Below are 115,330 nucleotides of genomic sequence, written 5' to 3' on the forward strand. Positions count from 1 at the left end.
TTCTCATTCAATTCTCTCCAGACATATATCATATCTAGCTTGTCTAAGATTCTATTTTGTCCCCTTGAGTTCTTTCCTATTTATTTTTTGGTTAGATTTATATAGTTCAGAAAGGGGAAGACTGAAATCCTTCACAATCTGTTTCCAGCTATTATTAATTTCTTTTCTTCATAAGAATATGGATGCTATAGCATTTGATGTATATATTGATGTATATATATATATATATATTTAGTATTGATATTATTTCACTTTCTATGGAATCTTTTGGTATAATGTAGTATCCCTGCTTATTTCTTTTAATTAAATCTGTTTTAGCTTAATGTTGAGATCATGATTGCTACCCCTATTTTTTTTCTCAACTGAAGCATAATAAATTCTACAATGGCCCTTAATTTTATCCTATGTATGTCTTTCATTTTTACATGTGTTTCTTGTAAACAACATGTTGTCAGGTTCTGCTTTTTTATCCATTCAGTTCTTGTTCCCATTTTATGAATGAGTTCATCCCATTCACATTCAAAATTACAATTACTAGCTGTGTATTTCTCTCCATTCTATTTTTCCTCACTATTTATCCTTCTCTTTCTTTCTTTATTTTATCCTTCCTCAGAATTCTAACTTACTTTTGATCACTGCCTCCCTAATATGAACAACCTTCTAAAATTTCCTCCTTATCCTTTATCCTCCTATTTCTCTGTAGTTTAAGAATTTTATATCCTATTATCTATATGCACACACACACACACACACACACACACAAAAACCACAAACATATATATCTGTGAGTTAAAGGGGGAATAATACATATATAGGGAAATAATACATATACATATTTGTATGTATATATATTATTCCTCCTCTAACTCAATTCTGATGACATTAAGTTTCCAGCACTACCTGTCCTAGATCACAATCTCCCCTTTAATGGAACAATTCTTCCATTCCATTTCTTTTATATAAGATAATTTTTTCCATATTTATTTCTACTTACCCAGTTTTGTTTTTTAGGATCATTCCATCATAATCAATTCAATCCCAAGTGTTCTGACTATATATAATCTTTTGAACTACCCCAGTAATGAAAAGTTACAAATATTTTCCCAAATATGAAGCAATTTAACCTTATTAAATACTCATAATTTGTCTTTCATGTTTGCCTTCTTTTGCTTCACCTGATTTTTGTTTAGTGAAATTTTCTGTTCAGTTATGCTTCCCCCCCCACAATAACACCTGAAAGTCCTTTGGTTCATTAAATATCTGTTTTATCCTTTCAGGATTACACTCAACTTTGTTGGGTAGGGTTTGTTTGCAAACCTTGTTTCTTTGCTTTTTAGAATGTCATATTCCACATCCTTTAATTCCACATTCCACATCTTTTAATTTAGAAGCTGCTAAATCTTGTGTTATCCTAACTGTAGCTCAACAGTATTTAAATTATTTTTTCTAGTCACTTGACCTGAGAGCTTTGAAACTTAATTATAATGTTCCTATGACTTTTGAATTTTTGAAAAAATTATCAGTGGATTTTTTTGGTTTCTATTTTATCCTCTAATTCTAAAATTTAAGGGATTTTTAATCATTTATTTAAGTGTAGTGTTTAGACTCTTTTTTTATCATAATTTTCAGTTAGTTCAAGAATTCTTATATTATCTCTTCTTGAACCATTTTCTAGGTCAGTTGTTTTTCTAATGAGATGTTTACATTTCCTATTTTTTTCATTCTTTTGATTTTGCTTTATTATTTCTTGATGTCTTCTGAAGTCATTAATTTCCCCTTGCCCCAATTCTCATTTTTTAAAAAAATTCATTTTCTTCAACAAGTTTTGGATATCTTTTTCTTTTTTAGAAAGATTTTATTTATTTTGAGTTTTACAATTTTTCCCCCATTCTTGCTTCCTTCCCCCCAACCCCCACAGAAGGTATTCTGTTAGTCTTTACATTGTTTCCATGGTATACATTGATCTCATTTGAATGTGATGATAGAGAAATCATATCCTTAAGGAAGAAAAATAAAGTATAAGAGATAGCAAAATTACAAAATAAGACAACATTTTTCTTTTCTAAATTGAAGGTAATAGTTTTTGGTCTTTGTTCAAACTCCACAATTCTTTCTCTGGATACAGATGGTATTCTCCATTGCAGATAGCCTAGAATTGTCCCTGGTTGCTGCAGTGATGCAATGAGCAAGGCCATCAGGGTTGTGGATCTCTTTTTCTAATGGGTTGATTTTCTTTTCATAATTTTCTTGTATTTCTCATTTCTTTTTTCCAGTTTTCTTCAATCTCTTTTATTTTATTTTCAAAGTCATTTTAAAGCCTTTCCAAGAACTTTTGGGGGGGCTTGTGACCACTTTGCATTTTTTTAAGCTTTACAGTAGGTAACTGTTTAGATTTCATTGTCTTCTGAATTTGAACCTTGATCTTCTCTATCATATAGTATCCACTTTTGACATCCCAGCCTTACTCTCCCATTATCAAACACTTGCTGGATTATATCTTTCACTCTCTCCTTAACCATCAGTCTTCAGCCTGCCACTATGATGCTGTCTTTATGTCTCCATTTCCCATTCTTCTACTTCCAGCAAACTCTTCCTTCCAGTCTAGAGGACCTTATACTCTCTTCTGGACAACAATTTTATGTAGCAAGATTCCAGAAGCTTTTACTCTCTTCATACACATTGGTCATTTTCCCTAAGACCTTACTATACTCTGATTCTATGATTTGATATTGCTATTATCCTTAATGAGACACAAAGGAGGTTTTGCAATTCTAAGGCCTAAATAGGAACTAAATAAAATAGCACTTATTTTAAAAGTACAATGAAATTGATGTACAATAATGATTATATGTAAAAATTATAAAATAGTTATAAGATGTAATTATTATTACAATTAAATGTAACTTAATTATCATATAAAAATAACTTTTAACAAAAGAATGACATTCACAAAACTAAATCCATGAATTGTGGAACAAACCTTTGGATTTTTTTCTTTATGAGGCAAACAAGGTGCCACCCCAAAGAATATATATGGTAATGGGCTGGCTTGGTTACTGAGGAAGGAGGAGGAGGAGGAGGAGGAGGAGGAGAAGGAGGAGGAGGAGGAGGAGGAAATGTTTATGGAGTCAGAGGAAATCAGTGAAAAAAAACAGTGAAAATTCTAAGTGGGGTATATTTTTCCCCTTTTCTTGCACCAGGAAGATGATATATAAAAACACAAGAGGGTACTATAGGTTCATCCTGGCCTCATCTGGGAAACTAATGGACTGTGGATTAGATTCATGAAGATCAGCAGGAAGTCAGAAAAGGAAAAAAAAAAGTCTTGTTATCTCATTGATCTTCCCTTTGAACAATAGGGAACACTAGCTAAGAAAGGACTTGGGCAGGTGACTTCTCTCAGGGAAGGCATTGTACTCAAGTCAATGACTAAGAATAACGTATTGGTGGGTGCTCATTCAAGAATTGCTACTCTTTTTTCTTCCTTTAAAAAAAATCACCCACATTTTATATTTTCTGCATTTTGAGCCATGTGCTTACAAGTGAGATCTCAGTTTGCTAGGGAAGCTCTGATACTGTTTTGGGTTTCCTGATTCAGGGCTGTGAGCCAAGAAAAAGAATAAATCTTTTCATATGTACCTGTTTTGTATCAAGAGAAAAATAGCTAATATTTCTATGATGCTTTAAGGTTTGAAAAGTTTTTTTTAATACACATATCTCATTTGATTCTATCAACAGCCTTGTGGAAGAGATGTTACTGTAATTTACATTTTATAGCTATAGGAAGGGATATTGAGCTTATGTTATTTGCCCAGGTTAACAGAGATAAAGTTTCAGGAGATGCTTTGAATTTACATCCTCTTGACTAATAGGTTTAGTGTTCTTTCTACTATGTCAGCCTAGCTGAGAGTCTCTGACATGGTGTTACAAATTTTTAACATTTAAACTTGAACTTCCTCTCATAGTAGCAGTCACTTCTGGGGAGCTATAGTATGTAGCAGTAAGATCTGAGCTCAATTTCTTAGCTATACTGATATATATATATATATATATGTATGTATATATATATATATGTATATACATACACACATATATACACACACACACACACATACACTATGCAACTTGGCCAATAAGAGAACTAACTCTTAGACATTCTATACTTTCCAAGCCCAGCTGGTACACCTTTAAGACATAATTACTGGTAGTAGGAGCTGCTTCAGATGTCATAGTAACTTGTCTTAGTAACTGCTTCCCCAAACCTTTCTGTGTTTGATCACAAAGTTGCTACTAAGTTCATCCTTTTTTCTGAACCTGACTTGGAATCAGGTCAGCAAATTTGTAAATGAAGACATTACCTTAAAATGTGGCTACTAGTAACATGTTTGCTGAAGTAACATTGTATGCAAATCAAAAGTTTTTCCCTGTGAGAAAGAGAAGGAAGTCTAGACTTTTCCATTTTTCTCATTAAAAAAGAAAACAACCGGGGCGGCTAGGTGGCATAGTGGATAAAGCACCGGCCCTGGAGTCAGGAGTACCTGGGTTCAAATCCAGTCTCAGACACTTAATAATTACCTAGCTGTGTGGCCTTGGGCAAGCCACTTAACCCCGTTTGCCTTACAAAAAAACCTAAAAAAAAAAAAACCCACCACAACAAAAAAAAACAGAACACAGAACAAATGCCAGGATAAATTAAAAGGAAAAACTTTTTAAGGCTGGAGGGACCAGGGATGGGCTGGTAAATGTTCAACAACTCAGCCAAAACAAACAAACATATGCACATATATTTTTTTTAGATTTTTCAAGGCAATGGGGTTAAGTGACTTGCCCACCTAGCTGCCCCTTGGATATATACTTTTAAAGTTTAATCTGAATTTTTCTCTATCACTTTCTTAAGTCTAGACAATGAACAAAATAAGAAATTAAGCCCTGATTTGTATCATTTGCTGATTTTCTAATACACTGAAAACTGGATTCCAGAACACACCTAGAAGGGTCCCAAATCTTTTTTTTAATATTTGCCAAAGATATGGAGGAAAAAACCCCAAAATATCTTAGAGAAGAGTGGATTTTGAATAATACAGATTTTTCTAATTGCTCTGCCTCCTCATCTCAGTCTATTAGGATGCTAGTCTCTTCAAGACTCAGCTCAAACAACTTTGGGTGGGAAGACTTTACCAGTTCTCTGATTGCTAGTACCTGTCTCATTAAATGTTTCTTTTATGTATAAATTGTGTAAGTACTGTTTTTGGTCCAGATTGACTTCCATGTTTAAAATGGAAGCTCTTTGAGGGAGGGACTATTGAAGTTTTCTTCTTTTGCAAAGTACCTAATACATTTGTTGTTGTTCAGTCCTGTTTGATTCTTCCTGGCCCTTCAGACCATATCACATAAATACTGTCCATGGAGTTTTCTTGGCAAAGACCCTGAAGTGTTTTGCTATTTTTCTTCTCCAGCTCATTTTACAGATGAGGAAAGTGAGACAAACCAAGTTAGGTGATTTGCCAAGGGCAACATAGCTAAGAAGTATCAGAATCTGGATTTGAATTCAGGTATTCCTGCAGGTCCACTGCTCTATCCACTGAGCCACCAAACTGCCCAACAACCAGACATAGCTGTTTGATACAAAGGGAGCTGTTAATACATACTTGTTGAGTGATTGGTAGTTGGTCAGGGACAGAGGAAAACACTACAGCCTTCTGGTTGTGTAATTTAAAGCAGTTTTAGACAGGGAGAAAGGATGGTATGTGTCTGAAAAATAGAGAATTCACAGCTGGCAACTGAAAGATGATTTATAGCAAGTGAGCCTGAAACCAGAAGGACTTCACAAATCCCAGGAAGGTTTTGACAGCAAGCTTGGAATCAGTATGAGTTACTAAGAAACATTTCAAACTGTCTATATGTGAGTTTCCTAAAGGGAAAGAAAGGAGATAGATGATTATGTATAATAAATGTGTGTATATTATGTGTAAATACTATATACCTACATGCATATGTACATACATGTATTATAGGTGTTCATGTGAGTAACAGGGTTGGGTTTTCAGAGAAATTTTCCTCCCCATAAAAGAAGTGAGAAAGATATGCTCATCTCTATCTCTACTGAAATTTCCCTATCACTGAACTCTGATTCTCCCCTCCATCCTCTCATCCACAAATGCCTTGTATTTAATTCCCATGAATAGGAATTGTTTCATTTTTTGCATTCAAATCTTCAGAGCCTAGCAGAGGGCCTGGTGAGTGATAGGTTCTTACTACATGTTTATTGAGTGTCTAATGTGATATGTTTTCATATGTATGCATATTTGTATTTGAGAAGGGGAGGGGAAGGAAAAGAATTTGAACTAAAATAAAATTGAATTAAAAAATTATATGTTTGTTGATTGATTAATGGGCACATCAGCAGTTTTTGTCTAACAGCTTGGATCATGCATCCTTAGTAGATTACTATCACCTGTTGGCAGTGGATCTCAATTATGAGGGAAATGACCAAGGGGTGGACGGGAGGGAACCATAAGCTCTTTGATGCTGAAACTACAAAATCAAAGTTAACAGCTTCTAGCCAGTATTAAATTAATATTTCTGTAATGATGTCAGCAGCTTTGGCAGAGCATCTGCAGAGAACGGAGAGGCCCCAGGATCCCAATTGTGCAGCAATAGGAGAGATACTAGATGACAACCCAATTATTAGGGATAGTGACAACCTTGTTCCAAGGATGACACAGAGGAATTATTTGCTGGAATACATTCAGGCATAGACTCAGAGTAGTCATATGTTCAATTTGCCCAGGTAGAAGTAGCTGCTGAATGAAGTAAATTTGGAAAAGGCCTGCTATATTTTCTTGCCAACCTCAATAACTCAGGCCATAGGTCTTACAGCAAACCCAGCTATAGGTGGCAGAAGTAGCAATGCCTTCATGTAGACCCAGCAGGATAAGGAATGTGGAACTGGGAAATCAGGATAAAAAAGGGGGAATTAATTGTATAGCCCATTTCTGAGGCTAAATTATTTCCAAATCAAATAGGAACCAGAGAATGAAGGCAAGCTTATTTTGCATGGCAGCAGCACCCTTACTGATAATGGTGATTTTGATATTGACCATCTGGGTTATGGAGAAATTAGACTGAATGCCATTCTGGAGGATTATCTATGAAGCAGAGTAATAATACAATTATCTAGATACAATACAATAATTTGAAATTATTTGAACAACTGGACTAAAAGAGTGGTGATTAAGGATGTATATCATCTTGGAGGGTAGTCAATAATGTGACCTTGTTCCTATATTTTTTTCAGTGCAACCTATTTGCCAAGTAAACCTATGACCTTGAGAAGATAGTCTAGGGAGAATTTCAGGGAGAGGGATCTTCCACATATAATCTCATTTCCCTTGGCCCAAAGAAGCTTGAAAGACATCAGTTCCTGGCTCATGTTTTTCATAAAATCTCTCTGCTTTTGGTCTCACCTTGATTTAGTATTTGGTTCATTTTGCTTATCACCCAAAGAGCCTTCAGTTGCCTTTGAAGCACTCAAGGCTAACAAACATTGACTACCAGACAATTTTTATTTGACTTGAAAAACAAGACAGAACAACTCCTCAATTCCTAGGAAAACTTTCTATCCTTTTCTAGAGGGCATTTAACAACACTCTACCTCTGGTAGTTCCTATCTTCCTCTAGGACCTTAGCATCCCATGACTCAGGATAGGTCTGTCCATAGGATTACAGGGTCAGAGATTTGGAGTTGGAAGAAACTTAGAGTCATCTAGTTCAAATCTCTCCTTTTAGTCAGGAGGGAACAGAGGTCAAGATAGGTTAATGATTTGACTGACTTCACATATAATATGTGTCAGAGATTTGAACCTAGGTCCCCTGATTCTAAATCCATCATACCATGTTGCATTCTTCTTCCCCTTCAAAAATATGCAGATTGTACAGCCTACAGGCCTTTATCTGGTCTAAATAAACCTAGCCAACTCTATCTTCTTTCTTGCCTTCTGTTATTCAGATTCCAAATCTCTTCCTTCTCTCTTGAAGGTTTTGAACTATTTGCCTTTGTTCTCCTTGTGGTAACATCTCTCTTGTCTCTGACCATTTGATTTCTCTGTTTTTATTTTTGCTTCTGTCTCTGGTGCCTTCCTGTGCTCCTCTTGACCTGTTGCATCTTTTAAAAAATAATTCAACCCCTACTTTCTTTGGAAGATCTCTGATTTTCCTTGAAATTTCACATAACATTTTGTTTTAAATGCATTTCTAGAGAAACTGGGATGTTATTATTTGGGGGAGGGGAAATTTTGTAAGGGAGAAAAGGGGGGGCAAAAGAAAGAAAAAATCACCAGCATTTGGCATCTTCCCCAACTAGTTCATCTCTTGTCATTTATATAAAACAAAGGAACATGATGGAGGATTAAAATTGGTTTCCTCATCAGTTTCACTCAGCATTTTTTTTTCAATTTGAGTAAATAGAGCCCTGACAATATTTGCCTAGCCAAATGGTAAAAAAAATGACATAAAACTACAAATGATCTCTGACCAAAGAACAGATGACAGAATGAGCAGGAAAAAAAATAATTCAAAGAAGAGTTCAAAGAGCAAATGCTATCTTAACCTGGGCACGTGTTATCATCTGTGAACAACCTGGAAAAAAGAAAGAGCTTCACTGACCTTAAATGAGAGGAAGACCATCACAAAAGCACAATGTTTGTGTTTTGGGCATGGAGTAGGGCTGAAAAATTGGTGTCCCTCCTCTACAGGGGGAGGCATACTAATCACAAAATTCCTGAATTAGGTAACCCTGAAGATAACTGAATAGACAAAAAACAATTGAAACACAGAATGGGTGTCCATTATAGAGCAACAGAAAATATCTAAAGAGAGCAGATGTAGCACAGAGAAATTTTTTGGTGATATCACTATAAGACATCAGCAGCTTTGCAGAGTGAAAGACTTGCTTTTCCTCTCTGTGCTCACAGCCATGTGTTCTCCACATGTGTTACCCTCCACATAAGTGTCTTGGATATATATGTTCTCCTTATCAAAAATACACCTATGCAAAACCTATTTTTCCAGCTAAAACGTGCATTTGAGAAAGAGTAAGTTTTAGATTTATTGGAAATTTTTCTGGTATTATATTATTGCCATGCCATTTCAGTAAACCTTTTCTGTGAACTAAATTTGTCCTTTAGCTGACCAATAAGACTGACTAGTAAACTGACTACTAAGAGTAAACACATAGGTGGGGGTTTGAAAGGATTTGGATTTGCAATGTCCCTCCTGATATCATTGGTCCTCTTTGAGAAAGAAGAATGAACAACAATCTGGATTCACAATGTCTAAACTCTGAGGGATCTGGGTGTTAATATAATTAGGAGATATGGACTGAATCTGTGATTTCACAGTGGTAAAGGAACTCATTGGTGAGGAAATTCCCTCTACCAAAGTAAGTTGGCACTTGATCTTCAATTCAGAATTTTAAAGAATTGCCTAGGACACTAAGGGTTTATGTGGTTTGTCAACAGTCATTTGGGCAGAGTCTTACTCTGAGGTCAGCTCTCTCTCCACCATACCATGCTACATGTAATATAGTTATTGTCATGTTTGTGTGCATTTACAAACACACATATATTTACATATTCTAGCTATGTCCCAGGCACTGTGCTAAACACTTTTACAAATATTATCTCATATCTCACTTGATTCTCTCAACAACTTGGGGAGATAGATGTTATTACCCTTATTTTACAAATAGTGAAACTGAGACAGAGATTTTTTTAAGTGTCTTGCTCTGAGTCACGTAGCTAATAAGTGTCTGAGACAGATTTTAAAAAGAACATTGACAAGATGGAACTCAAGTAGAGGTGGACAACCAGGATGCCAAGTGAACTTTAAATTCATGTCAAAACAGTATACACTGAAGGAATTTGGGATGTTCAACTTCAAGAATAAAAGAAGCTAGGTGGAGGGGAGGACAGAATGAAGAAAGATGGCACAATGGAAAGAATTCTTTCTTAACTCTAAAGAGTTTCAGACACAGTGCTTGACACCAGTGGTGGGGTCAAACTTAAATAGAAATGAGAACCATTAATCCATATGTAAAGATTCTTGAGGGTCACATTAATTTAATTTTTAAAATGTAAAGTCATTTTGCATCATTGTATTTTTATATATTTTGTTAAGTATTTCCCAATTTAATTTAGTTTGGACTGCACTTAGGAATATTGTAGGCTCAGAATTTGGTACCTCTGGTCTGTACCATAAAAGGATCTTAAAGGATCTTTCTGTGGTATTTCACTGGAACTAGGGCTGAAGTCATGAACCCATAACTTCATCAGAAAAGGTTCACCCTCAATGATTGTTACTATTTGTTTGTGTATGAATGAAATCACATATAATCAAGGTAAATTATAGTTCATGATGAATATTTATGCAAGATTTAAACACATCTTAGTGCCATCTTAAGCTTCAATTAATTTAAATAAAATGACATAACTTGTTTAAATAAAATGGCAGGAAGACTTAGGAAAACACTGCATATCAAGACCATGTTTTCATGAGTATTCTCCCAGAAATAGCTCACAATCCCTTGGTATCCCTTTTTTGTCAATCTTCTATTGATGAGACAAAATGGAAATGTCCATTGGTACTTCTGATCTCTTTCCTTTTTGATTTCACATATATGTTTATGAGAGTTATCTGCTAAATATCATTCTTATGAATCTTTAGACCCCATGATCTCCCACTGGTTGGGTCCTTCCCAATTACTGCCAGTGGTGCTTCTCCTTTGAGATTTTTGCTGATTGTCTGTCTTAACCTTGCCTAAATTGACACCTGGATCAGAGCTTCTGCTTTGGCCTCACATCCATCACTGGAAGAAGAGCCTGCTAGCCAGAGTTGTGCTTTAGTCAACTTCTTAAATTTTCAGTGAAAGCATTTATACCTAGGAAATCTACAAATACTACAAATCAAGGTTTGAAATAGTTTTGTTGATTTTTCTAAATTCAAAGTGAAAAACAATATGTTAATAATTCAAATTAAACTTAAAAATGCATTGTGGGTACATTCTCTACCCCCAACATGAACTACATGTAAAATATTTACCAGCACATCACTGCTCTAAGCAGTTACACCCACCCCCCATCCTCACCTGCCTTGTATCTTTGAGCTAGATTTTTACTTCTCTCTTCAGACTAAACTACCTGCCATCTTATAATTACTTACACCCTGATCATTAGATTTGTTATTTCCCCACAGGGAAGGGAGATATTTATTGGATAATTAAGCTTATAATAATGGCACTTGCAATTCATTTTTGGACTAATTTTCATGGGTAACATGGATATGGGTAATTATTTTAAACCAACTACAGGCTTATTCAACTATGTGTAGAGAACCTGACTTTTCCAAGAAATGGCCTAAACATAAACACTTTAGGCTCATTTATGTCCAGTGGGGTTTCTAAACTTGGGTGTGAAGTGGCTCTTCAGGGTTTCCCAACACTTGTAATAGTTCCCATCCAAACAGTTGCATGTCTTGAGACCCCACTTGGTGACAGCCATACTGAGCGAAGACTCAAACATAAATGCCTGGTGGAAAAGGAGAAAAAAATGAGGTAGAGACAAGGGTAATTTTCAACAAAGAAATTCTAAAGGAAAGAATAAATAAAATAGCTAGCATTTAAGTATCATTTTAAGGTATGCAAAGTGTCTTATCATTATTATCTCATTTTTATTCTGAAAATAATCCTGGGACATTGATGCTGTTACTAATTCCATTTTACAGATAAGAAAACCAAGGTAAAAAATAAGTGATTCGATTATAATTGTAAAGCTGTTAAGTGTCAGTATTTGAAGTGAAGTCTTCCAGACTCTTGGTTCAGTGCTCTTGTCCAGTGGTATGAAACTCAAATAAAAACTGGGATAACTAAATCATGTATAACGATTCCTGAGGATTTCATATTAACTTAGAAAACCACATTTTAACATTATCTACAATATATTGTATTTTTATTTATTTTGTTAAAAATTTTCCATTTATGTTTTTATTTGGTTCATACTATCACTGCAGCCTGTGATGGTGTATTTGACACCTCTGCTCTTGTTCCTGTACTACCTAGTTACTAAAATCCAGTTTGGTACTTAAAACAAGGATTCTTAGCCATGAACTTGGATGGGTTAAAAAAAATCACACATTCATTTTCAATAACCCCTTACTGAAATTTAGCATCTTTTATGATTTTTGGATGAAAACAACAAATCATTATTCTGAGAAGGGGTCTTCAATTAGTTGAAGAGATTCATAAGATAAAATTTAAGAATCTCTGTATAGAAGAATTTTACTAGCTGCTTCATTGTACTATTGATGTAGGTGTGATTGGGTGGGGGGTAACTGTATATGAAAACTCCAATCTTAACCAAACCCTGAATTCTAAAGTCAGGGGAAATAGGGTAGGCTATGCTTTGTTCTTCAGTCATTTCAATCATATCTTACTCTAACATGACCCTATTTGATATTTTTTTTAGAAACTGATTTACAATTTCCTTCTTCAATTCATTTTACAGATGAGGAAACTGAGACAAACAGGGCAAAGTGACTTGCCCAGGGCCACATAGCTAATAAGTGTCTGAGGTCAGATTTGAATTCAGGAAGATGAGTCATGTTGATTCCAGATCTGGCACTTTATACACTGCAGCTGCCCCCAGGCATAGGAGAGTCTTAGACAAAATATTGACCACTAATCTCCATCCTAATATTCAGTACCTTCCTACTGAATCCTGCTTACCCAGAGTACTCCATAGTGATTATTTTCCCTTTACTGGTCTTCAGGAAAATGAGGCAACATCATAGAGTGGACAATGGACATAGAGTCACAACAATATCCTGAATCAGACATTTATTAGTCTCAGTTTCCTCATCTGTAAAATGTGTGTGTGTGGGGGGGAGGGAGGACTTAATGACCTCTAAAGTCTTTTCCCAATTGACACCTATGAAGCAAAGTAGACACCTAGATAACTAGGTGACTTCTGATATTCTTTCTAGTTTTTACATTCTATAACTTTCATCTATTCTCCCTGGCCCTGAGGTCTGAGTTTGGGTTTAGCTCAAAATCTTAATTCTAATGAGAGGTTTCATGGTTCAGTTCAGTTGCAAAGTGAATATGTTGTCAAGCAAGTCAATGTTTCTGAGAATTAGATAGCATTTAATTTACTGTTCAGTTGTTTTGATTTATTTTATTTTTTGCAAGGCAGTGGAGTTAAGTAGCTTGTCCAAGGCCACACAGCTAGGTGGTTATTAAGTGTCTGAGGCTGGATTTCAACTCAGATACTCCTGACTCCAGGGCCAGTGCTCTATCCACTGGGCCACCTAGCCACCCCTTAGTTCTTTTTTTCCTTAAAGCTAATTTTCATATGATTTAGAATAAACTTAGAACTTGATAGTCAATAGACCCTACCTAAAATATATGTAAAATATATAATAAAATCAAGGATGGCAACCTACTCCTGAAATTATATTCCAATTGAATATTCAGAGCACTGCAGATAGGAAATACAGAACAAATTTTAAGAACCAATCAGTTTTTTTCTATGCCAGATGAGAAAGAAAAGTAATGTAGATGAAAATGTGGTTCATTAGTTCAAGATTCAATGAGAGGGGAGGCTAGGTGGCACAGTGGATAGAGCACTGGCCCTGGAGTCAGGAGGACCTGGGTTCAAATGTGGCCTCAGACACTTAATAACTACCAATCTGTGGCCTTGGGCAAGCCACTTAACCCCATTTCCCTTGCAAAAAAAAAAAAAAACTAAAAAAAGATTCAATGAGAAAGGAGCTTCTAGACTCTCTCCTGTTAAAAAATATAGTCATCAGGTACTGTTTTGTCTCTCTACAGCCCTGATCCTAGGAAAGTTCTTTGCCTCAAAAAAAGATAAGGAGAGAAAAGAGACTTGGACAGCCCAAGTGTTCAGCATTGAAGAGGGAGGAAATTCAAAAAAGTCTTAATTTAGCATTAGTTCTTTTTCTCTGTGCCCTCAACAAATAAAAATGGAATAGCTTGTTGGAGCTTGCACATTAGAACGGGAAAAGTTTCCTATTCTTTCAAACCTCAGCCCTTTTAAAATGTTTGGATCCTCACTCCTGCCCTACTAGAGATAAGACACTGTATTTTTGAGGCCTGAGGGATTTTAGCAATAAGCTGACTGGTTTGTTAAAATATGACTTCTTTACAATAGAAGTCAGACCACCAGATTAATACAACTATCACCATGTGTAGTACAATAACTAGCAATTGTATAGCATTTTAAGGTTCACTGTGAATGAAGTTTTTGTTACTAGACAACCTTGCCTCACTGTTGCAGTTCTGTTCCACTACTGTTGAAACACTACACTGTTCGATTCTTACTCTAGACACAAACATGTAAATCAAGATTTAACCCCATTGTCCTGGATCTCCAACTAGAAGAGGATGCCAAAAGAGTAAGGAAAAAACTTTTGGTTTTTACCTGTGTGAGCTCTTTGGTATTTTTGGAGTTAAATGTGATTGTAAAATCTCTGTGAATCTTTGATCATTAGTTATCAAAGTTGACAATACATAAATATATATATATATATATATATATATATATATATATATTTGGTCTACATACATACACATCCATATACATTCACATATACATATAATTTGACCTTTATCTTGAGAGACAGTGATTATTATTATGAGCATTTTAAAGATGAGAATTATTTGCCCAAGGTCAAAGATTATATTCTAGAGACAAGATCTGCACTGAGGTCTTTCCAAGGTCAGCTCCCTCTCCACTATACCATCTAGAAAGGGTTTCCCAGGATGATGATCTCAAAATGTTACCTATATCACTGAGCCAATTACTATCACCTTATCCACATCCCTACAGACAGAGATATTATTTACCTAATCTCAGTTTGTTGGGATTCTCATACCTCTCTCTGGAACTAAGACTTTATAACAGCGTCAATTTCCTTCATTTCTTCCCCTCCTCATACCCACCCTCACCATCTTTGAGGGATTTGTTGTCTGGTTCCTTATTCGATTTTTCATTTTTACTTTCTCTCTTCCACTCACTCCTTCCCCCCATCTACCTAAAATTTAAAAAAGAGAAAAAACTTTTGTAATAAATAAATATATATATGTATATATATGTATATATATGTATATATATATATATATATAAAAATTTTCACATTGTTCATGTTCTAAAATTTGTCTTTCTTCTCTCCTCGTAAAGAGGCAAGATCAAGGAAGGAAAAATGAGATCTGACATAACCCTTTCCTCTTTTGTTTCTATTCTATAGCAAAACAGAAAAGACAGAAGTGTCTTCAACTTCTCACTTTGCACATATATCATATAATATAAAAATATATGTGTATATTATAGGTACACACATATTCATTAAATACTTTATTTACATATGTGCATTTCTAGCATACATAAATCTTATAGTAATCAATATAAAAAAAGTATCAAATGTTTGCTATAAGTGACAAAAGACAATCCTTGACCTCAAGGAATTTACAGTCTAATGATGGAGACAACATGCAAATAAATATATACAAAGCAGGTAGGAAATAATTAATAGAAATAAGGCACTGGAATTAAAAAGGGGTTGGAGAACATTTCTAGTAAAAAATGAGATTTTAACTCAAACTTAAAGGAAGCCAAGGGAGTTTAGTAAGTAGAGATGAGGAAGAAGAACATTCCAGGAATGTAAGATGGCCAGAGAAAATGCCAGAAACCAAAAGACCCAGTGTGGGTATAAACAAACAAACACACATATACATATATTCACACATTTATATATGCATAAACATATATGTGAATTCATGCATATACATATTGATTTTTTAAGTAGGTAAAAAGAGACCATTTTTTGGTCACATTTCTTTTAGCTTTAATCACTGAATGGGGGTTGCCTCAGACAAGCTGAAACCTGGGAAAGATCTCACAAAAAAATATAAATTTTTTGAAATAGAGTTCTGGAAATCAAACTGATAAAGTCTTTGATATTTAAATTGATCTACTGGACTATGTCTTAAACTCTAATCACTCTGGATCTTACTGATTGCACAATAATTAGTCCTGGACCAGGTCTCTTTTGGTCATTGTTTGGGTTTTGATGGCTTAGGGTTGAGTGGAAATAGCAATTTTTTTTCATCCTGGCCAGAAATCCTGAGAGTCTTCCCCTCCCCAATTTTTTTGTAAGTAGGCAAAAGGGGCCATTTTTACCTTATTTCTTATCTAGCCTTAGTCACTGAATGGGTGTTGCCTCAGGCAAACTGAGATGGGGGGGGGAAGCTTAAAAAGGCCAAGGTCTCCCCCTTCATCCTGGTTCATGTCCAGTTATCCTGTTCTACATCTTGCCACTGGATCCAGGTGATTGGGGAGGAGAGAGTGAGGCTGGTGACTTTGCATAGCTGTCTCTCTTAAATCCAATCACTTGCAAGTCAAGATATTACCTTCCTGATGTCATTGGTCCTCTTTGAGAATGAAGGACAAAAAAACAACAAACTGTGTGTGTGTGTGTGTGTGTGTGTGTGTGTGTGATTAAAGTAAATTTCTTATTTTTCTCATCAAAAATTAGTATCTTAGTCTGTAATTGAGGCTTGTAAGTCTGAATGTTAGCCTATGCCCTTTTTAAGGTCTGTGTCTCTCCAGCTATAAATCTGAAGACTGGCTCTGTCTGTGCAAAACAGCTTGGTTCCCCTCTAATTGCATCTACAAGTTGACTTTTCCAGATGTATAAACAATCAGAATAAAGACCATCCTGAGAAGGTTAACTGTATAAGAGACTTAAATAAATTCTTATACTTATGCCAGTTTGGAAAGGGAGAAATCCCAATGTTTTTAATATGACTATAATGTCTCTCGTAACAATATAAACTATCAAGTCAGAATAGGCAACCATAGTTTTGTTGCTATTTGGATTTTTGTCAGTTCTGACATAGAACAGACCTCATGAATGAATAAGAGGATCATAAAGTAATCATTTTACTAATGTGTAACCTGATTGGTTGGCCACAAAAATTTTGACTCTGTGTGATTTCTATAAATACTTTTTCCTCATTAAACTCTAGGTAGACATATTTAGTAATATTGAAGCAAAAGAACACTGAGCACAGAGAAATATTATAATTTTTTCTTTTTTATATTGGAGACAAAATGTTAAACTCTTTTCCCTTTTGTATTGGCCTTGTAAGCTCCATTTAACAGGGCACTGGAGGGGAGAAGATAAACTGTAACTCTAAGAACAGATACCTCCTGGTTTGTATCCCTCTGTCTTTTGTTGATTCCCGCCTATTCTGGTGTGTGGCACTGCTTGGAGTGAGCTATATGCCTGACTTCAGTCACATATACCTGACTAACCATCCTTAAGTATTGGTCTTCCTCCTCCCAATCGCAGAGAGCACACTTAAAGGGTCTTCCCCTTCTTGGCATTCTCTCCCCATGCTGATTTGCCAGGCTGCTTTTTGCAGTTTCTGATGCTACCCTGTTAACAACTGTGTTGCCTCCTCTGCGTTGTCACATCTCTTAAAGATTTCTTAACTCTCCTTAAGAAGTTTAGCCAAGACGGCGGAGAGAAGACAGGTGCTGTGTTAAGTACTCCTCTTTCCCCTCAGAAACAATATGAAAGAAACCTCTTGACAGAAATTTGATCGACAAAACACAGAAAGAGAAGCTAGGAGAAGAATGCCTACCAAGAAGATCTGTATCGGGGACCATGCATGGATGGACTGGGAGATGAGAGTGGAGCATAAGTGCAGGGACAGCAGCTGGGGAAAGACAGAGGGCCAGCCTCAGCCATGGAGACTTTGTTGAGTAGCAGGTATGAGATCCAACTTTAGCTGCAGTGTCTTGGGTGGGGGGGGAGTTACCCAAGGGTGAGTTCCAGCACAGTTTCAGAGCATCCCTGGAGAACAAACAGCTGGGCAGGGGACCTGAGCTCCATACTTTCTGCAGAGCCCTTTGTCCAGAACAAACAATAAACAACCCCACCCCCTCCCCCTCAGGGCAACAGAGTTCACTCAAGGGAAAAAGATTAACTCCCTCCCCAGGGCCCAGCCTATGTTCAAGGTCAACATACCCTGCTGCCAAGGGCCCCAAACACTCCAGAGAAAGCAACCAGCACTTCCTACTGGCCAACCCTTGGAATTACTAAGCCAAGTGAACAAAGCCTTTAGGATCTTCAAAAGCAAACCTCTGAGAGCCAGCCCCCCCCTCCCCCAACACAAGATCCTAGGAAAATGAAGAAAGGCCAGAGAAAGGGGGGCCCATAGAGAAATACTTAGAAGGAAAAGATTCTTACCCAGAGAAATATAGACTGCTGAGGAGAATATGAATTGTTTACCAGCCCAGAAAGACTTCCTTGAAAAAATCAGGGAGGAGTTTAAAAATCAATTGCAAAAATTAGGAAAAGAAAATCAATAGAAAATTAACAACTTAAAAGAGAAAATTAACATCTTACAAGAAAACAAATCCTTGGAAAATGCAATCGGGAAAATACAAAATGAAAATAATTCTCTCAGATCTTGAATTGGGTAAATGCAAAAAGAAAATGACTGCCTCAAAACTATACTTGGGCAAATGGAAGACTCCTTCAAAAATACAATTGACCAACTGGAAAAGAAGTTGCAAAAGATAAATGAAGAAAAATATTCTTCTCTAAAAAAAGAATGAAATTGGCATAAACTGATGACCTCATGAGACAACAAGATTGTGTTAAACAAAACCAAAAGATAAAAAAATAGAAGTAAATGGAAAATGCCTCATCAGCAAAACCACTGACTTCAAGAACAGATCAAGAAGGGAGAACCTAAAAATTATAGGCCTTCCTGAAAACACAGAAAAGAAAAAAAGCCTGGACTTAATATTACAGGATTTAGTGATGGGAAAATTGCCCTAATATCGTGGAACCAAAGGGAAAAATAGTTATTGAAAGACTACATCGATCCCATCTGGAAAGAGATCCTAAAATGAAAAACACCAAGGAATGTTGTGGTCAAATTCCAGAACTATCAGATAAAAGAACAAATCCTTCAAGCAGCCAGAAAGAAAAAATTTAAATACTAAGGAGACACAGTAAGCATTACACAGGACCTGGCTACAGCAATATAAAGAGATCAAAGGTGCTGGAATGAGATATTTTGAAAAGCAAGGGAGCTTGGGATGCAGCCAAGAATCCACTATCTGGCAAAGCTGACCTTTCTCTTCCAGGGGAAAAGATGGACATTTAATGAAATGGGAGATTTCCAATATTTCATGATGAAAAGTACAGAGTTAAATAGAAAATTTGAACATAAAACAGGAGACTCAAGAGACACATGAACAGATTTAAAAAAAGGTAAAGAAAAAACTGCCATCCAATAAGATGAAGCTGGTTGTATACCCACTTCGGAGAAAGAGTCTCATAACTCTTGAGCATTGTAACTCCATTAGAGAGAATATACATATCCAGAAGTGATGGACACTCATGCCTTTTCTGTGACTCAGATAGAATGATTTAAAACCAATACCTCCTTAAAAAGGGGGACAGTAAGGAAAAGGGAGAATGGAGGAGATTGAATGGGGGTAAATCTCATTATAGCAAGAGGTACAAAAGACCTATTTTAATTGAGGGGAAGAAGGGAGGAGATGAGAACCACCTGGATCTTCATGTCATCAGACTTGGCTTAAAGTTAACTTAGACACATTCAGTTAAGTTAAGAAACTTATCTTACCTGTCAAACATTAAAAGGGGAAAAGGGGAAGGGGAGGGGGAGGGGGAGAAAAAGGAGAACTAGCAGAAGCAAGGGAAGAACGGGAAAAGGGTAAAGGGCAAGAAAGGGGAGGGGGTTGATATAAGAGGGCAAACACATGGAAGGTGGCAGTATTCAGAAACAAAACACTGGGGAATATGGATAAAGGGGAAAAAGGGGAAAAATACAAACAGAAGGAAGATAGCATGGAGGACAATAAAGAGTTAGTAATTATAAATTTGAATGTGAAAGGGATGAACTGTCCTTTAAAACATAAGCAAATAGCAGAGTGGATTAAAAAACCCAAATCCTACAATTATGGTGCTTACAAGAAACTAATCAGAAGTAAAATATATATATATATATATATATATATATATATATATATATATATATATATGAAAGAGAGAGAGAGAGAGAGAGAGAGAGAGAGAGAGAGAGAGTAAAGGTAAAAGGTTGGAGCAAAATATATTTTGCTTCAGCTGAAGTAAAAAAAACAGGGGTAGCAATTTTTATCTCATAAAAAGCAGCTGCAAAAATAGATAGCATTAAAAGAAAAAGGAAGGAAACTATATCCTCCCAAAAGGTAACATAGACAATAAAGTAATTTCAATACTAAATATGTATACACCCAATAGTATAGCATCTAGATTCTTAGAAAAGTAGAAAGAGCTAAATTCTCCTAGTGGGAGAACTAAACCTCCTGCTTTCAGATTTAGATAAATCTAATCATAAAATAAACAAGAAGGAAGTTAAGGAGATAAATAGATTGCTAGAAAACCTAGATATGATAGACCTATGGAAGAAACTAACTATAGTATAGTACATGGCACTTACACAAAAATTGACCATGTACTAGGGCATAAAAATCTAATGATCAATTGTTGAAGGGCAGAAATAGTGAATACATCTTTCTCAGATCACAATGCAATATAAATCATATGCAATACTGGGTCAGGGAGATATAGACCTAGAACTAATTGGAAACTAAAAAAAATTCATTTTAAAGAATGAGTGGATCAAGCAACAAATTATAGGAAGAATTAATTATTTCATCCCAGATAATGACAATAATGTCAAAAACCTGGGAGATAATAATAATACCAAAATCTATGGGATACACTCAAGGTGACTGTCAGGGGATATATTATATCTTTAAATGCTTACATGAATAAATTAGAGAAAGAAGAAATAAATGAACTAAATATGCAACCAAAAAAATTAGAGAAAGAACAAATTAAAGACCCCCAATTAAAGACCAAATTAGAAATTCTAAAAATTAAAGGAGAAATTAATAAAATTGAAAGCAAGAAAATTATTGAACTAATAAATAAAACCAAGAGCTGGCTTTATGAAAAAAAAATAAAATTGATAAACCTCTAGTCAATTTGATTTAAAAAAAGACAGAAGGAAAACCAATTGATAGTATCATAAATGAAAAAGGTGAACTCACCACCAAGGAGGAGGAAATTAAAATAATAATTTGGAATTCTTTTGCCCAGATCTATGTCAATAAATTTGACAATCTAAGTGAAATAGGTGAATATTTACAAAAATATAAGCTGCCCAAATTAAATGAAGAGGAAATTAAAATCCTAAATAATCCTGTCTCAGAAAAAGAAATTCAACAAACCATTATTGAACTCCCTAAGGAAAAAATCTCCAGGGCCAGATGGATTCACAAATGAATTCTATCAAACATTTAAGGAACAACTGGCTCCAATTCAATATAATCTCTGGAAAAATAGGTGAAGCCATAACTCTGTCTAACTCTTTCTATGAAACCAATATGGTGCTGATACCTAAACTAGGAAGAGTTAAAACAGAGAAAGAAAATTATAGAACTATCTCCCTGATGAATATAGATGCAAAAATCTTAAATAAAATTTTAGCAAAACAATTACAGGTTATCACTAGGATAATACATTATGGTCAAATAGGATTTATCCCAGGAATGCAGGGTTGTTTCAATATTATGAAAACTGTTAGTATAACTGTTAGTATATTTAATTATATCAATAACATACCTATCAGATATCGTATGATCATATCAATGGATGCTGAAAAAACGTTTGACAAAATACAGCACCCATTCCTACTAAAAACATTAGAGAGTGTAGGGATAAATGTATTGTTCCTCAGAATAATAAGCAATATCTATCTGAAATGATCAACAAGAAATTATATGCAATGGGGATAGGCTTGAGGCACTCCCAAAAAAGATCAGGGGTGAAACAATGATGCCCATTATCACCATTGCTATTCAATATTGCATTAGAAATGTTAGCTTCAGCTATAAGAGAAGAAAAAAGAAATTGAAGGAATTAGAATTGGGAAGGAAGAGACAAGACTCTCACTCTTTGCAGATGACATGATGGCATACCTAGAGAATCCAAAAAAAATCATCTAAAAAACTGCTAGAAATAATTAGCAACTTTAGCAAAGTTGCAGGATATAAAATAAACCCTCATAAATCCTCAACATTTCTATATATGACTAGCAAGATACAGCAGAAAGAGCTAGAAAGAGAAATTCCATTCAAAGTAACCTCAGACAATATAAAATATCTGGGAGTCTACCTGCCAAGGCAGACTCAAAAACTTTGAAAACAATTACAAAACACTTCTCACACAAATAAAACCAGATTTAAATAACTGGGCAAACATAAACTGCTCATGGATAGGTTGAGATAATATAATAAAAATGACAATTCTACCAAAACTAAACTACTTGTTTAGCACACTTATAATCAAAATTCCAAAAATCTACCTTAACGATTTAGAATCAATTGTAAGTAAATTCATATGGAGAAATAAAAAGTCAATAATTTCAAGGGGTTCAATAAAAAAAGTGCAAAAGAAGGTAGCTTAGCCTTACCAGATCTAAAATTATATTATAAAGCATCAGTCATCAAAACTGTCTGGTATTGCCTAAGAAACAGAGTGGTGAATCAGTGGAATACACTGTTCAATAGCAAGAAATGATTATAGTAACCTGCTGTTTGATAAACCCAAAGAATCCAGCTAATGGTATAAAAATTCTCTCTTTGATAAAATCTGTTGTGAGAATTGGAAGTTAGTATTGAAGAAACTTACATTAGAGCAACACCTCACATCCTGTACCAATATAAGATCAAAATGGATACAGGATTTAGACATAAAAAACAATATTAAAAGCAAACTAGATCAAGGAGTAGTATATCTGTCAGATCTATGGAAAGGGAAGCAGTTTATGACCAAGGAAGAGATAGAGAGCATCAATAAAAACAAACTAGATAATTTTGATTACATTAAATTAAAAAGCTTTTGCACAGACAAAACCACTATAACCAAGATCTAAGGAAATATAGAAAATTGGGAAACAATTTTTACAGCTAGTATTTCTGACAAAGGACTCGTTTCTAAAATATACAGAGAACTGAGTCAAATTTTCAAAAAACCCAAGCCATTCCCCAATTGACAAATGGTCAAAGGATATGCAAAGGCAATTTACAGCTGAGGAAATCAAAGCAATGCATAGTTATCTGAAAAATTTCTCCAAATTATTACTTATTAGAGAAATGAAATTAAAGCATCTCTGAGATACTACCTCACACCTCTCAGACTGGTCAATATGACCAGAAAGGACAATGATCAATGTTCTGAGACACTAATGTTGGTGGAGCTGTGAACTCATCCAACCTTTCTGGAGAGCAATCTGGAATTATGCCCAAAGGCTAACAAAAATTTTCATACCCTTTGATCCAGCAATACCACTACAGGATCTATACCCTGAAAAGATTATAAAAAAGGGTAAAAACATCACTTGTACAAAAATATTCCTAGCAGCCTTGTTTGTGGTGGCAAAGAATTGGAAATTAAGTGAATGTACTTCAATTGGGGAATGGCTTAACAAACTGTGGTATATGTATGTCATGGAACACTATTGTTCTATTAGAAACCAAAAGGGATGGGAATTCAGGAAAGCCTGGAAGGATTTGCATGAACTGATGCTGAGCAAAATGAGTAGAATCAGAAAAAAAAAATACTGTATACCCTAACAGCAACAAGGGAGTGAAGATCAATCTTGATGGACTTGCTCATTCCATCAGTGCAATGACCAGGGACAATTCTGGGCTATTTGCCATAGAGAATATCATCTGTATTAAGAGAAAGAATTGTGGAGTTTGAACAAAGACCAAAGACTATTACCTTCAAATTTGAAAAATAAATGTTATCTTATGTAATTTTGCTGTCTCTTATACTTTATTTTCCTTCCTTAAGGATATGATTTTTCTCTCATCACATTCAACTGAGAGCAATGTATACCATGGAAATAATTTAAAGACTGACAGAATGCCTTCTGTGAGGGGTGGGGAGGGAAGCAAGAATGGGGGAAAAATTGTAAAACTCAAAATAAATAAAAATCTTTCTTAAAAAAAATGAAGTTTAGATGACTAGCTTTCTCTATCACTTATTTACTTGCTGTAACTTTTAATATTTTTTTTCTTTTTTACCCTTACTCATTGGGGACAGAAATGTGTGATTTCTTCACCCATAATGAACTCTTTTCCCCACCTCCAGTCAACTTACATACCTGGTCATATCTTGGTGATCATGAAGGGATTGAATGGGGTTTTATCTAGTAACCTAGTATCAATATCTTCCACATGTATGTTTTTCAGTTAATCTTAGAGAATGAAACTTCATGTATAACCTAATTATTTTATTTCATTTTTGGCACAAAATAATGAAGGTTGACAGCACATATATGTTTACATATATATGTGCATACATAAAATTACAGGTCTATGGCTGTATAACACAGGTACACAAAAGCACATGCATATATACACATTGGAATATAAAGTGTTAAGCTCCTTGTGATTAGATATTGTTTCAGTCATGCATTTGCATTCTCACTCCCTAGTTCACTACCTGGCACACAATAGGCAGTTAATAAGTACTTACTGATGATTGATTGATGCTTTCAGGGCTTGGGAAGGTGAACCATGAAGCTGTGGCTCATTGAATATCATTACTGGGATTTAACATGCTTACCATAGTTCCATCTGCAATTCTCTCTGGCTCCAGCTTGGCCTTGCTTGCCTTCTCAAAGCAATCTTCATCTGGACCATGAGGTGTCATGGCACTGTGTAGGCTGCCTCCTCCAGCCTGGAATCCTTCTTTCTTTGCTTCATAGTGCCCTTTGATCAATCCCATGAATTCACTCATGCAGTTCCCTAAGGAATTTGAAATTTGTTGGGTTATTTTTTAATAAAGTAAACAGTTGCAATACTTATAACTATGGTCCCAAATAACTTCAGAGAAGGGCAGGTAGAATTTCAAGAATGAATATAATACCAAGGAAGAAAAATGATAAGACTTTAATTCTTAAGTTGGAAGAATTATTTCCAAATGCCACCCTCTGATGCTTATTACTTATGTGACTTTGGGCAAGTCACTTAACTTCCCTTAGCCTCAGTTTACTGATCTGTAAAAGGGAAGGTTGGGCAAGATGACTTCTAGATCTTTGAAATTATGATCATAAATTACAGGGCTTCAATCCCATAATCTACTAGTGAGTTTGATCAGGATTTGGGTGTAAGATCTTAAAGAAATAAAGTTAAGCCTTAAAGGAAAGCAGGCTGTGGCAAGAAAAATATTGCTCATTGTGCTTTTTGTTCCCCTTTGCTTACTACCCATCCCCCATCCCCTTTTCTCCAACAATAGATTTTTCTCCTACCAATCTTTTATCCTTAAGTCTCTGCAGTTCTATATCTTCACTCACTCATTACCTTTGTGAACTCATCTGCCTTTATATGGTTTCAACTATCACTTCAATGGGAATGACTCACAAATCTCCACCTCCACTCCTCCTCCTCTCTAGTCATATTATTTCCAGCTTCTTACAAGACATAGCCACCTGTCTATCTTGTCCCAATGCTAACTTATTCCTTTCTGATTTTGATCCATCATCTTTGGTGACCCACCTTCTCCAAAAGGAGGAAAAAAAAGAAAAAAACAAAAAAAGAAAATCAAATTAAAAAATCCCTAACAATTTGTGGTCCCCTTTTCTTCCTCCCCACCCTACCTCTCTGCAGACAGGAGGCTACAGAAAAGTGGTGATAGTCAAAGACAATACCCCAGACCTTAGAGAGAAGGGAGCATATAACCATTCAAAAGTCCAGGGAGCAGGGATAGTTGGGGTCACCATGACCTGATGATCTTCGGAGACAAGATCTGGTTTTTCTCTTGAAACCAATCTCTATCAACCTCCTTGTCACTTCTATTTTGCTGTCTCAGACTGTCTTGGGCTATATTTTGAAAACTCTTCTTTTATTTGACCTGATCTGATCATAGATCTCATTTTTGTCCTACCATCATTTACTGTTATTTTACTTAAACCTTGTTACTTGAATCTTAGATGCTTCAAATCACTTTGGCCAGTTTTTTTATCAGCTATTTTGAAAGGGACTTCCAAGCCTACTAACTATATAAGCCATCCTCAAACTTTCTGGTTTAGGGATGCTTTACATCCTTAAAAATTATTAAGAAAATCCCCCCACCCCACCCAAAGAGCTTTTTAAAAAGTACATTATATCTATTGGTATTTACTATATTAGAAATCAACCACATTGTTATTATTATGAAAATAGTTTTGACTTCAAGAAAAGGGTCTTGAAAGGGTTTATGGAACTCTGGGGGAGGGGAGGTCCTGGACCACACTTTGAGAACCTTTGCTTTATATCTGTTTTCTTTCCCATGTGTCTGCAGTTGTAGATGGGAACTGCAATCAGCAACATCTTTAAAAGTCCCCTACCCTGCTTTCCTCAGACCCATTTCCAGAACTATTAACTGGGAAAGAAGAAAGACAAATTTGATTTTTCTTTTTATAATCTGTAGGTAGACAGTTGAGGGTTTCTTTTATCAATGAGGATTAAAAACTGGAGAAGACAATTTCAAGAGCTTTTTGTTAGCAGGCTACTGCTAACTAGTTCCATATATGTGGCTCTGTATGTGTATTGGATGAGCTTTTAATTAAAAGAAAAGCTTCAGGTTGAGTTTGGAAATTGAGTTCTATTAAAATCTTTGTTAGCAGGTCTGACTTCTGGCTTACCTTATGTGACCCTGGACAACTTCCCGAACCATTCTGGACCCATGTTTCCATTTGTAGTAAATGAGGCCATTCAACTAAATGGTTTTAGAGTCTTCCAGCTATAAATCTATTTTTCTATGAGTAAATTAGTATGGTTAAAATTTAGTGAAGCAGATGCCTAATTGTATTTAGGTATCCTTGGCTTTGAATTCTCTGATTTCATGATTTAATGGATCTATGATTTCATCAGTTTGTATACTTCCTCCTACAAGAGTATGTAATAAGCTCTCTATGCATTTTATAAGTACCTCATTAAGAACCACTAGATGTGTTGGAGACCTTCCTTTGATTATTCTAATATCCTAATGGTACCAATGGAGCCTTTCTGTTGCCTCAATTCTAGGCTGAACATCTCCTGTATATGTGTAAAGAGAGGTATATACAAATGTACATATATAATTCATATATTATATATATTTACATTTGTGTGTATGAGAGAGAGAGAGAGAGAGAGAAGAGAGAGAGAGAGAGAGAGAGAGAGAGAGAGAGAGAGAGAGAGAGAGAGAGAACTAGCTCAATAGCATATCATGATCCAGTGGAATATAAGACTCTTGAGATCAGGGAGGATTTCATTTTTGAATGTTATATACTTTGCATGCACATAGTAGGTAATTTTGAAGCTAGGCAAGAGAGACTTTTCATCCACCTGTCTTTTCTATGTGGATTGGTCAACAAAATGATAGATTTCACTGAGGAGTTTTGATAATATCCCAGAGCTTACTGAAGTTAGTCCCTTGAATGACACATCTAAACAAGAATATTTGAAAAATCTCATCCATAGCATAGAAGTCCTTTTCTGTTTGAACTCTCTCTTGAGTTCAATTCTTCATGACTCTGGCAGACACCTCAGGTGAGCATATGTTTCCAGAGCTTACACTTTGCTTGATGCTCACAGTCAGTGAGTTGAACAAAGTTCTCTCTGTAGGTACATCTGTCATAGAATCCTGTATTATTTTAACATATGCGTGGGAGATATCTTATTTAAGGAGAACCTTTAAAGTAGTTGGATTGTATATCATCTTTTAAAACATCGTGATTAGCCATTGTTCTGCTTCACTATGGAGCAGAGACCTCTTTTTATAGAAGAAGCATTTGCAAATAGGAAAATGAACTTTGACCTTGGCTTAGTCCATCCTGCCTGTGGCAGGTGTTTAATTGTTTGGACAATGAGGTCATCCACTTAGTGGAAGTTTATTTAAACTTAAATTCTCAAAATTATGGGGAAATATATAAAACCTGAAGTTTAGCTTTGTAAACCAAACCAATGAAATGATAGCCAAAGACAAATCCCCATTCTCACTGTATGAGTCCTAGCAAAGTGCCAAATCATTTGTGTTTGTGTGTGTGTGTGTGTGTGTGTGTGTGTGTGTGTGTATTTGGCTCCACAGCAATTCTGCTTGAGGCCCTGAGGAGATGACTGTGGCAGAACCCAATAGGAGACTGGGAGTGTGACAGCCACAGTGGGAAGGTGAGACTCTCATCACAACTTCACTCTATTTTTCCCCCATAAAGAGGGAATACAGGAAATGGAATCTTTTCATATAAAAGTCATGTTTAAAAGATAGCTTAGAGGTAGTGTACTAAATGCTTAGAGAGCCAGCTGCAGAACCAGAAAACTTCAGGTCTCCTTCCTCTAACACATTAGATGGCTTATCTTCTTGAGGTTCTGGGAGTTCTCTAAGCCTCTAGACTATAGCCTGCATTGGTAGAAGTTTCCAATGACAAGATTCTTCTCTCCTTGGAAAAAACATCAATTTTCCTAAAGGGAAGATAATTCAGAGATCACCTACTCTCAATTCCACTTCAAAGTGTATCTCCTCTCAATGATATTCCCCATAGGGGATTATCCAACCTCCACTTGCAGTGACATTACTTTCTCCTTATATGACCCATTGCACCTCTGGCCAGTTCAAGACTTTGGAAATTTTTCCATACTGAACTGAAATTTGCCATCTTTTATCTTCCATGCATTGGCTCTACTTTTGCTTTCTAAAACCAAAAAGAACTACTTAATTCTTCTAAATGACAACCCTTCAAACCCTAGAAGACAGTGATTTTTATTCTCTTTCCCAGTTTTATTTTCTCTTAGTTGAAATTCAAAGCCTTTAATAAATGGTCACTTGTGATAGGGCTAAGGGCCCTTTCCTTCTTTGGTGTCATGAAGCTATACTTCAGTTTGTTATTGTCCTTTCTGTAATATGTCACTCAGGACCAGAAACAAGATTCTAGACATGGCCTGCCTGGAGCAGAGTGCCACTGGAAACTTGTCCTAGGCGTTCCACTTCTATTAATATATCCTAAGATTGAATTGGTTTTTTTGGCTGCCACATCACACTGTTGACTCATAAACAGGTTTGCTCCTGGCTGCACTGTGCCCAGGCTCACTCTTAGCTGTTCCCAGTGAAGCCTGAAGGTCACCTTCATGGCTTAGTGGGAGAGAACAAGGCAGAATTCAGCTCTGATCTGAATGTAAATGGACCTGTCGGTGGGTTCAGTGCTGGCTTTTTCACATCACTTTTCACAGATAACAGGAGACCAGTCCTTGTCTGTCTGATTAATGCTGAATTTGGTTAGCTAAGGTGGTTTTGGGCTACCTAGAGGCAATATTTTTATGGGAATAATTCCCTGCTTTACTCTTAAAATTATATCAAAGTTACATGACTTTTTGCTTATTGCTAGAGCAATATTTTTTGACATCCTTAGTAAAATTCATTTGAATTAGTGGCTCTACAGTTGTAGATTTGGCTCGATATAATCACATATTTACAAAATATAATTAAACTTCATTAAAAATTATGGGAGAAATATCTATGGTATCAGCAAGTATAAGAAGCAGCATGATGATGGATGACTTTGAATCCTATCTTACTTAATAGTTGTATAATCAAGTCATTTGATTGCTCTCAGCTCAGATTCTTCTTGTATATAATGGGCCTAATAACTAATTACTCTATGTCACAGAGTTGCTGTGAATAGCAAACTCAGTAATGTTAAGTGGTGGATAAAGTGCCAAGCCTGTAGTCAGAAAGATCTGAGTTCAAATTTGAACTCAGACACTAATTGTGTGACCCTGGGCAAGTCATTTAGCCTTATCAGCTTCAGTTTCCTCCTCTAAAAAATGGAGATAATATGGTTCTCCAGGGTTGTTATGAAAATTAGATGAGATACTATTTAAGAAGTACTTTGAGAACTTTAAAGTGCTATATATATAAATGTGAATTATGATTATTTTGATACAGAAGGACTGTTCTCAAAGGCAAACATTATTTGTTTCTTATTACCTTTCAATAATGTACCAAATTTTATTAAACTCAGAACTATAAACTTTCAGCAGAAAGTTTCTACAAGTCACGTAGATATGAAAACCTGAATTATTATCCTGAAAGAGACCTCACTTCATGGGTCAATATTCATTAAACTTTATTCAGATGAAGAAGATCCATTGATAGCCTCCAAAACTTACATCTGCTTATTCCTTAAGGCTAGCAAGCACAGGATCAGTTCTCTTCCCACCTTGCTCTGACTGTCCCAACCAGTAAATATTTATGAAGATTCTTCTGTGTATTGAATATTCTGTTAAGGGCTGGGGAACGTACAAAAGTTTATATAGGATGTGGTTTTTGCCCTGAGAGAGCTTATCATCTTGGAGGGAGTTAAGGTGTCAGCACAGACGACTATACATGAAATGATAAATAAAGACCTGCAAAACAAAATGCTTTATGAGGTCAAAGAGGAATGATTACTATTGGCTTGAGGAAGAAGAATTAGGAAAAACTTCCTGGAGATAATGGCATTGAGTTGGGTTTTAAAAGTGTGGGTAGAAGTTCAAGGGAAAATAAGAGGCCAGTTGACATGCAACAGGTCCAATAAAAAGTCATTTACTAAGTGCCTATCATTTGCTTTCCTTGCATTTGGTGTGTTGGGCACTCTAAAGAACATGACAAGAATCATCAAAAAGCACAGCAAGAATCAATTTAAAAAAATAAACAATTAACAAATGGGCCATTATTCTTCTTCTTTCCCCATTTTCAAGCTTCCTACCACCTCTCAGGAGACAGGAAGACAGAAAGAATCAAGCACCATCATTGTCATCACCAACACCACCACTTTTATCTTCATTGCTAGCATTTATATATGCACTTTAAGGTTTGCAAAGGGATTTACAAATATTATCCCATTTGATGCTCACAACAACCCTAGGAGGTAGAAGTTATTATTATCTCCATTTTACAGATCAGGAATATGAGGCAGACAGAAGTTAAGTGACTTTCCCAAGGTCCTACAGATAATAATTGTCTGAGGTTAGTAAATGTTTCATCTTCCCCACTCCCAACTCTACTCTATCCACCCTACCACCTGGTTGCCCTTGGAGGGATAAGGGAATTTGATCATCCAGGACTCTAGAGAGCAAGGATCAAAACCCTGTGATCTGGTCCAGATAGTCTCTTAAGACAAGACCTACCATCCCACTTTTTCAGAAAATAGCTAAACTTTAATTCTAACTGTGCTAGCACTATAGTTTTGCTCCAAGAGCCCAACCCCTTCACTTGGGTCATCCTTGGTCTTCTAGTATTCTAATGCACTCTATTAAGTAAAAGGCTTACTGTGATAATAAGGAGGGCGGAAGGTGTGATCAGCAACTCCCCAGCGAGGTGGGAAGATTACAAAATCAGCAATGGCTACTCCAGGACGAACTGACTTAGCAGTCAACACAGTGAAAATGGACGGATCCTATGAAAATCAAAATAAGAATTACCAACTTTGATGAGACAGAAACAAAACATTTGCTCTTCTCTTTCTGGAGGTATATTTGAATGCAGTTTGTGATTTTTGTCTAGATGGTCCAGTTTTCTGATGAAGCCAGGCATTATGCCTCCACTGAGGTTCCCCTAAGATGTCTAGACCTATTGGCTTAAGTATGACAATGATTAGGACTCTCTGGATTTTTCCTTCTGCTATGTTCTGTAGAGGGACATGGGGTGAAGTGGTGTCAAGTAAGGCAGAGCTGAGCCTCACCTGCTGCTCCCTCATCCCATGTTCCTGTTCTGTAGCAAGGTGCATTAACACCATAAGAGTGAAGCACAAGCCGATTTTCATCTCACTGAGGTTGTTTCTGATAGAACACATGGTATATAATATCCCACTGAGTTGAAAACCCATTGTTCTTATGACCCTGCTAAATAAGGACAAGATAACTTTTTGTTAGATAGCAGGAAACAGCTAATAGTACAAAGGGGCAGTTCAGAGACTTTGGGTGAGAATTAAAATTAAAATCATGTTGAAATTCTGCATAGATGAAGCAATTTCTCTCCAAGGATCCCTGAATATATCCTTGTTCTCTTCAGAGGCAGGTCTGAAGAGTGTTGCATTATTTATTTTCCTCCCATTTCTTTCTCTGATCCACATGTTCTGAATCTGAAGTCTGTGAACTTTTAAAAAGTTTTTTTTAATAATTCTATTTCAAAATAATTGGTTTCTTTTGTGATCCTATGTATTTTAATGTATACATTTAAAAACATTATTCTAAGGAGTCTCTAGCCTTCACCAGAATACTAAAAGGATCCAGAAAAAAATGGTTTGGGAACCTTGCTCTATACTTAAAATTTTTTTATACCCCAGATAACAAGCTATAGATTCATGTTAGTGATAGAAATGGAGTTTATGCCTTTCCACATGTACATATACTGAAAAATAATCATAACAAGGGAACAAAAGGCAAGAGGGAAAGAAAAGAAAAGAAAGAAAGAGAGTAAGGTCCAAATAATGGTAAAGGAGTTTAACATCTTTGCCCCACAAAAGATCTAAGTAAGTGCAGAAAGTGAGATGATTTCAAAATTAATCAAAACTTCAACTCTTAGTTTTATGAAAGGGTAGGTAAGAGGCAAAATGGATAGAATTCTGGTCCTGGAGTCAAATTCAACATTGGACATTTAATAGTTTGATTGACCCTGGGTAAGTAACTTCATCCTGTTTGCCTTAGTTTCTTCATCTGTAAAATGAGCTGGAGAAGGAAATGGAAAACCACTCCAGTACCTCTGCCAAGAAAACCCCAAATGGGGTCAGTCATGACTGAAAATGACTGTGAAAGTTATAATTTCATAGGCTCCTGGCACCTAGAGATCATTTACTTCAAATCCCTTATTTTACAAAGGGAGAAGCTGAAATCTAAAAGTTACAAAGAGATTGACTCATGGACATAGAGAGAATTAGTGACAGAGCCTCAATTTAAACATAGGGCTTTCCATTTGAAATTTAGTACTCTTTTTCAATAGATACAGGAAACTAAAGGAAAACCTATTGAGGACTCAAAGAAAAGTCTATTGACTTTTTAGGATCCTTTGTTTAAAGATTACTATTAATTGTTCTTTTCTCCTTTAACATCTTTTTAAGGGTTACTCTTTCTTAGACTGAAATTTGGGTATCACAGAGTTAGACTGAATACTAATTCTTTAATCTATCCTACTGACTTCTCTGCTTTATCTCATTTTATTGGAAATTAAGTTTATCTAATATGAACTAGGCAACAAATCTCATTACCTCAGTGTCTGGGAATTCTCCTAACTTTTGATATTCATTATATTTTCTTATTATTATGCTTACTTGAGTCTAACCCCCATATTAGATTGTAAGCTCAATGAGGGCAGAGACTAATTCTCATTTCTTTTTTATCCTTCCAGTGCCTAACATAGTGATAGATACATTGTAGAAGTTAATAAATGTTTATAGATGGAAAGAAGGAAGGAAGAAAGAAAGAAAGAAAGAAAGGAAGGAAGGAAGGAAGGAAGGAAGGAAGGAAGGAAGGAAGGAAGGAAGGAAGGAAGGAAGGAAGGAAGGAAAGAAGGAAGGAAGGAAGAAGAGAAAAAAAAAAGAAAGATCATGGAGATGTAGCCTTGTGTTCTCTACCCTGGACATTTATGTGTTTACTGTTTAAGCAATATGATAGATATTGTTAATACAAAGGCAAAAAACCCAACTCTGCCTTAAAAAAGTTTATATATGGACTCTAGATCATTAGAGCTGGAAGGAAACTGAGATTGAGTTCAGCTCACTCATTTTATAAATCATAGAAGTGGTTCAAAGGAGTGCAACATTTTGTTCTTTCATTTCGGTAAGGTTTTTACCTTATTTTTGTGAAATAAATCCCAAAATTCATGCTCTAGAATTTTCTTTGGAACTTACCATTAATCCAAGTGTTAAATTCCTTGGGCATTTTATATTACACCCACAACCACTTAGGCCCATTCATATTGCAAGAGGATGTCCAAAGCAAAATATTTTCCTCCCACACCCCCAACCCCAATCCCACTCCCAGAGATATCTTCCATTTCAGTACCTACCGCGTGGTCAAAGGCAACACTGTTGATGACCATAAAATTCTCCAGATTGTATTTATAGGGAGTATAGTTTCCATGCCATGCAACAACATTAAATGGAGAAACATCCTGTTCAGTAAATAAACAAATATTTAATGCACAACTGTCAGTTGCAGTTATAGAAAAGCATAGCACCATATCCTATTCTGTAACCTGCCTGCCTTTTTGTTTAGCTTTCTCCCTTGTCCCTTTCTTTCTTTTCCCTTCCCTTTCCTTCTTTTTCTTATTTGTATTTTATTTCAGGAACTGATTTACCATTATTAATCATTATTATTATCATCATCATCATCATCATTAATAGCACATTTATATGACACTTTATCATATATAAAATATCATATGTATACTATATAGTTTGATCCTCATAATCTTATAAGGTTAGTACTATTATTATCTCCATCTTAGAAAAGAGGAAACTGAGACTCAGAAAAATTAATTAATTTACCACAGGGTCACACAACAAATAAGTGACTAAAGCAAAATTTGTACACAAGTATTTCTGATACTAAGTCAACACAAACGATAATGAACAAGACATAACTTGCTACTAACAATGGCTTGAATATGAAAAGTAGCATAAAAACATCAAAGATATTTTTAACCAAATAAGTAGATATAATTGAGTACAAAAAATTTGAGGATTTTTTTTTGCAAGGCAGTGTGGTTAAGTGACTTGCCCAAGGCCACAAAGCTAGCTGACTATTAAGTGTCTGAGGCCAAATTTGAACTCAGGTACTCCTGACTCCAGGGCCAGTGCTCTCTATCCACTGTGCTTTTTGCAATCTATCCAAGGGGGAACCCAAGGGGACTCTATGGGAAAAAACAAAATATGGATGCTCTTTTTTATTATTTGATATGAGAAATGACTCAATGAGGAAGGGACAGGAGAGGATATATTGGGAGATGAAGGTGTTTACTGTATAAATCATGTGATCAATATTGCTAATACAAAGACATTTTTTTAAAGAAAAGGCTTGGACAAGAGTTGCATATGATGAGATGACATACATGAGTTAAAATCTGTACTGGTGAAGGGTATTTCTATACCTATGAGACCATGGATCTGTTGAAATATAATACCAAAACCCAAAAATCAAACCTTGGTTCAGGGAAAATTTTATTATCCTCTCCTCTTCTTCTACCCACTCATTTCCTTATCTATCTATTCTAATTCAACTTTCTTTTCTCCAAAATATTCTATACTAGTACGTGATGCAGAAGCATTAGAATGTACTTCAACTTTTAGGTAGCATTTGACTCTGCTTTGTAAGCAGCAGGATCTAGCTTGCTGCTTCGGGTTGACTCCCAGGGTTCTATGTTTCCGACTTTCTCTTTTTCTTCCAGAGCTCCCTAACATACATCCATTGACAAAGGACTGGAAGAGACTTCAGAGTTCATCTAATACAGCCCTTTATTTTTTAGATAAGACCCAAAAAGGATAAGTGACTTGTAACTTGGGTAAGGATTCTAGTTCAGATCTTGTAATGTCCAAGTTTGAACTCTTTGTTGTCCTTAGCTGTCTCATATATTCTTCTGGATTTAGCAAAAGGTATTGATTGTCCCTAGGTTTCCTGACTGGGGAGAGAATCTCCTCTGGTGATGAAACATCATGGATGATGGCCATTTCTGGGACCAAGGCTCCTCAGGGCTATGAGATTCAACTGGATGATTGGAATTTAACAAGCTTCAGTGGTAGAATAAGTATTCAGTTTATTTTTTTTTAATCTACCATCCTATTTACTTACCAGAAGTTTTTTCATATTCATCTTTGAGTGTGTTCACCTTCCTGTGTGTTCATTCTAAAATAACCTGGGGCATCTCCTTCTAGTAATGTGAATGTCTGGACCATGAAGTTTCAGGACACGCCCAGACTGCTTGGGTCAATGATGTTAGTTGTGGAGTTAGCTAGTCATACCTTCTGGATTCAGATTAAGATTCTCTGTCCAAGGTCTTACCAGAGGTTTTATCCATCATGAAATCAGCAAATACTTAATGAATGCTTGCTATATTATCAGGGCTGTGTCAAATATTAAGGCACTCAAAATGCCTACTTTGTGCTGGACAAGAAGTTTATAAATTCTTCCCATGATGCAAGCTTTGTTTGAACTGACTTTTATTTTTTTTGTTTTTTGTTTCCAAGGCAATGGGGTTAAGTGACTTTCCCAAGGTCACACAGCTAATTATTAAGTGTCTGAGGCTGGAATGGATCACAGGTTCTCCTGACTCCAGGGTGGGTGCTCTATCTACTGTGCCACCTAGCTGCTCCTAAATTTTTATTTAGGAATTACTTTGGATATTTCAACTCATTCTTTTGAATATCAGAATGATGGCATATCTTTGTCTTTCCAGGATGGATTTGATTTTTGGCAACAAACAACAGTCCATTCAAAGTGAAATCTTATGAATGAAATGGCATCATTTTGGGTGCCATTTTTGAAGAAAAAATGAAGTTTGACTAAAATACATCATTATTTACACATTGTTTGCTCTTTGGCAACAGAGGACAAATGATGAAACACATGCCTTTTGGTAAAAAAGTGACATCTAAAGGTGCCAGATCATATGCTGTCAGAAGGAGAAGCTACCATTGATTTGTTTTTCTTTATTAATGAATGTTATATGGTGGTAGAGGAAAGATTATTAGGGAATTCCCAAGTCTTTAAAAAACTCCAAAACATCAATAAAACATTTTGAAATTGTTAACTCCCCCCATAATGAGATGTGACATAAAAATGATGAGCCATTTTTCTTCTGAGTCACAGATGGATTCTGAAGGAAAGTTCCAAAGAGGTATTTCAGAAATGTCCTATGTAATGGCAACCTCATTGGAATATGTATATCAACTTCCGAGATGATATATTTGAAGAGGATAATTCTTATTATTCTCTAACAGGATAACTGGTGCAGTGGATAGAGTACAAGGCTTTGAGTCAGAAAGACTCATCTTCCTGAGTTCAAATCTGGTCTCAGGCACCTACTAGCTATCTAACCTTGAGTAAGTCACTTAACCCCATTTACCCCAGTTTCCTATTTGTAAAATGAGCTGGAGAAGGAAATTGAAACCCACTCTAGTATCTCTGCCAAATAGGGGTCACAAAGAGTCAGACATAAGGGAGCAACCAATTCTTATTTGGATATAAATGTATGCACTCTGAGATGCTGGTTAAAAAGTCATGAATTTATGATACGTTTAGCACATTCTCACCCTCAATGCAAAGCAGAGCAGAAAGAAGGAGAAGGGAGAGAGCAATGAAGATAGAACAATTAGTGAAGGAAGTAATACTGGGAAGAACAGTCTGCAGTGAAAATGGAAAGCATTTTAGACAAAGGAGAAAAATCAGCAAAAAACAAAGAAAGGTACTAATAATGAGCATAGTTTATTCGACATATGGTTCATGGAGAGGTTACCAATCATGGTGGAGAGGCAGTTTGAGCTGTGGAAGTTACAAGTTGTACTTAATAGACCTAACAAATAGCCCTAAGTATTAGCTTCTTTCCTCTTTAATGCTGAATACATGTCCTATTTATTCTATCTATTCTTTCTAAAGGCAGTTTTTCTGTCTTTAGGCATAAGATATAACCAGGGATAGTCCAAGCCCCTGAGTTGTTTTTAAAATGGGTTTTATATTGTGTGCCTCGAGTTCATTGTTCTAGAAGGAGGAAGAGCAAAAAAGCCAGGTGAATCTTCTAGCATGCTGGCAAGATACTGAGGATCTGTGTTCCTCTGGGTTGTTGGTTTCTCTGAGATAGAGGTTTTCATCAAGCTATGCTGATCATAATGTGAAGTCTTTGGTACAGAACATAGAAAAGAACTGTACAATTATGATCCTTGTGTCATAAGGAAATGGGTTTGCAAAAGAAGCTTGGAGAAGAAATTTCATTCATATATATATGTGTGTGTGTGTGTGTGTGTGTGTGTGTATATGATCATAGACTCTTAAGTGTTTGAAGGGGGAGCCAAGTGGCACAGTGACTATGGTACTAGGTCTAGAGTCAGGGAGATGAGTTCAAATCTGGCCTCTGATGTCTCCTAATCTCATCTGTAAATGGGGACAATATTAGCAACTACCTTCTAGAATTATTATGAAGATCAAATGGGATAATTGTAAAATATATAACATATTTCCTGGCACAAAGTAAGAACCATATAAATGTTAGCTATTTTTGTTGTTTGCCCATCATTCTCAAAGAAGACCATGACACCATGACATCAGGGAGGTGATGCCATGACAAGCAAATGAATTGGATTTGGGTGAGGGTTCCTATGCTAAGTCACCAGACTTACTTTCTCCTCCTGAGTCATCTGGGTCCAGTGGCCAGATATAAATCAGGAGATGGCCCTGAATGCAAGGCCCAAGGTCACATTGCTAGTAAATGTCTAAGGCTGGATTTAAATTTGTGTTAGCCAGACTTCAGGGCCGTCCTCTACCCCTATGCCAAATTACTTGTCCATTACTATTACTAGCCCATTACTAGCTGCTATTACTATTATTGAAAAGAAGTCGATGATCCATGTAGGTCATTTCTGACCTAGAATGCTCTCTCATATGATAACAAGTATAGTTATCCCTTTTACGTCATGAGGGTTAGGAGCATGGCATCCCTGCTTTATGGAAAATCCACATAAAACTTTTTGACCTTCCCTTCATACCTGAGAAGAAGTTTGATTTTTTCTTTTTTATTTATGAGGTAGTTACAGTATTTTTCTTTAAAAAATGAGTTAAATATTTGGTCATAGACTATGGATACATAAATATTAAGTTGTGTCATCTGTTGACCTTTACCTGTTGTCTAAGTTTCTATAAAACTCCCCAAAAATTCCCACTTAATTTATTTTGATGACTTTCAATATATCAAAACTGCTATGGGGACATTTGTAGTCACATTTCTACTACTTGATGACCTCCATAGGTGAAAAACCTTCTACTCTATCTTACTTTGCCACATTTCTAATTATCAGTAAAATTTTCCCTTACCCAAATCTTACATCTACCTCAATTCAATCTACCTTAATTCTACCATGGTCCCCAGTTCTGTTTCCAGTGCATCAAATTTAAATATAAACAGGAAACCTAAAATCTATTTTTTAAGCCTAAGCAAAGCTTCTTCAAAGGTATTCCCTAAGCTATCTTCTGCAAATAGAAAAAAATTTGCTTGAATGTCAGAAATGTTTACCTAGTGACAATAGTTTGGGGCTTTGGGGCCATTGTCTGAAGGAGTCTCTTGAGAAGGGAGGTAGCTAGAATTGCCTCAATTTGGGGGAAAGATAGAGCAAAAAGGACACCAAATCTGGAAACAGAAGCCTTGGGTACCAAGGGCTCTTAACAGCTGTGTGGCCCTGGGCAAGTTTTCAGACTATTTCTTCCTGCTGCAGAGTGCAGAATTAATACCAAAGAGATAGACAGATATTATAGAGGTCAATTTCACCTTAGTTTAAGGAAAATTTCCCTAACTATTGGAGCTGTCCAAGGAAAGGAGTGCATTGAGGAATGGAGTTTATTAGAGATCTTTTAGTAGAAGATTGGGGGACCCCTTATGGAGACAGTAGAAACAGGAATCATGATTTAGGAAGGGGTTAGATTAGATGATCCCTGACATCCCATTAAGTTTATCTGTGATTTTTAAGGCAATTCAATTAGACAATAAGGGTAATTGGTAATTTTTTGAGAATGTCACTTTGGCAGTTATTAGAATTAGGAAACATGTGCATGGGATTAAGGAGAGAGTGTGTAATGAGAAAATTAAGATCTTTATTCCAGAAATTTAGAGGTAAAAAGAAAATGCAGAATTAGGATAATAGCAAGAAGCAAAGCATTGTGTTAAGTAGTGATGTTTTTTTAATTGGAGTGGTGGTGGGGGGCAATCTCTACCTGCATGAGGAAGACATCATCGTAGAAAGGGAAACATAAAGGATGCTAGGTTGGGGATAGAGGGCAAGTAGGAATGCAGTCACTCTGTGGGGTCGGGATATTACCTAGAGGCCTGGTGGACTGGTAGCTTTGGAGAAGAGCAAATGCTCCTTTCTCTGAAAAGAGTTAGGGTGTAGATACAGAACCAGAGATAGATCTAAACTTTCTTTGCATTTTATAGACTTAGGGAAATACTAGGAGTCACTGAGAAAAAAAAGTGACTTGCCCAGGGTCACATAGTCAATATATGTAGACATAGCACTCAATCCCAGTTTTTTATGCAGTTTATTAACTATTACACCACATTGTCTCTGGAAGTATACCATATATAAAGAAGTTCTTGTTTATTAATCATTGTTATTAAGTACCTACTAAGTATCAGATACTATTCTGGGTGTAGGGCATACAATTACAAAACTAAGGCAGTCCCTCTGCCCTCAGAGAGCTTATATTCTATATTATCTTGGATGTTAATTTTAAGTCCCTGGCTTATGCCTATCACTTCATTTATTTCTCACTTATCTGTCACTCTAGGAGAAAAGGTAATGATAACATTATCTTAGTTAGGAAGATAAATGTACTATTAAAAAGAACTGTTTCCAATCCCAAATTTAAATATAAATCCTTTTAAAAGTTTGCAACATTTTATATGTGATCTAACAGTAGAGTTTGTCCATAATAGAATGTTTCACTACAGCATTTATTTAGATATATTTCAAGTATCATGTTAAGGGGAAACATTCAAATAAATAAGATATTCTTAATAGGGGAAGGTCAGGGATACAGGATAGCTATAGGGAAGCAGTTCACAATAAGGAGTGTTTTGGACAGGGAAGTCACAGGGATGATGATAAAGGACTGTTCTGCTTTTCAGCTTGGAGATACTCATTTTATCTTTCAATTTACAGATGAGATAACTGAGACATCAGAGATATAATGATTTGACTAAGTTCACAAAAAGAGGCATTAGCAACACCTGGACTAGAAGTCATATCTTCTGACATCCCAGTCCAGTGCTCTATTCACTATTTGCTACTGGGATGATTAATTTTTTTTATTATAGAATCTGGTACCTCAGCTATATGTTATATTCCCTCCTATGCTCAGAGATATTAAGAGAGCTAGAGTCTTTTTAACTTCCTGGGGAAATAATATTACCTGTTTGGAAGCAAAAAGCTTGCCCTGGTACTTATTAATCACAGTGTAACCACCTGGCACCTGACGATCTTCATACCAGGCAACAGGTACCAAGAAATCTCGAGGGTTAGCCAGTCCATTGGCACCTGAAATGAGAATATACAAATGTTCTTAGTTACTTCATAAATGCTATTTAGGGTGAGTAGAAAGTATATTTTTTAAAGTTTTTTATATTTTTTAATATTTTCTCATCATATATATTATTTTTAAATCAGGGTTTTTTTGTATTTTCTTCTTCTTACATCACCTTAGCATCCAACATATTCTTTCCCTCTCTCCTATTCAAGAGTTATTCCATATAACAACTAGTATATTTTTAGAAAGAAAAAAGGTCAACACTCCTGATCAATATATTGAGAAAGTCTAAAAAACATGTGTAATATGTAACATCTCTGTCCCCCCTCCAAGAAGGGGTTGAGAGTATTTGAGTTCCACTTGATCTTTATAATTTTATTACATTTGATTTTGATTTTTTGGTGTGCTATTGTTCTTTCTATCTATATGGTTAGTTACAGTATATATATATATATATATATATATATATATATATATATATATATATTATATTCTTGGCTCTGCTAGCTTCATCCTACATAAGTTCATATGGATATTTCCATACTTCTCTGTATTTATTATACACATAATGTCCTATAGCACAAAGTATTCCATTACATCCATTTACCACAATTTACTTAGCCATTCCCCAACTGATGAGCATCTTCTTTGTTTCCAATTTTTAGATAGCACACAAAGTGCTACTATAAATATTTCAGAGTATATGAGGGTTCTTTTCCTTCTCAATTTTACTTTTTTTTTGAAGTATAAGCCTTATAATGGAATCTCTGATGCATAGGATATAAACATTTTTAATGTCTTGTTACACAAAATTCCAAATAGATTGTACAACTTCACAATGCCAGAAACAATATAGGCGTTCCTATCTTCCCACAACTCCTCCAACACTGATTGTTGCTATTTTTGACTGTTTTTGACCATTTCTAGGTTATATGAAAAAACTTTAGGGTTGTTTTTATTTCCATTTATTTATTGTTTGTGATTTTGAGCATTTTTTTACATGGTTGTAGATACTTTGCAGTTCTTTTCTTGAGGACCATTTGTTCACATCCTTTGATCATTTATCTACTGGAAAATGGTTTTAAGTCACACACACATTCACATATACATATATATCTATATGTATCTATCTATCTATATATATATATATATATATATATATATATATTACATGTATAAAACCTGTTTATGTATCTTGACTCTTATCAGAGAAATTTGATACAAAGATTTTTTCCCATTGAACCATTTCCCTTCTCATCCTTAAAAATATTAAAAATGTTGTTCAGAAGCTTGTAGTTTTGAATAATCCAAGTTTTTCCTGTATTTTTGATAAGTGCCTCTACCTCTTGTTTGATTAAGATTACATCTCTTATTCATAGCAGTGACAGGTATATGAGCTGTTTTTTTCTTCTGATTTTTTGAATAATGTGATCTTTAATGTTAAAGTCATGTATCCACTTAGAGTATAATGTGGAATATGGTGCAGGGGGTTGGTCTAAGCATAATTTCTGTTAGACTGCTTTCCATGTGATGCAGAGACATATGTATATTCTTTTGTTGTTCCATTTTGGATATGTCATAACTCCTTTAATTCTACTTTCTCCATAAATGTGTTTAGTTCTATATTTTCCCCTTTTGTTTGTTTTTCTCTTAGACTTATGAAAAACCAATAGCAGGATATTGAAGTTTCCCCCATACTATTGAATTACTTTCTATGTCATCTTGAAGATCAGATGATGTTTATGAATTTGGATGCTAAGGAATTTAAAGCAGAAATGTTATTACTGATCTCAATTTGTTGTTTATGGTTCCATCAGAAAATTATACTTTTATTGTTTATCTTTTAATTTTTGAATGTTTTTGCTTTGTCTAATATTATGATAGCAGCTCTTGCTTTTTTCTATTCACTTGATGCAGAGTAAATTGTTTCATTTCATTTTGTGAATGTCTGTTTTTTAAATGTATTTCTTGTAAACAACAGATTGTAGGGCTTGTTTTCTTATCCTAACTGTCCCTCATTTTTTTATTTCAATGGATAATTTAATTCATTCACATTTATAAGAGTTAGGTTTATATTTCTTCTGTCTCTAAAATTTTTTTTCAAGTTAAGATTTTTTTCCCCTCCTACTATAAACAAAATATGTTTTTACAATTACTTTAATTTTTTTAAGGTGGTTCTGTTTGTACTGGATCTTTCACTTCCTCTACCCACTCTTCTCATTTGTTACTCCTTTCCTTTTAGAATTTTTTTTTTAGGTTTTTGCAAGGCAAATGGGGTTAAGTGGCTTGCCCAAGGCCACACAGCTAGGTAATTATTAGGTGTCTGAGATAGGATTTGAACCCAGGTACTCCTGACTCCAGGACCAGTGCTTTATCCACTGTGCCACCTAGCCGCCACTAGAATTTTTTAAAATTAGTTTTTCTCTGCTTCTTTTATCTGGTTATATATTTCTTCCCCTACTTTTTCCCTCTCAGTTAATCAAATAAAAGGTAACAGAAAGAAGCCTTCAGCTAAACCTGTTCTTCAGGGGTTTTTGTTTTGTTTTGTTTTGTACCCCTTTCCAAAAAGGATTTCACTCACTCTCTTCATTATCCACTTTTTCTCTCTGTTTACTCTAGAGCCTTAGTCTCTGATTCATGACCCCTATAATCATCTGATCATTCTCTTTTCTCTTTATTATTCATACAATCAAAACTTCCAAGGTATCCATTTTAGCTCTGCCCTCTAGGCACATTTTACTATTATTTTGTAGAGCTTACTCTATGGATTCCCTTTTTCTCTCTCCTGTCTCACTCTCAGAACAATGTCAATTATTGCAGGCATCACACTGCCTTATGGAAGGACCCCTCCTTTTCAAAGCCCCCATAAAAATTATTTATACATTCTTTAGCTGATTTTTTTCATATTTAACTAGGAAATCTCCTTGGCATCCATGCTCTCCCTTTCCTACAGTTTCATTTCCAAGGGTTCCAACTCTCCTACTTTCCTGACAAGTAGACTTTCAAGCAACAGATCCCCCAGGCCTCAGCCAGTGTAAGGACTTCATCTCCCTACAATAGCAGAACTTCCTCCTATATCTAAAGTAAAATAGCCTTCCTTTCCCAGCTTTTTCAATCTTTTGTCCCTCTACCTTTCCCATTACCTTTCTGAGACCACAGAGGTCACTGTTCCCCCTTGACAGGCCTTGATAAGGCTCTATTGTATCACTCATTCCTCACTCTTTTCATGTCCCCCCTCCTCCTTTCATGTTACCCTCCCATTTTATGGTGTAATTTCACAAAAGAAACATTAACTTGTAGAGTCAATAATTCCTCCACTTGTCTCTTCACTGTTACCTCTACCAGATTTCTGCCTTCACCTCTATCTCCTTGTATAAACTTAAAAAGAAGTTTTTTCTTCTTGGTCTTTCTGTGCTTCTGTTGTGCCTACATCTATTCACTCCTCTTGAAATTCTGTGGCCAAGCGTGTTTGAGAAGTAAATAATCTCTTCAGTTCTAAAAATGTTTAGTTCACTTCTAAAAATATTCAAACTTCTCTCCATTATTGAATGTCCTTCTTTTGACCTGTATAGTTAAGCTTAGATTTGCACATTTAATCTCAGGGATAGGCTTCCCTGGGCTGCATCTTGACTTCCAAAGCTCTTCAAAACACATTATTCCATTCCTTCATTCTCTTTCTAGTAGGTGAGAAATAGACTTTAGTCATTTGAATGCCCTTTCCTTTGTATTTGATGGATTTTTGGGGGGGGTGACTTGTAGAACTCACTGACTCTCAAATGAATTATTAAATTTAACTACCATATTCCTTGAATTTTGCCACCTTCATTTTTATTTTTTCTGGATGTGATCTGTGAATTCTTTTTAAGTGGAATTTCATTTTCCATGTTCAGATTGTTGTTTTTATCCTTCATAATCAAAGAAGATCATGATATCAATTGAATGATGGCATGAAATGCACATCATGTTGATTAAAGTGAGGGGAATGTGGTGCAAAGATATCATTCTCACTGCCTCTTATGGAACCATCTACACTCTGTGGCTTAATAGTATAGAAAAGAAAATTCCTGGTGATGGTCTGATTACAGTGGGAGGCTTTGGCCATTTAGATGTGATTCTTCCCATATAATCAAGACATCATAGAATTCAGTAAAAATGGGCAATGGCAATACCTGTTAATCACCTTCAGTATGGAGATTTTTGTGGTGATAATCTTTCAATAGTAGTGTTAAGCCAGACCCATCACTTTATGATCCAATAATCAGTATAATAATTTTATAGTGATGGTCTAATTTATCTCACAATGGTCTAAAATTTTCAGGACAATAATATTTGGTGTTGTAAGCAGCAAGCAGTTTTCCTCTATTGCTTTGTCCTTCATTATGGTGTTGAGATTTTTTTTTGTCCTATTAGGTTCTTCTGGGAAGCTTATGATCCATGGGCTTATCTATATGCATCCTGCCCTTAAGAGTTGCATGTTTTACAATTACAACAAGTTATCACTAGGATAATACATTTTGACCAAGTAGGATTTATCCCAGGAATGCAGGGTTGGTTCAATATTTGGAAAACTGTTAGTATACTCAATTATATCAGCAACAAACCTATCAGAAATCATATGATCATATCAATAGATGCTGAAAAAGCTTTTGACAAAATACAGTACCCATTCCTACTAAAAACACTAGAGAGTGTAGGGATAAATGGACTCTTCCTTAGAATAATAAGCAGCATCTATTTGAAACCATCAACAAGCATTATATTCAATGGGGAGAGGCTAGAGGCATTCCCAATAAGATCATGGGTGAAACAAGGTTGCCCATTATCAGCACTGCTATTCAATGTTGTATTAGAAATGTTAGCTTCAGCAATTAGAGAAGAAAAAGAAATTGAAGGATTTAGAATAGGGAAGGAAGAGACAAAACTCAGTCTTTGCAGATAACATGATGGTCTACCTAGAGAATCCCAAGAAATCATCCAAAAAACTACGGGAAACAATTAGCAATTTTAGCAAAGTTGCAGGTTATAAAATAAACCCTCATAAATCCTCAACTTTTCTATATATGTCTAGCAAAATACAGAAGGAAGAGCTAGAAAGAGAAATCCCATTCAAAGTAATCTCAGACAATAAAAAATACCTGGGAGTCTATTTGTCAATGTAGACTTGGAAACTTATTGAAAACAATTGCAAAACAGTTCTCATACAAATAAAATCAGATTTAAATAACTGGGCAAACATCAACTGCTCATGGATAGGTAGAGCTAATATAATAAAAATGACAATTCTACCAAAACTAAACTATCTGTTTAGTGCCCTACCAATCAAAATTCCAAAAAATTACTTTAATGAGTTAGAAAAAGTTGTAAGTAAATTCATATGGAGAAAAAAAAAGTCAAGAATTTCCAGGGAGTCAATGAAAAAAAAGTGCAAAAGAAGGTGGCTAAGCCCTACTGGATCTAAAATTATATTATAAAGCATCAGTCATCAAAACTGTCTGGTATTGGCTAAGAAATAAAGTGGTGGACCAGTGGAATAGACTATGTGCAATAGCAAGAAATGATTATAGTAATCTGCTGATAAAGTCAGAGTCCAGCTATTGGGATAAAAACTCTCTTCAATAAAAACTGCTGGGAAAATTGGAAGTTAGTATGGGAGAAACTTAGATTAGACCAACACCTCACATTCTATACCAAGATAAGATCCAAATGGATACAACATTTAGACATAAAAAATCAATACTATAAGCAAATTAGAAGGATAAGGAGTAGTTTACCTGTCAGATCTATGGAAAGGGAAGCAGTTTTTGACTAAGGAAAAGATGGAGAACATCACTAAAAACAAACTAGATAATTTTGATTATGTTAAATTAAAAAGCTTTTGCATAACAAAACCACTGTAGCCAAGATCAAAAGAAATGTAGTAAACTGGGAAACAATCTTTACAACTAATGTTTCTGACAAAGGATTCATTGCCAAAATATGCAGAGAACTGAGTCAAATAAATAAAAACATCATGTCATTCCCCAACTGACAAATGGTCAAAGGATATGCAAAGGTAATTTACAGATGAGGAGGTCAAAGCAAGCCATAGTCATATGAAAAATTGTCTAAATCATTAATTATTGGAGAAATGCAAATTAAAGCTTCTCTGAGGTACCACCTCACACCTCTCATACTGGCCAATATGATCAGAAAAGATAATGGTCATTGTTGGAAGGGTTGTGGGAAATCTGGGATACTATTACATTGTTAGTGGAGCTATGAACTCATCCAACCTTTCTGAAGAGCAATTTGGAACTATGGCCAAAGGACAACTAAACTGTTCATACCCCTGGATTCAGCAATACCACTACTGGGTCTATACCCTGAAGAGATGATGAAAAAGGGTAAAAACATCACTTGTATAAAAATATTCATAGCAGCCCTGTTTGTGGTGGTAAAGAATTGGAAATCAAGTGAATGTCCATCAATTGGGGAATGGCTTAGCAAACTGTGGTATATGTATGTCATGGAACACTCCCTGGAGTCAGGAGTACCTGGGTTCAAATCCAGTCTCAGACACTTAATAATTACCTAGCTGTGTGGCCTTGGGCAAGCCACTTAATCCCATTTGCCTTGCAAAAAAAAACAACCAAAAAAAAAAGAAACCAGGAGGGATGAGAATTCAGGGAAGCTTGGGGGGGATTTGCATGAACTGATGCTGAGTGAGATGAGCAGAACCAGAAAAACACTGTACACCCTAACAGCAACATGGGGGTGATGATCAATCTTGATGGACTCGCTCATTCCATCAGTGCCATAATCAGGGACAATTTGGGGCTATCTGCAATAGAGAATACCATTAGTATCCAGAGAAAGAACTTTGGAGTTTGAACAAAGACCAAGGACTATTAATTTTAATTTAGGAAAAAAAAAACTGTTTTCTTATTGTCTGATCTTGCTATCTCTTATACTTTATTTTTCTTCCTTAAGGATATGATTTCTCTTCCATCGCATTCAATTTCGATCAATGTATACCATGGAAACAATGTAAAGACTGGCAAATTGCCTTCTGTGTGGGGGGGAAGTAAGATTAGGAGGAAAAATGTAAAACTCAAAATAAATAAATCTTTAAGTACAAAAAAGTTACATGTTTTGCTTGAATAATGAGCCTATTTTCTTTAAATGTTGTTTTTTGCTTCTCATCTTCTAGGTTGTCCTTCACCTCTATGTGGACCTGCACTCCCAATCTGCTGCTCTCTTCCCCATTTCTTTGATAAAGGTTGCCATTGCAGTCTTAAATTTTTCTATTATGCTCATTATTTCTGCTGTGCATAACAAAAATTCTGCTCTCATAATTCTAATTTCTCTTTAGACTATTCAGGAGCAATTCATTGTAGTTCCTTGTGCAGAGTCCTCTATCTCATCAAGTGTTGGCTCATTTTTCATTTTGCAGTATTTCTTCAGAGATCTGAAGGTCATATTTCCTATTGTTTCTGTTTTCCTGTTGTTTTTTCTATTTATATTCAAGGTCTTTGTGAGTTCTTTGGTATTTTCAGTTTCTCCACTTCTTTATTTTCCTTATCACTCATTTCCTGACTCCCTCTTCTCAGATGGTGATTTCCTCAGGGTGGGGGAGGGGGTATGGATCTCAAAGTGTCTCAGTCTCCTCCCACACTAGGTAATTCATATTCACTGGCCTAGTTTTCTTCTGGTCCCATGTATGCTGTGCTTTTTTGCTCAGGCTTGTATGATATCATAGGTCCAGATCAAAATAGGATCTAAATCTGGAGCTCTTATTTGATTTGATAAGGAAAGCCTATATGAAGATGCTCTCCCTATCAATGCAAGTTGACACCTTCTTGCAATTTAAAATTTGAGGAGTTATCTGGGATGTTGAAAAGATAAGTAATATGGTCAAGGTCAGAAAGCCAAAGTGTGTGTTAGAGGTAAGGTTTGAATTTGAATCTTTCTGGATTCAAGGTTAGTTCTCTAACCATGGTTAACATGCTGTCCGATCAGATTATAAATATCTGTGTGTGTATAGATGTGGATATATGTAGCTGGATAACCCTCTAGTCCTATGCTGAGTCTTTTATTGATGAAATCACTTCTAGCCTTTATCTCTTTATCCTCTAATATTACTTCAGGCATTGTGTGTGGAAGCTAAAAATAAAAAAACTCAATTCTAGAGAAGAAAGTTGATTTGTCAAAAGGGAAATGGGGAATTTAGTGGTAGGTGAAGGATATCCAGTTTCCTATTATTCTCAATACTCAATTAAGTGATATTTAGAGATGTTAAGTAAATCATTACCAATAGGTCCCAGGTCAGGTAACTCAAAGTGGACTCCATAGACCTCTAGGATATAACCTCTGGTATCCTCAAATACATCCACGCTGAATCTCATTCCTCTCTGGAAAAAAGAAGCAGACATGCGGCTCCTTATAAAAATCATACCTGCAGTCACTAGGAAGCCTCCAAAGGCCCCAAATGTAAAGACCACATTTATCCAATATATTCTCAGATTAGTACAGACTAGAACTGAATTTGCAATTCAAATTGTATTTTCAGATGATTTTAAGATAAAAAGATTGGGGGATAAGTATCTCAAATATACCTCACCTCTCCATAACTAGTTAAGCCTCAGTGCTCTATTTAGTTTTGCTTGTATACTTGGCAGTCTCAGGGACTCACCATCCTCCATGATACAAGATGCATCATTACCATAGCATTCCCCTAATTGCTTTCCCATTACTTGCTCAGGGAGTGAACCAGCATCATCACCATGGCTACTGCAAAAATATGTGAAAATCTCTTCTCCTATGACTTTCATCAGAATATCTGTGATTCTGAGTCTTAGGTCACATTAACCAAAGTTCCTTTCTGAGGTATTACACAGTGCCGCATGCCCATTAATATAGGTTCCATTTCTCCAGTGTTTCTATCCAACTCTATCTTACCCTTCCATTATGCCCTTTGGAACCTCTATTTTATTGTTAACAAATTACCCTTCCTGATGCTCTCCCCCACAGAAATTACTTTGTATTTAGTGTCCTATGTATTTGTTTCCAACTACCCAATATTGTCTATGTGGGCAAAGAGTTTGGATTTTGTCTTTGTCTCCCTGATAGCTCTTACAATGACTGGCACACAGTAGACACTTAATAAGTACTTGTTCAGTTTATTTGAATCTCCACTTGAGTCTATTTTCTCTCCTTAGATCTGGCTTACATTAAGCACAAGACAGAGCTTCTTCACATGTGACTCAATGAGGTTTCTTTTTTTTAAAGTATTTTATTTTTTCCAATAACATGTAAAGACAATTTTCAACATTCATATTTTTATAAAATTTTGACTTCCAAATTTTCTGTCTCCCTTCCTTCTTCCTTTCTAGAAAATGAGCAATCTCAATGAGGTTTCAGTCAAGTCACCCAATCTCATCTATGGGAATAACTTTGTTTTGTGGCTTTATCCCATTTCAAAATAAAATTGTGTCAATCTGTTTGCTTAAGTGTGAATGAATATGTGTTTAAAATGGGCTTTTCTTTTTCTTTTTTTTTTCTCATTGAGGATTAGAGGTGAGGGGGAAAGAAAGTAAATAGGTATGGATTAGATAGATCGATAAAGGATTCTTTATATGCCAGGCTCTATACAAATACAAGCAAAAAGAAAGACAGTTCCTGTGCTCATGGAGCTTATATTCTATGTGAGAAAGGTAATATATAAAAGGGACCTAAAAAGTTGTTGGGGAGAGGTAGAAAAGATTGGATAGTCAGAAGCAGAGCATAGAGAGGACAAATTTCAAAACAAAAAACCCAAATTTAATAAGCAATAATAACAACAACAACAGATCAAACTGCAGGCTAGAAGGAGTTGATGCTATTGACCCATAAACTCTTCGACATCTCTCTGTCCTCCTCCTCAGAGTTTGTGCCTAACCATTGAAACAGTAAATGGCTGGGATCCCTTATCACCTCCTGACTGGACTCTTGCAATAATCTGCTGGGGAGCTTATTCCAGTCTCTCCCCTCTCCAAACCGTTCTCCATTCTACCAGCTTCAGCCATGTTTCATATATTCCCTCCTGACTCAACACATTTCAGGACCTTGAGAAACAAATACAAAATGCTCTGGTTGACATTCAAAGCTCTTCCTAATCTTATCTCCTACCTTATTCCTTGATATGTACTCTTCAAACCAGTGACAATGACCTCTTGGCTATTTTGGAGCCAGGAATTTTCTCTGACTGTCCTCCTTATTTGGAACATTCTCCTTCCTCCACCCTATCAATCTCCCTGGCTTTAAGTCCCCAAACCCCATCTTCCAAAGAAAGTATTCCCCAACCTCTCTTAATGCTAGAGTTTTCCATCTGTTAATTATCTCCTATTTATCCTGTATTTAGCTTGCTCTGTAAATATTTGCTTGAATGTTGTCTCTTCCATTTGTTTGCAACCATATTGAGGGCAGAGATTGTCTTTTGTCTCTTTTTCTATCCCTGGCACTTAGCACACATAGTAGGCACTTCCATAAATGTCTATTAATTAATTGATTTATTGAACCAAATGAATCCTAGGTACTGCTGTATTTAACCTAAATCTGGAAGGAGTCTGTGTGTGTGTGTGTGTGTGTGTGTGTGTGTGTGTGTGTGTGTGTGTGTGTGTGTGGAGGGGTGGTATTGGACTGGAAAGGAAGGATATTTTGCTTACCTGAATGACACAGATCTCATTGGGTGCCACCAGCATCTTCCCAAACTCAGTGTAAATGAGAAGCTTCCCTAGCTGTGGAACTGAAGAAAAAGACACATTCAGGATTCCAAGGGACTAGAAATTCTTCCATCTCTGCAAATACAGAGAACAAAGAGAGAGAGAGAGAGAGAGAGAGAGAGAGAGAGAGAGAGAGCACTAGGCTTAAGGGTGAACCTCCTGTTAATAAAAAAGGTATTGGATTCAGGGCCCTGGGGGCTGACACACAGTCAAAAGAGAGAAGTGAACAGTCTTAGAGCAGTAGCAAGAATATTCTTAGGAAGTCTTGGGTTAAGTTTGCCCTGGAGCTCAGCCTTTAGCTGTGGCAGGTGTAGAAAGTAGAAGAGTGAAGGAAAAAGCTGACAGGAATTTAGTCTCTGTGAGGCAAGTGCTATTATTCTACCCATTTTACAGACAGAGAAAGATGAGGCTCTCAGAGGTAAATGATTGCATAGTCCATGTTCAAACAGATAATAAATCTGAGACAGAATTTGAATTCAGGGCCTCCTAACTCCAAGTCAACACTTTACTGCAGGAGAAACAATTCCCTTTTGTGGTTGCCCTGGGAGACTGGCACTACCTTGGATTATTTCTGGACTTGTTATTTCCAGGTAGGTCTAGTACTTTCTATAGTTTCCCTAGGATTTCAGTTTTCCATGGAAAGCAGGGCCAGAAGTTTAGTCTGGCAAAGTTCTGCACCCACTATCTACCTGCCTCAAGCCCATCTTTAATCTGTTCTCCTTTCAATGCTGGGTTAGTCCCAGAAGGTCTCTTTGAACCAGCAGATAATTCACCAGAGTAATTTAGTCCTTCTGGAGGATCTGTCACAGGGGTGCTCTGATTCAGAATGGCTTGGGTCCAGATCTAAAGAGGTCAGCTATATCAAACAGACTTTGGCAAGATTCAGCTCACCATGCCTCTTTCACTTGGACTGCTTCCAAGGCTAATCTGATTGGCAAGAGGATATCTCTTTCCAGGAGAAAGTCACCCGGGTTTGAAATCTCAGTGTCATCCTGGACTCCTTTCTTATCCCACATATGCAATTGGTTGTTAAATCTGATCATTTCTACATTTTTACATCCCTGGAGTAAGTCCCCATCTCTGTACTCCCACATCCATTCCTCTAATTCAAGGCTTTATCACTTCTCATTTGGATAGTTGCAATGACCTTTTAACCCATCTCCATTCTTTAAGCTTCTGCCCACTCTATTCCCTTCTCTACATAGCTGCCAAAGTGATTTTGCCACAATGAAAGTCTGACTTTGCCACTCCTTGGTAACCTCCCAAGTAGCTCCCTATTGCTCCACAGTTAAATAGAAATATAAATGTCCTTCATGACCTGCGTTTTCCTACCTTTCCAGGCTTCTGACATTGACTTGCCTCCACATACTCTATAATCTACAGTGGCTCACTTGCCATTCCTCATTGTCATGTCATCTCTAAGTTTTCATATTAGCTGTCTTCCCTGTCAAGTATGGTCTGTTTCTTCATCTCTGCCTCTGAAAAATCCATGATTTAAGATTCAGTTCAATTACCTTGCTTTGGAGGAGTCCTCTCCCTTTCTTTAAAGATGGTCTACCCTTCCTCTCAAAAGCAACCTTCCATTGACTCCATGTTCTAGTAATTTTTTATTGCTATTCTTCCCTCCCCAACTAGAATCAAAGCTCCTTGAAGGCAGAAGCTGTTTTGCCTTTCTTTGCATCTCTAGTCCTTGACACATAAGAAGTTGTTTGTTCTTCCTACTCAAGGGTCCTAAAATGACATCACGATGTCAGGTTAACATACAATATAGCTAACTGTGGCAGATCACACAACACACCATACCATAGAAGGTTCTATCACAGGTTGGATTCAAATAGTCCATTCCCAGTAAGTGCCTAATAAATTTTTGTTATTTGGAGAACTATTTTTACAACCAGAGAAGCCAGACTATTAAAGAAGAACAAACTCCACCCAAATCTGGAGGGATCAGGATAGCAAATTCTACTCATTGAAAGAAAACCATAAAGACCCCAGAACTACTATGGAAACACCAGGAATCCTATCAGAAGATTTCATTACGCATGAACAAAATAAGACTTGACCCAAAACAACCTGATTTTCTAATTCTGTAGGTCTGCAGGCAGCTTTTTCATATACCATTTTCTATCCTAGATGATAAGATAAGGAGTCTTTGAAATAGTTATACCAACTAATGTGATAAGTTCACATACTATTAAAAAAGAGGGAACAAACTGGGCATTGTGGAAATTCAGAGTTCCATATGTAATTCCTCTTTTCTGTTCTTTTTTATATGAGAAAGTTCATGCTTGTTGGTATTTGGCAAGTTCAGAAAAGTTCAAAATAGATACATGATACAGGATCAATAAAGGGCTGGAAGAGGAAGTCACAATTTTTGGTAGGGATGGCATGAAGTATCTGAAGTCATCTACAAAGATACCCCAACCCCAAAGAGCATTGAATTTAGAGTCAAAAGATTTGGATTCAAATCTTGAGACTAGTTCTGTGTGATATATGATCAGCTAACTTCTCTGGGTCTTGGTTTTCTCATCTACAAAAGAATGAACTGAACATGAATCCCTAAGGTCCTTTTTGGTTCTGACCTATGATGGTTGAAAGAAAACCTTAGAGATTCTGCCTATCAAGGAGTGAAAGATTCACTTTAGATTGTCCAAAGGTCAAATTCAGATATGTGTTCAAGTGATCATATTATGTATTTGTATATACAAATCATGTTCATAAATACATGCTTACAAATATGTACATTTGTTAATAATATGCAAAAAAGCCCAGTCCTTATTGGGCAATGTTCAAGTTAAATTTTATTATTGTATTCAAGGATTTATCACATTTTTATTTTTCTCTTTATATCTTCTTTTGTAGGCATGCATTGTAATAGAGTGAGATCTGGGGAAAAATGGCAGAACTCGGAAAGGTGAACACATAAAGCAAAAGATGGGGTTATGAGAAGCACCAATCTTTACTGAACTATTAATGGGCCTGTAGGCTTCAGTTGACTTTAAGTTGGAAATTAGAGAATTTAGGAAAAGAGGGATATTTGGAAAATAGAAATAGAAAAAGCAATTTGTGCTGGAGGCCACTTGAGAATATCAAGGGAAAAAAGCTCTTTATAACTCACCAATCAAGAAATCACCATCTGAATTGTAAAAACATCTGGAAAAAAAGTAGAAAACGATTTCTATCAGAAACTCAAAAGCACAGTAAGGGACAGTGTGGTGCCCCAGAAACCAAATGGGATTTGTAGTTATAGGATCTGGGTTCTAGTCCTAATTCTGACAACTTGTCCCACCTATGGGACCTCAACAAATCACTTTTTCTCTCTAGGTCTCATTTGCCTTATCTGGAAAATGGGGTGATATAGATGACCTATAAAATCCCTTCTAATTCTAAAATTCTATGACTCTAAATATAGCAAGGATGGCATCTGAGTTGACCTCAAAGTCAGGAAGAACTGGGTTCAAGTTCTGTCTCTGACAGAAATTGGTTGTATGACCCTAGGCAAGTCACTTGCCCAGGCCACATTGATCCTCTCAAAGTAGTTGGAGATGGATTTGCTTTATTAGTAGAAGGAGTTACTAAATGAAAGCTACCTACTGAAAGGTGGGGCAACTTAAAAGAGGAGGACCATAGTAGAAGAAGTAGGGGATTTCTCCAGGCATTAAACATGAGGAAAGATGAGGGACTATATTATTGCCTAAGAGTAGCTTCCCAATCTTTATCCACATATTCGTAGAGTGATAATAGTGTAGCTATGCCATCAAAGTAAATCATTTTAATGTCCAGAATACCAGGAGCCTGCAGGAGAACAAGGTAAGGTTATTAAAAAAAAATTCTTCTTTCTTCTTTACTCTTTTCTTTCCTTCCTTCCTTCCTTCCTTCCTTCCTTCCTTCCTTCCTTCCTTCCTTCCTTCCTTCCTTCCTTCCTTCCTTCCTTCCTTCCTTCCTTCCTTCCTTCCTCTTTCTCTTCTACTTTATTGAAAATCATTTTTAATAGGTTAATATAACCAACACTGATTTTAGGGAGGAGGATTTACACTAATTGCTGATTACCTACCTGCAAGTGTAGGAAGTGTAGAGAATAGCCTGCCTAATGGGTAGAGTACTGCAAATAGAATCAGATCTCCATTTAAGTCTGGGTTCTAAATATACAAAATGGGAAAGTTGCTTATTTGAGCCCTAATTTACTCATCTGCAAAACAAAGACAATAAATCCTTATATAATTCTTGTCCTGGAGGTTTGTTTTGTTTGTTTGTTTGATTGATTTGTTTTTGAGGAAGATACTTTAAAGCTTAAAACAGTATATAAAAATGAGCTATTATTTTTGAAGAGGGTTTCTAGCTAATTGATATATTGGACTATTTAATTGATTATCCTCAAGGACATGCAAGACTCAGTTTCCTTATTTTGTAAAATGAAGAGTTTAGAGTACATGATCTCCAAAATCTCTTCTTGGAGCAGCATGGTGGCTCAAAGGAGCAAATGGCAGGCCTGAAGTAAAAAAAACTCATTTTCCTGAGTTCTAATCTGATTCTCATACTTATTAGTTGCATGATCCAAAACAAGTCATTGAATTCTGTTGCCTCATTTTCCTCATCTGTAAAATGAGCTGGAGAAGGAAATGACAAATCTCTGCAGTATCTTTGCTAAGAAAACCCCATATGGAGTCACAAAGTGCCAGCTATGTTGGAAATGACTGAAGGTCCCTTCCAGCTTTGATATTTTGTAATTCTAGTCATAACTCAGGAAATCAAAGTCAAATCGCTACTATATAATCTGTCCTAAATGAAAATCCTAGAATGAAAACATCCTCTGGGACTCAACCAACTTCAGAGAACCAAAGTTGCTTACCTGTTAACCATAGAGGTGTTACAGAGGAAAATATGAATGGCAATCCCATTGTTGGATCTGACATCTCCAGCTCCACACAAAGTGTGAAGCCCCTAGGAAACAAAAGTCAAGAGAGCAGGGTTAAAATTTCAGGGTTCCTGGCAGATCCTTCCCTCCCTCTACTAACTAAAATGAAGAAATTAAGTCATTGGTATCAGGGATTATAAAAGTAATATGAACTCTGAGATGGACAGAGATTGAGAACAGACTGAAGACCCTAAGAGGCATGCCCATATCCCCTTCTTTAACCTCTACCTATTGTCATAATCATTTAGAAAAAAATAGCTAGGAAATTACACAAAGAATACACATGAACTAGAGGCAATTGGACAACTATGTGGAGCACTGGATAGCATGCTGGTCTGGAGCTGGGAGGACCTGAGTTAAAATCTGGCTTCAGACACTTACTCAAATGACCCAATAGCATCAACTAGAGGTAGTTAGATGGTCTGTTGAATAGAGCCCTGACCTTGGAGTTCAGAAGAACTGAGTTCAAATCTAGCCTCAAATGCTTTCTAGCTATGTGATCCTGGACAAGTCATTTAACCAGTATCTACCTCAGTTTCTTGAGATGTAAAATGGAATAATAGTAGCATTTACATCATTGGGTTGTTTCAAGAATAAAATGAGATATTTGTATAGTGCATTGTACAGTGCCTGGCAAATAGTAGGTGATTAATAAGTACTTAATAATTAAAACAATTTTAACCTAATTGTGTCATCTTTTTATGTTTGTTAGTCCCAAAAAATCTGCCTCACTCTTCCCTTCTATCCAGAATATCTTTATGAAGTATCCACTGGTCTCTAAACTCTATAAAAACAGGAACTGTATTTTGTTTCGACTCTAGTGCTGCTTCAGCACAATGCAATGCACTTTGGAGGCATTTGATCACTGTTTGCTGAAAGAATATATGAATGATTGTAGATGGCACGTGATAGTTGGAGGTGATCATTCTCTTCACACCTACCACAGTGCTCAGTACATGAGAGGTACTCAGCAAATAGTTGTGAAATTAAATCAAAATTCATCTCTTCCATTTTCTCAGATCTTTCTGCTAGGTGACACAACTAACTTCAGAAATTATTCTTCATTAGTGTGTTAAAGAGTCCTTTTAGTTGTTTCCCACTCTCTGAGACCTCATTTAGGGCTTTTTGGTGCAAATATTCTGGAGTGGTTTGTCATTTCCTTTTCCAGCTCATTTTACAGATGAAGAAACTGAGGCAAACAGGTTGAAGTGACTGAGTTGTCTAAGGTCAGAATTGAATTCATAAAGATGAATATTTCTGACTCTAGCACTGTGCCATCTGGCTGCCCCAATAATGGAGTATTCATTTCCCAGGTGACTTAAATAGGGTCCTTCTGGGGAAAATGCTTTCACTCAAAGTAATCTCTCTAATAATGAGCTCTGAGGAATAAGATATTTGGGAAGCAGTTGGGACCTTGCGATATTCCTCAGACCTGTTTGTGAAAAGGTTCATCCTGAGATGGGGACCTTCCATATGTCTCCTTATCACTGAGATGGAAAGCAGCCTTGATTCCTGAGGCAAGACTCTGTAGTGAGAAGCCCTGGGAAGTTGGGGGAAGACCTGGATTGATACAGAAAACTCCCTGTCCCTAAAAGTATTGAAGCAGAAATTGAATGATCTGGAAATGTTGTAGAAGGAATTCTAGTATTGGGTGAAGGTTGAATTTGATAATTCCTAAGTTTCCCTGAAATAATGTATGTAAACCCTGAGCAAGATATAAACATAAGGTCTCCATATTATAACTATCATTCCAATTCTAACATTCTATGATTTTCCCCTTGTAATTTTAAGTAGGTCAATTCATATCTCTGGGGTTCACTTTCCTTTTTTGCACAAGTAGAGGATTGGATTAGATTGTTGCTTAATTCCTATGGGGGATCATAGGATTCACAACTATATAGCACCTTAGGGATGATTTAGTTCAATGTCCTTATTTTCTCATAAGGAAAATGGAGTCCAGAGTAAGGAAGTGATTTGCTCAAAATAACGTAAGTGGGAAATAATGAATTTAACCTAGATCTAATTTAGCATTATGTTGACTATACCAAGATACCTCTCTAAAAGTTGGGTAAGACATGGTCTCCACCCTCATTGAGTTTAAATGGTTCTATCATTTTTTCACTTTCAAATCTTCCCTGACTTGTGTTCCACTTTCTGCTAAATAATATAAAGATAAGTTGATAGAAAAGTGTTAGTGGCTAGCTGAGGATAAATGTGTGACTGTCTTCCATAAAGGATGTACATTTTAACAGCTATCTTCAGTTAATAATGAGGCTATCAGGCCCAAGGACAGGCATGTGAGGGCTGTATTTGGGTCAGGGAGATGCTTTTGATGACCCTCCTCCCCACTATGAATGTGACTATCTTCATGTGAGGCTGATCCTTCTTGGAAGCCAACAACTCCAAGAGCTGACTTATCATGTCCTGAATGAACCTTTCCTAAAAGAAGGCAATTTTCTTGAAGTTGCAGACTATTTAATTTTTGTCTTTATATTCCTAGCCCTGTAGAATATAGTAGGTACTTAATGTCATTTTATTGAATGAATAAATGAACAAATAAATGAATGAATGAACCAGGCAAGAGAGGAAAGGAGAGGACTAACTTAATAAATGCTTATTGGATGAATAAATGCTTGAACAAATGAATGAATGAATCAGGTCACAGAGGAGAGGGGAGGGCTGGAATAGTGACTTACACTCACAAAGTCCATTTTTTTCTGGGATGCTTTTGGAATATCAAATGGTTTCCATCTAAGCTGAAAAACAAGCACAGGCAGGAAAATTATTTCACAAAGGGAAGTTAGAGAATGGAGTCTACACCATGGAAGATGGAGCATAGAGCCATGACTGCTGGTGATTTTATTATTTGGAAATTGATGATTATTATTAGTCATTTTTTTCCCACAGGCACTATAGGGATTAAAAAAAAACAAGTCACCCATTTTTTTTTCAAACAACATGGAGGGGTGATGCCTTCTATTCCTCCAAGTGACAGAATGCGTCCCCTGGTTCCCTTGCTTTCTCCTTCAGATGCTGGAGCTTTGCTTTTTGACATTCTGCTCAGACAGATCAGGGAGTTTCAAATGATCCCATTTTTTATGCTATTTTTAATCAGCTCCCCTTCCTGGCACACTGACTGCTCTGTGTGGGCTCCCAACACTGCAGAGGCTGCCTGGGGCTGTTTTTGCTTTCAGCTCTCCTAGGTATGAATCAGGACTTTAAACAAGTGAAAAAGCATTAGGTCGGGGTGACTGGGGGCAAGACAGTGCCCCTTTCTGAGCCTTGGTGTTATTTGTAAAACAAAGAGGTTAGACTAAGAGATCTCGAAGGGCCCTCCAGTTCTGACATCCTTGTGATTCTGCAAATTGATGGTAGGTTTTAGAAGTTCCAGAACCACCGTTCTGTTCCTTCACCAAGCTTAGGATCTGTCCCCAGGTTACCTGATATTTTCATTTGAGTCATTACATATTTGGTTTGGTAATTAGGCCATATTTAACTTATTAATTAAACAATAGAAAGAATCAGAAGACGTCAGCAGGCTGGGGGTCCTGCCAGATGTACCAACCAGCCAAGTGGCCCAGGGCTTCATGATTTATTAATCAACACTGCATTGGGTTTAACAGGGCAAGGTGATGGCTGTCGGAGGTCGATAAACAATGAGGTCTCTGAGCCCATCTGCTTCTGGAGTGACCCTTCTTCTGCCTCAGCTCCCACTACACACCAATCTTCAATAAGCCTGGTGCCCAGATCTTTGCACACTGTCTCCATTAGTCCTGAACAGCGGGTGGTGCTCATGCCCTGTCACTTCTTGCTACATAAAGTCAAAAAGGTGGAGAGAATATGGTGAGGACTTAGTCTACTACTTACTCACAGTCATGCAGTAGTCCTGATTATTTTCAAAAGAAAATGAGGTTATCATAATTGGAGAATATTTGACTTAGGTCAATTACCCTATTGAGTTCCTGATTCCTCTAACCCCCACCTTCTAAAACTATATTTTTATGTATTCATTTTGCATATATTTGTTCAAGTGTGTATGTACTCTCTCCTTTGGAAGACTCCTTTTTAAAAATGTTTGTATCCCCCAGTATTTCTCACATTGTCTGTCACATATTGGGTAAGTAATAAATATTATTAATATACATTAATTAATATATGTAAATAATATAACATTAATACACTTTAATAATATATTTCAAGGATCCATAACTTCATTGGTAAGGATATTCAATACCCTAAGATAGCAGCCAGTACCCCAACCCCTCTATTCCTTGGGAAAAAGCTTTTCTCAATTGTTGTGCCTAAAAAGGGGTAACTAAGTGGCACAGTGAATAGAATTCTGGATCTGAAGTCACAAAGATTCATCTTCCCGAGTTTTGAATCTGGCTTCAGACACTTATTTGCTGTATGACCCTGAACAAGTCCCTTAACTCTGTTTGCCTCAGTTTCCTAATCTGTCAAATGATCTGGAGAATGAAATGGTGAACCACTCCAGTATCTTCAAAGAAAACTCCAAATAGGCTTAAGAAGAATCAGATACAACTGAACAACAAACAAATGGCTGAAAAAGATTCATCACCTGGTGGCCAACTGGAAGCGATGATAAGCCTCTCTAAATTTAGCTAGGTTGAGTCTTGTTTGATGGGTATTAGACCTTATTTGGGCCCAGATTTGAAGCCTTTCCCTTTGGGAAGACCTGAGTTTTTTCCTAATTTATTTATTTATTTTTGAATTTTACAATTTCCCCCCCCTAATCTCGCTGCCCTCCCCTGACCCTCCACGGAAGGCAGTCTGATAGGTTTTACATTGATTCCATGCTATACATTGATCAAAATTTAATGTGTTTAGAGAGAAATCATGACCTTAAAGAAGAAACAAAAGAGATTGCAACATTACATAATAAGATAACTTTTTTAAAATTTAAAAATAATAATCTTTCTCTGGATACAGATGGTATTCTCCATCACAGATGCCCTAAAATTGTCCCTGATTGTTGCACTGATGGAATGAGCAAGTCCATCAAGGTTGATCATCACTCACATGTTGCTGCTATAGTATACAGTGTTCTGGTTCTGCTCACCTTGCTCAGCATCATTTTATGCAAATCCCTCCAGGCTTCTCTGAATTCCCATCTCTCCTGGTTTCTAGTAGAACAATAGTGTTCCATGACATACATATACCACAGTTTGTTCAGTCATTCCCTAAATGATGGACATTCACTCAGTTTCCAATTCTTTGCCACCACAAACAGGGTTGCTATGAATATTTTTATACAAGTGATGTTTTTACCGTTTTTCATGATCTCTTCAGGGTATAGACCCAGAAGTGGTATTGCTAAAAGGGTATACACATTTTTATTGCCCTTTGGGCATAATTCCAAATTGCTCTCCAGAAAGGCTGGATGAGTTCAGAGCTCCACCAACAATGCATTAGTGTCCAAGATTTCCCACATTCCTTCCAACATTGATAATTGTCCTTTCTGGTCATATTGGCCAGTCTGAGAGGTGTGAGGTGGTACCCCAGGGATGCTTTAATTTGTATTTCTCTAATCACCAAAGATTTAAGGCATTAATTCATATGACTATGGATCATTTTGATTTCCTCATTGGTAAATTGCTTCTGCATATCCTTTGACCATTGGTCACTTGGGGAATGGCTTGTTTTTTTATAAATTTGACTCAGTTCTCTATGTATTTTAGAAATGAGTCCTTTGTCAGCAATACTAGTAAAATTTGTTTACCAGTTTACTATATTTCTTTTGATCTTGGTTACAGTGGTCATGTCTATGTAAAAGCTTTTTAATTTAATGTAATCAAAATCATCTAGTTTGTTTTTCGTGATGTTCTCCATCTATTCTTTGATCATAAAATGCTTCCCTTTCCATAGATCTGAAAGGTAAACTATTCCTTGATCTCCTATTTTGCTTATAATATTGCCTTTTAGGTCTAGATCCTATACCAATTTTGATATTATCTTGATATAGGGTGTGAGATGTTGGTCTAATCCAAGTTAATGCCATACTAACTTTTAATTTTCCCAAAAGTTTTAATCAAAGAGAGAGTTTTATCCCAGAAGCTGGACTTTTTTAGCTTTATCAAACAGCTGATTATATTATAATCATTTTCTGATATCTCTTTTGCACCTAATCTATTCCATTGATTTACCACTCTATTTCATAGCCAATACCAAATAGTTTTGATGATATAATATAATTTTAGATCTGGTAGGGCTAAGCCATCTTCTTTTGCATTTTTTTTCATGAAATCCCTGGAAATTCTTGACTTTTTATTTCTCCATATGAATTTGCTTAATTTTTTCTAGCTCATTAAAGTAATTTTTTAGAATTTTGATTGGTAGGGCACTAAACAAGTAGCTTAATTTAGGTAGAATTGTCATTTTTATTACATTAGCTCAGCCTATCCATGAGCAGTTGGTGTTTGCCCAGTTATTTAAATCTGATTTTATTTGTTTGAGAAGTGTTTTGTAGTTGTTTTCATAGAGTTTCTGAGTCTGCCTTGGCAGGTAGGCTCCCAGGTATTTTATATTATCTGAAGTTTCTTTGAATGGTATTTCTCTTTCTAGCTCTTTCTGCTATATCTTGCTAGTCATATATAGAAATGTTGAGGATTTATGAGGGTTTATTTTATATCCTGCAACTTTGCTAAAGTTGCTAATTATTTCTGTTGGGTTTTTTTGTTTTTGTTTTTTTGTTTTTTGTTTTTTAGATTTTTCAAGGCAAACTGGGTTAAGTGGCTTGCCCAAGGCCACACAGCTAGGTAATTATTAAGTGTCTGAGGCCAGATTTGAACTCAGGTACTCCTGACTCCAAGGCCAGTGCTCTATTCACTGCACCACCTAGCCAACCCTGTTGCTAATTATTTCTAGTAGTTTTTTAGATGATTTTTTTGGGATTCTCTATGTATACCATCATATCATCTGCAAAGAGTGAGAGTTTTGTCTCTTCCTTCCAAATTCTAATTCTTTCAATTTCTTTTTCTTCTCTTATTACTGAAGCTAACATTCTAACTCAATATTGAATAGTAGTGGTGATAATGAGCATCCTTGATTCACCCCTGGTCTTATTAAGAATACCTCTAGCTTATCCTCATTGCATTCTTATTGATGGTTTCAGATAGATACTACTAATCATTCTAAGGAACAATCCATTGTTCCTATGCTCTCTAGTAGGAATGGGTTGCTGTATTTTGTCAAAGGCTTTTTCAGCAACTATTGAGATGATCATATGATTTCTGATAGGTTTGTAATTGATATGCTAATTATACTAACAGTTTTCTTAATATTGAACCAACTCTGCATTCCTGGGATAAATCCTGCTTGTTCATTATCATAGCGAAAACTTGCTGTAATCACTTTGCTATTATTTTATTTAAAATTTTTGCATCTATATTCATTAGGGAGATAGGTCTATAATTTTCTTTCTCTGTTTTGACTCTTCCTGGTTTAGATATCATCACCATATTGATGTCATAGAAAGAGTCAGGCAGAGTTCCATTCTTGCCAAAGACTTTATATAGAATTGGAACCAATTGTTCCTTAAATGTTTGATAGAATTCACTTGTGAATCCATCTGGCCCTGGAGATTTTTTTCTTAGAGAGTTCAGTGATGGCTTTATGAATTTCTTTTTTCTGAGATAGGGTTATTTAGATATTTAATTTCCTCTTCATTTAACCTGGGCAACTTATATTTTTTTGTAAATATTCATCCATTTTACTTAGATTATCAAATTTATTGGTATACAGTTGGGCAAAATAAATTCAAATTATTTCTTTAGTTTCCTCCTCATTGGTGGTGAGTTCACCTTTTTCATTTACGCTACTAGCAATTTCTTTTTTTTTAATCAAATTAACCAGAGGTATATCAATTTTATTGGTTTTTTCATAAAATCAACTCTTGGTTTTATTTATCAGTTCAATGGTTTTCTTGCTTTTGATTTTATTAATTTCCTCTCTAATTTTTAGAATTTCTAATTTGGTATTTAATTGGGGGGGCTTTAATTTGTTCTTTCTTTAATTTTTTTATTTGCATACTTACTTCATTTATTTCTTCTTTCTCTATTCATGCAAGCATTTAAAGATATAATATATCCCCTAACAACTGCTTTGGCTGTATCCCATAAGTTTTGATATTTTGTCTCATTATTGTCATTATGTGTGATGAAATCATTAATTCTCTCTATAATTTGTTGTTTGATCTACTCATTCTTTAAAATGAAGTTGTTTAGTTTCCAATTACTTTTAGGTCTATCTCTCTATGGCCCATTATTGCCTGTGATTTTTATTGCATTATAATCTGAGAAGGAGGTATTCGTGATTTCTATCTTTCTGTATTGGATTATAATCAAGTACATGGTCAATTGTTGTGTAAGTGCCATGCACTGCAGAAAAAAGTATATTCCTTTCTTTCTCCATTCAGTTTTGTCCAAATGTCCATTATGTCTAGGTTTTCTAACATTCTATTTATCTCCTTAATTTCCTTCTTGTTTATTTTATGGTTAGATTTATCTATATCTGAGAACAGGAGGTTGAGGTCTCCTACCAGTAGAGTTTTGCTGTCTGTGTCTTCCTGTAACTCATTTAAAATCTCCTCTAAGAATCTGGATGCTATACCACTTGGTGCATATATATTTAGTATTGAAATTGCTGCATTGTCTATGGTATCTTTTAGGATGATATAGCTTCTTTCCTTATCTCTTTTAATGAGATCTATTTTTGTGAATGCTTTGTCCAAGTTAAAGATTACTACCCCTGCTTTTTTTTTGCTTCAGCTGAAGTAAAATGTATTTTGTGCCAACCTTTTACCTTTTCTCTATATGTATCTCTCTCCTTCCAATGAGTTTTTTGTAAGCAGCATATTGCAGGATTCTGGTTTTTAATCCAGTCTGCTGTTCACTTACGGTTTATGGGAGAGTTCATCCTATTCACATTCAAAGTTATAATTACTAACTCTTTATTGACCTCCATGCTATCTTCTCTGTTTATATTTTGACCCTTTTTTCACTTTACCCATATTCCCAAGTATTTTGCTTCTGAATACCACCACCTTCAGTGTGTTTGCCCCTTTATATCCATCTCCCTCCCCTTTCTTTCCCCTTTCCCTTTGCCCTTTCTTCTCTCCCTTCCTTCTGTTAGTTCTTCTTTTTTCCCTCCCCTCCCCTCTTTCCTCTTTTAATACTTGAAAGGTAAGATAAGTTTCTTAACTTAACTGTGTGTTTGTATGTTAACTTTAAGCCAAGTCTGATGAGAGTAAGATTCAGGAAGTTCCTATCCCCCTCCCTTCTTCCCCTCTATTGCAATAGGTCCTTTGTACTTCTTTATGTAATGTGATTTACCCCATTCAAACTCTTCCATCCTCCCATCTCCTTACTGCCCCCCCTATTTAAGAAGATATTGTTTTTAAATAATTCTGTCAGAGTCATGAATAAGTCATAAGTGTCCACTACTTCTGGCTAACTATTTTCTCTCTAATAGAGTTACAAATCTCAGGAGTTATGAGGATCTTTCTCCCAGGTGGGAGTTATAGCCAGTTTCATCTTATTGGATAGCAGGTTTGGTTTTTTTTTTACCTTTTCATGTGTTTCTTGAGTCTCCTGTTTGAAGTTCAAATTTTCTATTTAGCTCTGTTCTTTTCATCAGGAAAAGTTGGAAGTCTCCTCTTTTGTTAAATGTCCATCTTTTCCCCTGAAAGAGAAGGCTCAGTTTTGTTGGATAATGGGTTCTTGGCTGCATTCCAAGCTCCCTTGCTCTTTGGAATATCACATTCCAGTCTCTTTGATCCCTTAATGTTGATTCAACCAGGTTCTGTGTAATCATTACTGTGGCTCCTTGGTATTGAATTTTTTTTCTTTCTGGCTGCTTACAGGATTTTCTCTCTTATCTGATAGTTTTGGAATTTGGCCACAATATTCTGTGGTGTTTTCATTTTAGGATCCCTTTCAGGAAGGGATTTTTCCCTTTGGTTCCATGATGTCAGGGCAATTTTACATCATTAAATCTTGTAATATTGAGTCCAGGTTTTTTTTTTCTTCAATGTTTTCAGGAAGCCCAATGATTCTTAAGTTGTCTCTTTTGAATCTATTCTTGAAGTCAGTGATTTTGCCAATGAGTTATTTTACATTTTCTTCTATTTTTTTATTTTTAAAATTTGTTAATAGTTTCTTGTTGTCTCATGAAGTCATTAGTTTCCACAGATTCCATTATATTTTTTTGAGAAGAATTTTCTTCATTTACCTTTTACAATTCCTTTTCCAATTGGTCAGTTCTATTTTTGAAGGAGTTTTCCATTTGCACAATTGAGGCTTTGAAAGAATTATTTTCTTTTTGCATTTGTCCAATTGTAATGCAAGGTGTTAATTTTCTCTTGAATTATCTTGAATTTTTTCAATTCTTTTTAAATGCCTTCATGATCTCTCCTAAGAAGTCTTTCTGGGAGACTAATTCATATTCTCCTCAGAAGTTCTAGGTCTCTCTGAGTTAGTCTTTGTCTTCAAAGTAGCTTTCAATGGGCCTCCATTTCCTCTGGCCTTTCTTCATTTTCCTTAGCTCTTGTGTTGGGGGACAGGCTGGTTCACAGACTTTTGGTTTTGAAAACCTTAGAGGCATTGCTGACTAGACTTCGTAACTCCAAGTAGACCCACAGTAGGGGTGCTAGAGGTTTTCTCTGGAGTGTCTGTGACCTTGATTTATAGTCCACTCTATGTCTGGAGGGGGTGGGTGAGTGCAGCAGGGTCTGAATTATCCTTGGACAATTCGGGCTGGACTCTATTTAGTTAATCTTATCATTCTCTCAGCACTGAGATAGATCTGCTGCACACACCTGAGCCTGGGGGTGGGGAGGTTGTTACTGTGTTCTGGGAAGAGACCCTTTCTCTCACAGGGATAGGGGGGCTCAACTAGAAACATGGTCACTCCACTGAAAATGCAGGGGTCTGCACCCTGGTCTTCCTGGCCAGCAGAACTGACCAGATTGATGTCTAGCCACCATGCTGAAGCTCCCTTGCCCACTGCACTGCTCTCCTGACTGTTTACAAAGCCAAAGCTTCCAAGGCTGCTCCAAGGTTAGTCTTGGGTCTCCCTCTCCTGCCCCTGCATTGACTCTCTGCTCTCTGCCCCCAGCTCACCCTTGTTCCTCTGTGATAGACCTTGTTGTAGACTTTCTTCTCCCTTGTTCTTTTTGGATTTTGTGGATTTGAGTTCTGTCAAGAGGCTCAATTCATATTAATTCTGAGGGAAAGCCAGGAGTCCTCAGCACAATGCCTGGCTTCTCTCTGCCATCTTGGCTGAAAGTCTGGAGGACATGTTAAAGCTCACACTGTTTTGCCACGGGTTTTGAAAATCTGCATGGCATATTAAGGCTTTGAAGTAAGACTTTGATGAAGAATTATTTTTAATAAAGGAATTCATGACTCAGCTCAAATCTCATCTTCTGTAAGAGATCTTTCTCAACCTCTCCTACAGCTAATCCCTTTGCTCTGAGAGGTGGTGAAGTGGTTAGAGCACTGGTCTTAGAGTCAGGAGGACGAGTTTGAATCCAGACTCAGCCACTTGACTCTTACTAGCTGTGTGACCTTGGGCAGGTCACTTAATGCTGATTGTCTCACATCCAGGGGCATCTCCAGCTATCCTGATTCATATCTGGCACAAGACCCAGATGGTTTTAGAAGAGAAAGTGAGGCTGGTGACTTAGCATAGCACCTTCACTCAAATCCAATTCACTTGCTTGTCATTGCATTGCCTCCCAGATGTCATGGTCTTCTTCAAGAATGTAGGACAAGTGTTACCTTCCATTTATTCTGCATTCATAGTTTCTTGTTGTTTCTTCCATTAGATGGTGAGCTACTTGAAGGAAAGGGCATTTCTGTGCATCCTTAGCACTTAGCACAGGGCCTGGAATAATTAACACTTAACAAATTTTTTGTTGATTGATTGGGATTTGAATCCAATGTCTTCTAACACCATACTTTCTTGTTTTTTTTCATTCAAGACTAATTTTTCATGACTTCATTTGGGATTTTCTTGGCAGAGATACTGAAGAGGTTTTCCATTTCCTTCTCCAGGTCATTTTACAAATGAGGAAACTGAGACAAATAGGGTTAAATGACTTTCCCAGGATCACACAGCTAGGAGTATCTGAAGCCAGATTTGAACTCAGGAAGATGACTCTTCCTGACTCCAGACCCCAGCACTCTGTCCACTGTGCATTCCCCTACACAACACTACTTCACAAGACTAGTTGACCTAGGGAAAGTGAATGAATCAAATAGATTTTTAGGTGAGGGTTTCTTGTTTACTATAGAACAGCCTTATTTCTAGAAGGGTAGCCCTCAGGCAAGGAAAAACAAAGTTTCAAGGAAAAGAGGGAATAGATTGTAAGGAAGCAAAAGCACTCTTTGTTAGGAGCTGTTTTCCAAATGATGCTTTATGGTTCTCTGGCACTGAATGCATTTCCTCCAAGGAAAGACATTCTCAGGAGGGGGGGAGCAAGTAGTGGGAATAAGACATTTAGACACAGAATATCAGGATCTGATAATGACTGTGGAAAGCCCAGAATGACTTGCTTAGTGGGGGGTATATCTGAGTGAGACATAAAGCTACAATATTATAGAGGATGGGGAGGAGTTAGGTGACCAAATGCATGCTGAGTTAATGAATGTAATGGAGAACTCAAGTCTAGGATCTCTGGGGAAGATTTATGTGAGATTCTGTCAGAGCACAGGCCCTAAGAAGCAGACAGAATTCTCTAGCCTCCAAGAGGTTATGGAGATGGAAATTAGGGAAAGGAGATGACAAAATAAAAAAGCCTTTAGGAGCTGACAAGTAGATGAAATCTTTCAAGCAGGATATAATAGATCTTTAGCTAGGGTTTGGTGGGCAGCTTAATTTTGCCCAAAACAATATGTGGTAATATTGGGCAGGCCCATTTCCTCCCTGATGGGATGCTATAACTATCTCTTCTAAAGAGGAACCTTTGAAAGTTTGGTAAGAGTAATTGAATTATCCAACAGTATCATAATAATTTAAAGTCAGGAGTGAGGGCAGTGATTTTAGGAATCATTTAGTATAAACCTCATTTCTCAGATGGAAAAAACTGAGAGACAGCAATAGTCAACTCACTTATTCTGAAGGCTTTTTAAAAAAGTGATGAGATACTGATCAAGATAAAGATCCAAGACAATTCCAAAGAATTTATAATGAAAAATTCTAGTTACTTCCAGAAAGAACAGTGATAAAGACTGAGCACAGATCCTTTGATATACATATAATTTTTTCACTTTGTTTCTTTCTTTTTTTTTGCAACATGGCTAATATGAAATTTGTTTTACATAAGTTCACATGTATAATTAATATGACATTACTTGCCTTCTTAATGGATAGAAGAGGGACTGGAGGAAAGGAGATAATTCAGAAGTCAAAATTTTTTTGAAAATTGACAAGGGATATCAGTGAAGGATAACAGATGAACAATTCCAGTGTTGAGAGTGACAGAAGTGAGAAATGGAGGTAAGGAGAAAAGGATGGAAAGGGAACAAACATTTATTATGTACTGATTATTTTCCTGGACATGCTAATAATCTTACTGCTCTCATTTCAGTTGAACCTCACAACAACTTTGTGAAATATTGTTATCCCCATTTTATGATTGAGGAAACTGAAGAAGACAGAAGTTAAGTGACTTGACCAGGGTCACATAGTCTGAGGCCAGATTTTATTTATTCATTTATTTGTTTATTTTTTGTTTTTGCAAGGCTGTGGGATTAAGTGACTTGCCCAAGGTCACACAGCTAAGTGAGTATTAAGAGTCTGAGTTCACATTTGAACTCAGGTCTTCCTGACTCCAGGGTCAGTGCTCTATCCACTGCACCACCTAGCTTCCTCCTGAGACCAGATTTTAAAGCAAGTTTTCCTTACTCCAGGGCCAATGCCCTATCTCCCAAACCACCTTGCTGGAAAGAGAATGTGGTCTCTAATTAGATTACTGGGTTTAAACCCTGGCTCTATTATCTGTGAGACTTTGAACAAGTACCAGACTCCTCTAGGTCTCAGTTTATTCATATGTTAAAAATGAAAAGATTGGAGAGAGGATATCTAAGTTCCCTTAAAGCTCTGAATCCTAACTCCTAGTAAATATGAAAAGAATTTTTTTAATCACTGCCACTGGTATGTAAAGTGAATTCTTTATGAAGGATTCACCATAAGACACAGAGAAGAGTTGTACTGGATCAGAGGGTATGGATGAGTTCTCACCTACACTTCGAGAGCCAGTTAGGTGACTCAGTGAATGGTGTTCAACTTGGAATCAGAAAGCCCTGAGTTTGAATCCAGTCTCAGACACCCACCACCTATGTGACCTCCCCTAGCCCCAGTTTCCTAATGTATAAAACAAGAGGCTGCTGGGTAGGGCAGTAGATAGAGCATTGGAGCTGAATTTAGGAAGACCTAAGTTCAAATCCAAACTCAGATACTATTTGTGTGACTGTTATAGAGTATTTTACAAATCTTTTTCCTGTTAAACTATTTCATTTTTGTATGAGCTAAAAGGAAATTTACACACTGAAATTTTCAAAGACCTGAGGCATGCATATTTACCTTCTTAGAAGTTCTACATCTTTTTTTCCCATAGGAATTTCCCATTTATAATCCATAGTCTTTTACTGTATAAACATCTGACAGCATAGCAATTTATGATTATTTAATTTTATACTGTAGAAAATCCTCAAACAAAATAATGGCATAATAGAATAAAAAATTAGTAACAGAAGTTAAAATGCTATTTAATTGTAAGGATTTATATAGCACTTTAAAGAAGAGCAGCTGGATGGCAAAGTGGATAGAATGCTTGATCTGGAATCAGGAAGAACTGGATTCAAATCTGGACTCAGACACTAGCTGTTTGATCCTAGGCAAGTCACTTATCCCTTATTGCCTCAGTTTCTCATCAGCAAAAAAAAAATGCCAAACCCTATCTTTGCTATTAGGAGTTATAAAGAATGGTAAGCAGAAGATATATTTTATTCAAAATTTCCAAAAGCCTTTTAAAAAATTTTATTAAAATGAGCCATTGTGGGATTGAGACACTTTTATTATTAATGGGGAATTCAGTTTTTGAAAACAGGAAAGCAATAATATCAGAACTGGAAACTTTTCTGAATGATGCTAATCTTATTTAACATTTTTAAAAAAAAAATGGAAATGTACTAATGCATTGTGGGTAGAGTGCAGGCTAATTTTGAAGTCAGGTAGATTGTGAGTTCAAGGTCAAACTGGTAGATACTGTCTATGTGATGCTGAGCAAATCAATTAACCTCTCAGTGCAACTATGTTAAGGTAAAAGTTAGAGATAGTGCTTGTTTGCCCAGGTAGGAGTTCCCATAGGTTGCAGTTCCCTATCCTGATGAAATTATAGATTTGGTCCCTATTCCCTATTGCTGTAAATGTAGACATTGCACAGAACAGTTAAAATGATCAAGGGATTGGGACTGGAAGAACACATAATTTGATTAATAAAAAATAAACCAAATCAAAAAACAAACCCCCAAACCTCTTGAATTCTTCATAAAGACAAAAGATTGAGTGGGTGTATGATCAAAGTCTGTGCCATTATAAAAGAAATAGACAAATTATTCAACAAATTCTAAGATTCTAGGACCAGATGCTTTTGAAGTTTAAAGATAAATCCATATTGGATAATGCAAGTACCACAAGACCAAGTAGCCGAGTTTTAATGAAGATTACTTTCACCTGGGGTAAAAATTAGTTGGGGGTGGAGGGGAGGGAAATGAAAGCATCAAAAAGTACTATCTGATTGAAGACTCTATTGGTCCAGGAGAAGTGGTCCAGTTCTCAGGAATTGGAGAATAAGGTTTTCCTTGGAGAGGGACAAAGATCAATGGAACCTTAGGGGTGGGAGTTATCTCAGGAGTAGTTCTCTCTTGTTAGAATAGGGCAATAGTCAATCTCTGTTGCTGTGGAGATAAAACATACTCATCCCTCTACTCACACTCTCATTGTTGGGTTCCTGGGGCAAAGCTCTGTTCATCTCACACTGGTTAGAGTCTGCCTAGGCTGCAATATTCCTCACTTAAATCCAATTCACTTGCATTTCATGGCATCATACCCTTATGCCATGGTCTTCTTAGAGAGGGAAGGGCAAATATCCGGGTGCAATAAGGAGCCAGAGTGATAGGTAACAAAGGATACTTTTATGCTTTACTATTTATAAATGTGTCAAAATAGAGGTTTTATCCAGGCCTGTGCCTTTATCATTGTGGGAATTCTTTGTTAAAATTTCAAAACATATTCTATAATACACAATCTTATAGAATCTACTAGGAAACAGAGAATTCAAGTGACTTGACCATGGTTACACAGCTAATGTGTCAGAAACAAAACTTGAACCCAGCTCTTTCTGACTGAGGTCACTTCTCTATCTATTATGATTTGTGCCTCTTCTACATTTTTACTGCCAGGAAAATCTGATTTTCTATACCATTCACATATTTATTTTGTGACAAATTATAACTATGTTCTCAGGAAAGTTTAAGCCCTCCAGTACAGAAATATTTAGGCACATTTTTCAAATCTTTGTTCAGGTGCACTAATGCCATACCCTGGCTCTGGGTGAAAGATTCATTCAGGGAGAAAGGAAATAAGGCCTATTTTGTGTGGCATTTTAATCTTTTGAAATTGATATCATGGCTAACAACCACATTCTCTTTACCATGTCTTTTGAACCATTATTAGAATAAGGCAAAGCTTGGAGAAGAGTTTCATTTTTGTAATCCCTAGGCTGAACAGACTAGAGCAGGCAGGTAATATAGTGGGATTGAGCACTGGAGATAGGAAGACTTGAGTTCAAATCCAGATTCATAGCCTTACTAGCTGCGTGAACCTGTGGAAGTTATCTTGTTAAGGATAAAATGAGATAATCAGACTAAAAAAAGCTGAAAGCATCATATAAATGCTCAATTTTACAGTTTTTCAACTTTTAGATTTTGATGATTGTTTTGAAGATACCAAAGATGCTTGATGAAGTTGGTCTGAGTTCTGCATCATAATTCTAAACCAATGGGATTGTAGATCTAGAACTGGAAAGGAATTTGGAGGTTATAGTCCAAACTTAGCCTTTTCAAGATAGGGAAGCTGAAATTCCCAGGTAGTAAATAAATGAGGGAGCTGGGATTCAAACCCAGTCTTCTGACCCTAAATCTAGTTCAATTTGCTGAATTATGTGGACTCCCTGGAGCTGGTCTGTGAAAGATGAGAATAGGTCTACTGAACTTCCAGAGCAGAAAATTCTCCCTTCTCAGGACAAGTTGGCACCTTTGCTGAAATTTATAGTCTTACAGGGAAGAGGAAGGCAACAAGTCCCTAGAACTAAGTGCCAGTACTATGGTAGGCACTTTACAATTATTAATTCATTTGATCTTCATAACAATTCACAAAGTTGGTGCTGTTATTATCCCTATTTTATAGTTGGGGAAAATGAGGTAGATGGAAGAGAAGTCACTTGCCCAGGTCACACAACTAGCATCAGGTTGGATTTGAACTCAGGTCTTCCTGACTACAGATCCAGTGCTCTATTCACTTTGACATCTAGTTGCCTTTCTTAAAGAATTGCCTAAAATCCAAAAGTTTAAGTGAACTTGCTGAGGGGAACAAAGGCATAAGCTGGCCCATGTCTTCTTACCACTGATCCCAGCTTTCCATCTACCTTAACATGCTTCCTACTCTAAAAGGTGAGGAATGGGTAAGAACAGAAGATTCACTTTAAGTCTGTGGATGGCAAGGGATATCAGAGACAAAACAATAATTTCTTCAAAACTACTTGACTGAATCTGAAGGGGATATTTCAATGCCATTGAAAGGAGTGAGGAAAATTGAAAATTGAACAGAAACTACTAGAGTTTAATTATTAAAGAATGAATCAAGAAAGGAATATCAACATCAAGATGGTATAACTGAAAAAGACAAGAGAATCATATTATCAAGAACACTGTCCATGTTCAACAAAGCAAAGATACCATAATTATGGTTGAGGCCAGATCACAGAAAAGGGGGCTCATAACACTAGGACTTTCACCTTCCAGAACTCAAATCTGGCCTCAGACACTTACTAGTTGGGGGACTTAACCTTCTTTGCCTCAGTTTCCTCATATGTAAAATGAGGTAAAGAAGCATATAGCAAGCTACTTCAGTATCTTTGTCAATAAGATCTCAAAATGGTATCATTAAAGGTCAGACATGACTGAACAACAACAATCTTAGCAACTTTGTTCAAACAATTGCCTAGATACATGCTTGTAATTAGAACAAGTACAAGAAAAGGGGGAAACTCTTGGAGAAGAAATTTAATTGGTGGCTTGCTACATATGGAAGGTGACCAAAAAGTTTAAAAATAGAGAAATGAGAAATAAAAAGACCCTGGGAAAGGTTTGTGGAAATGCCCTTCTTTCCTGTCTTTGCAGAGGAGGGAGCGTAAGGGGAGAGATCTTTTGTGTCCTGTCAAATTTGACTGATATGCTGAATAGTTTTTCTGAATTGCTTTTTTTTCTTTTAAATCTTTTTTAAAATAAAGCTCAATGAGGGAGAGAAGAAAAAGAAAGATAAATATTCAGAAATGAATATGAGATAAAACAAAAATATCAATATAAAAAATTAAGGTAATGATACAAAAAAGCAAGATTAGAAAGGGGAAATGAGTCAATATGGTTATGATCCAAAGCTGCTTTTATGGCAACCCTCATTTTTATGGCAGACTTACACTTACTAGTTATGTGACCTTGGAAGAGTCACTTTAACCTCTGTTTGGCTCAGTTCCCTCATTTGTAAAATGGGGATAATGACTGCACCTACCTTAAGGATTTTGTGAGTACCAAGTGATATTTTAATAATTAGAAAGTTCCTAGCATGATGTCTGGCTTGTATACTGATATTAGTAAGTACTATCTAAATGTTAGATATTATTATTATTATTATTATTATTTTTATTTTTATTACACTTGGGACAAAGTCAAACTGTTCATGATGGGAAAAAAATAGCCTAATTCAGTTACATTATCAAATTTGGTCTTTAGTTACCTAACGGAGGATAATAGTTTATAAACTAGTTCATTCCCTAAGGGAGGCTGAGGAAATAAGCCATCTGACTTAGGATAGAAGGATTCAATTAAAAGTTCCTAGGTATGGAAAGAATGTAAAACCTTGAGAGTACCCAAGCTTTCCATGATCCAATTTGGAGTACAAGAAACTCTCTGTTGATCATCAGGATCTGGGATCCCTCCATCCCTATTCCTGAGGAATATTTTTAGATGTGTCAGTTAATAAATACTTATTCAGCATATACTATGTGGTAAGTTCTGCTCTGGAGGAGCTCACAGTATAATGAAAGAGTTGCAAATAACTATTTATAGACAAGTTATTTGCAGGATAAATTGGAAATAATGAACAGAGAAAATTAGAAATAATGAACAGAAGATGCTAGAATTGAAGAGGGATTGGGAAAGGCTTCCTGTAGCCAGTGGGATTTGAGAAGGAACTTGAAGGTAACTAGGGAAGCCAGGAGGTGGAGATGAAGAGGGTGAGCTTTCCTTGCACAGGAGAATCAATGAAAAAAGCCTAGCTTTGGGAGTAGCTTGTTTGAGAAATAACAAGACCAATGTCTGTAGGACATTTCTTGTAAAGATCTGGCTTCAAAGACAATCATGGCTTGGTACAAGTTCTACAGATAGGACCAAGTGACCCTGGGTATTTCTCTCAGTGCTTCAGACATTTCTCTAGGCCTAGGGAGTATCAGAGAAGGTGCCACTGTATTGGCGGGAGGTTCCTTTGGGGGAGCATCTTATATCTATGAACCTATTACTGGATAGATTATTGATATATTGTTGTAAGGATGATCAGAAACCTGTAAACATTTTTATTGACTTGAAAAACTTAAACTGAATCAATGCACATTCTTTCCTCTACACCTTGTCTTTTAAGCTAAGAGAATAGAAAGTATGTCCCTTCTCATTCATTTGCATAGAATCTACTCTAAACACAAATTGCTGCAGTCCTGATGATCATATTTGTCATTCCTTTCAACCCCAGACCTGGTTTATTTTAGGTCCCCTTTACAAAATGTAGAAAGGCAGAGGACCATTGTAACTAGAGAGCTAGCTTCAAAATCAACAAGATTTGCAGTCAGGTTCTGCCTTTCACATATACACACATATATAACTATACACACACATATACATACTAGCTATATGTATATCTATATGTCTATATCTAATCTCGCTCTACACACACACACACACACACACACACACACACACACACACACACTCTAGCTGTGGGACCCTTATTCCCTCAGTACAACCCACTTAAAATTAAAAAAAAATTCATTGAAGTGGTCAATTTACAGTGTTAGAGGGACTTTTCCTGTTTCAATAAATCCCTATGTATCTCATGCCCTTATTGGCATGACTGGGTTACCTGGTTAGGATCTGGTTCTACTTCATCCCAGTTGTGAGTGAGATGACCTTGATCTATGGATTCAAAAGGGTTATGAATGACGGAAGGTAGAATTCTATACAGCCAGCTGTGGGAGAAAAGAGAAAGTGAAAGATTTAAGAAACTTAATGATGCAGCATGTAGTCCAAAAGTACATTCGATCCCATCATTCAGGGGAATACATATGCAAGAAGCAACAAACTTCTTGTGGCCATTTATGGTTCCATGGTAGACACTGACTTCCCTACCTTTCTCTTTGACCTCCCTCCCTCACTCCTACCAAATACTATAAAGAGTGTGGTGTACTGATCAAGGAAAGTGAAATGGTTGATTTATGAATTGATCCAAGAACAGAAGATGGGATAAGAAGTGAAGAACTGTAATATGCTTTAGCTCCTCAGTCCCTCTATTTCCTCATGTGTAAAATGAACATATTGATTTTTAATATTCCTTCCATCTCTAAATCCTGTAATTTTGTAATATCATTGGAGAAGTCTATTAGAAACCTGTTTTAGTTCAAATGTTAAGAAATCAATATTGCTTTAGTCTAGAATTCTTTTTCTCTGGCCCTTTCTCTTAAGAAAGTTGTTAAAGCAATCGAGATAAAAAAACAGGGCCCTACAAAATGAATTAAGAGAAATACTCAAATTTAGAATTTAGAATTAAATTAAATTTATAATTCTCTTGTTCTAAGGATGAGATATTTGTTCTTCATTCTAGAAGAAGACCATAACATCAGGGAGGTGATGCCATGACAAGCAGGTGAATTGGATTTGAGTGAGGGGAGGCTGTGTTAAGTCACCAGCCTCACTTTCTCCTCCAGAGCTACCTGGGTGTAATGGCCAGATATGGATCAGGATGACTGGAGATAACCTGGATGCAAGGCAGTCAGGGTTAAGTGACTTGCCCAAGGTCACACAGCTAGTAGGAGTCAAGTGTCTGAGGCTGGATTCGAACCTTGTCTTCCTTACTTCTAGGCCAGTGCTCTATATTGCCCAACACACTTAATAAATGCTTATTGACTTGACTAATTTCTATCTTTGCCTTTTCTCTTCCCTTAGATTAGAGTTATGACCAAACTTTTCCTCCTTTTCCTAAAGATATTAGGGTATTGATCAAAGTAAGGAGGTTCCTTTAATTATTTCCAGAGAGTCCTTGAATTGAGCGGTCAAAGAGGCATGAGTGATTCATCTCCAAACATAGTTGTAGCAAGATTAAGGGACTTTTATTCCCCTAGATGGTTAGAATGCTAACCCCAAACTCTGTTTTATCATGTTGTGACATTTTCCTCATTCAAGATTTCATTAAATGTTACTTTAAAATGTTTTAACATGTCTGAGGGGATTCAGGGGACTCTGACAATGTGGATAGTTCTTCCCAAGCAGAACATTCCTTGAGTTTAGAACAATGTTAAATTAATTTTAAAAATGTCTCTGGCAGACTTGTGGGTGAAATGCAAATTATGGTTTGCTTGTTTGTTTGTTTGACATCATGATCCTTCCCAACTAAAACTAAAAATGTAATTTGGAAAGGAAGAATTCTTTGTAGAGTATCTGGTGGCAGCATTCTAAAATTGTGATGAAAGTTACAAAGAATAATGAACTGAAGTTCTTAAATTCTGTAACTAAATAAAAATAAAATTAACATTTAATAGTGCTTTAAACACTGTAAAACATGACTTTACCACAACCCTATAAGGTAGGCTTTACAAAATATTATTGTCTCCATTTTAAGCATGAGGAAACTTAGACTTGAGTTTGAAGTGGCTTAATTTAATACTATATTTGTATTTATATGTGAAGTTTGGAAAGGTTATACAAATATTATCTGATTTTTATCCTCACAGCAACCCTAGGAAGTAAAATTATCTCATTTTACAAATGAGGAAGCTGAAGCAGAAGTTATCTTATTACTATTACAATACAATAATGATTAATATATCATCATCATCACCACTACCATTAGCAAGTATCTAGGGCCAGATGTGGACTCTGTTCTTCCTGAATCTAGGTCCATCCACTGCACCACCTAGTTCATTTTCTTGGGCACAGGGAGGGAAAATCAAATTATGACCCTTGTGAGTAGGCCAGTGGGAATATGGTGGAGATGCATGGTCCTTGAGGGTAGGTATTGCTTTGCTTTAGTTTTTTGTCTGTGCAACCATTCTCTAATTCATAGTAAGCACCTATTGGCTGACTGATTGATTAGACTAGGATTCAGAGATCTTGGCTCTAGTCTCAGGTTAACCCCAAATGAACTATATAGTTTGGGCAAATCCCTTTTCCCCCCTGGACCTCTGTTTCATTAGAATTGGGTTATTCTAGGTGATCAAGTTCTTTTCCAGCTTACATTCTATGATATTTATGGATCTCTTCTAGACCACTATAATTATGAAGCAATCAGATACCCTAGATTACTAACAATGGGTTGCTTTCCCTTCTTCTTGACTTAAGGAGAATCATAGAATCATAAATTTAGAGCTGGAAGAAACCTTATAGGTCACTGAATTCACCCTTTACCTGTGCCTTCCCATTTTACATATGAGACAGTTAAGGTCACAGATGAAGCCATTTGTACCAAATCACTTAGGTTGTTAGAGAGCTGAAATTTGGTCCTACCACTGGACTACAAAGTATGAAAACTGGATAACCTATTGCAACTTTTTTCAGATTACTTTCTGCATGCCATTTTCTGATTTATAGCTTCACCTCTGGTGGGATAGATTACTCAGAGCCTGAGGGGGCCAAATAAATATTCCTTTTAATAAGAACATTTTCAAAAAGCAATCTCCAAAGTAGTTAAAAGTAGAACAGGAAAGTAAAACCAAGTAGACTGCCAGTAAGGAAATTAAAAACGGTTGGCAAAGACTTTCCTTGGGACCTAGATAGGTCTCAAGGAGTCTGAAGAACTCTTTACTAAATTCCTAAAACTGCTTTTATATTCTTATTACTCAATGAAACCATGTCTGAGTTCCAGATCAGTTTCCTCAGGGGCAAAGTTCATTGAAATTTCCCATCACTTTTGTATTTAGTCAAGGCTGGTGTTGGGGAGTCTGGAGAGGTTAACAAATGCCTCTTTGTTCTACTAGTGTCTTAGGTTACAACATCCTCTACATTACTCTTAAAGTTTTATATACTTTTTAAATTGATGGACTTAACATTTATTAATAAATATGAATGTTTCAATATTCAAAAAACAAAATAGTTTAAAAAATATTGAGCATATTTGAAGGAAAAATTGACACCTGCTTCCATTTTTCTCTTTTAAGGCATTCTGCCCTGTCCTAGGTCTAGCAACCCCTAACACCTTGGTCACCCCTAATCCCCTATAGTCTCACTTTTCTTTCCTTTATCTCCTTCCCTCCAGACTCAGGATTATCAACTGGCTAATCAGACATGCTAATTCCATTCAAATATGCATCATGCCTGTGACTGTAGTCTCTTCAAATTGTCATGTCAAAGATTATTCAATAAGCATATGTATGGATGTTTGGATATATGGATGTATGGATATATGGATGTATGGATGTATGTCCCAGACTGCTTAATGCTGGTAATACAAATACAAGCAGAAATTCCATAGATTGTAAGCTCCTTGAGGGCAAGCACTGTTTTGGGCCTCTTTGTAAGCCTATCAGCACAGGGTTACATATAGTAAGTGTTTAATGAATGTTTATTGATTATAATGAGAGAGACAACATGCAAACAACTTTGTATAAACAAGATATATACAGGATAAATTGGAGATCATCTCAGAGGGAAGGTACAAGGATTAAAGGGGCCTGGAAAAAGCTTCTTGCAGCATAGCATGACCTAACTTTTCCTTTTATTTCACAAAAATATATGCTAAAACACTTAGCCCAAGGCCTGAAACTGGGAGCCAGGTGCTCAATAAATGTTTATCATTAGGGGCAGCTAGGTGACCCTGAAGTCAGGAGATCTGAGTTCAACTCTGCCCTCAGACTAACTGTGTGACCTTGGACAAGCCACTTAACCCTGATTAACTCATATGCAGGGCTGTCTCTAGTCATCCTGATTCATATCTGGCCAATGGACCCAGATGACTCCACAGGCAAAACGAAGACTGGTGACTTAGCACAGCACCCCCTCACTCAAATCCAATTTATGAGCTTGCCATTGCATCATTTCCTAGATGTCATAGTCTTTTTTGAGTATGAAGGACAAACATCAAAAGTTTATTACAGGGGGCAGTGAATAGAGCACCGGCCTTGGAGTCAGGAGTACCTGGGTTCAAATCTGACCTCAGACACTTGATAATTACCTAGCCATGTGGCCTTGGGCAAGCCACTTAACCCCATTGCCTTGAAAAATCTAAAAAAAAGTTTATTACATCCTAGCTGTCTAATAAGATGTCTATCATATATTATTTTTCAGTTCTTTTTCAGTTGTGTCTAGATTTTTGTGATCCCATTTGGGGTTTTCTTGGCACAGATTCTGGAGTGGTTTGCCATTTCCATCTCCAGCTCATGTTTTTACAGGTGAGGAAACTGAAAAAAAAAAAGTGTTCTGTGACTTTCCCAGGGACACACAGATAATAATTATCTGAGCCTGAATTCGATTTCAAGTTTCCTGACTTAGGCCTTGCTGCTCTATCCCCTAAGCCATCAGACTGTTCTATAGCATCCCTCCTGGATTGTTGGAAGAGACATGTAGGGCAGAGGGGCCTTCCTGCCTCCCTTACCTCCTGCCACTGCATCTGTGTCTATAACTGTTTTCCCAATAGGGATTTTTCCATATTAGCTTTGGTGCCCAATGTTTCCCATTGGAGGAATGTTAAAAAGACAAGGGAGACATGGTTGGGTTTAAGCAGTATTTGAGTCAGTTCATAAAGCTCACTGGGCCATTCGACAGAGATTTAATTCTGTTTCGGGGAAGAACGCCAGCTCCTTAATGAAGCTCTGACAGTTCCTTTCCAGTTTTCTGGAAGAGACTGTGGCTTGGGCTACTGGTAATTACTGTTGAGTGATGTGAGTAACAAAATATTGAGTCCAATTCTCCTGTTATTTTGATAGTCATTAAGGCCAAATAAATGGGTTTAGGTAGAGCCAAGTCATCATAAATTAAATCATAATAAAGATTGCCTTTTTTTCAACCTTTACTTCATATATACTGTTCTCTTTTGCTTCTCCCCATGTTGGGGCCAAGATTGGGGGGGGGGGATGTTTAAGAGTTGTGATTGAGCAAGATTCGAATGAACTTTATCCAGATTAGGGAGTAGCTGAGGAAGTAACTACCTCATTCATTCATTCAGTCCTTTGTTTATTCATTCTTATTATTAAATGCCTTTTAGGTGGTACAGTGGATAGAGTAAAGGACCTGGAATCAGGAATTCAGATCCTAAATTAAAATCTGGCTTTAGATGCTTGCTAGCTATGTGACTCTGGGCAAGTTACTTAGCTCTCTTTGCCTCAGTTTCCTCATTTTTTAAATGAACTGGAGAAGGAAATGGCAAACCAAGTATCTTTGCCAAGAAAATTCCAAACAAATGTGCCTAAAACAACTGAACAACAGCATGTGCAGAGCACTGTGGGAAGGGCTAGGAATAGAAAGATAAAAGCAAACAGTCCCAGGTCTCAGGGAACTTATATAACACACACGGCCACACACACACACACACACACACACACACACACACACACACACACATATGGAAATGCAAAATATATGCAAAATAAATCAGGGATATTTCACGTAAAAGGTGTCACCTGAGCTGAACCTTGAAAGGTGCTGAGGATTCCAAGAGGTAGAGCAAGATGAGGAGGAAGAGAATTACAAGTCAAGGTCTGGGGGCAAGAGATGGGATGTTATATAATGGAAACAACTAGCAAGTCAATTTACCTGGAAAGTGGAGTATATGAGGAAGGAAAGAATTAAGCACCTCCAATACTCTAAACACTTTACAAATATCATCTCATTTCATTCTTACAACACTCCTGGAAGACAGTTGCTATTAAGGTGCTTCGTTTTATAGCTGAGGAAACTGAGGTAGAGGTAAGTGATTTGCCCAAGGTCATACAGGCAATGGGTTCTGAGATTGGATTTGAATTCATATCTTCCTGACTGCAGGCCCAGCACTTGACCCACTGAACCACCTAGCTACCATGAAGGATAATGATGAGTAGTAAGCCTGGTAGGATAGGTTGAATTCAACTTATGAAGGACTTTAAAATGTTAAACAAAATTATTTATATTTTCTCCTAGGGGTAATGTGTAGCCACTGAGGATTCTTGAGGAAGGGAGTAGTATACTCAAGCTCTTATTTTAAGAGTATGCATTTGTTCCTGCATAGGTAGAGTCAGAATCACTGTAACAAGAGCAAGAGAACCGGTTTATGAGTCACTGAATTAAAAAGGCCAGATCATGAGAGTCAGTGTCTAAAGTGAAAGCTGAGTCAAGATTTTATGGGAAGGGATTTTATATGCTGTAATTGTATGTTAATGGGGGACCAGGAATAAGGTATCATTTTAGACTAAGTTATCTCAGTTTACTGATCTGTGGGCACATGCATGCTTCTGTGAAAGCTCTTCAAACAGAAAATTCTTACTCTCCACTCTCCCTGTCATAGACTAGGTAGGACATTGGACATCTACCTTCAGAGTTGAATTAGATGGCAAAGTGCCTAGAATACTGGACATGGAGTTAGGAAGACCTAATTCAAATCTGAACTCAGAAACTAAGTCACTTAATCCCTGTTCACTTCAGTTTCCTCATCTGTAAAATGGGTATGATAATAATAATCATAAACAACTCCCAGGATTGTTGTGAGGATCCAATGAGGTAATAATTTTAAAACCTAGTATATAGATATAGAGATTTGTATATAGATATAGAGATTTGTTAGTGTTTAGAATTATTACCATGCAAATTATTCACACTAGGAATTATATGTGGGTACATGGTAGCAATATTAATATTATTATAATAACACCTTTACTATTTTGTATCATCACCCAAATGAAACACAGCCAAGAACCAGGAAGGAAACAAAAAAGCCTCCAAAAAGTCAAAATCCATATCACAAAGTCTATGAGCTTCAGAAGCTCAGAGTGGTTGGCTCTCATAGGAAAATGTTTCCAAACTCTCACTCAGAGCCTATTTTTTCTTTTATACAAAATTCCAACAAGCTTAGCTTTCCCATTTACAGGCCACAAGAGATTAGAATTAGCAAATTAAAGCAAGGGAGAAAGGATCCTACAAGCAGATACAGTGCTAGCAAGGGGTGATAGTTAACAGCCGAGCAAGAAGGTCAAAGGTGACAGAAAAACTATAAAAATTAGATGCAAGAACTCAAAATGCACAGTGTTTGGGGAGTAACTTTTTGTTTAGGCAAATCATCTTATATCCCTCAATAAACAGTGTGGTACAATAATTGATTTTTATAATGATAGGGTACATAACTAGAAGGAATCTTAACTGTCACTTCGGTCTTCTGCTTAAATCCTTCTACAATATCCTTGATATTCAATGTTTTTGAACACTTTTAGTGAGAGGAAATGTGTGTCCCTTAGGGAAGCACATTTTTTTTCTCAAACAATTTTAATCATTATAAAGTTATCCCATGTACTAAATTGAAATCTCCCTGGGCAGTTAGGTTTAGGGCCAGAGAGAACTCTAATTTGTCATCTGTGTGAAAGGAGCACACAGTTGTTCTTCATCTCAGTTTTCTGAAATACACCTAGTTGTTTCAACCCTTTCTCATAGAATATGATTTCTGTATAACCTATATCAAGTTGCTTACTGTCTCAGGAAGGATAGAAGGAGATTTGTAATTAATATTGTAACCAATATGGAAAAATGTTTAACATGGTATATATATTTGTCTAACCTATATTAAATTCCACACAGTCAAGGGTAGAAGGGAGGAAAGGGAGGGAGGGAGGGAGGGAGAAAAATGTGAAATTCAAACTCTTACAAAAAAAGAATGCTTGCATGTAGTTGGAATAATAAATAAATTTATAAAAATGTTAAAATTTGCTTTTAGTAATTGGGAAAAATAAAATATTGTATATAAATATATATGTATGTATCTATTATATGTATATACATATACACAACATAATATTCAAGCTCTTTGCCATCCAGTTCACACACTCCAGCTTGCAAATAAACCCAGGTGGCTTGTCAGTATCCCAGAATACTGACAGGAGAGGGGATAACACTGCAGAGATGCTCTAATGAGTGTGGACTAGAGAGAAAGTAGGCCTAACATCAAGAAAAGGCTGAATTATTTATATGACTCTCTATTTAAGAAAGCAGAGAAATATAAAATACATTTTCAAGAAAGAGATAAAATTTGAAGTTGTGATGTTTAAGGTTATGATTTTGATCGCTTATTACCTCCAATTTATCTCCTATATCATTTATACATATTTGATTATACATTATCTTCCTCATTAAATTGTGAGCCCTTTAAGAGCAGGAAGTGGGGTTTGTCTGTTTTTTCCTTTCCTTCCCTTAATTGCATTGCTTGGCACAGTGTCTAGTACACAGAAAGTGCTCAATAAATGCTTCTTGACTTAGTTTGAGGTTTATCTTCAGCTACCAAGAAAATCCATTTATCTAGAGTGATTCATTCCATAAAAGTAGTTGAAGTTCTTTATCTAAATAGCTTTTGTCTTTTAATAGGTTAATAAAAATATATCTTCTCTGTTGGCTAGAAGTTATTGGTCTCATTATTTTGTGAGATCCATATTTCTTATGGTGGCTACTTTCCAACATCCTTTTTTGGATCATCTTTATAATGATTATAAATATTAATCCATTTGTTTATCACATTTTGAAGCTAATTGTTATGGAACATCCTTGCCAATACTATTATGTCTGTTGGCATAACCCACAACAAATGAGAAATCTCATTTGCTACCATTTTCATTAATAATAGGATTGATAAAAATTACTCTGTTCTTGCTTCAATTCATATTTATTTCATATTATGGTAGCATGGACATTGACCAAATGTTACAGAATTGAAAAGAGCTCTGGAAATGGAATGTGAAGAACTTAATTTGAATTTTAACTCTAACTCAACCTATCTGAATCTCAGTTTCTTCATCTGTAAACTAGGAATAATTTACTTGCACTACAAACCACAAAGGACCATTATGAAGAATCAAGACAGTACTTGGTAAACTGAAGTGTAATATAAAGGTAAGGTGAGATTAGTAGCAGCAGTAGTAGCAACAGTTTACAAACGCAAGGGGGTTGGTTGGAAGAATGGGGAGGAGGAGGAGAAGGACAAAAAGGAAAAGACAAAGAGGAGGATGAAAAAGAAGAGGAGAAGGAAGAATAGAATTAGAAGAAGCAGAAGTAGCTGGAAGAGGGAGAAGAGAAAAAAGTAGATGGGTACTAAACTGAGGCAGGAAGCAGTTAAATTACTTGCTCAGCACCACACAATTAATGAGTCTGAGGATAGATTTGACAAGTCTTCCTGATTTCAAGTCCAGTAATCTATCTACTGTACCTCCTAGGATAAAAATGTGAGTTGATGGTACTGTTATCTGCTATCTCACAAATACACCAGCATAGATCCACCATAATGGAGAGCAATATGCACTTCTACTCAGGAAGTCCTGATCTGAAAAAGTGCTTCTCATATTAGCTAGCTCTGTGACCATGGTGAAGCCCCTTTATCCTCTCTTAAGTTCCTTTATCTATCAAAGAGGGATGCTAGTCAACACTGACTTCCTGTGGCATTATGAGGCTCCAATGAGATAATTTCTTAAAAGTGATTCATAAACTTATAGTGGCCTCTCCATCTTAAAAATAAAGGGATTGATCTAGATGAACTTTAAAGTCTCTCCTACTCAGAGATTCTCTGATTATGAGGTAGCTTTGGCAGGATGGATTTGAAGTCAAGAAGATCTGAATTCAGATTGTACATTGAATTTACCATCTATGTGATCTTGGACATATCACTTAAATCCAGTCTCAGTTTCCTCATTTGTAAAATGAGTTATAATAGCACCTCTCTTAGGGGGTTGAGTGGATCAAATGAGATAGTGTATTTAAAATGTTTTGCAAACCTTAAAAATGTTTAAAAAGAAACAAAAAGAGAGAGAGAGAGAGACAGAGAGAGAGAGAGAAAGAAAGAAAGAAAGAAAGAAAGAAAGAAAGGAAGGAAGGAAGAAAGAAAGAAAGGAAAGGAAGGAAGGAAGGAAGGAAGGAAAGGAAGGAAGGAAGGAAGGAAGAAAGAAAGAAAGAAAGAAAGAAAGAAAGAAAGAAAGAAAGAAAGAAAGAAAGAAAGAAAGAAAAAGAAAGAAAGAAAGAAAGAAAGAAAGAAAAAGAAAAGTGAGCTGTGATTATTATGATTCTGTACTTCTGGTTTATTCAGAAAGCCTAGGATACTGAATGTGACCTACTTATTCAATAAATTCTTCTGCTAGCACGTTGACATTCTAAAAAGCTGCTTATTTGGGAAGAGTGAAAAGATTAATGCACTTTTGAGAAATAGGAGGTGTGAAACAGCCAAATGACCTGTAGCAAGGCTTTCTTTTCCATACTCATTTCTTATTTCATGTCAGCTACTGGATTTGTAAGAGATGGAAGTATGCCAGGTTTACAAGAGAACCATGAGTCAGATTGTAGCTTTAATTTTGTAAATGTTGTTGCTAAAAGAGTCAGACTGTATGTCAGAGAATGGGAAGGGTAGAGCCCTGAGATGAGTGGCAGTCTCTTTTCTACTACTGTGCCAACTTTGCTGAGTAAGGGATGACCTTGCCCTTAATGATGTTAAATTTGTCTCATAGACACAGCTTTTTGCTTTGTGTAGGATGGAAATAATGTCCCCAGGTAGGAGGTATCTACATTTAAAGTTCATTTGGACAGACAAGGAAAATGGGTTAGGATAAAATTTCATCATCAGAGGATCATAGAATTTGAACTGGAAGGAGCATTGGGGATCACTGAGTTCAGCCTCTCCATTTCAAACATGAGGAAACTGAGACAGAGATTAAGTGATTCACCCTGAATCAAAAGCAAGAGATAGGATTTGAACCCAGGTCCACTTGATTCCAAGACCAATACCATGCCTTTTGCTGTACCTTAATTCAATTGAATTCATATTACATTTATCAAGTGCCTACTATATGTAAAGCATTCTGAGACTTCAACTTCAATAAACTATGATTTTTGTTAATGCAAATATTCCCTCCACTGCTGCAGATACAAAACTCTCTGGTCTAAGAATGTTTAATCCAGGAGATAGTTTTTCAAGAGTTCCTGTGACCAGAAGAATCATGACCATTTGATCAACTTGATAATAAGCCTCTGCAAATGTAACTTGGGTGGTCCTCAACTTGGTTGATTCATATCCTTTCCAAATAAGCAAGATTTACTGCAATCTCAACTATATTGTCACATCAACTGAACAGCCCAAGATATAGAAACAATATTGCATGAGGGACAAAGAAATGGTCTCAGAATCAGGAAGTAAACCTGCATATCAGTTCTGAGGCAAATTATTTAACCTTTTGGGTTCTTAGGCAAGTCTTTAAGATTAAATGTTAACTTGCTCTGATAGAAGGGATCCCCTGACTGGGAGTTCCCTATCTAAATGAAATTAATTATGTGTTCAGTGGATAAGTTGGGGGGTGGGGAGAAACAGAAAGGAAGGAAAGAGAAAAAAAGGAAGGAGAGGGAGAAGGAAAAGTAGAAAAAGGGAGAGAGAGAGAGAGAGAGAGAGAGAGAGAGAGAGAGAGAGAGAGAGAGAGAGAGAAACTCTGGAATAAGTATAGGATTTGAATGGATATGGTCCTTCAAACCTTTTTGACTGTCTTGTTTTCTCTTAACTCTTTGTTAACCACTGACGTTGGATCTTGTCACCTCCAAATCTCTAACATATTATCTCAGTCCCTAACCGGCTCTGAGTCTGGACTGTGTGTCCCGTGCTGGCTTACTAGATAACTTTAGAAAACTGAAACATTTGATAAGTAGAGATGACAACCAGTGATGGTGGAAGCCATCTGCTGATCCTTATAGCACCTGCTCTCAGATGGGCAGGCAATATCCAACCACACAGTGTTCATTAGTGCTCAACAGCCTTGTCTCTTCTGCTTAGCACCAAAAGCAGTGGTAGCCACATGGACATCCACCACTCTCTTAGCAGCCAGTCATTTAGCATTTGCTAGACACTCAAAACAATGGTCATTCACATTTTCCTGTGAATTCCATCATATGGAAATGACCAGAGGAGGTGACATCAAAAGGAACAAATAACAAAAAAAGTAGAGAATGTCAACTTCCCTTCCTACTCTTCACAACCACCAAAGTGATAAAAATATCAAGAATTTCTATAGAACTTTAAAGTTTGCAAATCAAATTACAAATAGTATCTCATTTGATCCTCGCAACAACCATGAAGGGTAAATACTATCATTACCCTACCCCCCATTTTATAGATGAGGAAATTGTGACAGGATAAAAATACAAAAGAGGTTAAGTCATTTGTTTAGGATCAGTTGGTAAATTTCTGAAGCTAGATTTGAAATCAAGTCTTTCTTATTCCAGGTCCAACTTTCCATCTACTGTGCCACCAACTGCCTCTGAAGTATGTACTGATTTCAAATGTCAGAGGATACTTTGCATATTTACCAGGTTCTTAAAACCTGTTCCAATGATGGAAAAAGCTACTTGGGATGGCTCCTGGCTCCAAGGAAGTTAGGAGGAAGACTTTCTTTGACTTAAATTTTGTAGTTGTGGGGGCAGTTAGGTGGCACAGTAGATGGAGCACCAGCCCTGGAGTCAGGAGGACTTGAATTCAAATCTGCACTCAGATAACTTAATAATTACCTAGCTATGTGACCCTGGGCAAGTCACTTAACCCCATTACATTCAATAAATAAAAAATAAAAAATGTATAATTGTGCATGTATATTTCCATATAAGAACACTATATGACTCTAGGGGTTGCTCTTGGAACCTCAAAGATTAAGTTACAGGGAAATCAATTTGGAATCAATATAAAGAAAATATTTTCTAAGTGTTAGAATATTCTTGAACATTGAATATTTCTTTGCATATTATGAGATCTCCATCATTGGAGATTTTCACAAAGAAACTGGATTAACTTTCAGGATTGGTAGATTCTTGCATCAGGTGGGAAATTGAACTAGATAGCAATAGATCACATTTATCCAGTTTTTTAAAGGGTTTTGAAAATCTCCAGCCCTGTGGCATAGTATAGATATCATTATCCCCGTTTTAAAGATGATGAAACTAAGGCTCAGAAATTAGAAGTGACTTTTCCAAGGTCACACAATGAATGTCAGAATGGGGATGGGGGGAGACTTGAATTCAGATCTTCTGCCTTTAGATCCAGTGGTTTTTACACTATGCACTGACTTTTACAATCCCTAATTCCAAGACTGAAAGTATTATCACTCTGAGGCTGCCTTTTGTTTCCTGGCTGTTTGATTTTGTCAAGGCTGGGGAAACGGAGACTTGGGGGGTTTGGAAATTTCATTATTAAGAAGACTTCATACAGAATTCTGGGAAGGGGTGGCTAGGCGGTGCAGTGGATAGAGCACCAGCCCTGGAGGCAGGAGTACCTGGGTTCAAATCTGACCTCAGACACTTAATTACCTAGCTGTGTGGCCTTGGGCAAGCCACTTAACCCCATTTGCCTTGCAAAAAACTAAAAAAATAAAAATAAAAGAATTCTGGGAAGGTGGAATTTTGGGATCAAAATCAGATTTTTTAAAGGAATGGTACTTGGGTCCTGAGAGTTAAATTCTGTTTTATATGGCCATATTGGGTGTTCCCTGGCAATGAGCAAGGTGTGAGAGAAAATGTTAAGGAGAAAGAGTGGTCCTTTGCTTCTTTGGATTTTATAGCTGTTTTAGTTACTTTGAGAAGATGATTCAGACCCAGGTGATTCTCTAACATAGGAAGAAGATGATTGCATACTTAGGATTCCAGGAAAATTTCCCAGAAATGGGATGTCATTGTATGTCTTCACTAAGATATCAACCTCTGAAAAGTCACTAGGGGATTAGTTTGTATGTGGGGGTGGGGTGGTGGGGAGTGAATATAGGTATGGGTGTGTGTGAGGGGCAGGAGTAGTGTTTCACATTGATCCTCTCCCCTCAACTCCAGGCTTTTACTTTAACTTTACTTGGTACATACATTACCAGTCTTTAGGTTTTAAATAAACCCATAATAATGAGATCTTTCTGAAATAGCCTAGGGATGCATCTTTGAGATGTCACTTTGTCAAGACTCTAGGGCTCAGCCTTAGGGGCTGTCTAAAAGTTCTAGACCTAAGAATTCTTGGAATCAGGACTTTCTTTACTCTTCATTCCCTCTCTCCTTCTAGGATTGTAGCCTAGAATTTATGATTGGAAATTTATGTAATTAAAAAAATCTAATTGACTCAGTAGAGTCCTAGAACAAGAGGAGGTTGATTCTATCCCAGAATTTTTTCCTAGTCTACAAAGTGAAAACAGCAGTCAGAGTGTCAGTACCTTCTTTTATTGGTGCTTCGGGGGCAAGTGAATGCTGATCCTGAGAGCTGCTCAGCATACAGATTATATGGACAGATCTGAGGATTATTCTGAAATTTAAAAAGGAAATAAATAATAAATAAAACTATTCTGAAAGAAAAAGGATTCTAGTCATTAAGCACTCATATTAAAATATAGCAAAATTCAATGCAGGGAGATCCAGGTATAAATGTCTATGATAGCATAGGATTGTAGAGGATTGCCTTCATGAACCCCTAGACTTTTAAAGGCCATGGAGGAGAGAGTAGATTTGGATTAGATCTATTCTTAATTTAAGAGTCAACCCCTTCTGTTTCCCCAGTTCACACACACACACACACACACACAAACACATGAGAGAAATTCTATAATTAGCTCATGACACACACATTGAACTCAGTGTTTGGGATTATATAGTAACTGAGTCCTGACAACTCCCACTTGCCCATGGTGCAACCAATGACCTACATGATGAAATATTTCCAGTCAATGCTTTAACAAGCATTATTAATCTACTGGATGACAGGCACTATTCCAGACCCAGGGAATGCAAAGACAAATGAAAAAGCCTCCATCTTCAAAGAATTTAAATTCTGTCTAGAAAATTCTACATGAGTCTCACTATTTTAGTGATTAGCTGAAGTCCATATGAGGATTTAGCCATATGATAATTAAACCTCCCTTCTCCAGCAGAGATAATAAATCAGCTATACTAAACACTCCATACCTGTCCCTCTGGCAGGGCTCCTGGGCAGCGTGGATCCTCTGAGGCAAATTCATTTCCAAATCCTGAAATATACTGCATTCAAGAAACATACAACACATATATGATTTAAAGAAGCTGGATTTCAAAAGCTTTTTGTCATTTCCACAGTAGTTCCTTGGGGATTCCACCCCTCACCTGCTTTAGCACCCACTCCTCTTTACTGTCTTACCTATTATCTGTTTTTCCCACCTTTCTAACATCCTCTGAGCTCTAGTCTTTCACATCTAATAACTGATAGCGTTAGAAAGCACTATATAGGTTATATAGTCTACCCCCTACCTGAAGCAAAAATTTCTTCCATCACACATCTGGCAAGCGACCTTTGGTCAAACTTCATTTTAAATGCTTTCTTAAGGGGAATTCATTACCTCATATAATTTTATTTTCGGATGGGTCTATTTATTAAGATCTTATAATGGTCTGAAACTTGCTTCTCTGTCACCTCTGCTCCCTGGTTCTGTTCTCTGGAACCACACACAGAAATAACACTGTACTTGTTCTCTTAATAGCTTTTATCTCTGTGCTGTAGGACAGGACTTCTTCGGGGGGGGGTATATAAGAGTCATATAGATCTGTACAACTTAGTGGCTTAGTATCACATTGCTGTTTTTGTTGACAGTGAACCTTGGTTCTAGTAACTGGGCTATTGTCTCCTTCTTTGTACACTAGTTCTCACAAATGGATCCCTGTCTTGTTTCCTTTATGTTCAAATCTCTGCCCTGATATGCTACCCAATGTCTTAGTTCCTTCAAAACTGTGGTGTTGCCTTGCTGTTACTAGTCCTCCCAATGACTGGAATCCAGTATCTCACTCCAGTCTTAGTAGATGAGTTTCCAAACCTTGCTACCAAACTCTCTTGCTCCTAATTTTTCACCTTTCTGGGTCATTGTCCACTGAACCCTGTTTAATGTTAAATTGCTCTGATGCTGTGATAATAATTTCTCATCCTAATGGTGCTCAAATCAATAGGTTCATATTATTCAGAGTGTACTCTTCTTGAGGAAGGAAGTCGATTTCCGAAAATCAACTGTCTTCATGCTTATGACCCCAGAATGGACCCAGAACCTCTCAGTATATAGTAGCTTAAAGGGGATTGTAGCATATATCAAAGGATGCTTAGCAATCCACCAATGTAGATCATTCATGCTACTGGCCTTTATCTTTGTGAGTATATCTTAGCACAGCCTCTATATAGGAGCATCTCTATCTGTGCATATGTATTTCTTTGAATCTTTGCATATTCTGAGTCTACAAATCTTTTCCTGTTTAGTATGAAAGAAATAACACTGTTCTTGTTCTCTTAATATCTTTTAAAACATTTATTGAATTTTTTCAATTAAAAAGATTTTCTTTTCATTCCAACTCTCCCTATTGAAAATAAAAAAACAGCACACAATTAATATGCATAGTTAAGCAAAACAAATTCCTACATTGCTTATGTCTAAAACCATATGCTTCATTCTGTATCATGAGCCCATTTCCTCTCTATCAGGAAGAGGGTAGTATCCATCATTAGTCTTCTGGAATTATGCTTGATAATTGCATTAATCATAGTTCTTGAATCTTTCAAAGTTGTTCATCTTTTTTAATATCTTTAAAAAAAAGTCTCTTAGATTTTTGTCATTCTCCTGTTACTTAGATATCTATGTTCCCCGAAGTTCAATGTAAGACCCTCCCCCTCTTTATAGAGCTGATACTGTCCTTGACACACATCTTTTAACATAGTTTAAAATCTTCAATGGATCCTACTGCTTGCTGATTAAACTCCAAATAGTATTTTAGACCCTCTTTGAGGTCAGTCATAATAGCCCCACTCTAACAAGAAGTCATTTCCCTCGGGGTGGCTAGGTGGCGTAGTGGATGAAGCACCGGCCCTGGAATCAGGAGTACCTGGGTTCAAATCCGGCCTCAGACACTTAATAATTACCTAGCTGTGTGGCCTTGGGCGAGCCACTTAACCCTGTTTGCCTTGCAAAAACCTAAAAACAAAATAAGAAGTCATTTCCCCTGCCCAGAGCTAATAGATTTCCCTCTCCACTGCCATCCTCCTATTATTTCTGAGCCTGAATTGCTAACTCTGTGGTGCTGGTCCAGGACTTATCCCAGGATTCCACTTGATTTCCACAAAATTAACAGGAGAGATATGAGGTGAAGAAACAGAACTTGGATTAGACTTGATCCATTAAAGTTTGGACAGAACTGCTTGCTTTTTCATGCAAGGATTTCTCTTCTAAACACCATTATAGATCTCTTCTCCCATTCATGGACAAAGCTCCAGAAAAACTTCACTCTCTTCCTCTACTTCTTCAGCATTCTTTCCTCTCCTGGATATGTAAGTGGAGAGATAGGGAGACAAAATATGTTATGGAGGCTTGTATAGCATGGCTTGACAAATATGATGATGATGATGATGATGATGATGATGATGATGATGATGATCCTTTGTTCTCAAAGACATCAGGGAGGTGATGCCAGGACAAAAAGGGAATTGAATTTGAGTGATTGGGTTCTATGCTAAGTCACCAGCCTCACTTTATCCTCTGGAGACATCAGGATCCAGTGGCTAGATATGAATCAGGATGACTGGAGATGGCCCTGTATACAGGGCAGTTAAAGGACTTGCCCAAGCTAGAAATTGTCAAGCATTTGATACCAGATTTGAATTCAGATTCTCATGACTCCAAGACTGGTGCTCTATCCATTGAATCACTCAGCTGTCCCAGATATAAGGAATGAAAGAATAAAGTCAAGGATGTTCCCAAGAGTGTGAGTGACTTGAAGAAGTTAGGTACCTGTGGTAGGAATTGGGGCATATTGGGTGAGGGATGAATTTCAGAGGAAATCTGACAAGTTTCATTTTGGATATAGATTTTGAAATTTTTATAGATCATCTTGATAGAGATAGCTAGCAGGCAGTTGGTAGCACTGTACTTCAGTGTTAAGAGAAAGACTATAGTGGATAAATACATTTTGTAATCATCTGCACTGATATGATAATTGAATCCATGAAAATTGATGATATATACAAGGGGAAGGGTGTAAAGAGAAAAGAAGTTCAGGACAAAAAACACAATTAGAGGGCAGAAGAGAGATAATGATCCAGAAGAGGACACTTAAAAGAAGTGACCATACAAGAGGAAGGATGAAGACTGAGAAAAGACTTTTGGTGCTAGCAGATCATTGATAGCCTCAAAGCAGATCAATTCAGTCAAGTGATGAAGGCAGAAGGCAAATTGAAAGAGATTAGGAAATAAGTGAGAAGTAAGGACATGTAAGCAACAAAGTTAAATGACTCTAAAATTTTGAAGGAAAGTTAAACATGAGATAATCACCTGAATACTTGGGCTGCCTTGGCATGTTTGTAGGCAACTAGGTCAGAAGTAAGAGATAAAGATTGCAAACTTGGGAGACTAGAAAGGTAATATTGCCTCAATACATACACACATACACAAACACACACACACACACACACACACACACATATAGGAAAGAAGGGTGGAACTGGGGGGAAGATAATGTAATGATATTGGCAATGGAGAGCACAATCTAGGTCATCCTTTGAGATTTAGTATAACCCAAAAATGAAAAGTGGGACAGTCTTACTTATCAGTCACTACCCAGAACTCAGAGTTCACCCTCCTAATGATATCTGCTATAACTAGAAGGCAGGCCATGGGAATTCTAGAAGTTGTAGTATTTTCCTAATAATACTTAGGTGGTTATTTCTGTAGGTACTCAGATAGTGACTAAGTTATAATTGCCATGAGGAACCAAAATGCATTTCAGAATAGAAGAAACTAGAAGCTTGCTCAAAGGAGGGAGGATTCAGGGTAAGGGAGTGTTGGGGAGATAAGGATCGATGTGCTTGATCTAAAGACACTATGGTTGTGGTAGGAAAGGTCAGAGGCAATCAATATTCCTTAAGTCCAATTAACTATCACATACACCTGTTGGGCTCAAGAACTAGCCTCCTTGGTGTAAAGCCACAGATACCCAAAGGTATCTTTAAAGTCTATTGTTCTGTTTCATAGAGTTGCAACATTTATGATTGTATCTATGATGGCATAGAGGAAAATGTGTTGAACTCAAAGGGCTTAGTTTCAAACTTCAGTTCTACTATTTTCTACCCATGTGGCCTTGGGAGATTCACTTAACCTTTCTAGTTCTCAGTATTCTCATTTTCAAATTGAGAAATTTAGACTAGATGGTAAATTCTGGGTCTTAATACAAGATTCTGTGTTCTTTTCTAGCAAACCACCGTGGCTAGTGGATAGTCAGTCAGTCAATAAGCATTCATTAAATATTTTCAGTGGGTCAGATACTGTTCAAAGCTCTGGGTGCTAAAGGAAGCAAAGTATGGTTCTGCCCTTAAGGAGTTTACCTAAGGGGAAGACAGAAAGCAAACAAATATATTTAATAAACTATATTTTGGATAAACAGAAATAATTAAAAGAGAGAAGGTAGTCTAATTAAGAAGATTTGGAAAAGGCTTTCTGTAGAAGATGGGATTTCAGTAAAGAATCCAGGGAAGTCAGGAGGCAGAGATAAGGAGAGTTCCAGACATAGGAGGCAGCCGGAGAAAATGCCTGAGCCAGAGCAGAGAGATGGACTGCTTTGTTTGTGGAACAGGAAGGGGATCAATGTCACTGCACTCACTAACTGGTGAGAAGTAAGATATAAAAAAGGGGGAGGGCTGTATGAAGTACTTTGGCTTTTTCTTTTTTCGTATTTAATCCTAGAGGTTCAGGAGCTTGAGTGTATAGGAGTGAGGTAAAGAGGGTAGTCTTGACATGGTCAGAACTGAAAATCACTTTAGTGGCTGAGTGGAGAAGGATTGAAACTTGAGGCAGGCAGGATAGGGAGTTGACCTAGAAGTTAAAAAGACGTGGGTTCGTGTTCTATCTCTGACATAAATCAGTTGGGTGATTCATTCCACTGAACCCTAGAAGATAGGAGCCCTATAACTTTCCTTACCTTCAAAGGAGGCCACTTAAGAGTAAATTGCCCAGGCCTCTTTTCTCTCACATTTCCAGTTACATTTTAAACCTTCTATAAGATTTTTCAGTGTCCCAGGCAACTCTAGACATTGCAAAACAATTACCTATCTATATTGGTAGAAGAGTACTCAACAGCAATAAATTCAAACATCCCTTTTTCTCCCCATGCCAAATAAGTTTTTTCTGTGGTGGGTAAGTGGGTAGCTGTAAGTATATCTGTTTTCTCCCTCTTCTTGTGAAGCAACTTGGGATAGGAGATAGGACACTGCACCTGAAGTCAGGAATTCCTGGGTTCTAACTCTACCACAGATTTAACTAACTAACCTCTCTGTACCATATATTCTCCTCCTTGTCCTGTAAGGCTACTTCCAGCTCTTAGTTTATTTTCATATGATTCCCTAAATTTCCTTTAGTGATCACTAAGCATGAATATTCAAAATACTTATCCATACACCAGTAAATGCACTCTCCCTCCAGCTCCTTTTCAAATGGAAATGAAACTTAAATTGATCAGTTTGCAGAATCATTCCAATTAAGAAAAAAAAACCAGGCCTTTGAAAGTGAATCCAGCAGGAAAAAAGGATAGAATATTCTTTTTTTTTGCTTTTTTGTTTTTTGCAGAGAGGAAACCCATTAGCAATTGCTCCAGCAGACAGAAGATTATGTTTTGATTCAAGGTTCTGGGATTCTGAATAATGTTCAAGCAAATAACCCTCTGTTTGAAAGGACTGTCACATGTAAAATGTTCTGACCTGTAAACTGATAAAAGTGAAGCAATTTGTCTACTTTCAGATATGATTGCTCTATACATCTGCAAGTGTATTGGCAAAAATGCTGAGCTCCATTTGGTCCAAGCTGGTTTAGGTCAGCAACATGGTGTCTTCAGTGACTCATCTTTGGGCAAAGAAAAAGAACCATGGCATAAAATTTGGTTCTTTTCTTTACACAATTTCCTCTTCTCAAAGCTAATTGATGACATGAAGGGGACAACTCTCAGTCTTGCCTTAACCATTAGTTGGATTGCATTTCAATTGAAGATAGGAGGTTGAAGTAATGCTTGAAGATAGGAGGTTGGAAGTAATGACCAAGTCAAACTAAATGAGGTAAAATGGAGGGATTGCAGACCATCTTATGACTGAAAAATGTGAGCATAGGTATCAAGGACAGAGCTTGTACTTGGTCAAAGGGCCCAAGTACCATAGTGCATCTACAGAAAGAAATGAAAGGGGTCTATGGTTTTTGGAAAAGTGAAGAATATAGCTCATTTTCTGAACCCACAGGCCACAACAGTAGGAAGCAATAGGTTTTTTTGACTATTGACCTCAGAGAAAACATGGTCCATTGGTCTGGAGGTGAAGTGTACCTGTGGATCCTTCTAGTTCAATCTCCTCATTCATTTTAAACATTAGGAAACTGAGTCCCAGGAATTAAGTGACTTGTCCAAGTCACAGAAATAACAGAGGTGAGATTTGAACCCAGGTATTTTGACTCCTGATTCAATGCTTTTTTCAATCATACCACATTGCTGGGATGAAGAAGAGACTGGAACTGGAGTGTTTGATTTGAAAGGGAGTTTTTTGGTTGATTGTTCCCTAAAGAAACAGAACAGTAAGACAGAACCCTGGCTTTAACACTGGAAGACTTGATTTTGAATTTTTGTATTGCCTCTTATTATCTGTATGACCTTGGACAAGTCTATTTCTCTTGACTTTGGTTTCCTCATTTGTAAAATGAGCTCTAAGGACCTTTCCAGCTCTAAATCTGTGATTTGGTAATCCTATGATCTTATGTAGAATCCTGGCTGTGCCATTTACTAGTTCCTAAAACCTTTGTTAAGCTGCTCAGTTTCCTCATTTGTAAAATGGGATTTGACTAGATGTCTTTTAAGGTCCCATTCAGTTCAAGGTCTAGGATTTTTTGCACAGTTGGTATGTTGGATATCAGCCATGTGGTACTGAAGGAGATTCTGATCCTGGGTTGGCCTCTCTGTCTTAGCTGCAGAGCATTGGCAGCAGACAGGGGTGAGAAGTTGCTGAGTCACTTTGCTAAATAAGTTAGTTATCTAAAGCCATTGGAATGAAAAATAAAAATCAAATCTAAGTGTTTTTAGGTTTGCCAAAATGCTACGTGCTGTGGAAAAGCCACAGCTGCAGAGGGAAGGTATTTGGTATCCTGGCTTTGAAGTCAAGGCCAGATCTTGAACTCTGGATTTATTGATTGGAAGGGGAAGGATTTGGGATTATAGGAACAGAGATCTATAACCGGAAAGGACCTCTGAAAACATCTAATTCAACTCTCTCATTTTAAAGATGAGGAAAATGAGAACTGGAAAGTTAAATGACTTGCCCAAAGTCATATAAGTAGTAAACATCAGAAGTCAGGATTTGAAAACAGGTCATCTGACTTCAGAATCAGTGTTCTTTCTTCTATGTCATATTCTCCTTCATTCATCCACCATAAAATTTTTTTTAAATCACTTCATTTGAAGCATTCTCTGAATCATGAAAAAACCTAATCAATGGAGTTGGGTTGACTTCCAAAGAGAATTCTTAGTAATTTAATCCAACATTTTTTAAGATGAATTACTTCCAAAAAAACTTCACAAGCACAAGCACAGTATTCTCTGGATGATATGGAGAACAAGTACCTGGACATATTGTGTTGTGTTTTAATTCAGAATGCCTAGTTCCTTGGCAGCTCCCAAGCCTACTTTCTAATTCTCACCTGGGCCCCAGGATATTTGTTTATGAAGCAGAATAGTTTGATGAGGCAGTTGCTTTTGGCTCTGATCCCCCATATATCACCCCAGTAGAGGGAACAGATGGTTTATCTTCCTATCTTTTCTCTGGGTGTGAGGTAGAAATGGAGTGGGGGTGGGAGAGGCTGCAGATCTTAACTGTCTTCTCACATTACTCTCTTCTTTCATATTAGTTATGCTCCAGCAAAACCATGTTATTTTCTGACTTTTTAATTTGACCTGTATATTCCTTCATTTGTGTTTTTGCTCAATTGTACCAAGGATGTACTGGTAAATGTTTTAACAACCAATTCCTTCTGGGGGAAAAAATCAATGAAAAAACTTTTAGATTTAATCTAAATTATTAATATTTTCTCCATCATTTTCTTAAGTCTAGAAATCAACAAAACAAATTTGAAGCATTTGCTTAATTCTGAGGTATAAATCTTCATCCTGAAAACTTAATAATCAGCTCTCTTTAGCCTATATAAGCAGCCTTGTTAGCAGCTTCCCTTGTTGATTCCTATCCATTTTCTAGAGGTATTTGGCAGCACAATGGATAGAACCAGATTCAGAATCAGAAAGACCTAGGTTCAAGTCCCGTCTCTGACTCATACTGGCTGTATGATTTGGAACAAATCATTTAACCTCTCTGTGCCCAAGCAACTATGTTTGTCCTTCCATTCTCAAAGATGACCATATAAGAAAGGTGATGCCACCACAAGCACATAAATTGGATTTGAGTGAGGGGATGCTGTGGTATCAACAGCCTCATTTTCTCATCCAAAGTCATCTGAGTCCAGTGGCCAGATATGAATCCAGGCTACTGAAAATGGCCCTGGAGGCCATCAGGTCCATGAGGTGATCAGGGATATATGACTTGCTCAAGGTAATAGAGACAGTAAGTGGCAAGTGTCTGACACCGAATTTGAACTTCCGAACTCTTGACTCCAAGGTCAATGGTCTACCCACTGTACCACCTAACTAACTGCCTTCCCCCAAAGCAACTATAATTTGCAGAAAAAAGGCCAACTTATATTGGTAAGAGGGCATTTTCTTTTCTGGGATTGGCACAGCCTTGAAATCACACATCTAGTTTCTATTCTTCCAAAGCTCAAATAAATTCCATCTTCTCTATGAAAACTTCTCTGATCTCCTCAATGTCTTGTGTTCCTTCCAAATCAATTAATCAATCAACAAAGAACATAAGTGAATGACTCCCTTCCTCCAGAAGTAGACATTCTTTGGAAGGAGAAACCATATATTTATACTAAGTAAATATATGTGAAATAGATACAAAATAGTTAGCAGGAAGGAACAATATTAGCATCAGGTGAGAATCAGGAAAAGCCCTATCTAAAAGGTGTCAAGGTGGCACCTGAGCTCAGTTTTGGAGGATTCTGAGGCAATGAGGGGGTGAATACATTCCAGGCAGAGGGGACAGCCTGCGCACAAGTCTGGTGTCTGGAGGTGAAGGGTCACTGCTGCTTAGTATTTCATTGCTGGTTTAAATTTAGAATAATTACCTTACTTCTTTGAGGCGGGGGAAGAGGGCAGGGCAGAGCCTTTAGCTGACTTTAAATCCCACAATGTTGGAGCTGTAAAGTAGTTTAGAGATTTTGTGATCAAATTACCTTAAGGTTAAGGAAACTGAGAGTGAGGGGAAATGCCTGGAGGTTCATAGAAGGAAGTACCTCATTTTCACAAAGAGAATTTGGCTCCCTTCTGGACTCCTAGTTTAGTGCTCTATTCAATTAAGTTGAATTGAACTTTACTAGCACCTACTATGTACAGAATATTGGGCCATTGCTGGAGATACAAAGATTAATAAAAGGAAATAGTCCCTGTCTTCAAGGACCTTACATTTTACTGAGGGCATAGCATATGTATGCAGATAAGTAAACATAAAGATATATTGTCATCTACAGTAAAGATATCTCTAACAACTAAGGGCAACAGAAAAGACTTCAGTGGAGCTTTGAAGGGAAATAGATTTTCAAAGAGGCAGAAGTGAGGAGGGAATGAAATCCAGGAAAGAGAATAATAGCCTGTTTCTACAATAGAAGGAGACAGCCAGGTGGATAAGTGGATAAAACACTGGGCTTGGAGTCATGAAGATCCATGATCAAACCCAGAAACTTCCTCAGGCAAACTATGTAACCTTGGGCAAATCACTCATCTGTTTGCTACTGGCAAACTGTTCCAACATCTTTATCAATAAAACCCCCACAGTCAGAGGTCCATGGAGATCACCAAGAGTTGCTATGATTGAAACAGCTCAATAGCAACAACCACATAATAGATAATAAATCATCTCCAGATCAAATGAGTTAATATTGGCAAAGAGTGACTGGCATAAAGTGGGGACTAAATAAATGCTTTGTTCCCCTCCTTTAGATGTTAGGTCATAAGGACTTGAACATATATTAAAACATTTTAAATCATTTGCTGTTTTTGAGAATTTGAACTCCATTTATTAACTTTTGATCCAAGCATATATAATTTCCATGGCTGAGCTCCCCCACCACTGAGAAAGCTCCCAGTATGATGGAGGGAGAAAGATCTGAATTCTAAACATCCTATAGATATTCACTAACTGTGTGACCCTTGGCAAGTCATTTAACCTCTGCCTACCTCAGTCACTCTTCCTGCTCTGATATTTTCACTGACTGTCCTCCTTGCCTAGAATTATCCCCCTCCTCATTTCTGCCTCCCAACTTTCCTAGATTTCTTTGATTCTCATCTAAAATTTCAAGAAGCTTTTCTCAGTTCTCTTAAATTTTTGTACCCTCTTTCAGAGATTATTTCTAATTTATCCCGCACATATCTTATTTGTACTGTTGTTTGCTATCTTCCCTATTAGATTTTGAGCTTTTTGAGGGCAGGAACTGGACTTTTTTCTTTTGAAGTTCCAGTGTTTAGCATACTACCTAATACTTAGTAAGTGTATAATAATTCCTTATTTACTTGACTTGACTCAGTTTCCTCATCTGTAAAATGGGGATAATAATGTTTATATCCCAGGATTATTGTAAGAATAAAATTAAGGGTGGCTAGGTGGTGCAGTGGATAGAGCATCAGCCCTGGAGTCAGGAGTACCTGGGTTCATATCTGACCTCAGACACTTAATAATTACCTAGCTGTGTGGCCTTGGGCAAGCCACTTAACCCCATTGCCTTGCAAAAAACCTCACAAAACCAAAAATAAAAAAATAAAGAATAAAATGATATATATATATATATATACACAATATATATGTGTATTTATACATATACACAAACATATGTAAGTATCTATCCATATTTATATATACATTTATATTTGCCTCTTTTAAGATCAATAAATCCAGTTGTCTTCAATAAATCTCTTATTTCTCTCTCCAAATTCCTTGCTTCAGTTCCCTGATTTTGCTGGTTGTTTTCTCTTTCCTATTCTCAGTTTCTTTTATTTACCACCCCCTCATGTTTGTATATGTGTGTATATTTTATATATATATATATATATATATGTATATTTTATATATATATATACAAAATTATGTATGTGTATAGATATGTGTGTGAATATATAGATACAGATATATAAATATTTTGCTATTGTTAGTTGTTGTTGTTATGAGCTATCTCAAAAACAGTCATATCCTGAAGACCAGCTTCCTGTAGCAGAATCTCTCCCAGTTTAGCTAGACTGACCTTCTATTAACAGATGTACCAGTCGTACAGTATCTCTTTCTCCTGTGGTTATGTTGCATCTGATGCAAATGGGACCTTAAGGATTCATTTCATTTGTGTCTTTGTTTCAGCATCTTGACCAAAATAGATAAAAGCTGAGAAACATAAAAAATTAAATGCTGTATCACCATCATCCTAATCAATAAACATCATGGCATTCCTTCCTTTGGATCCCTGGGATGACCTCCAGCGTTAACCTTTCAGGAGAGAGATTAGACAGCAGGCAGGGATGAATGCTTTTGAAGTCTAGTAGAGAAACCAGAAGATAATTTACATTGGTGGGCTGCTGGAGCAGTGCATAATAAATTGCTCTATAAACTACAACCTGCTAAGAGTTGAGAATCATTTATTTATAAATGGTAAGAATGTTTCTGGCTCTCACTGAACATCCCTCAAAGGAGTTTTACCAGGAAACTAAGTTTCCTAGAATTAATACTTAATTGAACCTAAAAAACAACAACTCACCCTTAGACCAGATTTTCTGGAGCTATTTCTAAAAAAGAGGGGAGGAAGAAAGTAGAAGGGGGGGGTTAAGGAGATGCTTACTTGGGTAGATGTGAACAAGGCACTGCTTCTCTGATCTCAGTTTCTCCTATAAAAATGTGGGGATTGGTCTGGTGCATTATTTCTAAGCTTCCTTCTCTTTCCTAATTTTCTTTGGTTCCAGGGATAAGCAATCTTAATAAATATTCAAATGAATAAATCTTTCTTTGCAAGTATAACCTAGGAATTAAGAAAACAGACACTAAAGTGACCTTGGGGGTATTTTTTTTATCTTATACTTTGATTATACACTTACCACTTATGATTTAAGAAGATAGGGAAGAAATGATGTTTTTTCTATTGAGAGCCAACAACCCCCCAAAAGTAAAGTTATTTAAGGGATATATCCACATTTCAAACCTTTAATTTAGGTTTGGAGTAGAGGATGTTTCTTTTAAATGGAAGAAGGGAATAAAAAATAAAATTGAGACAAAGAAAAAACATCAATAGAATAAGAGAAGCAAGGGAATACAAGGAGAGAGAAATAGTTTTGAATAAAACAGTGATTTTAAAAAAATTGTTATTTTTATTTAAGGCCATGGGGTTAAGTGAGTTGCCCAAGGTCACACAACTGGGCAATTATTAAGTGTCTGAGGTCACATTTAAATTCAGGTCCTCCTGACTCTAGGACTCTATCCACTGGTCCACTTAGCTGCCCCTATAACTTAGTGACTTTAAATGGGATATAGGAGAATCAAAGCAGGACCTACTGATAGACAAAGTTAGTTTTTATAAAATTTGACAGACTTTTAATAAAATAACTACAAAGGCTAAGAATAGACTGCATGCTTGAGATTCCCCATCCCTGAAGAAGGAAATAAAGGACAAATTTTTTTTTGAAAGTAAAACAAAAGCATGCTTCAAACTATATTCAGACAGCATCAGTTCTTTCTCTTGGGATGGACAGCTATTTTTAGACACAAATTCTTCAGAGTTGTCCTGGATCATTGTATTGTTGGGAATAGCTAAGTCATTCATAGCTGATCCTCTTACAATTGCTGTTACTTTGTTCACAGAACATTTCACTTTGCATCAACTCATCAAAGTCTTTCCAGGTTTTTCTGAGAACATCCTTATTATCATTTCTTATAGCAGGATAGTATTCCATCACAATCATACACCACAATGTGTTCAGTCAAGATGGGCATCCTTTCAATTTCTAATTCTTTGCCACTAGAAAAGAGCTGTTATTAATATTTGTTTGTTTGTTTGATATCTTTTGAGAAATAGACCTAATAGTGTATAATTTCTAGGTCAATAGGGATGTATGATTTTGTAGGCCTTTGGGCATAGTTCCAAACTGTTCTCCAGAGTGGTTGAACCAGTTTACAACTCTACCAACAGTGCATTAATTCTCATTTTTCCCACATCCCCTCCAACATTTGTTACCTTAATAAAGGACATTTTAAAAACAGAGATAAATGAAAGAAATATATTATAGACAAGTGACTAAAATATATGAAAATTTTCAGAAAATCACAAACTCAACAATCATTAAAATATACATACATATATGTATGTATGTGTGTATATGTTCCAAATTACTAAAAAAAAAGAAATGCAAATTGAAATAACTTTGAGGTTTCAATGTATACCCAGCAAAAGATTTTTAGCAAAGATACTTTCTGATATCAAAATATTCAATATTTCAATGTTGATATTAAAATAGTTAAGGTAGAGAAGTTGAGGGGAAGAAAGGCACACTAATACACTCTTAGTGGAATTGTAAATTGGCTCATTTTTTCCCTTGAAAACAATTTGGAATTAATTGAGAAATCGTTAAAATGTGTCTACCTTATTCCACTGATCCATCTACTGGACACATAACTCAAGAAACTTCCTATTTGCTACAATATTCACAATGGTACTTTTGAATACAAAAAATTAGAAACAGATTTGGGAATGATTGGAAAAAGTGTTCCATTTGAATATGACTATGATATTGTGCCATGTTATTATTTCCCAAGCTCTTTGTGACCCTCAAGACCAGGAGCAGGGAACTTCTATCATAGTGGTCTGGTTTTGCCAAGACAACTGCAGGCGAGATTTGAAATTCAATAAATCTAGGAACTTTTTTTATTGAACATTTGTTTAAATAAAGCCTATGAAAGATGTTATAAAGATCCCAATGGTCTTGGCAGAAAAATGGTTGCCCTCCCCTGTTTAAATAGCATACCAAGACTATCCATTTGAGTAGTAGTTCAGTAGATAGAGTACTGGATCTGGAGATCTGACTTCTATCCAGCCTAATGCACTTAACTAGCCACATGACCTTGGGCAGGTCTCTTAACCCTGTTTGCCTTATCTATACAATGAACTGGAGAGGGAAATAGGAAACCAATTTGCCAATAAAACCCAAAATGGACTTAGGACTGAAAAAATGGCTAAAAAAATGACTATAGCATCTTCATCTCTCAAAATGTTGACCTTAGTCACTCCCATCCCTCATCCTTGCAAATTTAATCCCTTTAAACTAAATAAAGCAGGGGGAAAAAAAGCTCAACTTACTAAATGACCTTGGCTGATAAACTTATGCAATATTTTGTACTTGTAGCTTCTACCTCCCCTAGGGTTAAGGTTGCAGTGCTTGTTAGCCAGGATTTCATTTGGAGTTTCATAATAATCTGGGCTGTATAATCTAATTGGATGATTGGAGAATATCTCCTACCACTCCCCTCTCCTCCCCAGTCAGCTATAGAAGGGAGAGAAGGTGTATGAAGCTTGGAGAAGCTTGATGTGAGCAATGTCAGTCTGTCAGCAAAGTAGTGGTCTAATATTTCTTAATTGGCTCAGGTAGATAATACCAGAGGCATCAAAAAGCAGACAAACCTGTTGCCCAGAAGAGAAGCCCTTCAGTACTCTCTCAGAATCCTTCGTGGGAGATGGGGCTCATGGGGGGACCCCACCCCCACCCCGGCAGGGAATGCAGCTGATAATTCAAGATTTCTAAATCCAAAGACCCTTATGAAATAATGGGAGGCACAGTGTTCTGGGAGATAGGAAATATGTGTCCTTATCCCATCTCTTTCACTGTGTGACTTCTGACAAATCACATCTTCTCTTGCTGGCCTTAGTTTCCTCATCTGTAAAATGAGACATTTGGTCCTAAATGATATCTGAAAATCTCTCCATTTATAACATTCCAAGGTTCTGTGACTTAATTTTAGTGCAGGGTCAAAAATAATTTCAAAAAAGAACACAGACTTAGTTTCCTATTGCAAGAATGCTTTACTATATTGTCCTTTAGTCATTTCAGTCAAGTCTGAATATTCATGACCCCCATTTAGGTTTTCATGGAAGAGATACCAGAGTGGTTTGCCATTTCCTTCTCCAGTTCATTTCATAGATGAGGAAATTAAGGCAAACAGGGATAAATGACTTGACTAGGGTGACACAACTAGTAAATTTCTGAGGTCAGAAGAAAAGTCTTCTTGACTCCAGGCCTAGAACTCGTATCTACTATGCCACCCAGAAATCCCTTTGCTATATAGCCTGATAATTTCTGTGGAATGCTATAGAAAGCTAAAATTAATATAGAAAAGTTACAGAAATCTTCCAGATCATTTCTTACCTTCAAATCTGCCAACATTCTCCTCTTGTGGGCTTTAGGGGACTTCAAAAAATCCAAACACAAAGAAAGTATTTGTTTAAAATGCTGGGCTTTTTTTTTTTTAAAGGAAATAGTTCTTAATCCAATCTGTCTTTCTTCCTACCTTTTGGCTATTCCTTAGTGAACTGCAAAAAAGAATTTCTACACTGCTTGGCCTGCAGGTGATAAAGTCCAACAAACCTCGCTTGAGGTTGTTGACATTGCTTTATATGGTTTGTTTGTAGTGTGTATTTAAAATCAGGTCCAAAACTATTTCCGAGTGGTTGCAGGAAGGATGAGTTTTCTTTTCGTTTTGATTTTTTGACTAGGGAGGAAAAGGAGATTGGCTAAATATCAGTTCAAGAAGGGAAGACAAAAAAAAGGGAAATACAATTTAAATGGAGAAGATTGGGGGGAGGATTTGAATGAAGTAATTTCTTTTTCTGGGTTTGTCTTAAATTTTTTTTAAGAATCAAAAACATTTTCTTGTCCCCTCCCCACATTTACCCTACTTCATATTAAGTAAAGTTAAAGTAAAGCAAATTTCCATTTGTGCATGTTTTTAAAAAATGTCTCATTCTATACTCTGAGTCCATTACCTTTCTGTTATGAGATGAATGGACCGGCTACTGCATTACTCAGAATATTTCAAAGTTGTTTGTCTTTACAATGTTTTGTTATTGTATAAATTATTCTCCAGTTCTACTAACTTCATTTTGCTTACAAAATATTTGCATCAAATATTTCCAGGTTTGTCTGAAACAATCCCTTTCATCATTTCTTGTGGCAGAATAGTATACTATTACATTCAAATGCCATCATCATTTGTTCAGCAATTCTTCATAGATGGGCACTTCCTTATGGTTCAGTTCTTTGCCATCACAAAAAGAGCTGAAATAAACATTTTTCTATGATTCCTTTTCCTTTGATCTCTTTGGGAGTAAAGATCTAGTAATGATGGAAGGTTATGCAGTTTATTGCCTTTTAAGTCATAGTTCCAGATGTCTTTCCAGAGCATTTAGACCAAATCACAGTTTTACCAACAATGCATTAAAGTGTCTGCTTTTTTTCCCATACTACTCCAACTTTTGTCATTTTTCCTTTCTGTCAATTTAGTTAACCTGATGTAAGTGAAGTGGAACCTCAGTTGTGGTTTTCTAACTCTTAATGATTTGAAGCATTTTTTCATATGACTATTGATGGCTTGAATTTCTTCCCTAGAAAACTGCCCAGTTTTTAAAAATTTGAATAAGTTAATTATGTATCTTGAAAATAAAGGCGCAGCTAGGTGCCACAGCAGATAGAGTCCTGGAGTCCAGAGATCCCAAGTTCAAAAGTAGCCCCAGATATTAGCTGTGTGACCCTTGGCAAGTCACTTAACCCCCATTGCCTCAGAAATAAAACCACCCTTATTAGTGTCTACTTGTTTTTGTTTGTTTGTTTTTTCTAGACTTGAACTAGAAGAACATTTAAAGTAGTTTCTGCATAATGTTTGCTCTACCAAGTTCATTTCCAAATGAATGATTAATAGGTGAGCTGCTAACACTGATTTGGTTGACTTCCATCCATCCACTTAGTCATTTGAGCTCCAAGTCCTCCTTAGGCTTGGCCGCTGAAAAAGCTGGCATCAGTTCAAGCTTCTGGACTTCTAGGGTCTCACTTTCCTGACCTGGATTTCACAAGGTCACAGTCTTCATCTAAGAGCAGGAAGAACGCCACCCACAAAGAGGCAAAGAAAGTTATGTCCTTATACCTTCCAGCTGACTACATCAGAAGTCAAGATGCTAAATTCTATTTAAATCATTCTGCTAATGTATGGATGGTTCCTGATTCCCAATCTTTCTTTGTGGTATAAACGGCCTATTCTATACCAAATTCATATTGTGTATTGGTTTTTTTTTTTTTTTTTAAGAAACACTGCATTGGAGGCAAAGTAAATGTCCTTGAATAGTCTGGGTAAGGGAAATGAGCCCATGAATGTGAGAATGGGGAGCCTATTTTCCCTAATCAGATGTCAGGCTTCCCTAAGAGATGAATCCAGGCAAACCACAATGGGTAAGCAAAAGGCTAGAGAATGAAGCTGCTCAACAGTTCATTATGGTCTCAGCTAATTATTATCTTTTGGTCTCTATGCTAGAATTCATATACTGGCACTCTAAGATTTATGAATTTATACATTCCTCTCCAAGTCTCAAAATTATTGTGTATTCGCTAGGTTATAGGATCATAGGATCATATTTTTACCTTCTGATGGGGAAGGGGAATGGAATAAACACCTTCCTGTGCTAAACTATTATAAGTATTATCTCATCTGATCCTCAAAACAATCCTGGGAGATAGGGCTATTATTATCTTCACTTTACAACTGAGGAAACAGAGGCAAAGGAAGCTTAAGTGATTTGCCAACAGACACAGATAGGAATCCTCTGAAGTCAAATTTCAACACAAATCTTCCTGATTCTAGGCTCCCTACTGTATCAATTAGGGCACCTAGATAAAACTGTTATTGTTATTAAACTGTTATTTCAGGTGTCTCTGACTCTTTGTGACCCTGTTTGAGGTTTTCTTGGCAAAGATATTGGAATGGTTTATCATTTCTCTCTCCAGTTCATTTTACAGACAAGGAAACTGAAGCCAATTGGGTTATGTGACTTACCCAGGATCACAAAGCTAGTAAGCTACTTAGCTACATTGCTCAACTATAGTTATCATATCTCAGTCTTGTTCCAAATGTTCATTGCCAAATAAACTGGCTGCTCCACTGAAAAGGAAGTGACTCATAAAAGTCCTTGCTTCAATGTATGAACATTTTATACATTGTTCTCTTGGTGCTTTGTTTTGCCTTGGTTCATACAAATTTTCCTATATTTCTCTAAGTTTTCCATACTAGGTTCTTACTACAGAAGTATAGCATAATACATTGGCATTAGAGTCAGCAAGACCTGAGTTCAAATCCTGCCTCCATCAGCAAATAGCTGTGTGACTGGGCAAGTCATTTAACCTCTGTCTGCTTCATTGTGTTCACATTAACAAAATCACAAATTACATTTTGAAGGATGATAGGCTAAAAGAGGTGGGGGGAGAATAGGCTTAATATTCTAGAAATACATGCCATAATATTTCATATTAAATGGAGTAGCAAAGAATAATGGAAAAATACTGTAAGTTTGGAAGGGCTAGGTTCTAATTCTGTAATTTTCTAACATAAACAAATCATCTGAGCCTCAGTTTTATCTGTGGTGGTGCCATTGTACACATGGCATGGGGTCAGGAAGACTCATTTTCCTGATTTCAAATCTGGTCTCAGAATTTACCAGCTGTTTAACCCTGAGCAAGTCACTTAATTAACCCTGTTTGCCTCAGTTTCCTCATCTGTCAAGTGAGCCTAAGGACATGACAAGCCACTCCAGTATCTTTTACCAAGAAAACTCCAAATGAGGTCATGAGAGTCAGATTTGACAAAATAAACCTGTCCAATGGAGAGACTGCTCATTATAGCTGTAATAATAAACCAGGGTAGGAAACAGGAGGCCTAAATTCAAACCCTGGCTGCAATACCAGTGCTCTGGAATACATCATTTTCCTCTAGGAGCTTTTACTCATCCAGTTCCCCCCAGTTCTGCAAAGGATTTCTTTACTTGTTCACATTTCCCCTTTGGGTCTGTTAGGGGTTTCCCCCCTTCATTTGAGGTAAGTATCCTTTGATTTCTCAAATTCCATATCCTTCACACCTTCCCTGACATCCTTCCTCATCCTCCAAGGAAAGGGATCTCTCCTTCAAATTTATCTCAGTACTTCATCTGCATTCCTTATTTTCATTTCCTCAAGTAAAAATAGTTAAGCGAACACAACTAGAACAGATACTATCCAGGCTTTCTCTTCTTTAGTGAGAGGTTCATTTCATCAATGTCTTATGGAAGAGATGTTGGGCAAATGCATTTACTATCAGTGTAACATTTTTTTGTTGTTGCTATCCTTACATTATTATGGTCATTGTATACACTGTTCCCTTTTTCTTTCTTTGTTCTGCATCAGTTCATACACATTTTCCCATATTTCTCTGAATTTCTCTCATATGGATTTCTTACTACAGATGTGCGTAGAGTTTTGGATCCAGAATCAGGAAAAATAGCTCATTTTATGGTGGCAAGGACATTGTTTTGTTCTTAGTGGGCTTTCCTTTCTATCTCTTCTTTCACAACCTAATGTAGAAATATGCTTAACATGATTGCACATATATAACCTATATGAAATTGCTTGCCATTTTGAGAAGGAAGGGAAGGGAGAAAAATCTTGAAGTCAAAATGTTATAAGAATGAATGTTGAAAATTATCCTTACATGTAATTAGAATATATATACATGTTTTAGGTTTTTGCAAGGCAATGGGGTTAAGTGGTTTGCCCAAGGTCACACAGCTAATTATTAAGTGTCTGAGGTCAGATTTGAACTCAGGTACTCCTGACTCCAGGGCCAGTGCTCTATCCACTGCGTCACCTAGCCACCTGAAAAAATATTATTTACAAAAAAAAAATTCAAAATCACTCTGCTTCTTAATTAATAAAGCTATCAGGTGAAAGAGGTAATTCTAAAGAAATTCTAAAATTCTAAAAGAAATAGAGAAACCAAGGAACAGGCTAAACAGGTGTGATGTAGAGGTATTAGTAAAATTTCAGAAATAGTATGCCAAATCTTTGTTCCCTACTAAAAGGGAGTGATAGCTAGATGTGAAGATAAAAGCAGTGGTGGTAGTATTGAGAAAGGTACCTATTGCTGGCAGGTTACCTACTTAAGCATGTCTATGTTATGTGTGAGTCTTAGCTGGAGACACAGCAAAAGATGACTGAGAAAGTTTAAGATTCTGACAGTGGAGTAAATGAATGGGAAGAGGCATGCTTTGCTGTATGATTTCAGGCCCAGGGCTGATCTTATTAACAACTAAATAGAACAGGCAACTCCTGCCTAGAAATATCACCTTAGCATTTAACTATTATAGCTTAATTCCTTTGGGTCTTGGAGATTTTCTGGTTTTTCAAAAGTTCCCTTCAAATCTTAAGTTATGAGCTCATCCCTTAGCAAGAATCAGTTGACAATTGGCTGAAAGCAAGAATGGACATAGGATAGGTGCCTGGGGAAGCTTAAGGGAGATGGATGAAGCAGGGAGGAGGAAAAATGACATTGACAGGGGAGGTGGAAGGAATCCAAAGCCAAACTTCAGTTGTGCCTCAGGCCATCCCTGATCAGGGCATTTGAAATCATTGAACATAAGCTCTCTACTTGCATTAAACCTTATTCTGCCACTTCTTCACTTGCCACACATTTCTTAATATGAAGGGAACAGATTATTTTTGGAAAAAAAGTAGTTGGGGTAGTGAGAAAGAATTAAGTTCATTTATTTTATAATGGGATGATAATCAGTTCTGTCCCTGAAAAGATATTTTTTTAGGGGGAATAATCTGGAATGGGTTTTAATTTAAAATAAGAAGAGATAGTAGTTAGACTCAATGAAAAAAGAAGAAAGAAGGAAGGACAGACAAGGATGCTACTTATTTTTTAACATAAGAAAAATGAAAGCCACAATTGGAGAATTTTGCCCAGGTGTTGTTGAATGTACAGCAAACAATGCACAGTCCCAGATACAAGATTAACACTTATTCTAAAATCCACATGTAACCTGGGTGTTAGCCAGACCTGCCATCCCCTGCCCCGCCACCCCCAACCCTTATTCAAATGTAGTGAGAATTGGGAGAAATTCTGGGAGACAAGTAGTCCCTAAACCCTCCAAAACCTTTCTCAAAAAACTCTATTGTAAACTTTTCTCTTCTGATTCTGGACTAAGTGTTGAAATGTAATTAAATGGGAGAAAAAGATAGAGGGGAAACTGGAGTGTGAATACTTTATTTTTACAATGAGGAAATGAAGCTGTGAGGTGGGAACTTAATTAAAAAATCATGGAGAGAGATGGGGGAGGAGATAATTGAAGCTGAGATGAACAGGAGGTGGGGAGAGGACAGAGGGTCAATCAAGGAGATTTTGTGGAAGGCTGCAAAATCAGGATTCAGTGTAACAAGGAAAAATGATGGGCAAAAATCAAAAAAGGAAGGCTGTGCAAAAAAATGACACGATCCTAAACCAATTATTGGGCCATCAAGAAAACCAAGAATCCTGTTCCATAATTCATATCTACTTCCAGTGAATGTGTGGCTGTAAAGCCTATTTTTACTCCTCTCTCAGTGAATTCTCCATGGCTGGCACCAAGAATAATATTGCTAATTCACTGAGTACATTCGAGTGAACTAAGATTTACTCTTCTGGAGTTGAATTCTACTTCAAATAAGTAAAAAGTGAAGGGTCTGTAAGTCACTTGCTATGGCTTTTTTTTTAATCCCTGCTGGCCTACAAATGCTCCCTGCTTATTTCTAAATAAGTTTCAGTGAGGACTGCAGTCAGGTAGAGCTCAATGGTTATAGGATTCGGGAGCTGCCAACTTCTGACCAATTTTTCTTCTTATTTTTCTGCTACTCTTACTGTTGCCTATGTATTATTAATTTGGATTTAAATTTAACTGCAGCTCTTAGTCAGTCTTTTCTAGTCACTGAGCCATTTGTGAGGAAGAGGGGAAGAAGACAAGACTACTATTGTGAAGAGTATATGATTATGGTAGAGATATAATTAACTCTGCTTTTACATTTTGAAAATGACAAAAAGTTAATGAAAACTAGCTACTATAAACAATTTAAGGACTAACATAAGCTCTCCTCCTAAGAGTTTAAAACAATACTTTTTATACATTTAAAATATACTTTAAATTTAATTGAGACACAGCAAAAAAAAATATAAAAACTGGGCAAGAGTAAATGTTT

General features: G+C 36.6%; 1 protein-coding gene across 1 annotated transcript; it reads right to left on the reverse strand.

The window, feature by feature from the left end:
- Positions 1 to 1,874: 1,874 nt before the first annotated feature.
- Positions 1,875 to 108,656, reverse strand: HGD (homogentisate 1,2-dioxygenase). The gene is made up of 14 exons (XM_074214602.1): positions 108,452 to 108,656; positions 92,834 to 92,905; positions 92,089 to 92,177; positions 77,592 to 77,697; positions 59,798 to 59,857; positions 57,036 to 57,127; positions 55,305 to 55,339; positions 52,130 to 52,209; positions 49,738 to 49,837; positions 41,334 to 41,458; positions 34,231 to 34,335; positions 31,498 to 31,624; positions 24,796 to 24,977; positions 1,875 to 11,582 (listed from the first exon to the last, which is right to left on the reverse strand). The coding sequence occupies exons 1-14, from the start codon at positions 108,467 to 108,469 to the stop codon at positions 11,433 to 11,435; spliced, it is 1,341 nt and encodes a 446-aa protein (XP_074070703.1). The 5' UTR covers positions 108,470 to 108,656; the 3' UTR covers positions 1,875 to 11,432.
- Positions 108,657 to 115,330: the final 6,674 nt, after the last annotated feature.

Source organism: Macrotis lagotis, chromosome 1 (genome assembly GCF_037893015.1).
Source record: "Macrotis lagotis isolate mMagLag1 chromosome 1, bilby.v1.9.chrom.fasta, whole genome shotgun sequence".
Taxonomy (NCBI): domain Eukaryota; kingdom Metazoa; phylum Chordata; class Mammalia; order Peramelemorphia; family Peramelidae; genus Macrotis; species Macrotis lagotis.

Bases quoted from the DNA above. Each gene is read 5' to 3' on its own strand.
- HGD (XM_074214602.1), bottom strand. The intron at 31,625-34,230 runs GTAGGTACTGAA...TGATTTTCATAG, and splicing joins GTGTTGCCTTTGACCACGCG to GATCCGTCCATTTTCACTGT. The intron at 24,978-31,497 runs GTAAGCCTTTTA...CAAATTCCTTAG, and splicing joins CCGCCCTCCTTATTATCACA to GGAACTGCATGAGTGAATTC.